Below are 116,130 nucleotides of genomic sequence, written 5' to 3'. Positions count from 1 at the left end.
GACAATTTTGTCCTCGATTTTTAAAATGAGCGATTTTGACCTCCAATGATTTGTATCATCAATCGTGAACCACAAGCCACTCACGTGCAATTCATGACCAATCAACAATATCGCCCCATATTTCTGCAAATAAAAACAATTATTACAAAAACATGAGATATGACTTCGTCACTGTCCCTAGGGAACAACAATAATATATCACGAAAATAATACTCCCTCCATCTCTAAATAATACTCCCTCCGGTCCTATTTATAAGAGAAATTTGGGTCAATAAAAGTGAATGTATTTGGTCCAATTTTTTAACCAGATACATTAACATTTGTTGACCAAAATTTCTCTTATAAATAGGACCGGAGGGAGGAGTACGGAGTAGTTTAAAGTTTATGCACGGTTATTAAGAAAATGATTAGTTGTGTTATTTTGATGGTAAAATTAGTATTATTTACTAAAACACCTTTATTAATTGTAGTTAGTTGAGTAGTTAAGTTGGATGAGATTCAATAAATAAGGGTATAATAATGGAAAAAATAATAAATGCTGCATTGATATTCTAAAGTGACAATTATTTTGAGAAAAAAAAATTATAAAGAGACAATTATTGTGAGACGGGGGAGTAGTAAGATGTCACCCATAAACTCAATAGTTGGAGGAGAGAAAATTTTGTTTGTAAAATAAGACGCAGCTTGTGATATTAAAAGAAAATCTATACTCTCTTGCTTACTATTGCCAAAGTATCACAAGTAGATGAGTGATATGTACATTTTCTTTAACATTTATTCTCTTATTAGATGAAATCCACATAAGTTTCACACTTTGTAAATGGATTGCACATAAAGTGGTAAGACCCGAGTTTAATCCAATAAAAAAGTAAAATGTAAAGATAATATTAGAAAGAAAGTATTCCGAATATTTCTCATATCACAGGTGTATATATACTTACAAGGATTAGTACGCGTGCAATGTATGGACCGCCTTTAAACTCTGTAATAATTTTTTTTTAGTAACACACGTTAATTTAAAGTATTAAGAATATATATACACATAGGCCCCATGTTTTTATTTAGACTTAACTAAATCAAATATTTATATCCCCGTGTTTTGGATTCTTTCCACTTAAAAAGGGAAATTTCATCACAATGTAATCGTGTAAGTTCAATGTAGCCTTGTCTATTATAAAGAAAATTTAAAAGAACACGTAGTAAGGAGAGAGCAACGGTTTGTTAAACATTGAAGAATCTAAAGTCATAAAATCTCATTAAACTCCAAACTTAAACCGTTCATCTCATAAATTGACCATTTGCATATTACATACATATATATCTTCTCTATACATTTGGCAATATATTATATAATACTTAATTTCACCTCGAAAGAAAAAGAGCATCAACTTCTTTTTTTTTTTGAGCAAAAGCAAACTTAATGCATTTCATTCATAAACAAAGAGCATCAACTTCTGTAATTTGGTTCAAAATAAACATATTATAATGATTTAAATAACTAGATCAAAATTTTACCATGAATCAAAGAAGAATAAATATTTTTGAAATAAACATATTTTCCCTTATTTCACATTTAAAATTATGAATCATAATATTTATAAAACTTTTGAAATATATTTAAAATTTACAACAATTGTTTATCCACCATTGAATGGGTCTTGTTGCCTCAGTTGTTGCTTTACCATCACATTCTTTTTGCCGCCTTTGAATTCACATTTGTAAAGAAAAAAAAATAACGAGACACCAATAAAACACCTGCGATGACTCAATTGAATCCTCATCTACACGCCAAACTTTAAACCCTTTTCCCTCGCAAAATGCAGGTGCTATTGTTAAAAGCCTAGCAAAAACAAATTTTCCTACGCTCCTTTACTCAAACATGTAATCTAATGGTTAAAGGGTTGGAACATTAAAAAGGAGTTACAGAGTTTTGTCCATAACTACTAACATTTTCCTTCTTTAATATATTAACAAACTAACATTTGTCAAAAAAAAATCTCACGATTTGATTCTTTATTACACACGAAAACACGTGAATGATGAATGAACCAATGCTTTAAAAATTGGATCGGTGATCAGTCTAGTGAGAATTGATGTTAGTCGAAACATTAAATAACTGATCGAATCGCATGACAAAATCGATTAATTAAATCTTTGTATTCAGCTAAACAATTTATTAAGTTCGTGTGTATACAAATTAATAGTTGAACAAAACTAGTTGAAGATACTTGGTCTATGTTCAACCATCTATTTTTTTAAGTTCAATTCAGTTTTGTTAGACGGTTCAACCAATGATCTAATTGTTCGATCAACATCCATCGACCCGGTGAAGATATTGGTTCAATCAGATTTTTATCATGCACTTCAAAAATTGATAGGTGAAGAAGACATATACTCCCTCCGTCCCGGAATATCTGACTCATTTACTAAAAAAAAAGTGTCCCAAAATAACTGAGTCATTTCAATTTTCAATACAACTTTCATCATTTCCAATACAATATAACTCTAATTAATACTATTTTCATCATTCTCAATTCAATATATTCCGTTTTCCCCTTTATTTATACTTTTTTCTTAATCTGTGTGAAAAACCAAACTGACTCAGATATTCTGAGACGGAGGGAGTATGATATATCTGTCTCTACACTGATTTCAGTCGGTCGACTGTGTGGAAAATTGAACTACCATCGTTCTTTTCCAACACACTGATTTCTATCATTGATACTACCAGTCAGTGAATCCATCATTAAACTGCTAGTGCTAGAGAAGTTTCTCCCAGAAAAACTTTCCATAGCAGCTACGAAAAACCTAAGCTAGGATAAAGGGACGAAGCTACTATATCTGTTCCATTGCATAAATAAATAAATAAATAAATAAAGAAAATGTCTAATGTCAAATGACACAACACCTACTGCAAGTGCAACTGCGTGCAACTGCACAGACAACGTAACATGGACAGATTCTAATAATAGGATTTTCAACAAAAAAAAACAATAATTTTAAAATGAATTTTGGTTTTATTGTTGCTTATGTTATGTATCAAAATTGTGGTGACAAATATATTTTAAATATAAGCAACAAATATATTTGATCAGTTTTTTTATCTCTTCGATCCAAAATTTTGACAAAATACAGCTATTTTTATTGATACATAAGCAAGCAACAATAAAATAAATTCCAATGATTGAAAATCTCCAAAATTGAGAGATTATGTTTTTGAATTTAGAATTTGGTACAAGTACATAAAAAACAATTGTTCAACTTTTATTTATATTTAAATACTAAATAGTGAAAAAATATTGAAAAAAAAAATTGGATGAATAAACGAGTAGTGACTTTTATCATTGATTGGCACCCCTTAAAAAAAAATGAAATATTAACAAGTGCCTCCGGGACACTCTTTAAGTAGTAAATATTTTAAAAAATGCATGTAATCATTGCCTTGGAAATTGAAATATTTAAATTTTTTAAAGAATAATTGCTCATTCTAGAATGCTTAAAGAGTGCCTGGAGACACTCGTTAACAAGACCAACGACGATAGAAACTCTTTATATACACCCATTGTCTTTAGAGAAATGATATCTAAACAATCATTTTTGACAACTTTTGTGACAACTTTTTCTCCCATACTCACATTGTCCTTCTACTTTCTCTCTCTATTACTTTGATTTTTGTGTCACTACCTAAATTTCTTTATATAATTTAGTTGTCAAAGAAGTTGTCACAAAAAAGAGTTGTTCAAATAACATTGTACTCGTCTTTATAGAAACTCTTTATATACACCCATTAGTAAATATGTTCTTAAAAAAATTGAATAGTTCGTAAGAAAAATTGGTTAATGATTTATTTAAGAGGTGTTATAAGGTCTCATAAGATAATAGATGATATAATAAATTTATAAATAGAGGTAATTTTGAATTCACAAGTTGATTTTTTAAAATTGTATTAGACCTAGTCACAAATTCTGAGAAAAAGATTAATTAGTAAACCTTTATTTTATTATTGTGTTTGAGTGTTGGGGTGCAGTAGCGGAAAAAAAGTACTCCATCCGATTTAAAATGAATGTCGTTTAAGGTTTTTACACACATATTAAGAAATACATTAAGTGCCCGTTTGGTTCAGCTTTGAATATAATTGATTCTGAGAGAATTGATTCTGATAGAATTGATTCTGACAGAATTGATTCTGAGAGAATTGATTTATGTTTGGATACAATTATGTAGAATTGATTAAACAAAATGATTTATGTTTGGATGCAATTATGTAGAATTGCTTTTGAATGTATAATTACTAAAATAGACATAGCTAAAGGAGAATTGATAAAGAATGAGAATTGATAAAGGGCAATAAAGTAAAATAACATGTTGTAATAATAAAATATACAAACTTATACACGTTGTTCAAGGAGAATTGATTCTAGAAAAGCTAGAAGCTATGATTTGTAGCTTCATGGAGAATTGCTTTTGGAGGATAAAAGCAATTCTGAAAAGCTGAACCAAACACGTTGTTTTTGGCTAGAATTGCTTTTGGCACTGTAGAGAATTGATTTTGAGCTAGAATTGCTTCTTAGAAGCCAAACCAAACAGGCCCTAATTAAAAGAAATAGAGATGTTCATTCAAAAAAAAAAGAAATAGAGATGTTATTTTACCATATTATCCTAATCAACTATTGGTTTATTTTTCATTAAAGAAAAAATAATATTTTTTTTTGACGTTAAAAATAATTTCATTAACGAAAGTCTGGCAATAAATCAAATGCCAAGACTGCAGAAATACAAGGCGGAGTTTATTCGACCCATATACAGTCTAAATTCTTAAGAGCATATTTAGCTAAATAATGAGCAGTTTGGTTGGCTTCGAGCCTAACTTGCAAAAAATTTAAACTACAAAAACTACCCTTAAAACTAATGCAATCTCGAATAATAGAGCCAACATAGTTGGAAGATTGTTGGTGAGTATTCAACACTGAAACCACATTAGAAGCATCTGATTCTGCTATAAGATTCAGAAAAGACATGTCTTTTGCAAGAAAAAATAATATTTTGAAAATAGTGCATACGGTATTAATTGAAGAGTACAATTAAAAAAAATTATAGTAGTAATTGTATTGAAAACTGAAAATGACATTTATTTTAAAACAAATTATTTTTTAAAATCGGATGGAGTAAATAACAACCTATTTACTTGTCAAAAATAAAAATTTACGGCATACATAGGTAATTCTTTTGGACTGGGTAATGAAACTTTGCAACCTAGTGGTTGTAGACGTAGTACTCAAATTACTGGCTTCAGTTGCAGTAGACTAGCAGTAGTGGGTCCTCTCCATTTAGAAAATAAATGGAAGTATGCAATTTGGAGAGAGATAGACACATAAAATAGGTAGTGGGTCCTACCATAAAGTGGGTCCCACCATGATTAATTACTTTTGACTTTTTTATGTGTCTTTATCTTTTCAAATGGTAGAAATGGAGAGGATAATAAATGGAGAGGATCTTCACGCAGCAGTAGTTGCTATGATGCATAATCTTATTCTTTTGTAGATAATCAATTAATTGTTGGGTGGCATAGCTACACCTTTCAATCTTCTGTATACATTTACATCCATCTATCGCTTGCTTATTGATGCCGATCAGTCGCATCTCATTATGTCTCCTCTTGTTTTTCAACTTTCCCTAGCTCCACTGCAAACTCAAATTAATTGCAACAGTGTCCCACAAAAAACATCCCACTGGCTTTTATCGTATCGATAAGAGAATGAAAAATGATATTTGAACAACCACCTTGTGACAACTTTTGTGACAATTTTCTTTCTCATACTCACATTACTTTTTACTTTATCACTCTATTGCTTTGGTTTTCGTGCAAATATCAACTTTTTCTTTGTAAATTGTGGTTGTACCAAAAGTTGTCAACCAAATGGTTGTTCAAATAACACTCCTCTAAGAGAATAGAATGATTAGAATCTGGTACTGTGTAAGCAAAATCTATGCAGAACTATGAAGCCGGGATACGTAGTACCGATACAGATACGATGCGATACGGGTATGCGGATACATGAAATTTTAAAATTCAGGATACGAATACGTTTAGATACGTTGACAAAATATATATACTAAAATTTATATGCATGTAAAATACTTTAAAAAAAATAAAAATTGATTACTCTTCAATACTATATATAATCATAAAAGTCATAATTTACAAAAAAAAAAAAAAATACATGCGAATACGATCAAAATAAAAAATATAAGTTTTTGTATAAATCATATTCTATTTTCATTCATAATGTTAGGATATCAACAAATGCATCCATAAAAGAACTCAAAACAACGTTTATTTAAAGTTGATTAATTGAATTTCTTCTCTCTTGTTCCTCTCACTTTTTTACCCTTCTTATTTTTTTCCTTCATGCATGATAGGTCTATGTGAAATATATTATAAGTATCTGCGTTTATCTGTTGAGTATTTTATAAGGTCATCCAAAATAGTGTGTGTTTCACTTATTTAACACCATATTAAATAGGCACCCTCATTGTGGAGTGTAGTATTTAGGTGTCTATGAAGAAAGGTGTCTATGGAAGCACTCTCTCTCTTCACTTTCTGTGGACCCTATTTAATAAATCATAATGAATTAAATAAATTTTTGTTGAAATGTAATGATATAAAATTATTTGTGGAACCTATTTAGTAATTTTTAGTAATTTCTTTTGTGGTGCTGGGTTGGAAAAAATTGGTGTTTATCAAATACTATTGTAAAATGAGTGATGTGGACAAAGGGGTCCCATTTAAGCACTTAAATCATGTGCTCTGTTGTGGATGGTCTAAGTATCTGATAAAATATGTATTTTAAATTAAAATAATTAATTCCGATACTCTGTGGGTACGTATCGGCGAGTACCCGCAAAATATCGATATCCGATACGTATTCGATGTGGGTACGTCTCCATTTTGGAGTATTCGGGCTTCATAGATGTAGAAAGACTCATGTGAAATACTACATACGATCACATTTATAAGCAAAAAACAATTTTTTAGATTCATTGAATAACTAATATATACGGTCTATATATAGGTCCGATACATAAGTTATTTAATGTATCTAAAAAATAGTTTTTTGCTTATATAATTTGTACATTCATTTCTTAAACAAAAATAATCGAAAGAGAATAAGAATCCAATCTAAGAATGGAAGAAAAAGTTATTCCAAAAATTATAACAAAATTATATACAACTATCATTTTTCAATACCCATTGTGTAAAATAAATTATTTTCGTTGAAATTCCTCTCAAATCTCCTTCGATCATTACTTCTCAATTCATATATTATATATATCAAGGATTATTACGTATAAATAGAAGGCAAGCGAACTACAACTAAGAGATAAAATTATAAAGAAATTAGATTATTTGGTTTGTTGTTGAAATTTCACAATTGAGAGAGTCATTGAAGGGAGGAAATATATTTGCATTATTGTGTGGTCCAAGTGGTATTAGTTTTTTGAGAAATGATATTTTTACAACCATTTTGCAACAATTTTTTGATAACTTTCTCTCTAATACTCATATTATCTTCTTATTCTCTCTCATCATTTTTCTCTCTCTATTATTTTCGACCAATAAGAAGAAATAAAAACAAAGTTGTACCAAATAGTTGTACAAATATCCTACTCTAGTTTTTTATCATGAAAAAAAGGAAAACACATAATCACACGTACTGACAGGTGTTTTTTTTACATGTGGGGTAATTTGTACCTAATCTTTCACCATTTAAACAAGGAGAATGTGTTCTGAGGGTATTGGTTAAGCAACTAAAACAAGCAACTTTTTATAAAAAATAGTGGAATTATTACTTAATCAAAAGTCAAAACTTATATTTTCAAAAAAAAAAAATTTATTTATAGTTTCCTTAATCATTACCCTGAAAGCACCGGTTAGTAATACCCTTCAAAAAAAAAGAAACATAAAAACTTTTATGAGATGAATTTCAATTATAAAAGATTATACATTACCATCTCGCGTGACAATCACACATTAGAGCGTCTATACCCTATAAAAGCCTAACTTTGTAGAATTATGTTTGAAATTTTTTGAGTAATCAATTTTGAAAACTAAAAACAGTTTTATTTTATTTTTCTTATCAAGGCAAGAGAAATTAAGACTAACCCTAGCTTAGTCAACAAAAAAACAGAGAAAGGAAGTGGTGTTTGCAAGATTATGCAGGCCAAGTGACCACTCTCATCTAAAACAAATCTATGAGAAAGGAAGTGGTGTTATGAATATGAGTACAACTCAAAAAACAAAAGTTCTTAGAAACTTAAAACAATAAAACCTTCTTGTGGGCTAACCAAACCATTCAGATGCAAAGGACGCTACCTACAACGTTAGCATTGTTGGTAGCATTGTGCTAAATCACCCCATAAAGTTTTCAAAATTTATACACTTTTTAAAGCATTGTTGGTAGCAGTTGACGATATTGCAGGGGAAAAGCTAACTGGCAGTTTTTCAGGACCAGTAGCCGAGTGGTTGTCATGGGCGCAAACCATAGACAAAGTGGGAGAAGAAGGCATGGGGAATGACTGCCTTCCATGGTCCTTATGGCACATCTGTAACAGAGACACTCATTTTTAAGTACTTAATAAGTCTTACGTATATACATTACTTATTTATAATTTTTTAATAAGAGTATTTAATAAGAAATGAAAAAAAAAATATACTCAATCCTTTCGAACTAGCCTCTTACACAAATTTCTTAAATGATGCTAATTAATCAACTATCAATAATTTTATATAATTACATTCATTTTTTTAATATTAAAAAAAATATGGGTCTCACTTAAGATTTGGGTTTTAAGTGAGACCTTGTCTTATACTCCCTCCGTTTCAAAATACATGTCCAATTTTTGCAATGTGCACTATTCACTTGACTTACTTTGACCATATTTTTTTACTAATGTATAAATACAAATATTAGCATGTAAGATGTTGTTTGATTTGTCTCGACAAATATTTTTAAAATATTAAATTTTTATAATTTTTTTACTTTAGATAATTAAAGATATTAACGGTCAAAATTATGCATTGGCATATGTGAAGTTGTTGACTTGGACATGTATTTTGAAACGGAGGGAGTATAAGACTCCAAAAACTTGTCTCCTCACATTTTTATCTGATATGTACTCCTTTTGTTCTATATTAAATGACACAGTTGACATTGTCACATGCATCAATGCATAATTTTGATCTTAAATAACTTTATTAATCTATTAGAAAAATTATAAAAATTTAATATTTTCAAAATACTCATCAAGACGAATCTAACGACATTTTATATAATATTATTTATTTTTGTATATTAATATAAAAATATGGTCAAAGTAAGTTAGATCAATATCATACATTTTTAAATGGGTCATCTATCGTAGAACGAGGAAGTATCAAGTTTTAAAAGTTTGAGACTCGCTCCTTAGAGGATGGTCCTAGACTTCTCATGCAAGTCAATTATTAACACTAAACTAGCATCCACTAGAGGGTGAACAAAGATAGTCTCTCTTATTGGTAGCTGCCTTATCAGGTCGAATTTTGACGTATTTGTTACGTCTTAAATGAAGTTACCTCCAACTCCAATAAATTACTCCCTCCGTCCTTCAATAGATGACTTAGTTGACTCCGACACACGTACCAATGCATATGTTTTATCTTTGATATCTTCAATTCTCTACTAAAAAAATTTATGAAAATTTAATATTTTAAAAATATTTATCGAGACGAATCCAACAACATCTTACATGATATTATTTATTTTTGTGAATTAGTAGAATAATATGGTCAAAGTATGTCAAGTCAATAATGTATATTGTCAACTAGATCATCTATTGAGGGACAGAGGGAGTAATTTATACAAAGAAATTCAAACTGTCAAAATTCGTTTGCCAATATGTTAGCCTAATTCGAGCTGTAATACTATTTGTAAAGTCAAAATAATTTTTAGATACCAAATATCTTGGTTAATTGTTACTACGTTTATAAAAGAAACTGAGCATCCTACTAGTCCTCCAAATTTTTCGTATCCAAATATCACGCTCTACCGCTTATTTACAACCACATTTTCGTGACCCAAGTACCAATACATATTATGACACGTAGCGATAAGAGAAATGATAATTGTACAACCATTTTCTAACAACTTTTTGACAACTTTCTCTCTCATACTCACATTATCTTCTTATTCACTCTATTCCTTTTTCTCTCTCTATTATTTTTGACCAATCAAAAGAGAGAAAACCAAAGTTGTCATGAAAGTTGTACTAAAAAGTTGTACAAATATCACTACTCTACCGATAATATACATGCACCCATTGATGCATGATTTCCCTACAAAATGTCTATCCATTTATTAGTGGGATACTACCCTCAACCCTACACAGTGAGTGAAAAGGTTTTGCAATCAAATGCCCCTTCGTTAAGAAAAGGAATTAACGTTTGCACATCAATAATTTTTCAATACTCATTTTGACATTATCTCATTTTTTATCTATGTAAGAAATGATGAAGTGATGAAGAGAGATAAAGAGAGTGAGAAATGTTCATTTTTGGTAAGGGTGTCAAAAAATCACCACTCATAAGATTGACTTTGTCTAATATTCTTTCACAAATAAATCAGTATTGATTTTGAACTATATACAAACTTATTTTTATCCTTAAATAATTTTTTTTGAGGGATTTTATCCTATAATAATTAAATCTTACTCTATAACACATCATTTAATTTGATATTGAAATTTATTGATACAATGGAATGGAAGAAACAACTTTGTCTATAATGTATATCGTGCAAAACATATGTCAATGTCACATATGCAAAATAGATTTAACCTTAAGATTATGATTAATTTAATAAGATAATGAAAACTGCAATTAATAGCTGATAAATTAAGAGAAAAAGGAAAGTATTTTTTTTTTTAAGAAACTAAAATGAATTATATTACCACAACAAATAGGTCTTCCTAGCACAAGGTGTGCAAAGGAAGAAACAAAGGAAAGTATTTTCTTTCCAAAACATTTTTTTTTCTTTTTCTTTTCTGAAAATATTTTCGTTTTTTATTGTAGTTACTTTTTTTGACAGATTTTTTTGAAAAAATTGTCCAAAAAAAAGTAAGAGGTTGTTTATGGTTGGTTACTTAAGGAATTAAATTATCTTTCAACATTTCATGAAAACGACATCATCGTATCTATTATTATTTATATGAAAGTCAATTATCTGTAATAAAAGTGCTCCGGTTGAGACGGGAGTAGTATACACTATTTTGTACCAAAAGAAGAACATTTATAGTACACGATTTATTGTCAATCTCTATTTCTCTATGTGACGGATAAAACCCGATTCTAAATAGTTTTGTCTAGTTAAGTTTATGGATAATCTAATCGGAAAGGAAAAAAATACCAAGTGGAATAAACACCAATTCTTAATAAGTTAAAATTTCAAGACATTAATATGCTTATCAAAATCCATTTTTTTACATAATATAAAATTTCAAACTTATATTCGACATACTAACAATTATTAAGCAGATGCAATCTTAATTTTGTTTTAATAAGTATATATATTTTATAATTAACTATCTCAATAATATATACTTCCTATTTAGCTAGTATAAGTAAATTTATCTTAAGAAATATGAAGGTGAAAATAATTTCACATGATTGGTAAAAAATTTCTTCTTATTTTGATATTTTCAGATTTTTAACAACTATAAAGAGAGTTATGTTACTATCAATCTTTTTGTAAGTGACTTAATTTAAATTAAAAGAGACATAGATTGTTTGTTTAATACAAAATCAATTATAGATAAATTTAAATTCTTGAAACGTCATCGAATTCAATTTTTTTTAAAATGGTTAGTGTCATTTTCTATTTTCTTGGTTTTTTTTTTTTTGAGGGATTTTCTATTTTCTTGGTGTTGATTTAATTTACATTTAATTGAAGGGATTTCAAGTGTGGCCAGTTGATCAGGGATTTCTTGCTCATGATCTCAGTGGCACGTACAACAACTACAACAGTGTGTTTCTCTGACACTTTGTTTTTCTACAGTCACAATATTAATGTCTTTTTATCTATTGTGCATGGTGGCGTGCCTGGCTACGTCATCATCTTCCTCGTTAATTTGTTCATCCCTCTCTCAAATAAAGCAAAACTCTTTTTATGGTTGTTGAAAAATTTAGAAATGTTAAAATAAAATGAAATAAATTTATCAATCATGTGAAAATCTTTTGACTTTCATATTTCTTCTAATTTTTAACAAAAAAAATTATTTAGACTAGCTAAGTTCGAAGTTTATATTACATAGGTAGGTAGTTATAAAATATACATATTTATTAAAACAAAATTGGAAAAATAAAACATAAATTAGGTTGGCAAAGCTACCTTACCGCATGTCCTTTAAGGCTCTACATGATATAGATCATTTTGCAGAGACTAAACTTACTGATTTTCTCTGATTTTAAAATTCTTAACTAAGACTTCATATTTGAATGACTAAATTAAGTATTACCATTACATAATTCTTTTCATAGTAATATGTGAACTTCAATGATTGTTATACCTACTTAATGACTTGAACATTTCATGTGCCATGCACCCAGTGTTATATTGTGATAGTCAAAATGTGCTTCACATAACTTTTAATCCAATATTTCTTGAGAGAACCAAACATTTGAAAATATGATGTCATATGGTAAATGAGAAGGTTCAAAAGGGTAATGTTGTCTATTTCTACCCATGAAAAATTAGCTTATTTTGATTGTTCAAAAAAAAACAATTAGCTTATTTTAAGGTTAGCAATAGTCAAAATGTGCTTCACATAACTTTTAATCCAATATTTCTTGAGAGAACCAAACATTTGAAAATATGATGTCATATGGTAAATGAGAAGGTTCAAAAGGGTAATGTTGTCTATTTCTACCCATGAAAAATTAGCTTATTTTGATTGTTCAAAAAAAAACAATTAGCTTATTTTAAGGTTAGGCGTGACCAAGGTTATACCCTCCAAAGTACAGTTTATTCATTTCGAAGGTAGACATGATCAATATATACCATGCTTCAGCTTGTGGAGACCGTTGAATGATAAGATTTCGATAGAAGATAACTCATAATCCAAGCTAGTTGATCAAATGGAAGTAGAACATAGTGCACCGCAGTTGCTTGCAACACATGCTATCAAGTCGATCTCAGTTCAAATTTTTGAAATAACTAACATCACATTTCTAGGAAAGTTAGTTATGATCATATACGAGATAGATTGCACAATAGTTAATTAGCTAGCCATGCGGTCCACAATTCTTCGTATAAATGCTTGTACATAGTGTAATCAATTCATTATGTGACATACAATTGCTTTTACATCAAGTTTTCTCTCTATTTCACTTTCTTAATACATAGGTTCCTTCAATGCGTTAATCAAATTCAAGGTGTGTCGTACACTAAAAATAGATACTTGTACCTCTTCTGCCTGGATTGGAAGCTTGGCTCGCAATCTTAGGATAATTTAGCCTCTTCTGTTTGACCAAATTCTCATTAATGGTAATATTTGTGATCTATCATGTGTTCTTAAAGGTGCAATAGAAATTGCTTCTTATTAACGAGGGATGGTATAAACTATCTAATGATGAAATAAAAACCGAAAGTGGATCAAGGCTTGAAGTTCCGCACCATTAATTAAAGATGCTTCTATAGTTTATACAGTTGAGTGACATCTATATAGTAAACGATAGTGTAGGGATCAAACAATTTTTATCCAAATTTATTAGCACCAGGATTTTTTTTTTAAATAACGCACCAGTTAAAGTTGGATTTGTTAGATAATAAGATTGAACTTATGTCATGAGTCCTTTAAGTTTTAAGTTAGCAGTGCCTAGTCTCTTGTAACATTTTGACACATTATGCCATTTGATATTATTGGAACCCTAACCATCTCTTTTGTTATTCTTCCTCAAACCCTAGATTGTTAACATGAATGACACTCAAAAAGATAAAATTGACCTATATTTGATACAATGGGTGCTATATCAAACGTGATTTATTGAAAATGATTCTTAACTCGATCCAAATCACCTCCATATATGCTTATGATTGGTTGTAAATGATCGCAACTTATAATTTTTATGAATGTCATTCTCAAAGTTATAGGGTAAAATGTTTTGAGAAAAGTTGATGATGCATGGGAAATTTGGTGGACGGTGGGTTGATGACATATAGATATGTGGAAGGCGTGACTCCCAATCATTTGTGGTTCAATTCTTTCACATTCGAAGGTTTCATCGCAATAAATCAATGGCCCATTTCATTAAATTCTCCAGATGGATACAGATCACCATCAATCCACTAGTTTCATCTCTAGATTGTGTCCAATTAACATGCCACACCTTCGACCAAAAAAAAAAAAATGCCACACCATTATTGGTCAGTTTATCTTCGAATCGATAGCGATATTGTAGCTCTGTTTTTTTTTAAATTAAATGAAATTTTATTTTGTAGAAATTTGGATTGATTTAAGATAATATTTTTTAAGTTTAATGATGTTGGATTAACGGTCCAAAATATCTGCACACACAATCAATCAAAACATTTTGAATTGGGACATCAATTAATATTTTAAATTTATTTGGCAATTCTGAATATTTTGAATGGTTATGCGTGCAAAGTTGTTTTGCACTGTCAACCACCGCCATTAAACTCATATTTTTTAAAAGAATTTAATTTACATGGGTCCTGCTAACTGGTGCCCCCGGGGCACTACCATAAAAGGGTATTATTACCATAAAAGGAAACTGTTTTTGACTTTATTATAAATTAATTAAACAATTTTAATGCATTAACTACTATATAATTTCCTTTTTCATATTCTTAACCAGTGCTCCGGGGCACCAGTTAGCATTTCCCAATTTACATATATCGACCGTGTATTTTTTTTACACATTCAATTAATTAAATTACATCATTTATATGTCTTAAGATATTATAGAAATTAATTAGAGGTAACTAAGATCTACTTGATGAATTGTTTTTTTTTTTTTTGGTCTAGACTTAATTAGGAGTATATTGTAACATTATACACATTAAGGAATAAGGGTGCTTTTTGCATTAATAAATATTATCCAAAGCACTATCAACCCAATTTTAATTAGAGGTAACTAAGATATTTTGTAATTCCTTGAAGAAAAAAATATATTTTGTAATATTATCAGCGTACATTGATAGTGTTTTGGATATCATCTATTAAAAGCTTGTTGCTTTCTGCTGATAATTACGTTTTTTAACTCTTACATGTTTTTCTAAAAGAGGGTGACATATATTTACTACAAAAAAGAATGTTGAAAAGAACACTTTAGTCAACCTCATGAGTAAGGTATAATTGAAATATTGCTCACATTAATTTGGAGGATAATACATGGAAATTAAAATTGCTCAAAGTAGCTAATATCCGTGACTCCAATTTAGGATAAATTATAAATGGAATAAAAGTGTAAGAAATGGGTATTGTCGTTTGAAACAGAACCAACTAAAAACATAAGTGAACGAGTACGTGTGAGTGGTTGTGGAGGTTTATTATTAGGTGTACTCTAAATCGAATTAAAATCAATATGGTGGTACCATTTATTTATTCCATAGAAAATGATACTCCCTCCCACTCATGTCCCTAACAACTTAATCTTCATTAATTTAATTTTCGGCAAGCAAATGCTGCAATTTGTAAATACTAAAGCTAAACAAAAAAAGAGGGGTAAACGATTAAATAAGATACAAAATGGTGCCTTTTACCTTAAGAAAAGGCATCACAGTAGATAAAACTTTTCCCAATTTAATTAAGGATATTTACTGCTGACGTTATTTTCTGAAAAAATTCAATGTGTAGAGTAAATGCATCTAAAAGTTACGGAGTGGCTTTGACAAACAAGTAAACTTTAAGTCTCTTATGTACAACACACACTCACATGAGTATTGTTGTTGACACGAGTGGTTTGCCTGAGAAACACGAGTAATTTACCTAAATATTCCTCGGCATTTAACTGCCGAATTTTGAACCAACCGGCTGCAGTTAATTGTCGAGGATCTTCTGCTACAAGTCTGGCAGAAGCTCTCTCTCCATTATTCATCTCATCTTCCACTTTTTTTTTTTCAAATCTCTCTCACAAATCTCTCTAAAAAACCCAACCAAATCCAACCATATTTATTCAACAAAATCACAAGTAAGTAATTATAATGCTATTAACTTAAATTTTAGTTGTTATAAATGTTTTTATTTTTTAGTTTTTGAGTAGATTTATTTTATTTTAGTTTTTGAGTAGATTTACATAGTATAATTCATTTTTAGAGTAAATGTTAGTTGATTAATTTAGTTAAAATGTTTGTATGATGTTTATGTTATGGTTTAAAGTTTATTGGTTATATCTTAATTTGGTGTTTTAAATTTATTTTTTTATTTTAGTTTTAAATTAGATTTACATGTTATAAATCATTTTTAGATTAGATGTTAGTTGATTAATTTTGAAAAAATGTTTGCATGATGATTATGTTATAGTTTAAAATTTTAGGGTTATTTTTTAATTTGGTGTTTTATATTTATTTTTTTATTTTAGTAAGAGTATATGATTTATTTTAAGAGTAAATATAAGTTGAATAATTTTGTTATATTTTACGTTATTTTTATATTTTTTTTTTAGACAATTACATTTTAGGGTTATTTTTATGATTTTTAGAGTATTTGTATAATTTGCACATCAAGTGTTTGATGAAATGTTTGAGTGAGTTTTTCATTGATTGTTTTTAATTTCTTATTGTGTAGATTTGAAACAATGGCCGGGTGGATCGACGTTCATGCAAAATTCAACGGCGGAGAACCTCAGAGGTTGAAGGTTCGGTGCCTTGATGTAACGTTAAGAGGTCTAAAGGATCAACTGAATGAATTCACCAAGGAGTCAATCCCAGAGACACAAGGAGGGTGCAAAACGTCCGGTATAAACGTCCAACGCTCGACGAGGGGAGGGTATCATTCACTTGGGCGGAATTAAAGAACGATGAAAACGTGACGAGTATATTTTGGGAGCACATCATGTTCCAGTGGATCGATATGCGGGTGACGTTGCTGAGATCAACTGAAGATATCATCAACAACTTGATTCCGCCAGAAGATCGTCATTAGTTAGGGTAAGGTGCATTCAAACTACAACATTTGTCTCACCTCTGAAATGGGGTAATTCAAACTTGCCAAACGGCGAGGACTCAAGCATTTCGCTCGGCATTCATGTTTTTCCTTTGAAAAGATTGAATTCTTGTTAGGCTGGTTTAGATGAAGGTATTAGGTGTCAAGGAATGGACCTCATTTCGTTGGCACTTGAATACCATCATCTAAATCAAGTCTAACAAAAATTTATTCTTTTCAAAGGAAAGCATGAATGTCGAGCGAAATGGTTGAGTCCTGTTGTTTGGCCAGTTTAAATTTACCCCATTTCAGAGGTAAGACAATTGTTGTAGTTGGAATGCACATTCCAACTACAACAATTGTCTTACACTGGATGGGGCAATTCAAACTTGTTAATCGGCATGACTCCAATATTCGATGAGCATCTTGAACGATGGTATTCAAGTGTCAAGGAATGGACCTCATTTCGTTGGCACTTGAATACCATCATTCGAAATGCTGATCGTATGTTGTAGTCCTGCTGCTTAGCAAGTTTGAATTTGCCCCATTCAGTGTAAGATAATTGTTGCAGTTGGAAGGTACATTATGGAATGTAATGTAATTGTTGACATACATGTCGTTTATGTAATGTAACGAAACCTCTATCGCAATTTTTATTTAAATTCACGCTATCGCAATATTTATTTGAATTCACGCTATCGCAATTTTAATTAATCGAATTCACATTAGATGTAATTAGTTTTTATTCGAATACGCAATTATTCAAAACGCGACTTTAATCAAAATTATTCAAAAAGCAATTTTTATTCAAAGCACCAGAAAAATGTAGTTTAATGTACCAAAATGAGCACGACATATAAAAAAACATAACAAAAAAAAAACCAACACAAGTAGGCATTACAAGCCACTACACATCCTCCTCGTCACACAGATCAATCGGGTTGCCCGCTACAGTCCCTGGGGCACCTTCTTTTGGTTGAGGACCAAAATAGCATGTCCTCCCGCTCCTCCTCAACCTCGAGTGATTGTACACCGGCACCTTCGAACCCTTCTTTTTTTCAGAACCATCACAAACAATTTCGTGCCATGTCATAGGCGATTTTTCTTTGTTCTTCTCATCACCCTGAACGTTACCCTGATTCTGATTCTGATTTTGTGACATATCTACGTTAAAAAAAATGGCGATCAAAACCTAAAGTAAACAACAATGCCATAAAATCGTAAAATAAAAAACTAAACCTAAACCTAAACTATCATCAAAAGCTACACCTAAACCTAAACAATTCTAACAATTCTACAACAATTCATCAAAACTTAAACCTAACAATTCTAACAATTCTAACCTACACTATCCTAAAATCATAAACCTAACAATTCTAACAATTTTAACAATTCTACAACAAATCGTCAAAATAATAGAACCTATATAATTGAAATTTAACAAACAAAAAAAAAACAATTCAACAACAAAACAACAATGCAATAGGATTCAAAAAACTTACTTGTTTTTGTGCTTGAAATTGACTTGGAATGGCTTAAGCTTGGTGAAAATCGCACCTCTATTTCTCAAAAACGTAACAATGGAGTTTTGGAAACTCCTGCCAGTTTTGTTCTTATAACAAAACCTCGGCAGTTAACTACTGAGTTTTTCCTCGGCAGTTAACTCCAGCAGGTTTCTTCAAAACTCGGCAGTTAACTGCCGAGGGGCATTTGGGTAAATTACTCGTGTTTCTCAGCCAAATCAAATGTGTCAACAGCAACTCTCCACCCACATTACTGTCTAGGTATTATGAGTCTTCAGTAAAATTTATTCGAGACATAATTAAACTTAAGTAATCATAACAAGTAAGCTTTAATTAGGGTTTGCTTTTGGAGAGATCTTCTAAGTACATTTTTCGTAACTTCTTTGTATTTTTTGTAAAAAAACTTATTGATAGTGTATTAGAAAGTTGATCTCACTCATAGAGTATCCAATCTTGATGTGTTTGCTCGTCTCTCTCATCTTTATTCTTTGGCTATGATTGTGGATTTGCTTTAAACATAAATTGTTTGAGTAATTGTTTAGTTACCGATTGTCATTGTTGTATGCTCCACATATTTGTTTTGTTGGTTTTGCACTAGGGTTTGAATTCACAACAAACCCAACAAATCTTTCTTTTAACGAAAATGGATGCAATTAGTAAAAAATCGACTTATATGCAAATGTGTTGATTTAACTCGCGTTGTTGGTGTGAAAACTTTGTTGGTTGTTGATCTATAAATACATATATTAGTGCTCTTTGCTGCTTTAAGCTTATTTTAATGAGCCTTGATATCAAACTCATGTAAACTTTCAACATACACTTAGGTAGAGACTAAAATATTCAAGGGTTAATGGTGCTTTACCCCCAATAATATAGGTCATTTCCAGGTTTACCCCTGTAAAATATTTTTTTGATTTACCCCTTATAAAAGTTTTTTTTTTCCAGAATCCCCCCTAATAGGCCATACAAAAACCAAAATTTTTGGAAAAAAAATAAAAAATCGTTTTTGTTTGGCCTATTAGGGGGGTATTCTGGAAAAAAAATTATAGGGGGTAAACCCGGAAATGACTTATACTCCCTCCGTCCCTATATGTAAGCACCTTTTCCCTCTAATAAAAAAGGTGCTTACATATAGGAACGGATGGAGTATTACAGGAGGGTAAAACACTATTATCCCAATATTCAATTACGTGCTTGTTTTTTTAGGGAATATGGTGTCCAATTTTTTCATATAAATTCCATTATACATAGTGTAGTATTTATTTTCCAATACACAACTTTTAGTATTGAATTTGTTTCCGAACTTCAAAAAATCTACATGATTTAAAAATCGAGGTTATTGTTAGCTTATACTCCCTCCGGTCACTATTATAAGCAAAAAACAACTTTTTAGGTTCATTCATTAAATGATGTATTTGGTCTATATTATTGACCAAATACATCATTTAATGAATGAACCTAAAAAGTTGATTTTTGCTTATAATAGTGACCGGAGGGAGTACTCTCTCCGTTTCAAAATGAGTGTCGCTTTAGCCAATTGCACACAGATTAAGGAATGGAATAAAGTAGTCAAATGTCATAGCAATTTTACCAAATTATCCTAATCAACTATTGGTTTGTTTTTCATTAAAGAAAAAATATTACTTTGGAAGTAGTGTAACATAGTATTAATTGAAGGGTACAATTGAAAAGAAAAAGTTATTATTGCATTGAAAACCGAAAGTGACATTCATTTTGAAACAAATTTTTTTGGCTAAAGCGACACTCATTTTGAAACGGAGGGAGTAAAACAATGCTCCTCAACCATCAAAACATACTTCAACTAAAGACAACACTATGACTCACACACGATATTTAAAGTGGAAAATACTTCAAAATACAGTGTCACAAACTTGAGGTCAGAACATTGTTGTCGTCAACCGAAAAGAGGGTCTAATTCGCATGCTTAAGGGGAGTGATATACTTTGGTTCATCCTTTTAGCCTTGAATTAGAGCTCTTGATTTTTTTTAAAAATAATAATAATCAAAATGATATATTAAAACGAAACAACAGATTATCTTCACAGCATAAGATGTATCATAGAAGACATTCGAAAAATATAGCAAGTGTTCAACAAAAAGTAAAATAAACTAGTCAATACCCACACATAAGAATGTATTCTGGCACCAATTATGAAAGCTATAATGAAAGTTTACAAATTTAACTATAAACCATCAGAATGAGAGAAGTTTAACATTCTCTAGAAGCTGAGTAAAAGAATTTTCGTTATTACGAAATAACTTGTCATTTATTTCCTTTTATAACACCCATAAATAAATAAACAAACGAAATCAAATGCATTAGAGAGCCAAAATGTCTAATATTACTTAAAAGTTTGAGATCAAAAGTAGTTTATACAATCGGTGACCATCTTCAATTTTATGGAAGCGCATTTAACAAACAAAGTTGTGAAAATTTATCCACATGACTTAAAAAGGACAATACTTGGAAAGACCACAACTTTTTATTTGTTTGTGTTTTAGATGTAAAAAAAACAAGGTAGTTTTTAATAGTAACTAGAACATCGACCCGTGCATCGCACGGGTCAAACCAACCAAAAAAAGTCATGAATAAGTTTTACCGGATAACTAAAATGTAATTGAATATATTTTTTTTTTTAGGGGAATTGAATAGTTCACATGATGATTATGATGTATTACACAATTCATATTAAATTGACATCGTTAGAGTTTGAGGCTTGAGCAAAGAGAGACATTAATATATTTTAGAAAATTGCTATTTAGAATGATGCAGCCACAAATTTTAAGCGCGATACCTAAAGAAACTTATATTGAATAGTTAACAAAACTTAATCATTTTCCGTCACTTCAGATAAGATATTCAAGAACATGGTAGGGTTTACAAAACTTGAAACTTAAAAGTAAATTTGCAAGTTGTTACTCGTTAATCATTCCAACACCTGTAACCAATAAGATCAACATGCCTCAATGACTTATAAGATTCCAACTGTAACCAATATCTTCATTCTTATGTGGAATGTGTTAGGATTTACTTTATTATTTACATGATATCAAATCCTCAATGACTTATAGTGACACGCAAAGCAATTTTAAAAATGAATAATAGTATCATAGTAAGCTTAGAGAAGGCATCATACTATGAATATAACTCGATCAACTTACTATTAACGAAGCCTCAACAAATTCACATCTAAACCCTACAAAATATTCCCTTGGATGACTTAAAAATACTAAACCAATTGCCTTCCACAACCTCATAATCTAGGGCTATATACAAAACAATCCAAAGCACTACAAATGGAAAACTTCTAAATACTGTAAAGATCCAATATGCAGACCAATTAAGAGAGACTGACAACATGACGATCCCCAAACTAATTAATTTATTCGATAAAGAATAGACTGACATGTTAAAAGATGCAGGAAAAAAAATGTGACACTTCATTCCAGCTCTCTCCACAAAAACATGTCTACTCTTAAAATAACAAAAACAGGACCTCAATATCTCTAAAAATAACAAACACATAATCACAATAGTGCCAATTACTGCTAGGAAACAATAACAGAGACTGATACAAAACTGGGCGTGGGATTTGGCTGCTCCATTCAAGACATACTCGTAGACTGCTACTGATGAATAATTTGCCCAAAACTCCTGAACATCTTTGGCAAACTGCTCTGAACGAAAACAATTTCTTCTCGAATGAATACGAATTCTCACCTCCTAATACTGATGCAATTGTTGTTTGTCGTCCATGTATCTGCTAAACCATCAAGAGTATGAATGAAAATAACGTACGACATGGAAATTAGAGCAACATATAAGTATTTTGAATCCCCGAATATTAGTTCACCACTTATGCTGAAAATATATACAATCTCACAAAAAAAAGTTGTTGAGCATGAATCCATTGTTTAAAATCACAAAAAGAAGCTATTCCAAAATAAGTCTCATCTCAATCCATCAAAAAATAATTATGTAAAATCCAACTAAAGTGCACTTAACCTATGGATAATGAAGCATGCGACAGGATGGTTACAACTTACAAAAAACAAAATGTTGATGCATCACTATTGAAAAACCTAAACACCACGAAAACATAAGTGTCTCTGATATGAACATCACATCATATTAAATATAGAACACAATATGAAATTTCATAGCATAATATTACCTTATGAGAAGGCAATCGATTTATTTGATATTTTTAATTATTTTCTTTGTTGGTATACACCAAATATGAGCTACTCTAACTTTCATCTTAAAATCTCTCTTTCCTCTAGTAACAGCTATAAGAGCGGAATGTAAGTGTTGGCCATACTTTCAAATCAAAAATCACCATGTATAACCTTTGTTTTTCGTTTCAAAGCTACTGCAAGTAAAGAGATGAGTACCTTAGATATATACAGGGAGCTGATACATACAAATAAAGGTGCAAGTGATAACAACTAATGTGCATTGAATACGCATTACAGCTGTGTCTTTGTATCCTTTGATAACTAAATAATAGGCTTAGAGTTGCGACATCAATGAGAATAACTAAAATTGAGCAAAATTAGAGTTCCCTTGATAACTAAATAGTAGGCGCAGAAAAATTGGCCAAAATATAGTGTAATTCAGATTGTAAACTATAGACCAACAAACTACAAATTTGTTTGAGTATATTAGTACATGAAATATAGTGTAATTCATGCTGGCTAGTATCTAATCTTCCTACACACAGGTTTGCAATACGAATTAAGCATGTAGTACAATGTCGATGCATAAGTTTCGCCCTCTAAATTAACCGGCCATAAACAAATAAGTGATATATTCAGATTAGTTATCCAGACAGAGAAGTAAATTTAACCTATAAAAAAAACACTACAGTTTTAACAATCAGACTTACCAGGCGCACCAAGTACACGTCTTTGTTTGTGCAAAATATCATCAATTAGATTAGGCGAAGTGTTATTCCAAACAACCTCTGGTCTGGACAGCTAATCAGAGACCATCAATGTTGCAAAAAGTCTTCGCAAATAATGTATGTTTCGACTTGAACTCTTTTGCATGAAATTAATGTCGGATACCACTGTCTCTTTAATAAAATCACCAACAACCGGATTTTTGGCTAAAACTCCATTGTCCACGGCTGAACCATGGCCTATACGTGATAAATTAATAATATATAAGAAAGAATGTCAAAAAATAGAAGTATAACTCTGCCAAAAATTAAAATTGCTTAAAGGTCCGTAACCGTAATTTGCTAACCCGAGTTGTTTGGTTTACTGCAACCTTCAATATTCTCAGTAGAGTCTGCATAAGGGCAAGATATGGTGAGGTTTCTCTGAAGCTTTGCATTTGATAAGACATGTTTTCCAGGTCCAAGAAGCTTAGAAGACTTTATGCTATAGCTGCTGCGTTTGAACACTGAAAAAATACATCCTTAGTGGCAGTTCCTTGAACCTTAAAAAGGAGAAGCATAATTACCATGATTAGTGAAAGCTATGCTTACCACTTGTTATATCACTCAATGGAAATCCTGAACCAGAACCTATGCGATTTTGGCACATTAATTCCTGACCATTGAAATACAAATCATTTGTAACCACCAACTCTAAGGTAAATACAAATAAGAAGGGCGATGGTGTGATCAATGCAAAATGGCTTAATGTAAAATCTTCCTTTGAAATATTTCTCCCTATGTTGCCATCTTAATTTGATGACATACAAAGCTTTGAATCTCTAACCCAAATCTCAAAACTATAATGTATGACCTTTGAAATATTACTCAATACTTCAACCTAAATACCAAATGAAAAAAATTAAACAGCAAAAAACCTATTAACAAATATGAGCTTTGCTATTTTTTACCGTAAGCATAAGTTATAGACGAATTATACTCGTTTCTCACTATAGTATCTCCATCTGTATACCAGCAATCTCTTTGCCACGAATTTCCCTCTGACTATCACACAAATAATATATCACACATCAATCAAATTAACATCAACAGCTATCGCACAACACAATAACAAAATTTACAATCACATACTTTAAAGAACAAAACTGAATAGTCATAGTTATATTCTCTTTGGTTTTTTAAGAATCCAAAGGCACATTTTCATGATAAAATTGTGGCTTACTTCGCATTGACGCCGACAGTGTTTAGATGACGAAGTTGTTGAAGAGGACGACCCATTCACACATTTCTTGCTCCAATCGATCCCAATCGTTTCTATTTAGCTACTTGTTACGATGCCATTTACAGTTCTCGCCGAACAAACAAAAATCAACAAAATAATTAGAAAAAATAATAATAATCAAAACAATTGAGTGAGATTTCATCGAATTCAACTATAATCGCAGGCGTGTTCGTGAAAGTTATTAGAGTGACAAAAATTGATGAGAAATGCATAAGGAATATTATTAGCTTAAGATAAGAAGAATTGAAAACTGACCTGAAAATGATGACGGAACAATTTCATGAATCCGAAGTTGGCAGAATCGGGAGAAGAGATTCGAAGAGGTGAACCTCAAGCAAATATAGTTTTAGTGATATTGGTAGATAGTTTAGTGAATGCAAGCAAATATAGTTCTACTTTTATGGATCGTGTGATGCGTTGCTTCACAACTAAAGAGATGGAAATATGGCAAAATTATAGCAAACTTCGTAACAAAATTCGTCTGACCAAAATTATAGCAAACTTGATAACAGAATTCGGCTGGCATTAATTAAGTAAGATGACCAATGGCTAAAATTGAATGGCGCCTAAATGTGTAAGATCCAATGGTTCAGAAAAGTGGAGGGAGAAATGGGGGGAAAATATTAGGGTTAGAAATAACTTTAGGGGTTAAACTTTATTATATATATAAGATATAAGATTGAGAGAAACAGGTTTAGGGCTTCGTATATATAACCAAAATATTTGCTTCATAAAAAAAAAGGCAAGAGGATAAGAATAAAATTTGTGCGATGCATTTTTTTAGATGGAATTTGTTATGTTAAATTGCAATCGTTAAAGTGTAGAAAATATTTGTTTCAAAAAAAAAAAGAGGAGGAAACAAATGAAATTTGTTAGGTTAATTTTTTTTTTTGAAAGGGAAATTTGTTAGGTTAATTAATAAATAAGGATTCGGATGGTCAAAACTATAGGAAAACAAATTTCGGATTTAAGTGAATTGATAACAAATTTCGGATATGACCAAAATTATAATTAGAGATAAATATGAAATAGTTGTTTCGGAAAATAGAAGAGATAAATACGAAATAGTTGTTTCGGAAAATAGAAGAGATAAATATAATATGATCAATGGCTAAAATTGAATGGCGCCTAAATGCGCAAGATCCAATGGCTTAGAAAAGTGGATGAAAAAATGGAGGGAAAAAAATTAGGTTTAGGGTTAGCTTTACGGGTTAAGCTTTAGTAAATAATAAGATAAGATATAAGATTGAGAGAAACAGGTTTAGGGCTTCGTATATATAACCAAAATATTTGCTTCATAAAAAAAAAGGCAAGAGGATAAGAATAAAATTTGTGCAATGCATTTTTTTAGATGGAATTTGTTATGTTAAATTGCAATCGTAAAAGTGTAAAAAATATTTGTTTCAAAAAAAAAAGAGGAGGATACGAATGAAATTTGTTAGGTTAATTTTTTTTTTTTGAAAGGGAAATTTGTTAGGTTAATTAATAAATAAGGATTCGGATGGTCAAAACTATAGGAAAACAAATTTTGGATTTAAGTGAATTGATAACAAATTTCGGATATGACCAAAATTATAATTAGAGATAAATATTGTAACACCCCGTTCTCCCAACAACGTAATATTAATAAATAAAATCAGAGTAACCACACAACGGAGTGTCACACTGCTAATCAAAATTTCATAATAGAAAATTGTCTATTTATTTAAATACCAACATTTAAATTATCTTACAAACTGCAGCGGAATAATTCTTTAAAATATAAATTCAACCAAATTCAACATCAATAAAAATCTTGGCACAAAGGCCACAACATAATTCAGCTTTATTCTAATAGCAAGTCTTTTCCAAAATATGTGATACATAAAAGAAATGAGAAGACACTCGCGACGATCCCCATCCTAATATGTATCAGAGCCCTAGACACTTGAGCCAATCAACCTACAAGCCATCATTACCTGCACATTACCCACGGTCGAGGCAACATATACGCAGAAGGGGTGAGAAACTTATCCAATAATGATAATATATAATTCATCAAATTAATGAAAATAACAATATATCACAACATGCATCATTAATAATGTATATAAAGAATACATATAACAACAACATAATCATTTCCAGCAACAAGGTGCAACAACAACAACATTATCCACAACGACACCGATAACTCGACAATTCGACAACGACAACAACTCGACAATTCGACAACGACAACAACTCGACAATGCTACAACGACAACAACAACCCAACAATGCTACGACAACAACAACTAATGCATCATGCAGGTGGTACCAATCTACGCGCGTTGAATGCTAAGCATTCCAGGGCATAAGCCCCCAACAAATTGGATGGTTAAAGCATCCCAGGGCATAAGCCCCCAACAAGTGAATGATAAACATTCCAGGGCATGAGCCCCCAACGGGTGAATGATGAACATTCTAGGGCATAAGCCCCCAACAGATGTGAGTATGCAAATGGACTCAACTTGTGTATATCAACATACAACTTCAACAACGACAACAACAACAACGACAACAACAACAACGACAACAACGTATGTGCCTAAAACAATTATGACACACTCCCCAACTTCGACATTAGACGATACAACAACTTCGACAATGGAACAACAACTTTTATTATACAAAAGTGCTTACACATACATTTCATATAGTACAACCTTCGATAATAATATATTCACTTCATAAACATGGCTTAATAAATCAAGGGAACCTATTAAAATAATTAGAATAGACCCCTAGTGCTCTAAACAAAATTCAGAAAATGGCCGTACAGGACCAGGGACGCTTTCGCGACAGAAGGACGCTTTCGCGTCCTCTACAAAAAGGGACAGGACGCTTTCGCGAGCGAAGCACGCTTTCGCGTCCAAAATGTCGTAACTCAGGATGAGGACGCTTTCTGCACGCTAATGGGACGCTTTCGCGTCCTCAACAATTTGGTAGGACGCTTTCGCGTCAAAAGGACGCTTTCGCGTCCTCCACAAAAATTTCTGGGCAGCTACAAGGTGTGGACGCTTTCTGGACGCTAATGCGACGCTTTCGCGTCCTGCGTCAGATTTCAGAAAAATGCTGCGATTTCAACATAGTTTCACCCCAAAAATCCTAGCTTTGATCCCTTAATCACCCAAATTGGTTTACAAACATGTTTACAGGTTTAGTATACATCATAGGGGTAAAACAACTTATATTCATACAATTAAACATGTTTTATCATAAATCATCATCTAACATAACCTCTCAAACCCTAAACTCAAGAACAACAATTTCATCAATTTTCAAATTATATATCAAGATTATTGAAAGGAATCCCACCCTTACCTTAATTCAGCAACACCAAACGACAAGCTACCGCAATCGATACCTTCCTAGCTCTCTCTTTGCCTCTTCTAGGTTTTCTCTCCAAAAGCAGTTTTCTTCTAATGTTTTCACGTGAAAATGTTTCTCTCCCTTTTTCTTTCTTTTTACTTCAAAAATATCTCTCTTTTCTTTTCTCACCCAACTCCCTTAATTTCTATTAATTTCCACTTAATTCCCATTAACCAAAAATAAATACTATTTCTATAATATTTCTATTTCTCATATTATTTCTATCAAATAATAACAACATTCATTTAAATAATACACAACCCCAATATTCATTTAATAAAATTGCATCATAACATATTTCATATAAAAATCATATAAAACATATATTTCACATAAAATCATTTATATAGCAATTAAAGTCATATATAAAATATTCACACATCTACTAAAATATTAGAATAAAAATGGGGCGTTACAACTCTCCCCAACTTATAGAATTTCGTCCTCGAAATATTACCTCAAGTAAACAACTCAGGATAAAACTCCTGCATCTTACTCTCCAACTCCCAAGTAAGACTTCCACCAGCTGCTCCCCCCCCCCAAACAACTCTCACTAGAGGTATCTCCTTGCCTCTCAACGTCTTCACCTTGCGATCATCAATCCTCAAAGGTAAAGTTTCTACCGTAAGGTTGTCTCTAACTTGCACATCATCTCTAGGAATGACATGTGAAGGATCCGCTACATACTTCCGAAGTTGCGACACATGAAACACATCATGCAAGTTCGAAAGATGTGGTGGCAAACCAACTCTATAAGCCACTGTGCCAATTCTCTCAGATATTTGATAAGGACCAATAAACTTCGGAGTTAACTTCTTGGACTTCAATGCACGACCCACACCGGTCATAGGAGTGACTCTCAAGAACACATGGTCACCCTCTTGAAACTCAAGGTCCTTCCTACGCTTGTCATGATAGCTCTTCTGTCGACTCTGCGACGCTTTCATATGCTCTCTTATCATCTTGACCTTTTCCGTAGTCTGCTGAACTATTTCAGGCCCTAACACAAGACTTTCACTCGACTCAAACCAACATAAAGGAGTCCTACACCTTCGACCATATAAAGCTTCGAAAGGTGTCATACCAATACTTGAATGGTAACTATTGTTGTACGTAAACTCTATCAATGGTAGGTGACTGTCCCAAGCTCCACCTTGCTCAAGTACACACACCCGCAACAAATCTTCCAACGATTGAATCGTTCTTTCCGACTGACCATCTGTTTGCGGATGATAAGCCGAACTTAACTTCAACTGAGAGCCCAAAGCTTCTTGCAAGCTCTTAAAAAATCTCGAAGTGAACCTCGGATCTCTATCCGACACAATACTCGATGGAACACCATGCAACTTCACAATATTATGAATATAGATCTCCGCCAACTGAGCTACTGAATAGGTGATATTAATCGGAATAAAGTGTGCCGACTTCGTCAGTCTATCGACAATAACCCAAATGGCATCATGCCCTCTTTGAGTGTTTGGTAAACTCGTCACAAAGTCCATGGAGATGCTATCCCATTTCCATTCCGGCACATCTAATGGTGTCAACAAACCAGCAGGCTTCTAATGTTCAACTTTCGATTTCTGACAAGTCAAACATGCATAAACAAATTGTGCGACATCACGCTTCAATCCAGACCACCAAAACAGTTTCTTCAAGTCATGGTACATCTTTGTAGCTCCCGGATGGATACTCAAGCTACTTCTGTGACTCTCTTCTAAAATCAACTTTTTCAATTCATCATTATCAGGGATACAAATCCTGCCTCGGAATCTCAACACTCCTTGATCATCAACCTGAAAATCACCATCTGTATTATGATTACTAGCAGTCATCAAATCTACAAATTTCACATCAACTTCCTGTGCTTCCTTGATACTCTTCAAGAAATCACTATTAATTTTTAACATACCCAACTGCACACTCTGAGGTGCCAATTCACAAACAAGACTCAAGTCTCTAAACTGTTCCAGTAATTCAAATTCTTTCACCATCATTGCCGACATGTGCAACGTTTTCCTACTCAAGGCATCTGCAACCACATTGGCTTTACCCGGATGATAATTCAAACCAAAATCATAATCCTTCAACAACTCTAGCCACCTTCTCTGCCTCATATTCAACTCTTTTTGATCAAATAAATATTTCAGACTCTTATGATCACTAAACACTTCAAATCTGGAACCGTACAAATAGTGTCTCCAAATTTTCAACACAAAAACCACAGCCGCCAACTCTAAATCATGTGTAGGATAATTCTTCTCATGTATTCTCAATTGTCTCGAATCATAAGCCACTACCTTGCCATCTTGCATAAGCACACTACCTAAGCCCAACTTGGACGCATCACAATATACAACAAAAGGTTTATCTGGCTCTGGTAAAATCAAAATTGGAGCCGTCGTCAATCTTCGTTTCAACTCATTGAAATTACTCTCACACTGAGCATCCCACACAAAAGCTTTACCTTTACAGGTCAACTGAGTCAATGGAAGTGCCAACTTTGAAAATCCTTCGATGAATCTTCTGTAATAACCAGCCAAACCAAGAAAACTTCTAATCTCCGTAACTGACTTAGGAGTCTCCCACTGTGATACCGCTTCAACCTTCGACGGGTCAACTGCAATACCACTACCAGAAATAATATGGCCAAGGAAACTTACTTCACTTAACCAGAACTCGCACTTTGACAACTTTGCATACAACTTCTTTTCTTTCAGCACCTGTAAAACAATCTTCAAATGTTCTGCATGCTCTTCTTCAGTCTTAGAATAAATCAAGATATCATCAATAAACACAACAACAAATTTATCCAGAAAAGCATGAAAAATTATGTTCATATACTCCATGAACACACCAGGCGCATTAGTAACACCGAAAGGCATCACTCTATATTCATAGTGTCCATACCGTGTCCTAAAGGCCGTCTTTTGCATATCTTCATCCTTCACCTTAATCTGATGGTAACCTGACCTCAAATCAATTTTACTAAACACACGTGCACCCACTAGCTGATCCATCAAATCGTCAATTCTCGGAAGTGGATACCTATTCTTTATCGTCACTTTATTCAACTGACGGTAATCTATGCACAATCTCATGCTACCATCCTTCTTCTTTACCAACAATACTGGCGCTCCCCAAGGTGAGACACTCGGTCTTATAAATTTCTTATCAAGCAATTCTTCTAACTGCTTCTTCAATTCTGCCAACTCGGAAGCTGACATACGGTAAGGAGCCATCGACACCGGCTTCGTACCCGGCACTAGTTCAATCGAAAATTCAACCTCCCTCTCCGGTGGCACATCCGGAATCTCATCAGGAAAAACTTCAGGAAATTCATTCACAACGGGCAATCTATCAATTATCGATTGATTCTCTACAGACAAATACACCATCAAAGAAAACATCAAGTTTCCCTCATGCTCTAACCGCTTCAGCTGCTTGGTAGATAACAATTCTGCTCCACCCTCTTCTTCAGCAGAATAAAAACACACCGACTTACTAAAACAATTAATATGAACATGGTTGTACTCCAACCAGTTCATACTAGGGATTGCACAACAACAACAATCGGGACAACAAGGACAATACGAAATTGTCACACAACACTACAAGGCTCGACACGACTCTACTAATTGGCCGGACGGACCGACTTGCTCTGATACCAATTGTAACACCCCGTTCTCCCAACAACGTAATATTAATAAATAAAATCAGAGTAACCACACAACGGAGTGTCACACTGCTAATCAAAATTTCATAATAGAAAATTGTCTATTTATTTAAATACCAACATTTAAATTATCTTACAAACTGCAGCGGAATAATTCTTTAAAATATAAATTCAACCAAATTCAACATCAATAAAAATCTTGGCACAAAGGCCACAACATAATTCAGCTTTATTCTAATAGCAAGTCTTTTCCAAAATATGTGATACATAAAAGAAATGAGAAGACACTCGCGACGATCCCCATCCTAATATGTATCAGAGCCCTAGACACTTGAGCCAATCAACCTACAAGCCATCATTACCTGCACATTACCCACGGTCGAGGCAACATATACGCAGAAGGGGTGAGAAACTTATCTAATAATGATAATATATAATTCATCAAATTAATGAAAATAACAATATATCACAACATGCATCATTAATAATGTATATAAAGAATACATATAACAACAACATAATCATTTCCAGCAACAAGGTGCAACAACAACAACAACAACATTATCCACAACGACACCGATAACTCGACAATTCGACAACGACAACAACTCGACAATTCGACAACGACAACAACTCGACAATGCTACAACGACAACAACAACCCAACAATGCTACGACAACAACAACTAATGCATCATGCAGGTGGTACCAATCTACGCGCGTTGAATGCTAAGCATTCCAGGGCATAAGCCCCCAACAAATTGGATGGTTAAAGCATCCCAGGGCATAAGCCCCCAACAAGTGAATGATAAACATTCCAGGGCATGAGCCCCCAACGGGTGAATGATGAACATTCCAGGGCATAAGCCCCCAACAGATGTGAGTATGCAAATGGACTCAACTTGTGTATATCAACATACAACTTCAACAACGACAACAACAACAACGACAACAACAACAACGACAACAACGTATGTGCCTAAAACAATTATGACACACTCCCCAACTTCGACATTAGACGATACAACAACTTCGACAATGGAACAACAACTTTTATTATACAAAAGTGCTTACACATACATTTCATATAGTACAACCTTCGATAATAATATATTCACTTCATAAACATGGCTTAATAAATCAAGGGAACCTATTAAAATAATTAGAATAGACCCCTAGTGCTCTAAACAAAATTCAGAAAATGGCCGTACAGGACCAGGGACGCTTTCGCGACAGAAGGACGCTTTCGCGTCCTCTACAAAAAGGGACAGGACGCTTTCGCGAGCGAAGCACGCTTTCGCGTCCAAAATGTCGTAACTCAGGATGAGGACGCTTTCTGCACGCTAATGGGACGCTTTCGCGTCCTCAACAATTTGGTAGGACGCTTTCGCGTCCTCCACAAAAATTTCTGGGCAGCTACAAGGTGTGGACGCTTTCTGGACGCTAATGCGACGCTTTCGCGTCCTGCGTCAGATTTCAGAAAAATGCTGCGATTTCAACATAGTTTCACCCCAAAAATCCTAGCTTTGATCCCTTAATCACCCAAATTGGTTTACAAACATGTTTACAGGTTTAGTATACATCATAGGGGTAAAACAACTTATATTCATACAATTAAACAACATGTTTTATCATAAATCATCATCTAACATAACCTCTCAAACCCTAAACTCAAGAACAACAATTTCATCAATTTTCAAATTATATATCAAGATTATTGAAAGGAATCCCACCCTTACCTTAATTCAGCAACACCAAACGACAAGCTACCGCAATCGATACCTTCCTAGCTCTCTCTTTGCCTCTTCTAGGTTTTCTCTCCAAAAGCAGTTTTCTTCTAATGTTTTCACGTGAAAATGTTTCTCTCCCTTTTTCTTTCTTTTTACTTCAAAAATATCTCTCTTTTCTTTTCTCACCCAACTCCCTTAATTTCTATTAATTTCCACTTAATTCCCATTAACCAAAAATAAATACTATTTCTATAATATTTCTATTTCTCATATTATTTCTATCAAATAATAACAACATTCATTTAAATAATACACAACGCCAATATTCATTTAATAAAATTGCATCATAACATATTTCATATAAAAATCATATAAAACATATATTTCACATAAAATCATTTATATAGCAATTAAAGTCATATAAAATATTCACACATCTACTAAAATATTAGAATAAAAATGGGGCGTTACAAATATGAAATAGAATAATAACAACATTCATTTAAATAATACACAACCCCAATATTCATTTAATAAAATTGCATCATAACATATTTCATATAAAAATCATATAAAACATATATTTCACATAAAATCATTTATATAGCAATTAAAGTCATATAAAATATTCACACATCTACTAAAATATTAGAATAAAAATGGGGCGTTACAAATATGAAATAGTTGTTTCGGAAAATAGAAGAGATAAATACGAAATAGTTGTTTCGGAAAATAGAAGAGATAAATATAATACGATCAATGGCTAAAATTGAATGGCGCCTAAATGCGCAAGATCCAATGGCTTAGAAAAGTGGATGAAAAAATGGAGGGAAAAAATTAGGTTTAGGGTTAGTTTTACGGGTTAAGCTTTAGTAAATAATAAGATAAGATATAAGATTGAGAGAAACAGGTTTAGGGCTTCGTATATATAACCAAAATATTTGCTTCATAAAAAAAAAGGCAAGAGGATAAGAATAAAATTTGTGCGATGCATTTTTTTAGATGGAATTTGTTATGTTAAATTGCAATCTTAAAAGTGTAGAAAATATTTGTTTCAAAAAAAAAAAAAGGAGAATACGAATGAAATTTGTTAGGTTAATTTTTTATTTTTATTTTTTGAAAGGGAAATTTGTTAGGTTAATTAATAAATAAGGATTCGGATGGCCAAAACTATAGGAAAACAAATTTCAGATTTAAGTGAATTGATAACAAATTTCGGATATGACCAAAATTATAATTAGAGATAAATATGAAATAGTTGTTTCGGAAAATAGAAGAGATAAATACGAAATAGTTGTTTCGGAAAATAGAAGAGATAAATATAATATGATCAATGGCTAAAATTGAATGACGCCTAAATGCGCAAGATCCAATGGCTTAGAAAAGTGGATGAAAAAATGGGGGGAAAAATTAGGTTTAGGGTTAGCTTTACGGGTTAAGCTTTAGTAAATAAGATAAGATATAAGATTGAGAGAAACAGGTTTAGGGCTTCGTATATATAACCAAAATATTTGCTTCATAAAAAAAAAGGCAAGAGGATAAGAATAAAATTTGTGCGATGCATTTTTTTAGATGGAATTTGTTATGTTAAATTGCAATCGTAAAAGTGTAGAAAATATTTGTTTCAAAAAAAAAAAAAGAGGAGGATACGAATGAAATTTGTTAGGTTAATTTTTTTTTTGAAAGGGAAATTTGTTAGGTTAATTAATAAATAAGGATTCGGATTGTCAAAACTATAGGAAAACAAATTTCGGATTTAAGTGAATTGATAACAAATTTCGGATATGACCAAAATTATAATTAGATATAAATATGAAATAGTTGTTTCGGAAAATAGAAGAGATAAACACGAAATAGTTGTTTCGGAAAATAGAAGAGATAAATATAATATGATCAATGGCTAAAATTGAATGGCGCCTAAATGCGCAAGATCCAATGGCTTAGAAAAGTGGATGAAAAAATGGGAGGAAAAAATTAGGTTTAGGGTTAGCTTTACGGGTTAAGCTTTAGTAAATATAAGAAGATAAGATAAGATATAAGATTGAGAGAAACAGGTTTAGGGTTTCGTAAATATAACCAAAATATTTGCTTCATAAAAAAAAAGGCAAGAGGATAAGAATAAAATTTGTGCGATGCATTTTTTTAGATGGAATTTGTTATGTTAAATTGCAATCGTAAAAGTGTAAAAAATATTTGTTTAAAAAAAAAAAAAGAGGAGGATACGAATGAACTTTGTTAGGTTAATTTTTTTTTTTTGAAAGGGAAATTTGTTAGGTTAATTAGTAAATAAGGATTCGGATGGTCAAAACTATAGGAAAACAAATTTCGGATTTAAGTGAATTGATAACAAATTTCGGATATGACTAAAATTATAATTAGAGATAAATATGAAATAGTTGTTTCGGAAAATAGAAGAGATAAATACGAAATAGTTGTTTCGGAAAATAGAAGAGATAAATATAATATGATCAATGGCTAAAATTGAATGGCGCCTAAATGCGCAAGATCCAATGGCTTAGAAAAGTGGATGAAAAAATGGGGGAAAAAAAATTAGGTTTAGGGTTAGTTTTACGGGTTAAGCTTTAGTAAATAATAAGATAAGATATAAGATTGAGAGAAACAGGTTTAGGGCTTCGTATATATAACCAAAATATTTGCTTCATAAAAAAAAGGCAAGAAGATAAGAATAAAATTTGTGCGATGCATTTTTTTAGATGGAATTTGTTATGTTAAATTGCAATCGTAAAAATGTAGAAAATATTTGTTTCAAAAAAAAAAAAAGAGGAGGATACGAATGAAATTTGTTAGGTTAATTTTTTTTTTTGAAAGGGAAATTTGTTAGGTTAATTAATAAATAAGGATTCGGATGGTCATAACTATAGGAAAACAAATTTCGGATTTAAGTGAATTGATAACAAATTTCGGATATGACCAAAATTATAATTAGAGATAAATATGAAATAGTTGTTTCGGAAAATAGAAGAGATAAATACGAAATAGTTGTTTCGGAAAATAGAAGAGATAAATATAATATGATCAATAGCTAAAATTGAATGGCGCCTAAATGCGCAAGATCCAATGACTTAGAAAAGTGGATGAAAAAATGGGAGGAAAAAATTAGGTTTAAGGTTAGCTTTACGGGTTAAGCTTTAGTAAATATAAGAAGATAAGATAAGATATAAGATTGAGAGAAACAGGTTTAGGGTTTCGTATATATAACCAAAATATTTGCTTCATAAAAAAAAGGCAAGAGGATAAGAATAAAATTTGTGCGATGCATTTTTTTAGATGGAATTTGTTATGTTAAATTGCAATCGTAAAAGTGTAGAAAATATTTGTTTCAAAAAAAAAAAAAGAGGAGGATACGAATGAACTTTGTTAGGTTAATTTTTTTTTTTAAAGGGAAATTTGTTAGGTTAATTAATAAATAAGGATTCGGATGGTCAAAACTATAGGAAAACAAATTTCGGATTTAAGTGAATTGATAACAAATTTCGGATATGACCAAAATTATAATTAGAGATAAATATGAAATAGTTGTTTCGGAAAATAGAAGAGATAAATACGAAATAGTTGTTTCGGAAAATAGAAGAGATAAATATAATATGATCAATGGCTAAAATTGAATGGCGCCTAAATGCGCAAGATCCAATGGCTTAGAAAAGTGGATGAAAAAATGGGGGGAAAAATTAGGTTTAGGGTTAGCTTTACGGGTTAAGCTTTAGTAAATAAGATAAGATAATTCATCTATTTATTTAAAAGTATTTTATATAGATTTTTCAATAAAATTGCATAGCTTTATAATTTGAAGATATTTGTTATTTTAAAGAAAATCATCGTTGCACTTATCTATAAATATTTAAAAAATATAGCGTTTGTTAATTTGTAATATTTTGAATATAGTTTTTTTTTATTTATAAAAATCAATAAATTAGGGTGATCCATTAGTATACTACATGGGAAAAGTTCGAAGAGTCTTTAGAAGATATTTTTGGTCAAAAGTGTCTTTAATACATTGAATGTTGTTTTAAAAAAAAATTGAAAATTACTACTATCCTTATTATTTTCACCAGTGTTTCTCAAAATTTAATTAATTTAATAAATCAAAGTTTTATTTAATACTATTATTAAAATTAATTATTAGTCAAACAAAGATAAACTTAATAAAAACAAAAATTCACCCAAAAAACTCAATGAAAACAATCACTACTACTTTTTAAATTAGTCTTAAGTTTTCTTTTATAAAAAAAACTAATCTAAAGTTTATATTGGTGAAATTAATTTAAGTGAATTATCATAATTAATGGAATAATAAAATAAAGAATAATGATAACCGATGCCCCTAAAATAAAAGTCAAAAAACATTTAGATGATTTCATGAACCCTAATTCAATTTAATCAAATGGTTTAAGTTCGAATTGAAATCCAAAAATGCAATAGTTTTGAATCATTTGAAGGATATTGCAGGTTGAAAAATGTTACCAACATTATCTTTTTAACTCACATACTTTATAAGGTTTTATTAATGTAGACTCTACCACTTTATATGAAATACATTTTAAAATATGAGATTCATGTTAAGAGTGAGAATTAAAAAGAGAGTAGTGTAATGTTAACCTTCTTTTATCCAATTTAAATGATTAATTTATGTAGTTTTGCACATTTGATATCAAATTAAAAAGAATAAGAAAATAATGACTTGTAGTACTTATCAAGTCATTTCATTCTGTTCATACTATTGTAGTAGGCTATGTAGTTATTTGATGCAAAAAATTTGACCTTTTTAATAAGACTGAAACCTGACCTGACTGACACACAATACAATCGGCTGCTTTGTCTCTCTTTCTTTCACTCTCTCCTCTCTGCTCTTCTATTCTCTTCTCTGCTATTTCTACTCCCTCAATCTTCTATTCTCTTCTCTCTCTCTCTCTCTCTATATAACCACCCACTCGCTCTCTCTCTCTCTCTCTCTCTCTCTCTCATGGATAAAGCTCAAACCCATTTCTGGAGACCCGACCCACTTCACTCTTCCATGTTCCGTCCACCAGAAACACCACAAGCACCAATGGAGTTTCTCTCACGTTCATGGAGTGTATCAGCTCTTGAAATCTCCAAAACTCTCTCCTCTTCTTCTTCTTCCAAACCTCCTATAAACACCACCATAGAAGAAAACATCACCGGAGAAACCGAAGAAGAAACCTCCTCATCTGTTTCCTTAAACCCATTTTCCTTTGCTTCCTCTGAAACCACTCAAATGATAATGGAACGCATCATGTCACAAACCGTAAGTCCATCTACAACACAACATGCATAAAAGAATCACCTTTTTTTTATTTTTTTTCTTCTTCGGATATTATAATGTAACAAAAAAACATCATGTGTAATTTTTGTTTTGTTTTGTAGGAGGATGTTTCTGTGTCTCCAAGAACTTCAGGGAGACTCTCACACAGTAGTGGTCCTTTAACAGATAGTTGTCCTGTTTCACCATCTGAAATCGACGATATCAAGGTTTGTTTCTTTCTTCACTGTTTTTAACTTTACTTTTTTTTATTTTAGTATTTGATACCTCCAATGTAAATTACTAATTAAAATAAATAAATAAACATGTGCTTACCCATTAAATTAATTATTAATTTAACTGTTTCTTCATGATTAACAGAAAAGCGTGTGTGTGATATTAAAGTTGTAATTTTGATTAGACCCACTATTTTTAGTAAACTTTGTTTTTGTTTATTAATGTTTTTTGTTTGTTTTATGTATTTGTTTTGTTTACCTGGTCCCTACAATCTAACAGAAAATCGTCAAATTGGTTAGAGTACCACCCAAAATTTGTCCTAAATTACAGCGTACAATTTTGTTTCTATCCCTCTCTCTGCATTAATGGTTGAAGATTGTGCAGATGAAGGCCTTATGCCACAATGATTTATTCTTTTCGTTTTTGTTTTGTTCAAATTAATTACAAAGGTGTTAATTATTTTTTTGTTCTTGTTATGAACAAGGAATAGAAACAAACCAAGGAAGGAATTTTTATTGAATAATGGTAACAGTGTATTGTTACGTTTTTTGTGTTGTATTGTAACCCCAAAAACATGGCTTCTATGCATTCTTCCCTGCAGTACGGCCGTGGAAACAACGGCGGTGTAAGCTTAAATAGTTATCTGGGTGGCAGACCACCTGGTGGTGGTGGTGGTAAGACGGTTGGAAGATGGCTTAAGGATAGAAAGGAGAAGAAAAAGGAAGAAGCAAGGGCCCACAATGCCCAGGTTCATGCTGCGGTATCTGTGGCTGCTGTTGCCGCCGCAGTAGCTGCAATTGCTGCAGCCACCGCCGCTTCGTCTGGGTCTGGAAAAGACGAGGAGAAAGCGAATAGTGACTCGGCTTTGGCTTCTGCAGCAACGTTGGTGGCGGCTCAGTGTGTTGAGACTGCAGAGGCGTTGGGGGCGGAACGGGAACACCTTGCTGCGGTGGTTAACTCCGCCGTGAATGTTAGATCTGCTGGTGATATTATGACTTTAACTGCTGCTGCTGCAACAGGTATATGTGATTGTGATTTATGATAAAAACAAAATTTCAAGGATCATTCATTTTCTGAAAATGTGAATTGGTTTTTGTTTTGTTTGAAAAAGTTTGTATGTTGATGTTTTTGGCGTCGGTGTCTTTTTGTTTTTGTTTTTTTGTGTTGTTGTAGCTTTGCGTGGGGCTGCAACATTGAAAGCGAGGGCATTGAAGGAAGTTTGGAATATTGCAGCAGTGATTCCTGTGGAGAGAAGTTTGGGGGCTTCTGGTGGTAATGGTAATGGAAGTTCCCATAGTAGCTTCAGCGGTGAGCTTGTACCTGTAGATAATTTCTCGGGTACTATCTATAGTAGAGAATTACTTGCCAGAGGTTGTGAACTTCTGAAGCGCACACGCAAAGGTATATTTCTTATTGTGTGTTTGGTTGTATGCTCATGAAATATTTTCATGTAAATGGTTTAGTAAAATTGATTTTAGTTAAAAGTGAATTTAATGTAAATTTTTAGAGGCAAAAACTACTAATCCTACCTTAAAGCTAAAATCAATTATGGAGGAAAAGTTGATTCTATTAGAGAGCCATCAAACACTAAAACCAATATCAAGTCTTAAGAATCACTTTTTGCTCTCTTAAAATTGAATCCAAACACGCACTTAGATTTTACCTGCCATTTATTACAACAAAAAAAAAAAAGAATTTTCTCCCTTTCCATTTTCTAGTCTTATGATGTTTATGTCTTTGAAAAGTGATTTGATTCCTGAGTTTTGTGCAGGTGATCTTCACTGGAAAGTTGTATCTGTATATATAAACAAAATGAATCAGGTGTGTTCTTTTTAATCTATTCCTTAACAATATTGTGCTTTTATGAGCCTTTAGTACTCAATAATCAGTCACTTAATTATTTGGGCATCAATTAGCGTTAATCACAAGTGTAAATTTGATCATGAAAAAGTTATATGAAGTGGGGGCACCTTTAGTATGATAAGGTGAATGTATCAACTTACTTTACTATCTTACAATATTTATATTTACCTTTGAAAATTCTTTATGTGAAGGTTACTCTAAAAATGAAGAGTAGGCACGTTGCTGGGACCATTAAGAAAAAGAAAAAGAGTGAGTTTTCAATAAATTTTGTCTTACTCTATAGTTTCTAATTATTTAACAACAGATTTGGAGGTGGGTCTTGTTCCATTTAAGGATTTGTGAGGGGCAAGATCAAAAGGGTTCTTCTTTAATTCCATTCCCTTTATGTTTTGAATTTACAGATGTGGTGATTGAATTGATCAAAGATATGCCCGCTTGGACGGGACGCCATTTGCTAGAAGGCGGTGAGAATCGTCGCTACTTTGGATTGAAAACATTATTGCGTGGTGTCGTTGAATTTGAGTGCATGAATCAAAGAGAGTATGATGTGTGGACTCAGGGCGTCTCTAGCCTGCTTTCCATTGCAGCCGAGAAGAACAACAGAAATAGATTTTGAGCTCCTGTTCTGAGGGGGGAGAAATTTAGGCAATGGGGGACATACAAGGATCTATGGTGCCCTTAGCACTATAGATCTTTTTGATATATGGTGGGGTTTTGATCAATGATAAAGGGGGGGTGTAAGCTAAAAACTAAAGGCAAAAGGTATGCCAGTTGGGGTTACTTTAATCTTGGGAAATATGCATTGGGGTATTTGGATGTATTTTTTGAACTGAAAGTGCACCCAATGTGAACCATAGTTGTATTGTTCTTTTCATCACTATTATGGAAAGAAAATGAAAAATGAGTATCTTGGACTAGGGAACAGTCAAAAAGAATGGGGAAAGAATCATATTAGGAGGGAAAGTATAATGTTAAGACAAAATACTCTTATCCTATCTGTGTTGTTTGCACATTTGGTCTTGAACCTTAAAAAAGTCTAGATTTTCATGTGATTAATACAATATAAAATTATGGGCTTTGGCTCCTGGGTTGGATCTTTGAATTTGAACTATTGTTGCACATTGTGTGCCATCATTGTCTACTTCGTGCACTTTATCTTTAATCAAGTGCTTCACATAGAATATTTTATATTTTTATCTAAACAGTAGCAAGAAAATTAAACTATTGTGTGTAAATGACCTTTGAATATCTTTATTTTTCAATTCTAAAATAATAATTTGTCACACAAGATACAATGGAATATTGGAAAACAAATTAAAAAAACATAATGGACCACAAACCTTAAATAGGATTAGTAGTACCTCACACAATGAGTAGGTCAGTATTTTGGTTCTTGGTGGTATTTCTTTAATTTAAGGGATTGATGTATTATTTTTATAAGTTTGAAGGATTAAATTTAAAGGGCTTAAAATACTTATTTACGCACCAAATAATAAACTTCCTTGTTGGAAAAGGGCATTTTTCTTTTGAGATTCAAATTATATAAACATTATCAAAGAATTTTTAAGACAGCTGAAATTTTTAGTTTTGGATCCAAGTAATAATAATTAGGATCACACGATACAACTCTGCCCACAAGATTCAGAAAAACTTCTAAATATCAGAAACCACGAAGAACTGAAACTGAACAATTCATTAGTTTCGAAAGATATATTTTTCGAAAACGTTGTGCTACCTGCATCGCCACCATGCCCATCCTGCTGCCTCTCGCTGCTTGTTCTGTTCTCTAGACTCATGTTTATGCATTCAATTCTCTGTGTCGTCGCTAGAAGTCCTTGCTGACAGAGCCTCCTGCCGTGTTGCCTATCAACTACGTTTATTGTCATCACAGTGTATGCATATGTGATCTTGGATATGTTCGTTGCATTGCTTCAAAGTCAACAATTGATCTTATGGCGAAGTTGCTGTGATGTCCAAGAATCGGGCATGGAGCTGTATGTTATTTTCTTATAATGGCATTAAGGATGATCCTTCAGTAATAGAGCAATGTTGTTCTTTTGCGCAAAAACTTAAATAATGCGATCGACGTCTCTATTAGCGCTCTCAAAACCTTGTATCAAGGTTAACTTAGCCTCAATTTAAATTTCTAAGGAATTATAACAATGAGGGTTGAAAAAAATGCAAGAACAAACTAATGGTAAACTTACACTACAAAATGGGGATACAAAACTAAAATTGAGTGACCTTTAATCCAAACTTAGCCAAATTGTGGAAACAATATACTCTTGGAAGATGAAATCACCAGGTAAGGGTTTCTACGTTTTTTTGTTTCACATACATCTTGGTATCTTGCGTTTGTTGTAATTGACTCCAAATTTTAGTCCAAGCAAACAAATGTACAATTGCCGGTGGTATTGGACCGCAGTTGTTTCATTTGTATGAGAAGCTAAGTACGTAAAATTGGTACGCTTTTTGGGTAAACGATATTTGTACAACAATTTTTGAACCACTTTCAGTCTTTTACTCATATTATGCTCTTGTCTGAAAATAGTTGTACAAATATCATTACTCTTTTGCATAAATGCTATCTAAGTCATCAGTTCGACCATTGAATTCACTGTGCTGATTGCATATCCTATCCAATAAGCTAACCAAATCGCACAACTCTCTTTCCTGGTCCGAGTTTTAAAACAATGGATGCTAGGCATAAATTAGTTTTTTTTGTCCAAAGTTTTTATTGTAGTAGGCCCCAAAACAATTATAGACGCTCATGGTGTCAATTTTAGTGGCTTCTTTCAATTCCAGCCTTAACAAATAAAAAAGGCATCTTTTTTTGCCATCCTATAAGACTTCTCGTGCGTTCTATATATATAAAAATCAAACGATATAAATACCTAACAAAATCCTCCAAAACACATTAAACATTTCGGATTATAGAATCTAAATATGGTGTTGAGAAACTCATAAATGAAATAAGTAAATGTCAATAAAACAAAAGGAAGATTCTTCTTAAACTATGATAATTTCTTCTGAACACTAAGGCATATGGGCCGGCTTGTTGGCCCCACATCTCGTAAAGAGATATAATGGGCTAGTAAATTATTTCGTGGATTTGTGATTCATACATTTTTTTTATATTTACGTAAGTAGTCAGAGGATTCCATAATTCTAGATCTAATGCAATAGAAAGATAGAGTTTTTTTATTTCTTTTTAGGAGACATCACAAGGATAAGATTGATTAAAATATAATGAAATGATACAATGAAGAGGTTTATTTATAGAATGAGTTAAAGTAACTAACATATATATCGTCCAACTAGCTCCAATACAATATCTATCCTATAATACAAATGTTAGTTGTTAGTAAATTGATGGAGAGAAAAATAAAATGCTGGCCTGCTTGGGAAATCTAACCCATAATCTCCATTTAACTCTCCTTTAACGTTCATAGTTCACCAACTGAGCTACAAACGTGGGATAATTTGTGATTCATACAAGATTTGTGTCTTTGTTCCCTTCTATTCCAAACATATAAGAATAATCATCAGTCCCTTCAAAACCTCTATGCCACTTAATTCTCATCAATTACCTCTTTACATTTGAATATCATATGTTCTCAGTTTATTGCAATTGATAAAGAATGTGGATTGTCACTTTCTTTGATGACTCTCGACCCTACCACTCGTGTAGTAAAAGTTTGATTAGCACTTAACAATAGATGACTCTATATATCATATGTCTAGGGACCCAAGTGATACTTGAGATGACATTCATTTGAACGTTTTGTTAGGATAAAATGTGATCATTAGTTGCTTTGAGAGAAAAAATGCATGATGATGAGAGAGAATAGATTTAACCGGTGTTATAATTCAATTTGTATTCGAGGGAAAAGTCGAGCATAAGAGAGAGCTTAATCATTTAAACTGGTGTCCCTTTCATTTGTCAATTTAAAAAAAAAAATAATAATCAATTTTTCTGTTTCCTCCACGGCTGTCATTGTTTAATTTGTCTTATAATTTTGTATTTAGATAAAGTTCGATGGTTTTGGACTTTTGGTATAAAAAAAAAAAAATTGAAATTTTTTTGTGTAATTTTTTGATTAAAGATTTTTGGTAATATTGTTTGCTTTTATAACTGGTATAAAAATTATAGATAAAAGCTAAAGAATGATCAAAATAATTTGTAAATAACAGAGTTTGAATAAAATGTGAAACAACATCTATTTATTTTTTACCAAAACTTTATATTTATACATATGTATAGATATATTACTCTAGCTCACCAACATGTTGTGTCTAATTGAAGGAGATAAATTCTCACAACATGACAAATTAAGGTTTCAAATTCTGATTAGAAGAAACAAGCACATTTTTAATGCCCAAAACACCTCCTATAATTTCTAGTGGAAGAAATTTATATAAAAAAAAAACTAAACATTTTTTTTTAAGAATAAACAAAATTATTACAGCTTAAGTTTAAAAGTCGCTGGGAAAATTAAGTCTGAATTTGAGAATACCATGACAAATCATAGAACTTTGATGAATGTTGTTCCCACATCAAAAGATGCTGAGAAACACCGTTAAAATACCAAAATAACATCATCGACAGTTAACTGCCGACGGGTTTTAATCGGCGGTAGTTAACGACCGAAGAAAATTGAGGTTAAATTAGTTATTTTATAGTGTTTCTTAGCCTTCACAAGAGTGTAAACAACAATTTTCTAAAAGTTTATGGATGTGAAGCCCAAAGGCCCATTTTTAAAACTTGGCTCTGGTAGAACAGACGAGGCTAGCCCATTTGTACCAAATATATTGGGAAAAAAAATTGAAAATTCTACAAGGGGTTTCTTATCTCATCTTATTAGCTTTTCGCACACCCTAAAATATTTTGGATTATATAATCTAAAAGGTATGAAACACATAAGAAAACATCATCCAACGTCCTACATAATGTTAGATTGTATAATATGGAACAGATGTGAAGAGTGGAAAAAGAATCATTGAGAATCTATTCGATACTCTCGCAAGTCGCATCTACTTACTCATTCTAATACTCGCACATTTTATGAGCAATGTTATTCATCCAAATATCATGAAAAACGTTTGACCAATTAAATTTCTTCATTACTGGAAAACAAGGGAATTCATGGATTCAATTTAGGAAATATATCAAGCAAATAAAAGTTCGTGAAATCTTTGTTGGGCTTTCAGTCGCGATAAATAGCAATTTCCTTTACTAAATTTCAATAATGAGGTACATGTTCTTAGATGATTTTAGTCTAGGTCTTAACTTCAAATACATTTCAATCGATTGTTTAGGAAAAAAAATACTTAAAAATACATTTTTTTGCTTCCGGTTATAACAATCTTTGAAAAAGTTATAGATTTGAAAAACTAAAAAATAGTTATAGTTAAAAACCATACAAAAACTGTCTAAAGAAATACACATAAATTTTGTCATTTCCTAAATCATAATTTCACCTCCACGTTGAAAAAAATCTCAAAAAATTGTCTATACAAGACCTTTTGTATATGTTACAAGACAAAGACAATCTCTGTCCATGCTTCATAATCAAACAAGAGAATTCACCATGTGTTGAATCTTGCAAACTAATATGCGAATAACAACAATGAGTGACAATCCAATAATCAAAGACAATTTTGCTAATGAAAAACTATTTTGCTAATTTGTTTATAATATGCATCTGCATGTGCCAGATCCTTAGTAAAACAAGAGAAATCTAAGGAATCATACCGTTGATTTAACTCCTCATGTTGTGGCTGAAGCACGTTGTCATTTAATTCCTCAATCCTCTTGGATATAGAATCTGTCCTTTTCCTTATAGAATAACAACTCTGATTCTTGAATGCAGATCCCTAACTTTTCACCTTTTGATTTGATTCCCGGTGCTTGCAATTAGCAGAAATAAACAAGGAAATTAACAAATATATAGCGAAGTTTTCATGTTAAGTCAGATAGTTTTAAAGAATTAAGAAGTTCCATTTTAAGGCAGCATATTGATGATTATGAAGCACGGACACTCCTCGGATAAGGCGTGTCCCCGTGTCAAACACGTGTCGTGTCCGACACCGACACATAGAATTACACTGAATTATGTGATTTTCTAAAAAAGTTAACTGTGCCGATGTATCGGTGTCCGTGTCGTATCCGTATTCGTGATTCATAGATGAAGAATAACAAAGCTATTTTTGTATCAATTAAGAGTTTATTTAGTCGCCACCTGTTATCCTAGAATCACATGGTTGATAATTTGTTCTTAAACTTGGTGACCTAGACAATCAGGCACACAAAAATTATAAGAGTTTGTTAATTAAGTAAGGTCCAAAAAAGTTTTTGATTAGGCAACTTAAGCCTTTATATATGTATTCCATTTTTCACATATATATAACACATACAAAAGCACCAACTTAAATTTGATTCAACAAAAAAGGAGATGTAAATCAAAACAATGAAAACAGATCATAGTTTCTTGGAAGTATTATGGGTGCGTTTGTTTCAGCTTTAAAAAAAATAGATTTTGAGTTAAAAGAATCTAGAGATTTTTTTTAGAGATTTTTAAAAAAATCTAAAGCTATTTCTGTTTGTCTACTATCATAAAAATCATTTTTTTGAGATTTGAAACACTTACACTTGAGTTCCTTGCATTAAGAAAAAAATAGATTTTGGAAAAGCTACTTGAAATAGATTTTCATTTTGAGGCTAAAAATGATTTTTTTAGCAAAATGGATTTTTTAAAAATCTCAAACAAACACAACAAAAACTAAAAAAGTGATTTTTTACTCAAAAAAATAGATTTTTTTCAAAAAAAATCCAAAACAAACAGGCCCTATATATCGCGAGAGCAAGAAATAGCGAACATCACGAGCACAACGTGTCACTGTTTCAGAGTTGTGCTTAAAATACATACATGAGGAAATGTTTAGTAGGCATTAAGCGGAAAACAAGATCCATGGACAATGGGATGATTTCAGGACAATTTCGCGACCATAACTTGCGCCACTGCTACATAAGTTGAGATCATCTACATTTTTTAAAATAAATGACAATATATTAAATACATGATATAAATACACATATTTTTATAATATGTCACATTAATTATACATTTATACATCATGTTCATTTCCTTTAAGAAATGGAGAGTATCTCTAATCCCGCTACACATAGCATTATATCCAAGTTTCTTTCAATGTCCAAAATCCAAGATTTGCAGACCTAGTAATTGAAAATATACATGTAAATAAATGAAGTATTCAATCAAATAAAGCCATAAATGCATAAATAAGTTTTGAAATCAATGGTAAAGCAAAAAATTAACATGAACAAAATCAAGTAATCGTAAATGAACCAAACGCGTAAACTAAACTAAGAAAGAAAAAAAAGGAGATAAAAATTCTTTTAAAAGTTTTCTAAGAGTTTAAACGAATTCATCAAGTGCAATATGAGTTCAAAGGAACACTTGGTTGGCCACAAACACAAATAATTTTATTTGAGCACACACAAATGAAAAAAAAGGTAAAAGAAAAAACATTTAAATAATTCTTCATATGTCCCTTTTTATAGGAATAGTTTACAAAAATCACGAGTATTAAGAAAAGTTGTTGAAGTACATAGGTGCCCTGATAAAGTACTAAAATTTGAGTTATAGCCAAGCTAGTCAACTTGAAATTTATACTTAGACTCCTAAAATCGTAACTCACGATTTTAATAAGCTTGGTCCTAGTCGTTTCCATGTACTCGTTGATGATTGATGAGAAAACACACTAGAATCTGATTTGGTTGTTGCGGTGTCCCTAGTTACTAAAGGTTGTCCCTCGACTCATCCTTGTTTTCCAATTGTCTCCCTCATAAATCGTCTTATGATGAAGGATTGACAAGTTAAAATTACTCATATTTATAGACAGGCAAACTAGTTAGCTGACTAACTTGCGGGCAATGCCCTTTCTATACCTACGGTACCTTGTTCTTAGATCATCCCCCGTCAAGTTGTTTTAACCTTTTATGGCAGGATGTAGCTGGTTTTTATTTTAATCGTCGTGTTATCTTGTAGTCTGGCCTAACGGGCTCCCTTGTATCGAAAAAAAAATAAAGAAAAAAGAAAACCCAAATAAAATGAGGATGAAATTAACCCTTCTATCGAACAATAGTTGTGGCGAAATAACATCTTACATCTCTACGACCTTATGGATGAGATTTTATTTTTAGTGGGTAGTGACACACTTGTTTATAATTTTTTTTAGGAACGTGACACACTTGCATATGTATTGCGTAGTGCGCACAATTTGGAGATTGATTTGGGGAAATCCGATTCATGAAGTTTCATGGAAGGAATCATAATTTTGCAATAGTTATCAATTGGTCACATGTTAGTGTCAACCGACAAGTATTATTGTGACAAGTCTTACTAGAAACAAAAGAGAGTGGTAGCAAATGTTTAATGAAAATTGTTGTTCACACATATCATAAGGCGAGACATATAAAAGACGGAAATACCCCTCGACAGTTAACTGCCGAGGAAAACCTCGGGTAGTTAACTGTCGAAAAAAACAATTATGCAGACAGTGGGTTCTGCATAATTCTAAAGCATTTCCAAGCCATTTTTCGGTCAGTTTTTATCTGTAATTAAACCAGAGCATTTTCAAAGGCAATATAACTCATACAACATTGAAACTCGGTCATAAACAAGAAAAATACAATATCTTTTACAATTGTCCATAATTAAATCAAACGGACATTTGGTTCAAAATACACAAAAGTTTGAAATTCATCAAAACATTACGTAGTGTCCATGATTAAACAACACATTACAACTCGTTACATATCATTAAATTAAATCCTTACTTACATTCAACGCAATTGCATATGGAACGAACATACATATATAATATATTATTGAAAATTGCTGTTGACACATTAGAGAAGGCTGGGACACACATGTAAAATACGCTTTTGCCCCCTCGGCAGTTAACTGCCGAGGAATTTAAAATCCGGCTGCAGTTAACTGCCGAGGATTTCCTCGGTAGTTAACTGCCGAGGATCTTCTGCTACAAGTTGTTTTATCTTGGTTTTCGGGTGTCAAACATTGATTACGTTTGAACCTTTCTAAACCGGTGATATCTTATTTTTTCTTGGGAAGGGGAAAAGTAAGCAAAACCCTTGAGAATCGAGGTCCGGGAGTTGTTTTCGCTACGGGAAGGTGTTAGGCACCCATAACGACTATAGTATCCTATAGGAACCGTCTTTAATTTCTACGCGCGCGCTCTATTTTTAAATGCTATTTGAAAGTATTTATTAAGCCTAAGAGTTTTCTAAGTGAAGAATTGGAGGGAGAAGAATGTCTTTGGATTTTTGTTTTAGTTGAATTGAAGGAATTTTGTTCCTTGCCTGCGTACCCGATTAAGGGATCAAATCCACCGTAGTTCTTTCTCAAAAAATGTTTTTGTTTTTGTTGGTTGATTTTAAGTTTGAAAATTGGAATTTTGAAGAATGGAGATTGAGAGGCCTCAAGGGCATGAGATTAGGAAATTGTGAGGTTGAATTAGTCATTCGCAAAATATGGTCTAGACATGATTATTTTTATTGAAATTTGATTAAGAAAATAAAAGGAAAATTCAATGGGGTTTTGGGCCCCAAGGTTTATTATGAAAAATGTTTGAGTGATGTTGTTCACATTTGTTTGGAAAGTGGATTTTCCTAAGTATGAATCCTAGGCATTCATCTAAACATACAATCCTAAACATACATCTAAACATGCATATTCTAGCTATTTATCTAAAGTGGTGTGTGTGCATGTGTCGGTGCTTGTGTCGGTGTACATTATTAGAGTCCATTGTCCTTTACATCATACCCTAGATACATTCTATGGCCTCTTTGCCAAGAAATTAAAAGCATAGGAATATTACAAAATTCTTAAGTGTCACATTCTAACTTTGGTACAAATTAAATTGCAAAAAAAAGGAAAAAAATAGAGATGAATATGGAATGAAATGGAGATGCTTATGATGAATATGAAACATGAAATGAAAAGGTTAGTGGCATATGACAATATCAAAGGAAATAAAGCAAGAGGATCACTAGAATATAAAGGATAGAAAATGAGTGCAAATATGGCTAAAATTTGCCCATAAAGTGCAAGACTCATGTGACTTATAATCCCCACATTCCAACACATTTTTAAAGGTTTAGAATCAGACTTTGGAATGGGAATTAAGGCAACATGATTAACTTGACACTTTAGAAGCAAGATTAGGCACATTTACATTATTTATTTACACAAGTAGCTTGCAAACTAAGCAACTAACTAAATTTCACACACAAGTATCAAAATCATGTTCAAACAGTGGCTAAGAGGTTATAGGAACACATATCATGCATCACAAATGCACATCATGGATTAGAAACAAAAACTAAGCCAATTTTCACCAATTTTAACATAATATTCAAGAAATAATACTAGAAACTATTTCAATATTTTTGACAAGCTTTTCAGTATGCAATCAACACAAAATGTCACAAAAATACTAGAAAAAGCTCTATAAATTTTCCTAGGATTTTCTAAAATATTTCAAGCATGCCAGGGGTACAAAGATCACAAAAAGCGTGGAAAATAGCAAAAGAACAAAGAAAAACGGAAATCTGCAAAGGCCAAGAGGTCCAAGCCCAAAGGACGATGGATCCTGGATCATCCAAACGCATCAGGGACGTTGGATGGATCCAGGAAGCCAAAACCCTAGATCCAAGGCACCAGAACACAGAGGAGCATGATAAAGCATGGGCGCACACACACGTGATTATAGGGGAGGGGATCACAGCCGTTGGATTGATCCAACTGAATCAAACCCTACATCCAACGGTTAGGATGAAGAGGGAATGAACCAGGGATGAACCAAACCGGTCCAGGCCTCTATATAAGCATACAGAGGCCGGTCCAGCTCATTCCCTTCTCTTCCTTCTCTCTCTAAACTACGAGCTCTCTCTCTTCTCTCTAGACTCATCTTCTCCGGCGGGTTTCACCGCCGCCGATGAAGATTCCGATGCCGGAAACCTAACTAACACTCAAACAACACCAAAACTCTCCGATCTAAAACTTTTCACCGTTTATTTTTCATCCTAAACACGAATCAAGCATCAGAAATCACAAACAAGACTTAGATCTATGCAGATCGAAGCTCAAACCTTACGTTTTTTTAAGTTTTTCAAAACTCTTCGCACTTTTGAAACGAGGCTTTAATTCATGTTATTTCTTCTGCTGATGATGGATTCGAACTTGATTTTGTAAAAGGAACGGTGAATTTTTGCAGATCTGTGTCTTAGGGTTTGGTTTCGAATCTTTTGAAAATTTTTTTTGAATATGATGAAACGAAACCCTAAACTGAATTGTTTTACTTACTTATGATGATTTCAAGCCTCGTTTCAAGAAATAAACGGTGGATCTTTGAAGCTTCACATCTTTTAGGGTTTCGTTTCAAAGTCTTTCGAATTTTTCGAAGCTCTTCTTCAATTCACCGTTTATTTGTGTTCGTTGAGCTTCGTTGAGCTTCCTGCAATGAAAAAACGAAGAGATTTTGATGAATACCTGAATTAATCTGGAGGTTCGAACAAAGATCCTTAAGAGTTCTTCTGGTAAGTTGAAAACCGAAAATAAATCGGTATCCTCTTCTTCTTCTTCACTGATTCGAAGCCTGCTTCAATTCCTCTTCTTCTCGCCTCAAAAACCCTTCGTGATCGCACAATGTGCTTGAATTGCGAAGGTACGAACTCGGTGATGAAGATTCTTGATGAATCTCTGAGAGTTCGTGACAATTTCGATTGATTTGCACAATGATTTGTTGAATTAAGCTTCGTGTTGATATGAATTTGATGAATTTCGAAGATCTTGGAAACGGTTAGGGTTTCTGTTATGAATGTTCTTGAAAATTTCTCTGAGAATTTTGGTGTTTGATCTTTGATGATCAGAGAGAGAATCTGAATTGTGTTTGTTGAGTTGTAAAAATCTCCGTGGCATGGCAATGATTGGAGGCCTTTTATAGGCTGCCAAGTGTATTGCTGGACCAATTGGAACTGGACACCTGGATTTGGACTTGAAATGGCTCGGCCTTGGCTTATTTTGGACCTGGGGACCTTCCTGCAAATTTGAGAACTAAAGGGACCAGCTTGCAAAATAAAAAAACTTAAAAAATGACCTGGACAAAAAAAAAGGACTATCTTGTAATATTTGGAAATTTGGGGACCAAAGTGTAATTGACCAAAAAAAGGACTTGGACGAAATTGACCTAAAAAAAACCTTAAAATAAAATGACATAAAGGGCCAAAATGCAATATTAGAGACTTTAGGACTTAGAAAAAAACTAAAAATAAAATTGGAATAAAAAATGGTAATTTGACTAAACGTAAAGTGAAACGTCTAAAATTTGACAAAACGGACTAAAACGAACCAATGGCCTAAATGAGGTACTTTAAAGTAACCTCTCTCTGCCGAAATTTCGTGTGAAATGACCAAAATGCCCCCAGGGCTAAAACGACTGTAAATGACTCAGATACGAATCTTAAAATGGATTTTTTAACAAAGAATTGAAGCAAAGACTCATACAAGCAAAATAAAAGACTCAGAGACAATTTTTATGATTTGAACAGAGCTTTGACACTTGAAATGACTAAAATGCCCCTAGGGGCAAAACTGGCATAAAAATGACTTCTCATACAAATTTGAAATGGATTTTGACATAGAATGAAACAGGGACTTATTCAAACTATCTGAAAGGGCTCAAACAAATTTTTTTAAAAGATTGAAAGAAATTTTGACATAGGAAATGACTAAAATGCCCTTACATGTGAATTTTGCAAATAACATTGAAATAAAATGCAGAGAAAGATGCAATTGATCAGAGACATATCAAATGGCTTGTTATGCAAGAAAAGAGGAACCAAGTATTTTTAGGTCCAAAATTAGGGTATAACAGCTGCCCCTATTTAAGTTTCTTTGTCCGGCGAGTCAAGAGACGAAGTCTTAGAGTTGACGGGACGAAGATACTTAAATATTAGCATTTGCACTGTTTTTGGACATAAAAATACGCTTTCAGAGTTTCAAAGGTATGAATGCCATGCAATACTTTGATTATGAATGCAAGACAAACAACTGGAGTCTATGGAACCTGTCATGTCACTGGGGATCCAGATAGACACTGTCAGGGTAGACAAACCAGGGATAGGAAACAAGGAACAAGCTGTTCTTTGGGTCGAACTAGCCACTTGACCAAGAAACACAGAACAAGAGATGGGTGCAAGCTGTTCTTGGGATTGAACTTGGCACTTGACCGGAAACATAGACACATAGGCAGACACGAACTGTTCTTTGGATCGAACTTGACACTTGGTTGAAGACACAAACAGATAGGCAGACACAAACTGTTCTTTGGATTGAACTGGCCGTTTGGCTGGAGACATAGACACAAGGGTTGATACAAGCTGTTTCTTTGGATCGAACTTGCTTGTTGGATTATCACCACGTCATGTGGGAAGGTGCAAACTGTTCTTTTAGATCGAACTTGCCGTTTGACCGATAACAAAGCATAGGCTGGGTACAAACTGTTCTATCGAACTTGCCGTTTGACCGATAACAAAACATAAGCTGGGTACAAACTGTTCTTTTAGATCGAACTTGTCGTTTGTCCGGAAGCATAGGCATATAAGCAGGTACAAGTGGTTCTTTTTGAATTGAACCTGGCACTTGACCAGTAACGAGATTCAAATTGAAAGTCTGGTTTAACAAGATACCAATTGAGGGTAAATTGTCATTGACTTGACTTGAGAAAAGACATGACCATTTTGTTTAATTCATTTTTAGAGTAGATTTACATAGTTTTTGAGTTTTTGAGTAGATTTACATAGTATAATTCATTTTTAGAGTAAAATGTTTGTATGATGTTTGTATGATGTTTATGTTATAGTTTAAAGTTTATTGGTTATATTTTAATTTGGTGTTTTAAATTAATTTTTTATTTTAGTTTTTAATTAGATTTACATGTTATAAATCATTTTTAGATTAGATGTTAGTTGATTAATTTTGTTAAAATGTTTGCATGATGATTATGTTATAATTTAAAAATTTTAGGGTTATTTTTTAATTTGGTGTTTTATATTTTTTATTTTATTTTAGTAAGACTATATGATTTATTTTAAGAGTAAATATGATTTGAATAATTTTGCTATATTTTACGTTAATTTTTTTTTTTAGACAATTACATTTTAGGGTTATTTTTATGATTTTTAAAGTCTATGTATAATTTGCAATGTTTGAATGAGTTTTTCATTGATTTTTTTAAATTTCTATGTGTGTAGATTTGAAACAATGGCCGGATGGATCGACGTTCATGCAACATTCAACGGCGGAGAAACTCATAGGTTGAAGGTTCGGTGCCTTGATGTAGCGTTAAGAGGTCTCAAGGATCAACTGAATGAATTCTACCAAGGAGTCAACCCCAGAGACACAAGGAGGGTGCAAAATATTCTGTATAAACGTCCAAAGCTCGACGAGGGGAGCGTATCATTCACTTGGGTGGAGTTAAAGAACGACGAAAACGTGACTAGCATGTTTTGGGAGCACACCAAGTTCCAGTGGATCGATATGCGGGTGACGTTGCTGAGATCAACTGAAGATATCATCAACAACTTGATTCCGCCAGAAGATCGTCTTTAGTTAGGGTAAGGTGCATTCTTACTACAACAATTGTCTTACCTTTGAAATGGGGTAATTCAAACTTGCCAAACAGCGAGGACTCAAGCATTTCGCTCCGCATTTATGTTTTTCCTTTGAAAAGATTAAATTTTTGTTAGACTTGCTTAGATGATGGTATTAAGTGTCAAGGAATGGACCTCATTTCGTTGGCACTTGAATACCATCATCTAAATCAAGCCTGACAAAAATTTATTCTTTTCAAAGGAAAGCATGAATGCGGAGCGAAATGCTTGAGTCTTGTTGTTTGGCAAGTTTGAATTTACCCCATTTCAGAGGTAAGACAATTGTTGTAGTTGGAATGCACATTTCAACTGCAACAATTGTCTTACACTGGATGGGGCAATTCAAACTTGTTAATCGGCAGGACTCCAACATTCGATGAGCATCTTGAACAATGGTATTCAAGTGTCAAGGAATGGACCTCATTTCGTTGGCAATTGAATACCATCGTTCAAGATGTTCATCGAACGTTGGAGTCCTGCTGCTTAGCAAGTTTAAATTTGCCCCATTCAGTGGTAAGATAATTGTTGCAGTTGGAAGGTACATTCCGGAATGTGATGTAATTGTTTTTTTTAAAATACGTCGTTTATGTAATGTAACGAAACATGTATCGCAATATTTATTCGAACGAATTCATGCTATTGTAATATTTATTCGAATTCACGCTATCGCAATATTTATTCGAATTCACTCTATCGCAATATTTTAAATAACATAAAATAATTTTTAAAGAATTCCTAATAATTTTCTAACACAATTCTATTCTAAACAAAATAAAACAAAAAAAAAAAATTAAAAGACTCGGCAGTTAAGTGCCGAGGAATACCTCGGCAGTTAAGTACCGAGGAAAACCTCGGCAGTTTACTACCGCCGGTTTCATCATTTCCTCGGCAGTTAACTGCCGAGTCGTCCTGAAGCCAGAATTTGCAGAACCTGTTGAAGGCAGAACCTGTTACATGTGTTTTTACACATTGTAAACACATTGTTTCGATGCCAAACCATAAAGCTAGTCAAATAAAATTACAAACATAATTGAAATTGAAAATATAATACGAAAACGAGCAATTGTCATAAAAAAATGTCATCGAAACAACGTAATTACAAATGTACTGGAAGTACTAACAAAACGGCCAAATGTCATGAAAATACACCAAGTCCTAAAAATAAATCCTAAAAATAAATCCTGAAAATACATGCTGTCCTATTGCTGGTCCTGGTCATGCTGGTGCTGTTGGTGCCTCCTCCTCAGTCTCTGGGCTCTCCTCCTAGTAATGATCGGCGCGATCTGCTGCCTAACATCCTGCAAGGCCGCATACAACTCCTGAGGGGTCATGCTCGTCACCTCCTGACCCAAAAACTGATCAACATGGGCAACAGCGCCGCTAACCATGTCATAGGTGTCAGGGGAGCTTCTCGCCTCGTACCGCTCCCACTGCTCTGCAACGATCTGCTCCTCGTTTGGAGGCCTCGGAACATCTCCAGGGAGAAGTGGCAAAATCTGAGGGTGAGACACAACCGTGTACCATCGTACATAGCCCTCTGCCATACGCCATGGTTGCTCTCCTGCCTGCTCACCCCAATCAGCCGCCTTAAGCGTGCGAGGGCGGAAGTCGATGAAAGCCTGCACAATCTCAGCCGGTGCCAGCTCTGTAATATCCGTCGGAGGTATAGGGACCGACTGGACGTATCCGTACTGCCTCAATACCCTCTCCGGGAGGTGACGGTACACCCTAATATCGCCGCACATGATCCAGCCAGAATACCAGAATACCTCCTCGAACGGCTGGAACTCCCTGTGCCCTTCGTACGGCCTCCAGCATACGTCATCAAACGTAATGCGATCAAACAATGACCGATACGTGGCCCCCTCTCCATGACCCTTCTGAAGAGTCCACCTCGCCGCAACCGGTAAATTTTCAATGTAGTCTGGGTTTGGATCAACAGTGTAAAACTTAGGGAAGTGCGACAAAAACCGTGCCTGCATAAACCATACAAATCACATATAAATAAATTAAAGTTAACTAAAAAAATAAAATTTACAATTAACAAAAAAATATAACAAAATATAACAAAATAATAATAGTTAACAAAAAAAAATTAAAGTTAACAAAAAAATATAACAAAATATAACAAAATAATAATAGTTAAAAAAAAAATTAAAGTTAACAAAAAAATATAACAAAATATAACAAAATAATAATAGTTAACAAAAAAATTAAATTTAAATTTAATTTTTACTTACAGTGAGCAGTGTCACGCTTCCCCCAAGCTGCCTGTCTCCGGGCAAACAGGCATGGGCTAACTCATCGTACAGGTATGCAACTGCCATCCCTCCCCAAGAATAAGCACGCATCCCCGCGTAGCCGTCCGCCATAGTCGTCAAATAGATCAATTGGATGCGCTTGTTGCTTCTATCCCCAAACAACAGGCATCCAACCAAGTATAGAAGGTAGCACTTCACACAATAAGTCCTAACCCTCTCCAGCTCCTCCAGCTCCTCTGGATCCTCTGTATCCGCCAACAAGTTAGCTCTACCAAGGTGCGTCGTATAGAAATCCCTCAGCTTTGGATAACTAATGTATCCACCATACTCTGTATTGCAGATTTTCTCTGCCTCCTTCCTCGACGCACCCAAGTGAGTCATCAGTAGTGCCTCTCCCTCATGTCTCAGCATCTTCTTCCGGTGGCCCAACATCCGCCCTTCAATCGGGACATGCATAAGACATGCGACATCGTCCAAAGTCACAGTCATCTCCCCCATGAGCATGTGAAAAGTGCTGGTCTCGGGATGCCACCTCTCGCATAGAGTCATCAGCAAAGCGTGAGGCACAGTGGCGTAGCCCAAGTAGACCAAGTCATGTAAGCCACTCGCCCTAAGCGGATCCCAAAACCATCTCTGATTGGGGTTTGGACGTCCGAGACTCAAAATCTTAGGGCCGTGATTAATTAGCTTTACAACACGCTTCTTGCGGCACTGAAAAAATAGAAAATTAAACATAGTTTAATCAATGTAAACATTTAACTAATAAATATAAAACTTGATAAATGCTAAAATAAAAATAAAGAAAACATATAAAGAAAATCACATATTAATAAAAGTTGATATAATAATTAAAAAAAACATATTAAGAAAACATATAAAAAAAACATATTAATAAAACATATTAATAAAAATTAAACAAACACACACATAATTAAACATATTAAACATATAAAATGGAGAAAACATATTAAGAAAACATATTAAATCAAGAAAGAAAAAATAAAGAAAATAATTAAACAAACACACATATAATTAAACATAAAGAAAGAACATTTTAAAAAAAAAATACTTACGTCATCCTTATTATACCAAAGTGGCAATGCCACATGATTGGCATAAGAGTGAAGCAGATCAATGATCTGTGGTCCTCCAGGAAAGGGAGCGTCCGTAGGCAACACCTCCGGGGCAGCCGCCATAGCAATGTCATCATCGTCTGGCTCCCCTGGCATATGCGGCTGCTCTGGCTCGTCGTACCCACCATCAGTCACATCATGGTGATCCTGATAGTTCAGGTACTCCACCGCCTGGGTCGGGTCAACCACCTGCGACTCTTCAGGCTGTGCCTGAGAAGCCTCAGAAGGCTGAGAAGTCCCTGAACCATCCCCCCCCCCCTCCGACCTCTTCCCCTCTTTGGGATATGTGCGTTTCTCCTCTCCTTCTCCTTCCGGTAGCTTTGTGTCTGAGCACGGCTACCACCAATCATCTTAGATGGATCAATGGGCTCCTGATCGGCCATATCTACACAAAATTTTAATAAATTAACATCATTTTCCATAACATAATCAAACACATTAAACACACTAGTCATAACTTAATCATTAACATTAACAACAATCAACATCATTTCCATAACCTAAAATCATTCATACAATCATCATTACAATAAAATCAATAACCTAAACTAATCATTTCTATACACTTACAATAAAATCATTCATACAATCATCATTATGTCCATCATTTCCATCATAACTTAATCATTTCTATACACTTAATCATTCACATCATAACCTAAATACACTCAAAAATCAATATACACTTAATCAAACTATAATTAACATCACTTCTATCATTTCCATAACCTAAACTAACTAAATAATCAAAATAATTTTCAACATAATCATCTCTATGATCTTTCAACTCTTGAATAAGATGTGTACGAATCATGATATGATTTTCTTCAGTCAATCCCATGAACTCGACTATAGCCCGAAATCCACAATGTCCATCGCCTATAACATCCACCACTTTTTCAATAAATGGAAGCATGAAGCGTCGCATATAATCAATACGCCTCTTAACCAGAATAACCTTAGGCTTTGGATACCGAGAAGGTGGTGGAAGTGGGGAAAGTGATGTTTTACCAAGACGAGCACCTTTTTTCTTTTATGTGATGAAGTTGTTGGTGATGGTGACGGTTGACTATCCGGATTTTGGGAATCAACAACCTCCCACGAAGAAGGGATTCGACTAGTCGATGTAATTCTTCCTTTAGACCATGCAATGTCCACTTTTTTCTTGGCTCCCTTGGTTGGTACTTTTCGTGGTAGTGGAGACATCATGGTGGTTTCAGGAAATGCCAACTGCCACAAAACCTCTTTGATTTCAAGCTTCATTTCGTAAGGGAGTCTCTTGAGACGTTGTTGAATATCGTTCCACTCTTCATCGATAGAAAAACCATGGTCATTACTTTCTTCCCCCATACGTAACCTATGCCAATGATGGTGTATCTCATCCAATAAAATTGGCTTGTCTTCAAGGAGTTTAATAGCAATTTCGCATGCACATGGTAGCCCGTAAGATGTCCTTTGAACACAACCACAAATTTCCTTGTCCATGCACAATGTTTTCCAACAACGTGACTCTTCCAAAGCAATGTTGTCCAAAGCATATCTAGACACATGACCACCTAACCCGGAGTACAAAGTGACATCTTTGAATCTATGTTCCAACACGGTAACGCTCTGACCAAAGGTTGTTTGTATCGCAGTGAACTGAAGCATCAACATGTCATGTATTTTCTCCCAACAAGTACCCAAATCACCCACACTATTGTCCAAATATTTCTTTACTAAAGCATGAGCCGATTCTACCCTGTTGGTGGTTCTGCAACCAAGATGCAACACATGGTCTGTCCATGCCCTCACTATTTTCTCCTTCACTTCGTTCATTCAAGGTGGTCATGGCATACTTTAGGAAAAGTGGGAAATCACTACAAGCATCTTGGAACTCCACTAATGCATTTGCATATAACTCTTGAGTGGGCGATTCAACCATAGCTTTCCATGCCCTCATTATCTTCTTGAAAGCATCTTGCTCTTGGTCAAAATATTTCTTGGAAGCATCTTGCTCTTGGTCAAGTCACGTACAAGCTTCTTGTCGTCCTCCTTTAATCTACCGGCAAGAATGTGTCCTTCTAAAGCCGGCTCCATCGCATGGTTGTGAACTCCATTAAGAATGTTCAATCCCCATTCCTTTGTTTGCCTACTTTGATATCCACTAATCATGAACAAGTACCCACATTTTCTTGAGCCCGTTGACGCATGCTTCAGTTTTTTTTCGGCACTTTGTGAGCTTCACTCCTTTCACACACTAGGCACAACATTGGATTGATCAAGCTTGATCTTTGTTTAACAATTGTAAATCCCGCCTTATTTGCTTGACGACGTGCCCACTCAAGCAATTCTTCTCTATCTTTCCACTTAACGTCGTCCAAAAAAAAACCTAGCCGTGTCAACTTCGTGGGCATGAAGTGGGAGGACACCAGAGTCAATATATTTAGAAGCTTCAACACGGACGGAAGCTCCATCAATGTTTGGTTTGACTTCAACCTTAGGCGGTTTGACATCTCTGGAAATTTCGACAAAATTTGGTTTTGTCTCTCCCGGAACATCTTCCGCGTTCTCTACCATTACTATAATTAAACAAGACAAAAATATTAATTAACAACTAACTAAAGCATAAACATCAATGCCATAATGAATTAAAACAAAAAAAAACAAAGAAATTTTGTTTTTTGAAAAAATGGCAGTAGCTGCCATTTTTTCATTTTCCAAGTTTTCCTCGGCACCTAACTACCGAGGTATACTTCGGTAGTTTACTACCGAGGACCCCCATAATTCGGCAGTTTACTGCCGAGGATTCCCATGACAGTTCTCTACGTAAACTGACAGAAAAAAGAACAAAAACAGCTAAAAATCAACCGATTAAAATGGTTAATACCTGTTATTTTACGTCAAAAGTGTGTTGATTCCTCCTATGCTTGATGCTTCAATGATTTTGGAGCAATATTTGGTGAAAAAAATTGGATTTGGGGATATTGGATGGAAGTGGTATGGAAGTTGATGATGAAATAGTGTGTAGGGGGAGCAGGTGACTGTTTCATCTGATGAAACATTTTCCTCGGCAGTTAACTACTGAGGTTTTCCTCGACAGTTAACTGCATCCGGTTTTTGAATTCCTCGACAGCCGAGGGGCATTTCCGTCTTTTATATGTGTTTCTCAGCCTTATGATATGTGTGAACAACAATTTTCATGTTTAATTTATGTCAGAGAAATTTCCCTGAGATAAAAAATCAACAGCATTGTTGGGTGTAACTTCACATATCAAGCTTGCTTTTACCATTATATTAACAGCTATCCTTAAAATGAGATTATACCAATTATTTGTAGTATAGCACATTTATCTTTTGTATATTTCTCGACGCGACCATGATATAATTAAATGGGAAATATGATGCCTTTTTATTACACTTTGTGAACGAAGTTGATTCTATAAGGTTCCATTTATAAGGTTGGTGGTTGAATAAGTGAAATTGATTCATGTATGGGTCCAAGTACTAGTAAACCATCATTTTAGGCACACACATGCTTTATTTTTCACTTCAATAATTCAGACCGTTATATTAATTGGTCCTCGGAGTAATATGCTTCTTTGCAATGCATTTATTACCGGTACTTATGTTTCCATACATTGATTTAATGCTCAAACTTTTTTCCACTGGTGTCAGTCAGTCCAACTATAAAGAACGTTATGACTTTCACGCCAGTTAGCTAATGATTAGTGCTTAAGTTAATGATCTTAGTCGTCAATAATATAAATCTAACAATTATTCATCTAAAATTGCTATTTAAACCATGTCATCTTAATTAACCTCTTGTATATCGAATGAGAAAAAGAAAAGGTGAAAAACAAATAGAGACAGTGGCACTATCTAGTGAATTTAAACCAAAAATAGTTGAATGACATAAAAATTTGAAAGAACGAAAATGAACTGATGAAGTATAAAATATGTACAATCCCACCACACCATATCGCATCTTATGACAGTCATGGTCAAAAAATCAAAAGCCTATATGAATGAATGAATGAACGATTAAAATGGAATAACATGAAGAAAGAACACTGAAAAGGAAAAAAGTGTTTGATGGATGGGAATAAAGATGTGAGTCAATTAAGAACCAAATTGATGAAGACTCATTTATCACTTTCTTTGTTTCCCAGTTTCAGTCGCAACACTAAAAACACTATCAAATCAAAGGTCACTTCTTAACATTGTCTCTTTTTCAGAAACCAAACCAAACTTTGTTGAATAATAAGGTGGGATGGAGAGATGATTTGGTGCAATGTAATGGACAGAGGGCACCATGATTGGTTTCAACCTTTGGATTCTTAATTGGAGCTAGGTATCAGTTGAGTTCTCTCACCCATGTCAATATGTCTTATCAAACTCTGAAAAAAATACTATTGTATTCGTGTTTTTCTGTGGGACAATGACATATTATAAGTGAAAGATTACAAATAAAAAACAACAACACTGCCAGGCCTCGTGAAAAAGCACAGACTTCTTTTCCTCTACATTATTGTGTGTATTATCGACTATCTTATGTCATGAAAAACATTAGAACCAATAATATATATATATATATATATATATATATATATATATATATATATATATATATATATATATATATATGGGCTGTTAACTTGCACCCACCTAAAAACACTAAGGTGCAAGTTAACAAGCTGCACCTACTAGTTATTTACCAAAACATCCATGTTTTTCTATTATAAACAAATATTATTTATGTTATTTACAAAAATGTGATTTTAATTAAAATAAAGTTTAATAGAGACAAAATGGTGTTTTAGAAAAGTACAAGTAGGTGTAGCTTGTTAACTTCCACCTTAGTGTTTTTAGGTGGGTGCAAAATATGAGTGGAAGGAAAGGAAAGGCTTTTAGGTGTAGCTTGTTAACACTAAGGGGCTGTTTGGTTCTATGGAAAGAGTGGGGATGGAAAGGAGCAAGGAAAGAAAGATTATAGAAAACCCTTCCTTCCATTGTTTGGATGCACTCTCAATGAGGAAAGAAAGCATCTTTTTGGCTGGGCCCACGTTAAAAAACTTTCTGCCCAACCATGCAAAGAAAGTGGGAGAAGAGCATCCCATATGATTAAATGACAATAACACCCTCACTTTTTTAAGTATTTTTCTTCTTTACCACACATTCATATTTATGATTAATTTGATAAAAAAAAAAAAAATTTCATCTCACGTCATATTTTAATGAACGTTCTAAAGTTATTTGCTATTATACCATCACACTTTTGAATTTTTTTTCTTTCTTTTTTATGTATCTCATTAATCTATGTTATTCCATTTTAATGCAGGACATTTTTGTCATTACACAACTATATATCTTTCTTTCCTTTCAGTTTCTTTCCACTTTCATTCATACCAAACAACTAAAACAATCATCTCACTTTCCATTCACTTTCCTCATACTTTCTTTCCTCTTACAATCTTTCCTCTTACAATCTTTCCTCTCACTTTCTTTGGTGATCCAAACACACCCTAAGGGGCTGTTTGGAATGGGTGAAAGTGGAAGGAAAGATACCACTAGGGATGGAAAGATTTTGGGGAATTGAGCTTCTGTTGTTTGGAACCACAGATTAACAGGATGGAAAGATTGTTTTTTGTGGGCCCTACTGCAGATTTGTTTCCGTGCTGAAACATGAAGAAAGTTGTAGGAACATGTATCTCTGTATGAAATGTCAATCCTGCCCTTGCTTTGATTCTCGTGCATGGACTAATATACATTTCTTTTATTTCCAACCTGTATGCTTTTAGACTAAGTTAAATAGTTAAATCATGTGTTCTTAAAGAAATACTTAATACAATGTTATGTAATGAATTAGTTAATATAGTTCTTAAATTTTGTTAGTTAATATAGTTCTTAAATTTTGTGTATTAAATATGTTAATTATTGTTATAAATATATTTTCAATGAAAATTATTTAAAAACACAATAAGGGTTATTTATGTCATTTACGAAACTCATCTCTTTCTTTCCTCTTTCACTTTCACTCTTACCAAACAACCAACAAATCATCTCACTTTCTACTCACTTTCTTCTTACTTTCTTTCCTTTAACCTTCTTTCCTATAACTTTCTTTCCTACCACTATCCAAACAAAGCCTAAGGCTTTGTTTGAGAGTTTGGAGGGGAAGGAATGAAAAAGCTTTGAGGGGTGTAAAATATGAGGAAAAATAGAGAAATTTTTCAAATTTTTTAAAAGAGTAGTTTTTTAGAGAATGATAAATTAATGCATATGATTACTTTACTTTTAATTTTAAAAATATTATAACTACATAGATGAAATTTGAAGAATTCTTATTAACCCTCCAAAACCCCTCAAAACCCTCCTCCAATACAATTATTTAGTTCCTCCAAATGAGGAGGGTTTTCTATTATGAAGAAAAGTTAACCCCCCCAAAGCCCTCCTTCCAATTTTCCTCTATCTCTTCTACTTGTTCATTCCTTTTTTTCCAAGCCTTCTTCTCCCTTCCCCTCCAAACTCGCAAACAAAGCCTAAGGTGCAAGTTAACAAGCTGTACCTGTTAGTTATTTACCAAAACACCCATGTTTTTCTATTATAAACAAATATTATTTATGCTATTTACAAAAATGTCCTTTTAATTAAAATAAAGTTTAATAGAGACAAAAGAGTGTTTTAGTAAAGTACAAGTAGGTGCAGCTTGTTAACTTGCACCTTAGTGTTTTTAGATGGGTGCAAGTTAACAACCCCATATATATATATATATAATTTTTTCTTGTAAATTTATTAATGTGGCAAAGCGGGCAACCCCATTCCAAACAGAAATCATTTAGATTGATTTGTTGGTATTGACTTGAGATATTAGAATGTACTCCTCAAAATCTCATATTAGATTTTTCAAATGACAAATTTGGTGGTTTAAGTAGACATCTTAAAAAAAAATAGTTTGAAACGGGGTTCGACGAGCTAACTAGATAATTTTATGGCAGGTCGACCTATACGTGTTTCTTTAAAACGTTGTTAATTAATGATTTAACAAAAACATTGTAAAAGGGTAAAAAAAAAAAAAAACTAGGAAAATTTAAGGAAATCAAAATGTATAATGAAAGAGTTTAATATGAAAATTAAACTATCATTCAAACATCCATGTTTCATCATTTAAAAGTCTATAATAAGATAACAAGGCAACCAAATTAAAAAGTTTATGAGTTCATTAGTTGACAAACTATTATAAATATAAGACTAAAATGATGAGATCAAATTGATTAGTTAAATGACTTTCTTATTTCTACTACATGGAGTAGAAAATTAGAAAATGAATTGTGAGCTATAGATTAAAATAAGTGTGAAAAAAGTTTTTGTTTATATTTTAACCCTATGAGCCAACCCACTCCATCTCCACCATATTATTTTAGCGGGATAGTTGGGACGGAGCATCTAGTAATGGTCGGCTCAAAAGCTCAATCAACCCCACATAAAGTCAGACTTAATGGGTCGATCTTACGGATCCAATTTTTTTTCATCTCAAAAATCTATTGATGAAAACCTCCAAGAAGCTCAAAGATAACAAGAAAGATTACTAGAAGCAAAGTTAAGAGACCTCAAATGGAAATGGAAGAAAATGTTGCTACCTTACTGGATTTAATAGCTCAATGAAAATAAGTGATGCTTGTTTCTAATTAAGAGTCTTCTTGAAATTGTAATAAAATTGTTGAAATCGTGACATTTTAGTTCTCTAAAATTCTATAGTGTAATCTGGACATATAGGTTAGTTTTAGTAATCTATGACATGTGTTTTGAACTTAACTTGCACACCTATAAATAAGAGTTCACGCACATTTTTAACTATTTTTTTATGTTAATAGGGTTTGACAAGTATTCCTATATGTGTGGGGTAGAGAATTATTCTCAAAGGTTCTTGGTTAAACCAATTCTGGATCTTATCAAGAGGCTTAACATCTTGTGGCATACACATTTTGAAGTTGTATATGTTTCATGAAAACAATCATCCATCTCTATATTCATCTTCTAGACTAATCCATTTGTTTGAAATTTGAATTCAATCGTAGAAAAATCTTTTCATCTTAAACATTCATCACAGGTTCACATCAATTGTTACAGGGAATATTAATTCCTTAAATTTCATAGAACTACTAAGTTGATAAAACTTATTTCTAGAGTTATAACGTGGTTGAATTTTGCAAATTTTGCTTGAAACTTGAGACCACTTGTCAATATATCCTAAAAGTATCATATTATACGAGATAAGATTTGAAAAACAGTTTATGAGTAGGTGAAACCTAAATTCGAAGATGAAATCAAAATTTATTCAAGATTCAGTTGACCACATATTATCATATCGCTGTTATCAATTTTTGGGATAACACCCCAAATGCGCTTGCATGAGTGTGAAGGGGTTTGTTTAGAGTTAGACATGTTTATTAGGTTGGACCATATTGACCACGAGTTAATTATGGTTTATGTCCTTGTTGAGTACTTATAAGTTACAATATAAAGTTACCAACAATGGTGGAGTTTTAGCTTTTTTAAAGACCAAATTTTGTAATTCTAGTTTTTCAGTTATTTTGAATTTATTATAGCGAGAGCATCTACCTCTTTTACCAAATACCAACGTATCAGATTTTCTTATCATACGCTAACCTATTTAACATGTTGGCCAATTAAGTGCAATGGATTAAATGGGATAGACCGGACCCTTAAACGTTAGGTGTGTCTAACATTAAATGAGATGTTATAACTTGAAAATTTGTTTATAATTTACTAATAACTCTCACCTTACAAAACTATGGGTTTAGTTAGACATAATAACATTTTTAATTCTCATATTTTTTGCTTATTCACGATAATCATAAATTAGCAAAAATAGAGAGATCAAAGATGTTTTTAAGTGGATGGTTAAATGGCTTTGATTTTTTTTTTTTTATGTAGACAAACGTTAATACTAATTAGTTTTTCTCTTAATTTTTTTTTCCCAAACTCCATGATTTAAATCCATATCATTTAACTCTTTCTATTCTTATAATATTTAGCCACCACATGAACAATCCAACCCTAGATGACTTTGAATTTACGGATATAATATAAAAACAGAAAAAATAAAAAATTATGAGGAAATGTACATGTGTACCTTATGAATAATTATAATGTGAGTGAGTGGCACCTTACCTTACTGTTTTAGGAGTGGTAATAAGTAGTGAAAGGGATTTGAAAGAAGAACCAAGTTTGTAGTATGTTGAGGGGGACCTGTGTATGGTGCCAATGCCATCAGTGGTGACTTGTAGCGGATGTTAGTGAATGGGGGCTTTCTTTTGCCAGTTTTTCACTTTTACCATATTTGATACAAACAACACTGACAACAGTATAGCTAGCCAAAGCAATTCTGTAACTCTGTTTCACCCCCTCGTGTGTGTGTGTGCTGCAATTTTCTCTTCTCTCCTTTTTCACTTTGGAATTGGAGCACATCACTCACATGTCATCCACTACAATTATATTATACCCGTTTTAGAATTTTGGTTGATTGGTCCATTATTTTCTTCTTTCTAGGAAAATGAAAACCATACACTACCTATAATTAAGGTTCAATCAATTTCATTTAAAGGAGACACAAACTTTAATTTAGTTCTTAAAATGGAAAGAAAAAAAAAAGAGAGAAATAAAAAAAAAACATGGCAAATTACTCTTGTCTTCCCTTAACTTAATTTCAGATAACGATTTCGTCATTTATCTTTTTTTTTCATGTCATTTTGATCAATTTGAATATGAATTTTCAAGACTCAAATCTATAATTTTATATCGATACGAGTTCTTGTGGTTGAAATATAAGATCCTTAACTCATTTTTCATATAAATCTTAGGGTTAAAACTAATATATGAACAGAGCAAACAGACAAAAATAACGTAACAAAAGATAAATAACAAAATTGTTATCTGAAATTGATTCTTATAACCCACGTTTGATGTGGATGATTAGTCTATGTATATGTCAGATAAAGTTTCAATTTATGTCAACTAATATGGAAGAAGATGTATGGACTTTTCATATATGCACAATTTTGAATCATGGGGCCAAAGTTTCACCATCTAGTGTTTCTTGTTTCTGCATATGTGAGGTGATGTATATGGAACCTCATGAGAAAGAAATCGGCCTTTAAAGAGAAATGGTCTCATTAGTTAATAAAATTACATATATTTTTATATAAATAAACATTTTCCAAATCAAAACTTTAATATAAGATTAATCACTACAATTGCACAAAAAATAAAAAGATAAATTTTCAGTATGTTTAGCGTATATATCTATTAATTTGTAGAGGGTGAGTTCAACTAGTGTGTATTTGATTTCACATCAAAGAGAGTCAAAATAATTTCAAACACCTAAAATTAATTTTGACATGTTTATTTGATAATGATTAAAATAAAATTTACCTCTAGAATTGATGTGAACCAAAAACAACTTAGTTATTTCAGAAATTTAATCTAACTTAGGTTGTAAGGGATGTAAACACATTTCTACGGTCTTATCTATTCTATTTTTGTAGAGTACAACTTAGCTCATTTTCTTATCTTCACACTCTTGGATAAGTATTTTTCGTTTTCAACGTAATATTTAGAAAACACATAAGTCAAAGTACATTAAAAGAAGCAAGAATAAAAGCATAAAGTTGGTATGTAACATCAGTCATTAGTTATACGCTCATTGTTAGACCATTTACAATGGTCACCAACATTAAACACCCTTCAACACCCACTTTTTCAATTCCCAACACTCCACATCATCTTCTCTCTCTTAATTCAACACTCATTCAACTTTAACCTCTCCAATGGTTTTTTTTCATTCAACACTCTACCCCACCACCTTTTATTTCTTATTCTTATTTAATTTTATATTTTTGTTTTTATAATTACATAAAATTACAATTATCGATTATAATTAAATTAAAATAAAGAAAAACTAAAAAAAATTGAATTTTTTTTATTTAAATAATTTATTTTTATTTTTCTTAACTTCAAATGCAATACAATATTCATAGAGGAAGAAGATAGTATGGTATAATAAGAAGAAGATAGTGAAAAACTTGATTTTTTTTCTGTGTCCAAATCAAATGAACCAAGTCTCTATTTATAGAGAAAAAAAAATCATGAATTTTGGTATTTTTTTTCTTTTTTTAAAATTAATTTACAATGAAATAATTGAGTTTCAATTATTAAAATTTTAAGATTCCGGGCAGCGAATCAAAAATCCACACGTGTCCCTATCTATTCATAATTCATTCTCTCTCACCTGCCTCTGCCATGCTCACGCTCCTTGTCCCCTCGTGTATCACAAGCGCAGATTTCAGCAAATAATAAAGCGACGCGTGGCACACGGTACAACTTTCAATTGTGTTGAATCCTTTCATCATCTCTCTCATCCAAGTCACCTTTCAACACACTTTCATCACACCATTGCAGCTTTTATTATTGTTGAAAGTCACATTAAACACACCATTGCATATGGTCTTAACACAACTTCAAGCGTCGTATGCGGTTGGTTGGAATAATGCATGTGAGGCGGTAGTGAGTGATGGAATGACGGAATTGCGTTAGTGTGTGACACAATCGTGGAGGGTTTTAGAATAGTTTTATATAAACAAACAATCACTTTTATAGTATATGTATTTAGTCTATAACATTGATCAAATGCATCATTTACTTTGTAAATCTAAAAAGTGATATTTTGTTATAACAGTGACGAGATAGTGTATATGTATGTTTAGATTTAAGTTGATTTTAACAAAATTTTGGTGTGGCAATGTGTTTTTGACAAAAGTATATTTTAAACCTTCAGCAAAGTTAAGATTTTATTGAAGTTTTGTAAAACTGAGTTTATTACATGCTTACGCTTATAGTTTATGAGGATGGAATTAAGGTTTTGTGTCTTTTTTTAATAAAAAATGTTTGGTATGTTAATTATATTGCTAGGTTATTTTTCTCTTTGTTAGGACTTAAACTCTGGATTTTTCACTTCTTTAATATCATAACTCAAATCAGTTGAGTTATCAAACCTTTCTAAAATGTGTGTCTATTGAGCCGTACAAAGCTCCAACGTTAGGACACTGTAAACACTATTTAGCGTATAAATAAATACAATGAAATTTACTTTTGCTTTTGTTAATTTTTTTTATTAAAAAAAACATGGACAGTACTAAAGAGGTATTTTTATAATACAAATACAAGGTCACTTCTTTAAAAAAAAAATTACAAATACTTTTGCTTTTGTGTCGTTAACCACGGCAAAAGTTATGGTGCATAAGCCATAACTTATGCATCATGCATAAGTACTTGTCAACCATCAGATCATGCTTAATCTAACGGTTCACAACTCACATCTCACACCCACACTTTGATTGCAGAAAATCATTCTTGCTCGCACGCGTTTTCGCAATCAACTGCTCCGACGTTACCTTGCTTGCCCTGACCCTTGCTCCGACGTCGTTTTCCGGCTAGGTTTCAGAGAAGCTTCAACCGATTCAGCGAAAATGGAAGCATTCGGCGGTTATTTGGTTGATGAGAAAGCCGTTAGGGTTGAAAACGCTTTCTTAGATTTTCTCAAAAGGTTCGATATTCTTCTTCTTCATTTCCTTCATCTTCTCGTTCTTCATTTTCGTGATAATTAACTTAATTAGTTTAATAATTGTATCTGTTTTGTTTTGGATCACCAGTTTCAGATCTGGACAAAGGAATGAACTCTATTACGAAGCGGAGATTGAAGTCATGAGAGCTAACGAATCCAACACCATGTTCATTGATTTTGAACATGTGATTAGATTCAGTGATGTTCTTCAGAAAGCTATCTCTGATGAATATTTGAGGTATTTTTTTCCAATTGGATTTTTATTGAAATTACTGAAACCCTAAAATTTGGTATTATTTTGGGATACTGATAATTGTTTTTGTGTTGTTGTTGATGATAGGTTTGAACCTTACTTGCAGAATGCCTGCAAGAGGTTTGTTATGGAGCTTAAGCCGACATTCATTTCTGATGATAACCCTAACAAGGATATCAATGTTGCCTTCTATAACATTCCAATTGTCAAGAGGTGTATGCATTTTCATTCCAATTTTTGTTTCCGTTTCATTGATTTTTGTTTAATGTGTTTTTAATTGAAATTTGAGGCTTTGTAGTTGTGATTTAGTTTTTGGGTGTAAGGGTTTTAAAATTAAGTTTGTATATGTGTTCGATGTCTTGTAGGTTAAGGGAATTGGCTACATCAGAGATTGGTAGGCTTGTATATGTAACAGGAGTGGTAACAAGGACAAGTGAGGTTCGACCTGAGCTTCTCCAAGGAACTTTCAAGTGTCTAGAATGTGGTGGGGTTATAAAGAATGTTGAACAGCAATTCAAGTATACTGAGGTAGTTAATAGAAAATTGTAATTTTTTGTTGCTCGAGTATTAAATTATCAATAACACTGTGTTTTATATCATTGCTTATTTTGATTTTTATATGACTGTTCTGTTTGTGCTAATGCAGCCAACAATTTGTCCAAATGCTACATGTAACAATAGCGCAAAGTCTCCTTCGCCAAGAGAGCAAATTTACTGATTGGCAAAGGGTCAGAATGCAGGAGACGTCTAATGAGATACATGTTGGCTCTCTGCCTAGGTCATTGGATGTTATTTGGTTGCAGATAATGAAGCAAGCTTTTCCAAATACTGAAGGTTTCTGCATGAGTGTGGAATGGAGCAAGCTTTCTGTTAGAGGTTATGCCTAGGCTGGGTTATTCTCAAGGAGAAAAAGAAATCAGAGATGCAAACTGTTCCAATACTAAATGATCAATCATAGATGATGATAAAGTTAAAATGATAGGAAGTTCAACCAATCTGTTGTGATAGATGTCTCCGAGTCCCAACATGGATTAATTTCCATAGTATGACCGAACTAATCATACTTGTTGTGGAACATTTGTTATTGGAAATTATAACATTCACATTCTTTGTTGTTACTTATTCATGATTATAGGTTGTTACAAAACCATTAGACAGTTAGTTTGGTTTCGCATAGAACACTAGCAAAACCATTGAACCATACTTATGGTTTCAGTAATTGTTTTTATTTAAAACCATTTATCAATAATAATTTTCACTATTCTCTTATTTTATTTACCATTTGACAATTATTTAATATGTTATGAGTGTGTACTATTAAGTGGTTACTTAATAATGACTTTAATGTTTATCACATTTTTTTTATTACAAAACCATTAGACAATTATTTTGGTTTCACATTGAAAACTATCAAAATATGTTCTATTAAGTGGTTACATTGAAAACTAATTTTAATAAAATTGAACATTCTTGGGCCAAAAATTAAATAAAATGAACGGTATACTATGATAGATACTATAAAAAGACACAACCAACTGATTATGTCACTTTTCGTAGAAACTCGAGAGGTTTAACACGAAAAACAAACATAAAATAAAGCAAAAGTATGTTTTCTTTTTCTAGAAGATAAATTGTTTAAAACAAATTAATAATTTCATTTAAAACCATTAGGCAGTTATTTTGGTTTCACATAGAACACTATCAAAACCATTTAACCGTACTTATGGTTTCAGTATTCCATGCCCCTAATTTTAGTAAAATTAAATTAAATTGAACATTATTGGGCCAAAAATTAAATAAGATGAATAGTATAATATGATAGATACTATAAAAAGACACACCTAACTATCAAAACCATTAAACCATACTTATGGTTTCAGTATTCCATACCCCTAAGTTTGTTTCACCATAAACTTTATACAAATCCAGAAATTCATAAACTTGATACAAACATTAACAAGAAACTTAACACTTATCTAGAAATCCAGAAATTCAATTAAAAAAAACATTAACGTGCTAGCTTTTGAATCAATTCTTCATCAGCTGAACTTCCTTCATCAGAATCTTGTGCAACATGTTGTTGTTTCTTTATTTGATGCTTCTTTTCTTTACCCTTGGACTTTCTTGTTTTCTGCTCCTTCTTTTTACCACCATCAGATGATGAAGTTGTGTCATTCCTTTCCTCCTCGTCCATTTGTGTTAGCCCAAAACTGAATGATGACAATGACTCTAGCTTTTTAGTTTTTTTCACCTGCATGATCAAAGAAAACCATTAAATACATCTAATGGTTTTGGAGTACAACTCACCAAAACCATTTACATAGCACAATGGTTTTAGCATAGTTTTTAGAGTTTAACAAAGTTCTAACAAAGTGCATTGTGGTGTATGGCTTCTAAATCTCTATGTCCATATTACATCTTATTTTCACTTATATTTCTGGCTCTTGTGTATTTTTTCCTAACAAAAATAACAATAATGAATTTTTTGTTATATTCAAATAATTCATACGCACATACAATAAAACCAAACATATTAGTGTCAGACTTCATAAGGATGGAGCAAGTAATTGAAATGTGGCAAAAGCATTGAAAGAAAACCAGTGCATCGGCCATTTGATCTCAGTTTATATGATCTCAGTTTATATGATCCCAGTGCATCGGCAAAAGCATTGAAAGAAAAACATTTGATCTCAGTTTATATGATATCCAACTGTTGAGTTGGATCATGTGCCATTGGATTTTCAATAAATCTAAGACAGTAAATTCATGTGCTGACCAAAACAAAATAACAAGCACATGATCAGAAACTTGCGGCTAGATCCTTTCAAATATTGTATTGACAGAAGTAAAAAGAGCGATAAATTTAACCGGTCAATGGTTAGAATGCATTTAAAGTGGTATATAGTAAGCGTCATATCATAAACAATAAAATTCTACCAATCTTAGACTTGATAACAAGAGTTTAAACACAAAATTGAAAGCTAAGTATGGCAGAGTTTCAAGCACAGAGCAGCAAAGAAGTTGAGACATGTATCTATCTGCAACAGAACATATAAATATGCTACAATTTTTACCAAAGATTTATCATGCTACCATTTTGGTGTATATAAATGCATTGTGTATCAGATTCCTTAATTTTGTTATGTATTCTCAACTATAACAATTATCATTTGCATATAAAACAGATCTACAAATGTTTTGGAAAAGAACCAAAGTAAAACCATTTACACAGCAAAATTGTTTCAGAGTAAAACTTGCAAAAACCATTTGCACAGCATATTGGTTTTGGCATAAATTTTAAACAAAACATACTATAATAAGCACATTTAAACACTCAGAAATCATTTATTTGACTTGATTTTCCCCAATTCGAAATTAAAATGTCAATTTAGGGTTACACAGATTCAATTACTTTTCAAATTAAACAAAAACCATTTCTAAATAACATAAACACTTTCAAAACTCATTGTAATTACTTGATTTTCCCCAATTCGAAATTTGCCAAGTTCAAATTGATCACCTCAATAAGTCGATTTTGAATAAACAGATTATTTTGCAGCTTATGGCATAAGCGCTTATGAATAAGTCATTTCTATAACACTAATTAAAATTGAAAATGATGAAATTGATACAGAAACCTATGATTATGAATTGGAAATAGCTGAAAGCAGATGGATTAATGTCCCGAAAAGCAACAACCTTGTCATCAACTTTAAATATAGTATTATAGTTATACACTAAAACCAACAAAAACCATAAAAAAATAATAACTATGCATAAGACTGCATAATCAGAGGATTTTGGGTAGTGAATAGTATTTGAATCCTGTTCTGCAGACTACATGCCTTACTGATGTAACATAGTTCAGGTTCAAAAAATCCTTACCTAAATCCATCAAGAACAGAAGGACCAGCAAGAATGTCTCCACTAGTAGATATCATTACAGGATCAACCACAAGAGCTGCCTTCAGCAAAAACAAATCCAGCATATAAGTCACTGCGATTGCATATTTGCAAATGAATAAGCATATTATAAATTTTTGTACAAGTGAATACTTTTGACTGAAAATTTCCTAAGACTCTGACAAAGGACCTTCAGCACACTTAGAGAGGGTAGCATGCCAGTTTTGACCTAAAGAAAAGATATAACATAATCAGTTCATAGAATTGAATACTAATAACCACAGTGAACCAAGATACCAATGGTACATGAATCAAGAACAACAAAAATTCAGCAACCCTCACAACAAGTTCATGCTTTGAGAACTAAGTCCCGTTTGGATAAACAATTGAATTAAACACTTATTGCTTACATGCTTATCATATAAGTTACATATATAATATAAGGTATTTCTATAACAAAAGATATAAGTAGTTTTCATAAATCATGGTAGTTGAACGGAACAAGTTGAAAACAGGTTATCACCACACCATGTCATAATTTGTTTCGATAGAGTCTCACAAGTGCTTAACCAAGCAGATAATTTCAGATAAGTCAATAATCGAAACAAAAGTGATAGCAATTTGACTTACGACATCAACGTTCATATCAGAGAGCACAGAGTTTAACTGATGTTGAACAAAATCATGAGGAACAATGTTGATACCCTGAACTCCAAGAGTGTTCTGAGCAGTGACAGCAGTAATAACAGTAGAACAGTAAACACGGCGAGCAGAACAAGTTTTGAGATCAGCTTGGATACCGGCACCGGAATCAGAACCGGCAACAGTGAGAACATGTGGAATTTTGTTGATACGGATTATCAACTATAACCTGCAATTTGGGATTTGGAAAGTTAGAGAGAAAAGAGGAAACAGAAACAACAAAAATTGAAGATAAACACGCGACTAACAGAGTGGAGAATGGTAGTATTGGAGTTGGACGACGGTGGTTAATGCGGTGGTGAACGACGGTGTTGTTGAGTTGAACGACGGTCACGAAGACGGTTTCCGGTGGTGAAAGTTTGTTACCGGTGGTGGTTGAAGTTGGAAATGGAGAGAAAACGGGTTTCGACGGTGGTGGTGAACGACGGTGGTGGAGATTGAGTTTCGACGGTGGTGGAGATTGAAGTTAACGCGTTTGTGTTTCTGCTTTTTGGCCAGTTTTCTTTTGTTTTCGGGTTTGGGGGGTGTAGGAAGCAATTCTGTTGGGCTACAGGTTAATGGGCTGGACTTATGCATGGTGCATAAGGATTTTCCTTATGCACCATAACCACACCCGTTAACCACATCTTAGACTACTTTATTAAATATTATTTTTTTTTTTAGCAAAGACTACTTTATTAACTATTAAAATGTATGTTATTAACCGTTTGTATTTGTGTGTATATAATGACATATTTTAGTTGTTAGTATTATGTCAAGCTGAAGATCCAACTATTGACATTTTTTTTGGTCCGGTAATCTAGGGGCTAAAAATCCGTCTCTTAAAGTAAATAAGTAGAGTATCTAAGATTCCAACTCTTCCATGCATATATTATACAATGTTTATATAAACTAAACAAACTCAAGCGGACAACTATTGACATTTTTCCTTTCAAAAAAACTATTGACATTTTTATTCCAGTAACAAAAACATTGTGTACATAAAATAAAGGCTAAAATATGGTATTGGTCCCTGCAAAATAGGCCAATTTTGGTTTTAGTCCCTGCAATTTTTTTTTATAGTTTTTGGTCCCTGCAAAAATAGGTCTGTTTTGGTTTTAGTCCCTACAATTTTTTTTATAGTTTTTGGTCCCTGCAAAAATTTTTGTTTTTGGAAATAGCCCATGACCCCAGTTATGGGATGATTTGTCACTTTTATAAATTAAAAAATAATTATTGTATCTGTTTTATTATTATTTTTTAATTAAAAAATAATTATTGCTATATAAATTATAAAAAATAATATTCTTTTTATTAAGTAAGCACATATGCCACATATGCCCAAAAGTGACAAATCATCACATAATTGGGGTCATGGACTATTTCCAAAAACAAAAATTTTGCAGGGACCAAAAACTATAAAAAAAAAAATTGCAGGGACTAAAACCAAAACTGGCCTATTTTTGCAGGGACCAAAAACTATAAAAAAAATTGCAGGGACTAAAACCAAAACTGACCTATTTTTGCAGGGACCAAAAACTATAAAAAAAATTTGCAGGGACTAAAACCAAAACTGACCTATTTTGCAGGGACTAATACCATATTTTAGCCTAAAATAAATTATGTCCAAGGGACTGCAAGACAACGACACTAATTAATTATGCCTGATTATAAATAAATGAAAAAATGAAAGTATTTTCTATTAAAAGAAAAAGAAATGAAAGTAAGAATGGGTAAATAAAAGGAAAGAAAACACGACAACGTATGTTAGTCTAGTCGATAAGAATTTAACTTAAATTTTACAATGATACGAGTTTAAATCAAGGTAAGAATTTTGTTAGTGGATAAGATGTAAGTAAATACATATCTTAACACTCTTGAGCTCTGAGGTTTTTTTTTAGCACTTATGAGATCGCAAGACCCAACTCACCTTAATTTTTATCAAGGAAAAAAATACCAACTCATTATAACTTTATGGTATATTTAAGGGAATTCAAATTTATTCAACACCTTGAAAGAGTTAGAAATAGAGAATGGTATATGTAATAAATCTGATAGGAAATAAGGTATTAAATACTTGAATAAATGGTGAGGTATCAGGAATGTCCAAATATCATTAACCTCCATATATAAATACTACTAGAAGATTTAAAAATAGTCCCATGAGCATAGATAGCTCAGTTGGTAGGATAATGCATTATTATATGCATGGGCCGGAGTTCGAACTCCGGACACCCCACTTATTCACCTTATAAGTTGAATTCTAGGCACTAGACTACCTGACAAAAAAAAATTAAGAATAGGGACACATAAAAAAATATTCAATTTATCAGGTTTGGAACGTCAAGTTGACCCATTTTTACTGAAGAAAGAGAAAACGAGAAATGAGTTCAGTTCAATAATTATAAAGCATGACGATCACAAGGGCAATAAAAAACAAAGTGATATCTGTGTTTTTTTCTTTGTTGGCACATTAAATCACACTAGTGAGCTGCGTCAAACATTGCTATCTGCAGAGGATGAAAACGCCTCTAATTGGAATGACATGTGCACATTTAATGGAAAATAGTGAATGAGATAGTGATCAACAAAGAGACAGATCTATATACTATGCATTTAAAAATACACTATCCAATCCGGTCCAATAGGTAACAGTACAAAAATCCAAACAAAGGAAAATTAAGAAGAGTGATGATATTTTGACATCCATTTGATGACAACTTTGTTGACAACCTTGTTTTTCTCACTTTTTATTGGCCAAAAACAATGGAGAGAGAAAAAGGAAGAAAGAGGATAACAACATCATGTGAATATGAGAGAGAAAGTTGTCCAAAAATTGTCAAAAAGTGGTTGTCAAAATATCATTTCTCAATTAAGAATGTAACTCATCAATACATCTATGTTCAAACAGTGATGAAGTAGCATAAACTTCAAACCATACAAGTACAACAAACACAATAATAAATATAAACCATACCATTAATAGATGCTCCTTCCATCTGAGAGACCTATATATGAAACTTAATTTCAAACACATTATAGAAGAAGAATAACAAGATGGTTCTCTGTTGTGTAGAGAGGGTAACCAAATAATTCATATAATTACAAATTACAAGTTACAACCTTAACATAGTATTTTGTCATTGTTTTACAATAAAAACATTAAAAGGAGGAAAATTCAAACATAAACCTAAAACAAAAAAGGAAATAGAAATGATCTACTACTATGTACAATAGAGAGGGTGTGTGTGTTCTCGATAATCACACCAAACCCAACCCAAGTCCCAAACATCTTACATTCCCAATGAAGAAGCCTTAAAAAGGTTAAACCAAAAATCAATATTAGTACTCACAAGTAGCAAAGCACCACCAAGTCCAACAATTCAAACCTCAGAGCAACATCATTAATACATGCATCATATATATGCAAGCAATAATACAAAAAAGCCCAAAAGGGGAAAAATTTAAGATGGCTGCTCTGCAACATTTTCCCTGTTCGGTTCTGGCAACGTTTGTGTTTTTTCTTTTGTACTAGGATATTTTATTTATTTATTTATATATAAATATAAATAATACTTATCAATTCATCATCAAGGCAAAAAATACTTATTCCCACACTTGCAACGCCATGCTTCTGGATAATACTCAAGACGTATGATTAAACCGGGGTGAACCGGAACGTGAACCGGTTGACATGGGTTACACCAATCACACTTGGATCTACACGACGGAGGTGTTGACCCTGGCCCAGCAACCTTCTTCTGCTCCGCCACCTCTCTCTTCTTCCACGGTGATGTCGGAGACCCGTTTTCCACTTCTTGATGCTTCACTGTTCCACTACTACCTGAAAATGAAAAGAGTTGTTGAAATTGAAAAAAGTATGAAGAAAATGGTTTTAGTTTGAAATGAACTTGAACTTACTAGGTTGTGGTGCGAGAAGAGTTATGGCTGAAGAAGAAGAAAACAAGAGAAAAATGAAGGTGGGTAATAACCAGAAGCAATGGTGGTGGTGTTTAGGGTGGCGCAGTACGCACATATTGATGAGGTGGAATGCGCACGTTAGTGTGTTACTACTACAGAGTACAGAGAAGATGAAGAGGTTAATGAATGAGAGTGAGAAAGAGAGAATGGAAGGTGTGTGGTATTATTAAATGTTACTGCAGGAAATGTTGCAGATTGTTTGCGTGTGTATGTTTTCCTGTGTGTTGTGAAAATGTGAGTGAGTGAGAGAGAAAGTCCAAGTCAAAAGAGAAGAAATGAACCTAAAGAGGGAAGGAGAGAGAGAGATATCTTGTTTGAGTATCTGAGAAAATGGACCCAAAGGTTTAGGGACATGGACCCTACTAAACTTCAGAATTATTTGTCATAGGCTCTGTGTTGTGTCTTGCAACTTGTGTTCTTACTTCTTAGTAAATCCATTCATTCCTCAATTTTATCCTTCAAATTTTGCAGTAATAGTAAACCTCATTTAAATTTTACATTTTCTAGTGTTAACTTTAAATTTATCTCTCTTAAAATTCAAGTGTGAGTGATAGTCTCATACTACTATTCATTATGAATTAATTAATTGGGTCTGTTTAACATGGACAATCTTGCATATGTTAAAACAACTAAAAATAGTACTCCCTCTGTCCCGGATTGATTGGGTCATTTACTCATTTCACACATATTAATAAAATTGTATAAATGAAAGAGAGAGAGAGAGAGAGAGAGAAAAAAAAGGTTTTAAGTGCTCTTGTTATGTATTGATGCATTCTCTACTATCATAAATACAAAGGGAGATATATTGAATTTGGAGTGATGAAAGTAATATTAATTAAAGTTATAATTAGAAGAAAAAAAGTAGTTAATATTGTACTCCCTCTGGTCACATTTATAAGCAAAAAAAACACTTTTTAGATTCATTCAATACTTAATATATTTGGTCAATAATATATACCAAATACATTATGTATTCAATGAACCTAAAAAGTGCTTTTTTAGATTCATTGAATACATAATGTATTGAAAAGTGAAATGGCTCAGTTATTTTAGGACAATATTTTTTTACAAATGGCTCAATTATTATGAGACGGAGGGAGTTACATTTTATTGAAAAACAATAACTATTTATTAAAAATCTACATATTTAATATAAAATGAACAAGTTCTAAGACAAGGTTATTATTTTAAACTTCTTAACATGTGCAAATTTGAATATGATAAAAAAAAAACCCTAATTGATTAATTAAACGAAAGCTATATAATATGGGTAATTCATATGCAAAATATTTTAAAGCTTTTAATGATTAAGGGATGTTCATAACATGAATTGAGTCGATTGGTTATGGTCAAACTCGTAATCTTAACTACTCATATTTTATCCATTTGAGTTAAGTTGAAAGCTCAAATCTATTATTATACCAAAGGATAATGATGTTTATCCCGAAAAAGCTTTCCCGACCGTTATCCCGACCTTTATCCTTTTGTTGTGTGTATGCCATGCCTCTCATGTTTTCCGGCAATAACTAAATTCTATTGGCTAAGCACTTTTTGGGATGGCCTCGGGATGTTTTTTTTGGGAGGAATAGCACTGCTGTATACCAAATACGGACAAATTTAATTTGTGATAAGCGAGTTGGGTCAGGTTATCGGGTTTGTGAAAATATTTTTTTAAATCCTCAAGAAATTGTAATTTAATGATATTATTCAAGTAATGGTTTGGATTTTCCTTGATGTCAATTTCGGTGGATTAAGTTTCCTTCTTAAAATGATATTATTTTTCGCTAAAAATTCAATATCTAGACTAAATTATACAATTTAAAATTTTAAGACTTCAATTAAATTCAAAAACTTTTAAATCAACATATAATAGTATTAAACGAAAATTAAAAAAGTCACATTTTATTAAAAGATTAGGTTTTCAGATCGATATGTGAATTTGGAATTTTCAACTTGTTACCCGAACAAAACCACTCAGGTTTGAACAGGCCGGAAAAAGTTAGACCTGACCTTAAACGAATTCAGATAAAATACAAAGTCGGTTGGTTGGGGTAACTGAGTTGATCGGATCATCTGAACCCGTGAACACCCCCAGTGAATGATATGTATGTCATTGTCACGTAGGGTTATCATCTTAACTCAGTGACGGAGCCAGGATTATTATAAAGTCTGGGGAAAAAAATTGCAACACAATTAAAGAAGTTTACATAAGAAATTGCAAGCAAATAATAAAAAATTTAAAGAAATTGCCCAATTTATAGGGGTTTTTATATAAGAAATTCAGAGGAATTTACATAAGAAATTGCAAAAATTATGGGCCGGAGCCCGGGCGCGTGCCCAAGGTCACCGGGCTGTGAAACCGCCTATGTCTTAACTTCCATTTCCTATAGCCAATCATATTCGAAACATACCATGCACTAAATATAAACTTATCAATTGAGATTTTGAATTTGGACCTTATTTGTCATTCTGAGACTTTAACTCGTGCAATTAGATCCAACCTTCATTAGTACAATTATACAAATCTATATATTAAAAAAAAAATTATAATTTAGGGGACTATTTTTAATTAAAAAAAATCCAAACTAACGTACCGAAATTAAGACCAATGAAAATTGAATTTGAGACTTTAAATGGAGCATACTTCAAAATTCGAAGCTAATAGCGCGGACCAACTCAAGTGAATTACGTAGATTTCTTTCATTACAATTTGAATGAAGAAAAAAAAAACTATAATCTTACTTACTAAAGCTTGTCTGGTCAAGCTAACTCTAACCCTAAATTTAACCTAGCAATTTCCCTCTCATTCTAACGCATTTAATTCCATGTTTGACCTCATCACCGTTTTAACACGCAATAAATTCATTTCATTTCAAATTGTTTGGCAATTTCTCAGGTTTGACCGTGTTGTTGTTTGGCAATCCATTTCATTTCATTTCGTTCATTAAATAATTTAAGGCAATTCATTTCAAATTTGAGAGCATTTCCTAATCGGCCGATTTGAATTTATTCTATTGCATTTAATTCACGGCAATTCATTTCAAATTTTAGAGCATTTCCTAATCAGACGATCTGAATTTATTCCTAGCTTTTTCCCTCCCATTCCAACGCAATTAATTCACGTCTTTGACTTCCTCATCCCTTTAACACGCAATAAATTCATTTCATTTCAAATTGTTTGTCATTAAATAAAAATCTGTTTCAAGTCAAATTGAGATGGCATCATATTTTAGGTACTCCATACATTTTGCACGTTACATATCTGTATGATATAATTGTAGAATATTTTTCAATCAATTATATATTAACTGAGATTAATAACACACAGTTGCAAATTTCATTCAAAGAAAAAACACACGGTTGCAAATTAAAATAATATGTTTCAAGTCAAATTGGGATGACATCATATTTAAGGTTCTCCATATATTTTTCACGTTGAATATCTTTCTGGTATGATTGTAGAATATTTTTCAATCATTACAGAATATTTTTCAATCATTATATATTAACTGGCATTAATAACACACGGTTGCAAATTTCCTTAAAAAAAAAACCACACTGTTGCAAATTAAAATCAATCTATATTATCATTACCGTAATTGTTTAATTGATTCAGCCTCATTTCTTCTTCCATTATTCTATCATTGATTCAGGAAATGGAGGGTCGTGGTATTGAAACTTTGCTGTCCTATCACTGCTTGACAGATGATACGGTCATTTTTTCTCACAATTACGACATCTGTTTTCAATATTGTTTCCTATTTTTTAAAGCTTTATGATGTTGCAAGTCATTTGCTCAAAAATCCTGCTTCATCCTTTGAAAGTGTTGTCAACAAGTATTGTGTGACGTTTAGGACATACATAGTCGAGTATGATGTTGAAGAGGTGAAGATGATTTTGTCTGACATGTTTCATTTTTTTTGTTTAATGTTGTTATTTGTAATGGTCATAATCGTTTTTGTTGTTGAATCAGGGAGTTGTTATGCTGCCTAACATGTTCATGAACGACTTTGGGGACCTAGTTCAACAATTTGCGACTTTGATTGATGCAAAGAGCAATCAGTTCGTGGTGTTGGTGGAAAGAATTGATGGGTCTGTGTTTTTCTCTAAGGGATGGAAATCCTTGCGTGATTTTTATGGTATCAGCTTGGGTGTTTGGGTTTCTCTCATATTTGTGGATCAAATGAAATTCGTGATTAAGTTGAAGAATATGTTTGGCAAAGTGATTAAGCCTCTAGTATTTGATCCTCCTATGCATTTTATGATTGAAAAAACAAATGTCGAGACAACTTTTGATCCTAATCTCCTCCCTTTCACTCCTTTGATTTCTTATCATCACGATGTCAACAACTTTCAGATAGAGTTTGTGAAGAAGTTAACAGAATTTGATGTAGCCAAGGGTTTTTTGGTATGGAAAATGTTTGTTGTGAGCATATTTATATTTACCAGTGCTTGTCTTTTTTTGTTAGGTTGTTGACATGTTAATTTATTTTACGTGTTAGGTGCTGATTTATGAAGGAAAAGCTACGGAGATGATGGATATCAGAACTACTTCTATCAAGTTGGTGGATGATTACGGAGATGATTGGGATTGCGTGTTGATTTTTGGATCTATCCCATACCAACACGCCATGATTGGTGGGCAGTGGAAGCGTTTTGTGGATGCTCGCAGGCTTCGTGAAAGGGTTCAGATCAGACTTGGTGTGCCAATGGCTGGAGAGAATGATACAATCTATTTAACTGTCATTGCTGGTTAGGATTGAAGGTTGCGGATGGTTTATTGTTGATGGAATTTGCCAATTTATTTTAATGTTTTCCCTTTCTGTTTTTTTCCTTTGCGTTTTCTTTCTGTTTTGTACTCTAAATAATTAGTTTTTATTCAGTTTTTTAAGCTGCAATTTGACCACATTTTTTTTTTAATCGAACTTTAATTATTGTGATACAATTTGTGCTTATTTACCATTTTCATTTTCTATATGGCTATAAATTGGGTTTACTCTAAATTATCAAATGCAAGCAAATCATTTAATAAATTATGTTTTCAGATACGTTACAAATTTGGTACGATTCATACGTCGTTGAAGAACATATTAAGACACTTTTTTTTTTTGAAGAAGCTAAATAGCCCACCCAAATTGGCACCGGAGAGAATCGAACCCGAGACCTTGCGGAGGAGCACACTCTCAAGACCCAAGCCAATACCAACAGACCAACCCAAGTGGGTTATATTAAGGCACATTTTATCGCTATATTTTATATGTAATAAGGATTTGTCTAACACGTGCAACATTGCACGTGTTAAAACAACTAAAAGTAAATTAAAAAAATGAAAAATATATTTTTAATTAAAAAATTATATATTTAATATAATATGTACGTTTCAATACAAACTTATTATATTGTTTAAAAAAAATACAAATTTATTATTTTAAACTTTTATTTTTTGTGGTGGTCGGGGTTTGAACCCCGGACCTTGCATATTTTATGCATTAACTGAGCTAAGCTCACGGAGACATTATTTTAAACTTCTTAATATGTGTAAATTTGCACATGATGGAAACAATCATCTAATAATCACATTTATGTTTTTCGATAGACACATACATGACACATGTCAAATACTATAACGTATTGATCATTATAACAGTCGATAGGATCCGTGTTTCGCACGGGTCGAAAGTCTAGTTCCGTCTAAATAAATGATGTAGGGTACGGTTTCAATGAAACGTACATAACACAAGTCTCTAATTTGTCGAATGTTTCACTCATTTATTAAAAAAAAAAAAAATTGGTTTCACTCATCTAAGTAAATTATGGGGTATATATCATGCGTCTTTTTCTTTCTAGTTATAGAAACTAATTAAAAATTATTCACCCTTTTATCTATACTATATATAAAGGAAACTACCCCTTTCAGCACACTTTTGGGTTGGAATTTTCTTTCCAAAAATACCCTTAATTTAAATACAAGTAACACATGTAACAAATAGATAAAAATAAATTTAAATATTAAAACAAATGTAACAAACATGATATGAATATATGTATATCTGTTCTTTTTTTCTTTATCATTTAAAAAATATAACAAACTAGATGAGTATATTTATACTTACTTTTTCATTATCCCAATTATACCCTTAAATAGTTTTTTCTATAATAAAGATTGTTGTTCGTGTCATTAAAAAAAGCAACAAAGATTTATATTTTTACTTTTAATCTAAACTAAAATTTCATTAAAAAAAATACTGTTCATAATTTTCAAATGTTAGCGCAATAAAAAGAGCGGTAAGACGGGCACGAAGTGCCCGTCTTTTCGCTAGTTATTCATAATTTCTATGAACATGGCAGAGATTCAGGTGTGGATTATTTCAATTTCTTTTCGGAACAACCAAATAATAAAAGGAAACGACATTGATTTTTTTAAGGAAGCATTGCCTCATGATACTAGTTAAACGGTTAAAAATAAAAATAGAAGACTATATGAACATTAAATAATAATTTTCAAGTTTCAAAATATAAAATATACTACCTTTGTCCCTAATTATAGGGCCATTTTAAAAAATATAACGAGAATTAAGAAAATTCATAATTGTATTTGTTTGTAATTACTAATGTTTTTACAAATTTACCTTTTAAGAAAAAGAGTTTGTTTATGTTTTCAACATAGTAATATTTAATGTTGACTCTAACACACATACCGATGCATATTTTTTATCTTTAATATCTTTAATTATCTATTTGAAAAAATTATGAAAATTTAATATTTTGATAATATTAATCTAGACGAATCCGCCAACATCTTATATGATATTATTAATCTTTGTATATTAGTAGAAAAATATGGCCAAAGTATGTGAGGTCAAAAGTGCATATTGTCAAATAGGTCATCTAATATGGGATGGAGGGAGTAAAAAATATACTACTTCCGTCCCTAAATATAAGACCCTTTTGAGAATTTTTTTTGTCTCTTTTTTATAAAAACTCATTTGATATTTCCAAGTACATTAATTAATTCTTTACCAACATACCCCTATTTAATTTATATTTTTTTTAGGGATGGCAAAGCGGACCGACCCGCCCCATTTAGGCCCGCCCCGTCTAAGCCCGCTAAAAACGAGACGAGACGAGTCAAATTTTGTGACCGAGTCCAAAATCTCACCCCGCCCCGTTTAGTGGCGGGCTTGCGAGTTGGTGGACCAGCCCGCCAAACAAAAACTTTTTTTTTAAATTTTTTTACAACTTAATTGTTACAAAAAAAAAACTATGTTGCTTTTATCGTAAAAAATATAAAAGAATAGGTAGCAAGTAAATTTGTGAAAAACAAGATAATTATCATTGTTTTCTTCAAAAAAAAAAAAGATAATTATCATTGTCGAATTCAACATCATAACTAATAGCTTTCTTTCTTCAAAAAAAAAAACTAATAGCAAAATAAGGCAAATGCGCAACATAAAACAAAGGGGAACTAGTCACTTTAGTCTTTGAATGGGAAATGAGTAGTTACTTTAGTCCCTGAATGCAGAGAAATTGCAAAACAGTCTCTGAATGTAGACTATGTTGGTCAATTTCAAGGACTAAAGTGACTAATGGATTCTACATTCAGGGACAAAATTGATTAACGGAGTCTGCATTCAGGGACTAAATTGACTAACATAGTCTACATTTAGAGACTATTTTGCAATTTATCTGCATTCAGGGACTAAAGTGACGACTCATTTCCTATTCAGGGACTAAAGTGACTAATCTCCCTAAAACAAATCATAAAATAAATCCAACAACTAAATTATAAAATAAGTCTCAAAATAAATAAACTCAACAACCAAGATAAACCCAAAAGCATAAAATAAGTCTCAAAATATATCTAACAATCAAAATAAATCCAAAAACATCCTTTCAAAAAAAAATCCAAAAACATAAAATAAGACTCAAAATAACAAATTGAAACACGAGTTAAGCGGGCCGCCCCGCTGTAACGCCCTCCTTTTATTTAATTATTTTTATTAAGTTAGAATTTATTTATGTGATTTATTTTAAATATGCGAGATGCTAGTATTTTATTAAGTGACATTATTCTATTATTTATTAGAATATGATAATTATTAGTGTAAGTAGAATTGGAGGTTAGAATAGAAAGAAGAATAAGTTATTGGGCCTAAATAGATTTAGGAAGAGTGAGTAGTTTTATAAATAAGGAAGCTTAGGTTAAAAAGAGTTTTTACGTTAAACCGCTTTTTGGAGAAAGAGGAGAAAGAGGAGAACTCAGAGAGAGAGAACCCTAGGAACGAAGAACGCTGCTTTTGATTTCAGAAAAACTATCTAAGGTAAGGGTGACTATCTTTCACTAATATTAAGTCTGTAGATCATTAGATTGCATCTAACATGTTTTAGGATGAGTTTATGAGATTATGAGGAATTAGGGTTTGAGTGAGAATTGATGATTAGATAATTGAAAACTGTTGAATTGATGTATGGGGGGAGTCTCTATTTACCATAAGGGTTGTATAAACATGTGAGTAGTGAAAGGTTGTTTATTTTCGTTTGTTTTCTTATTTCTTGTGATGATTCTTTGTTAATTTCTTGTTCTTCTATATTAATTAATTTTGAATAAGAATAATAATTTATGTAGCGTAAGTGACTTTGATGAAAACCTAACCCTATTAAACTGTGATTTTATGAAATTCATTTGTTATGTCGAAATTCCCTTATTCAGATGATGAGCTATGAATTAATCATGCATACGGTCTTTGTTTGAATTGTTTTGAGATGCCGAGGGAGTTACTGTTCCTATTAACCTATATGCATATGTTCTTCGACTTACTGCCTTGCTTTTCTTAATTATCGTTTGAATAAATTCTTTGATTTATTATATTATTTATAGTTAAGACTAAAATGATTAATGGTTATTATGATTTTGGAAAGATACTAATTCACATATATATTTCACGAGATACATACTCTGAGCACCTAATTATCTAGTGTTTTTTTTAGTTGTGGCTCCTTGACCATGACCACCAATTAATCATGACTCATGCCATTCTGTATTGACGTCTATGTATTATGTAGGTACATACATGTGCATTAAAGAATTACTGCTATTTTGGTTCAAATAATATATTTTACTTTTAAATTGATTTTATTGAAATGATTGTTATAATAAAAATTATCCCTACCTTTTTTTTTAAATGTGTTTGAAATAAAAAGTTTTAGATTATGAATTGAATTAATAAATTATTAATTGATGATCAAAGATTATTTATCTATAAATGTCTTATTTGAAGATGTGTGATTTAAAGATGTATTATATAAGGATGTGTTAATTGAAGTTGTGTGATTTGAAGATGTTTTATATAAAAATGTGATATTTGACGATGTGTTATATAAAGATTTGTTATATAAAGATGTGTTATTTAAGGATGTGTGATTTAAAGATGTGATCTTGTTATTTATGCACTATATGTGTTAATTATGATGCTTATGACGATGCGATGTTTAAGACGTAGTTGATTATCATTTGATGCTATTGTACTATGATGTTGATATGAGATGAATTATTTATATGCTGCATATACTGCTGAGTCTTATATAAGATGAAAGTGTCGGTCTAAGTCAAGAAGTTATAAGATGTTCATGAAGTTCTAAAACGTAAGATGTTGAGTCCATGCATACTCATTTAAAGATAAGGGCTTATGCCCTGGAGCTTTTGCTCAACCAGAGACCAGGGCTCATGCCCTAGGAGCTTTTGCTCAATAGCGACGAGGGCTTATGCCCTAGGAGTATATTTATGCTCATAAGCGACAAGGGCTTATGCCCTAGATTGGTACCACATGCATTTGCATTTCCATGATGATTCAAGATGATTTAAGACGTTAAGAGTTGCATAGTCGAGTCTAAATGCATTGTCGAGTCAAGTTGGTAAGTTGTGATGTTTTAACGAATTACTTTGTGATGCCTTTTAGTATGATGATATGCGACGATGATTGTGACTGCTATATGATGATATATTGCTAAGATGAAATGATGATGTCTATGTATTTGATTATAATTGTTAAATTATAAGATGTTTATATTGTTAAATGTAATTTATGATTTATGAGCTTAATATTATTGTTTGAGAAATCTCACCCCTTCTGCTTGAAAATGTTGCCCTTCGTATGGGTAACTTGCAGGTAATCAAGATTAGGCGTGGTCGTGAGTGGACTCCTCACAGCGTGTCTTTAGGTGCTCTGATACGTAACGGGATGGGAGTTTTGACATTGTTTCTATTCCTTACGTATTGCTTTAAGAGATTTATAATGAAGTTGTTGGATTTGAACTAATTATTATGTTTTAGACTATTTATGAGACTTTTATGATGAGGCCTTCGTGCCAAAGACTATTTATGATGTTGAAATATTTCCGCTGCGAGATTTAAAAGATTATGTTGTTATATTTTTGAAGGATAAATTATTATTTATTCCATTTACGATTTTTAAGAAATGTGACATTCCGTTTTATGATGAAAAACTCTGATTTTATTTAAGAAATTTTTACGTTGGGAAAACGGGGTGTTACACCCGCCACACCCCGTGCCCGTCCCGTTTCTAACGCGTTAAGCGGGCCGACCTGCCCCGCCCCGTGCCCGCCTCGTATTTTAACGAGACGAGACGAGCCGAACCAACTATAGAAAGCGAGTTCAAAACTTCGACTCAGCCCGCCAAAAATAGCGAGTCAAACGGGCCGGCCCGGCAGGTCAGACCCGTTTTGTCACCCCTGATTTTTTTTCCTCAATCAATATTAAATACTGTATTGAAAAAATAAGCTAACTCTCTCTCTCTCTTCAAGGATAAAATTGTAAAAACAGTAGTAATTCAAAACAAATTTATTACCAATATCAATTTTCTTAATTCCCGTTATTTTTTCAAAAGGACCCTATAATTAGGGACGGAGGTAGTAATAAATTACTCCCAATAAAATAAGAGTTATGCAAGACCCTTTAGAAAAAGTTCATTTTTAAAGTTTCAAAGTGCTGAATACACTATTCCCAAGATAAACATTCTCTTTTAAGTTTCTTAACAAGTGTTCTAAGGGCACTTATTATCATTTTCCATAAAATAAATAAGGGTATGTTGGTGAAAAATTAAGTCTTATAAAAAGAGACAAAAAAATCTCAAAAGGATATTATATTTAGGGACGGAGGTAATACAATTTTTAAGAAAATCTCTTTTTATAATTGTTTAATTAATGTCTCTGGAACATTAGTTAACATTTCTCTGATTTCACTTTTTTTTTCTGCAGCCTCCGTGTTTCGTTTCAGTTAAACTTATAAAGATTGATGGATTATAATTAGATTAGTTCAGCTTTCCTAAGAAAATATATTAATTAGTTCACCTACAGTCAATTAATAATTTAAGGGTCTTGTTAACAAGTGTCCTTAGGGCACTTGTTAAAGATTCAAAAAATAGAAACAATTGATAACTTTTAGGTAGAAAAAGTTATTTTTTGATGTTTTATGTCAAAAAAAATTATGTCAAACACTTACTACCTCCGTCCTTAATTATAAGACCCTTTTGAGAATTTTTTTTGTCCCTTTTTATAAGACCCCTTTGCTATTTCCAACTACATTAATTAATTTGTCAACAAAAAAAAAACTACATTAATTATTTTTTTTACATACATGTCCCTATTTATTATACATCTTTTTCTTCAATCAGCAATAAATAGCATATGGAAAACATAAACTAACTCTCTCTTTTATAGATAAAATTGTAAAAACAATAATGATTACAAACAACTTTAATACAAATATCCATTTTCTTAATTCCCGTGATTTTAGCATAAGAGTCATATAATTAGAGACGGACGTAGTATCTGATTGGTCAAACAATTAATGGGGTATATATTAATATCAGGTGTAATATGGACACGAGCACACAGGGCAGAGTTTCAACTTTGAGGTGCATCATTTAATTTTCTTTCAGGAACAGCCAATAATAAAAGGAAACAGCATGGACAATAGGCGATTTTCTATATTAAAAAAAAAAAAAAAACATTGACAATGGGAAAATAATTTGGACCCCAGGGTTGTTGCCCGCTCACTTTTAGTTGAATTAATTGTGTTTTTTTGAAATTAAATGTTTTCTTTTTTTAGGTTAAAATAAAATATATTAACCAAATTGGAGAGTCTTTTTTACAAAAAGTTGTGTGAGAAAAGACTTAATACGAGATTACAATGTCACTAAACAGAACAAAAAAAAACTAGCAAAACAAAAAATAAAGAGCCAGGAAACTGCGAAAAGGATTAAGTCATCGCTGATGGTAATCGAAAACGAAAATTGCGTGTCTTACTTTCAACGACAAATATACGTTTTTTTCCTTCAAAATAATCCACACATAAGAAAGCCACCTAAGCAATAAAAATGCTCAAGATGATCCAAAATGTCACCTTGGTTCACTACAACAAAGGCCAACTTAATTGAAACCAAGGACTAAATAAAAAAAAAATCACATCTAACAAATAAAGGATTCTCATTTTCAATCATGCTACAACCTGCCATGTATCTTTTATCGTTATTATGAAGAACCCCCCTCTGAAACAAATTATCCTTAGTATGAATACGGTTGATAAGCATGCGCAAGTGAAGAGACTAACTTTAAGAGGAATTGCTTTAAGCTAGAGAATGTGAGAATTAATTGATGGAATGTTATTATTCACAAATGTTAAGAATTGATAAGTCCTGCTTACTTAGTAACATTTGGACGCATGTAACTCAAACCCACGTATCCTTCATATCATCTTGCAAAACAATAGAAGTTAATAAATTCACTACATTCACCCACATGCTCTTCCTCCCATGCCAACAACCTCTTTCTCCAATTCCACACCTCACACTCCAAACCTTACGAGAATATCTTCGCGATAGTCACCAATTTATTCTCAGATAACTCATACAACCTTTTGAACTCATCATTAAGCAAACCTCCTTCCAACCAAGGATCACTCGAGAACATGGTAGTGGATCCATCACCCACCACACGCCCGATGTTATCAACCAACCAGCTCCCCACCCCGGATCCTACTCCCCCTCGAATCAAATTGAAATTCTTCCAGCAAACTGAGCATACTCCCCCTCTGTAACATAACCCCCCCCCCCCCCCCCCCCCCCGAACACACAAACCACTAGGGGTGGGAAAAAAACGAACTGAATTGCTGAAGTCAACCAAAAAAAAAAAATGAACCATTACTAACAATTATGAACTTGAACTAAATAGTTTGGTTCAATTCATGATTTATCTATTTGGTTCGAAATAGTTCGGTTTTAAAATCTTCAAAAATTCGATTTTGCTTGATTTTTTATATTTTTTAACGGTATCAATAATAACAATTCAGTCTGATTTGAAACAATTTGGTTTGAAACCGTTCGGTTCAGTTCGAAATGCAAACATATCGGTTCGATTATTTTAAATTTAACAAACTGTTTGGTTCGGTTCAATTTTCATCCCGAACCGAATCATGCCTACCCTATTTACCATAACGTGCAACCAACACCCTGTACCATAAACTTGCTCGCTCCTCCAAAACCATTTACCAAGCGAGTCAAGTTAAACCTTTTTATCCTCGTAGCTCCCAACCCACCATTCTGTTTTTCTTTCAAACATATTGTTTGAATGCTTAAAATTTAAAAGTTGTTCTAACAAAAAAAAATTGAGAGGATTGTCTCAATAAATTTTGTTTACATATACTATAAAGGTTTAAATGTGTAATTGGTCCCTGCACTTTCAACAGATTTTGGCATTGGTCCCTGCACTTTTTTTTGTTTGGCATTGGTCCCTGCACTTTGTAAAAATATTGGCATTGGTCCCTGTACTTTTTTTTGTTTGGCATTGGTCCCTGCACTTTGTAAAAATATTGGTATTGGTCCCTGCACTTTGGAAAAATATTGGTATTGGTCCCAATCATTTCATGCCACGTGGCACCAATACCAATATTTTTTCAAAGTGCAGGGACCAATACCAATATTTTTACAAAGTGCAGGGACCAATGCCAAACAAAAAAAAGTGCAGGGACCAATGCCAATATTTTTACAAAGTGCAGGGACCAATGTCAAACAAAAAAAAGTGCAGGGACCAATGTCAAAATCTGTTAAAAGTGCAGGGACCAATTACACATTTAAACCTACTATAAATATACATAATAGTAGTAACACAATTATGCAATAAGTATTATTTTACATAAAAAAAATAAAGAAATAACTATATCTTTTTTCACAGTATAAAATAAAGATTTCACGTATATAAGCCAATAAATACCATGCCGGATCGTCCCATGAGCATAGCTCAGTTGGTAGGACAATGCATTATTATATGCAGGGGCTGGGGTTCGAGCCCCAGACTCCCACTTATTCACCTTATAAGGTGAATTTTAGCCACTAGGCTACCTGACCAAAAAAATAATAAATACCATGAACCCACTACGGTTAGGGGTGAACACGGGTACGAGTAAACCCACGAACCCAGTCACCCAAACCGAACCAAACCAAAATTTACCCGAACCCAAAAAGTTACGGGTCCAACCCAACCCAACCCGTGAAACCCATGAGATTTGGTTCGGACATCGGTTTAAGTTTATGTACCCATATACCAAACCCATGTACCCGAAGATTGTTTGATACCATATCTATTATTAAGTGCTATATAGCTTATGAATGAATGAATTTGGTACTTTAATTTTTTTTTTTTAAAGGTATTTGGTACTTTGATATTAAGTGTTATTTAGTTGATAGCATATGAATGATTGAATTAAGGGATGTGAATCTTGTACTATTCTGGTATTGTGAATTTTAGTAAATTTGGTACTATTTTGAATGAAATATTGTATGTATGATGCAAAGAAATTAAATTTGGTAATATATATATATATATATATATATATATATATAATTGGTGGCTATATGCTTTAAAAAAAATTTAACTGTTTTTTTTTCATAATTCAAAATGGATTGGTTTGGTATGGTTCTGTCTATGTAAACGCGGGTTCCAAGTTGAACTCAACCCATAGTATGCTCAACGGGTTGGGTAAGAAAATTACTTTTCTGACATTCATAACTTCACAATGACACAAGAAAATTACCTAAAAACCCCCAGCGGTAGTTAACTATCGTTGGGATAACCGGCAGCAGTTAACTACCGCTGGATCCAGCGGTAGTTAACTGCCGCTGAAAAATTGCTTTTTTCTGTGCTTTGGTCTTGTTGTGGCTGATAAATCCTGGCTTTTCATTACTAATATAGTCAAGCCATGCTATTTCCTTTGCTGCTCTACTTTCCACACCTACTAGTGGACACTGATCGCATGCGTATTGCTTGAACCCTTCTTGGATTATTGCATTAAACTTATTATGTGGCAAATTTTATTTTAAAAATAAAAAAAGTTGGTGAAATGATTATGAAGGTTGCTACGTTTTTGGCATGATGTGTACATGTCTTAAAGATGTATTCCATAGATTTTATCTAGTTCAAAATAAAAATCTCTCTATTGAACGATTCTGTGTAGAAGATTCTTGGTGTTGGTATTTTGTGTTGGAGAAGCCATTGTCGCTGTTCTCAAAATGAGTTTGATGCTCCACGGTAGTTAACTACCGTTGGAGTTTTTTTTTTTTTTTTGTGTGCTGAATACTTGGAACGGTAGTTTGTTGGAACAAAATGTGTTTAACAATGAACCTTAAAGAGTTTTGATGATAACAAGGTATTAAAAATTGTAAATTGGACTAGCTAATATTTGTTCAAGTGTACAGGACCATAATTAAAAAGTTACATCATCATTGGTTCTGAATGAGCAAATAAAGAGCAAAGGAAACAACAAAAATTTGAAGCTTGGACGCTCCTGAAGGCAACTTGTTACTGAAGAGAAAAAGCGCTCCTGAAGTTAAGCCGCTTCTGAAAGAAAGATTAGTGCTCCTGAAGAATAGTGCTCCTGAAGACAAGAAGTCCATAAGTCATATCATCAGAAGCTGCATCATCAGAAGCTGCAGAAGTCATATCATCAGAAGCTGAATCATCAGAAGCTGCCTCGTCAGAAGCTGTATCTCAACTGGATTTGCAAAAGATTCAAGAATTGAAGAATTATCAATGCAAAAGCTGTCTATTGGATTCGAAAACACAAACAAAGGATTAGTGGATTTTGCAACGGTCATTTCAAAGGTGTTTGAAGGCTTGTGCTTGCAATTTGGACGAAAGCGTTGACATTGTACTTTGTACGAAGTGTACAACCACGTTCTCCACTACTCTGTTTTGTGTCCACGCTACAGGACAAGAAAACAGCTCCAGAATACGGTTTTGCCTGCATAGATGTTCCTTTGGATAAGGAATGGAATTCAAATTTGTTCTTCATAGGACAACAACCAAATCAGGCAATATATCATTGGTGAAAGATCAAGCTTCAACAACGACTCTTTGGTGTGCTGGCAATTTCACAACGTCTCTTTCACACCACTATATAAAGGAGTGAAGACTTAGAGTTTTGGTAATGCAAGAACGCTGAACGAAAGACTCACAAGATTTTCACAAGTACCAAACCTCTGCTGAAATTGTTCTGCATTCACTTAGAATTTCTGTGTCTTATAGTCATATCTTAGAAATTCTTAAGTCCATTGAGTATGTATCTGATTTGTATTGTGAGCACCTCTGATTGTATATCAAGTGTTCAAACTTAAACAATTTTCTGTGTAATTTTGTTTAGTTAGGAAGTCTCTTGCAATTGTGCTTGAGCAGGAAGTCTCTTGATTGTGTTCTTGAGCAAAGGAAGTCTCTTGCTTGTGTGCTTGAGCATTGGAAGTCTCTTGCTTGTGTGCTTGAGCATTTGTAATCAGATATTACTCATAGTGAAATCTCCTTGGAAGTGCAAGGGGGACTGGACTACTTCCGGATTGTGGAAGGAACCAGTATAATTGCTTTGTGTTGTTCTTCTTCTCTCTCTTTGTTTTATCCGCTGCATTTAGATTCTGATCATCACTTCAGAAGCTGTCTCACTTAGCTTCTGATCAGTGTATTCAGTTGTTTAGGAGAAACGAAGAATTTTTTTAAAAACACAATTCAACCCCCCTTCTTGTGTTTTTCTCACCTTCAATTGGTATCTAGAGCCTTGGTCTGTTGTGTAACACTTAACCGTGCAACAGTCAAAGATCTGAGAAAAACATGACTACTCCTCCTCCTGATGGTGATACTAGCTATAAAAATGTCTCACATGATTATAGTGATAGTAAGAAAACCAGTGTTGGAAAAGTTCCAAAGTTCAATGGAGATGCTGAAGAGTTCTCTTGGTGGAAGACCAATTTTTACAGTTACATCATGAGCCTAGATGAAGAATTGTGGGATATTCTGGAAGATGGTGTTGGTGGTTTAGTCCTTGATGAAGAAGGAGCTGCTGTGGATAGAAAGAAACATACTCCAGAACTGAGGAAACTCTACAAGAAGCATCATATTATCAGAGGAGCTCTTGTCACTGCCATACCCAAAGCAGAATACATGAAGATGAGTGACAAATCCACTGCTAAAGCTATGTTTGCTTCTCTCTGTTCAAATTATGAAGGGAGCAAGAAGGTCAAAGAAGCAAAGGCTCTCCTGCTTGTACATCAGTATGAGTTATTCAAGATGAAGGATGATGAAACTATTGAGGAGATGTACTCAAGGTTTCAAACCTTAGTTTCTGGGCTACAGATTCTAAAGAAGAGCTATGTTGCTTCTGATCATGTAAGCAAGATTCTCAGAAGCTTACCTGCCAGATGGAGACCAAAGGTGACTGCCATTGAGGAAGCTAAAGATTTAAACACTTTAAGTGTCGAAGATCTTGTTAGTTCTCTCAAAGTTCATGAGTTAAGTCTTAATGAACATGAGTCTACTAAGAAGAGTAAATCAATAGCTCTTCCATCCAAAGGCAAGTCATCAAAAGCTCTCAAAGTGGTTGAATCTGAAGAGGAAGAACAATCAAGTTCAGATTCTGAACCAGATGCTGCTGAAATGGCCATGCTCTCTAACAGACTTCAATATCTGGCCAAGAAGAACAGAAAGTTTCTCGCCAAAAGGGGTAACTCCAGAAGCTCAAGGAAAGAAGATCAGAAGGGATGCTTCAACTGTAAGAAGCCGGGACACTTCATTGCTGAATGCCCTGATCTTCAAAGAGAAAAGTCAAAGGACAAGTCAAAGAGGTCTACATTCAAACCAAGCAAATTCAAGAAGCAGATTAAGCAGAGTTTAATGGCAACATGGGATGATTTGGGTAGTGAATCTGGATCTGATAAAGATGAAGCTGATGAAGATGCAAAGGTAGCTGTTGGGTTGGTAGCAACAGCAACTTCAGAAGCTGGATCAGATTCAGACTCAGAAGATGAAAACGAGGTATATTCCAAAATTCCCAGAGATGAACTTGTTGAGTCACTTAAAGAACTTCTTACACATTTTGAAGTAAGAACCAATGAGTTGAAGGATTTAAAAGAAAAATATGCTGATTTCGTACAACAGCAAAAATCAACTCTATTGGATCTGAAAGCTTCTGAACAAGGACTTAGGGGCTTTGATTTCATGTGTAAAACATATGAAGATCAGCTCAGGTTCTTATGTCAGAAGCTACAAGAAAAGTGTAATAAAAAACCTTTAAGTAATCATGAAATTGCTCTTGAAGATTTCATTATATCTGGCATTGACAGAAGCAGAGTAGCTTCTATGATTTATAGCATTTACAAGAACAATGGCAGAGGAATTGGTTTTCCAGAAGTGAAACTTGAGAAAACCAATCTAAAGTCTTGTTGTGAATGCATCAAGGAAGGTCTGAAAACATTCTTTGTACCAGAAGGGGCTGAGTTGGAAACTGTTGTTCAATCAGAACCTTAAGCTTCCAGTTCCAAGGCTAAGATTACTTCAAAGCCAAAGAACTCTAAGTCAAAGGCTATGATCAAATCTGATTCCAAGACTTCAAAGGTTAGGATCCTGAAAAGATCAGAACCTATTCCTCAGAGTCTGGTGAAACCAAAATCTGGGGTTCTGAAGTCTAAGTTTCAGAAGAAGACAGTTACTGCTTCTGAAGTACCAAAACCTAAGGTGATGGTTAATCAGAAGCAACCCAACTCACAGCACAAGGTACAAGAAGTGAAGAGTAAAGCTTTAAGTAATAACCTTCCAGGACCCATAGAACAATGGGTACCTAAATCTAAAAATGTCAATGATGCAGGTATGTCTAAGAGCAGTGCCAAAGCAAAGATCATGGTACCTAGACAGCGGTTGCTCAAGACACATGACAGGAGACAAGTCCATGTTCCTCAGCCTAACAATGAAAGAGGGAGGAAATGTGAAATTTGGAGGCAACCAGTCAGGCAAGATCATAGGTACAGGAACAATTGGTAATTCCTCTACCTCAATTAATAATGTATGGTTGGTAGATGGTCTTGAACATAACCTTTTGAGCATTAGTCAATTTTGTGATAATGGTTATGATGTGCTTTTTGAAAAACCCAATTGTACAGTAATCAACAAGGAAGACAAATCCATTGTGTTCAAGGGAAAGAGAGTTGACAATGTCTATAAAATCAATTTTTCTGAACTGGCTGATCAGAAGGTGATTTGCCTACTATCAGTGAATGATAAGAAATGGATGTGGCACAGAAGGTTGGGACATGCTAACTGGAGGCCAATCTCTAAGCTTAGTAAGTTACAACTTGTGAAAGGGCTACCAGACATTGACTATCATTCAGATGCACTCTGTGGTGCATGTCAGAGAGGGAAAATTGTGAAATCATCTTTTAAAACCAAAGACATTGTTTCAACCTCAAGACCTTTAGAATTACTCCATATTGATTTATTTGGACCAGTGAGTACTGCATCCTTATATGGAAGTAGATATGGATTAGTCATTGTTGATGATTACAGCAGATGGACTTGGGTGAAATTCATAAAGAGTAAAGATGTTGCGTGTGATGTATTCAGTAGCTTCTGCACTCAAATTCAATCTGAAAAAGAATCAAAAATTTTGAAAATCAGAAGTTGTAACACCCCGTTTTCCCAACATAAAAATTTCATTTAAAATCAGAGTATTTTGATCACAACGGAATGTCACATACTTCATTTAAATCATAAAATGGATAATAATAATTATCCTTCAAATTCAACATCATGAACAATCTTAAACTATTGCAGCGGAAAATAGTTCAACATTTAAAAGTCTTGGCACACAGGCCTTATTGAAAAATCTCATAAATTAGTTCATGAAAGAGACACGTAAGGAATAGAAGTAAAAGCAAGCCCCCATCCCGTTACGTATCAGAGCACCTAGACACCAACTGAGAGTCCACTCATGAACGCCTCTAATCTTTATTACCTGCACATTACCCACGGTCGAGGCAACATATACGCAGAAGGGGTGAGATTTCATAATCAATACATTAAGCATATAATCCAATAAAATGCATTTAACAACTTAAATGTCAACAATTAACAATCAATATATTTTTCATTTCATAACAAATACAATCATCAAATATCATTACTAATTTTCATCACAAATCATAATCAACTTAACACTCAACTTGACGACACAACTCATCTTTGACCATGCAACTCTATCAACTCAACAACAACTTGACAACACAACTCATCTAGACCATGCAACTCTATCAACTCAACACAACTTGACAACTTAAACATCATGAAACTTCTTGATATGCAAATGCATGTGGTACCAATCAACAACAAATGAGCATAATAGGCTCTTCAACGTGTGAGCACAAAGGCTGCCGGGCCTAAAGCCCCCAACTTTAATGAGCACAAAGGCTGCCGGGCCTAAAGCCCCCAACTTTAATGAGCACAAAGGCTGCCGGGCCTAAAGCCCCCAACTTTAATGAGCACGAAGGCTGCCGGGCCTAAAGCCCCCAACTTTAATGAGCATGCAATGAACTCAAACTTCCAACGACTTAGACGACGACGTGAACAACTCATACGACTCATAATCATGGACAACTTCTTAAAATTCCAACAACATAGACCGACTCATTCAACTTCAAGACACTAACAGTCAACAGCAGCAACCAGCAACATTTACATCGTAAAACAGTGTTTAAATAACATAACAACATTAAAGGGAACGAATCATAACCACTTATCATCATAAAGCATCTTAAATAATTCTTATACAACATCACTACTAATCTCAGTCACCTAAACAGACTTCTGGGACCTCTGAAAGCATCCTAAACAACCCTCTTTCTTACTTCTAAGATCATCTCAAGACTACACGTGCGAAAGGATCGCATCGGAACAATTTTGGGCAACTAACAGCCTAACTCGCAGTGGCGAGTAACTTCACTCGCAATGGCGAGCAAAGTGTGCATTCTGGGTTCCTACGTATTTACTCGCAGTGGCGAGTTATTCTACTCGCAGTTGCGAGCTCACAGGTCACTCGCAGTTGCGAGTTGTGTTGCTCGCATTTGCGAGTTCTGGGTTCTAGCTCGCAGATGCGAGTGTTCTTGCTCGCAGATGCGAGCGATGAATGTCAGTACGGCCAGAGACCTAAAAATTCCAACTTTTCACTTAATCTCCTAATTCTAACCTCAATTTAACATCTAATTATCATCTTATGGTATAACTAAGTTCTGTACACTAATTTAGCATCAACCTAACATCTTTTCATGATTCAATCATCAAATTCGGTCTTAAACCTAGTTCCCAATTCTCACCAAAACTTAACCTAATCATGCTAAATTCATCCTATAGAATCATACCCTTAATAGTAATGAAAATTAGTCTCACCCTTACCTGGTTATGATGAAATCGCAGCTCTCCCTCTAGTTCTCCTCTTTTCTGACTTTTCTCCCTTTTTCTCCAAAAACGTACGTATCCCGTTTTCTAACTTTTGTCTGTCTATTTATCTCTCCTTTTTACTATTCTCACTACTAATTGCTCATCTCACCACGCAGCCCAATCTTTAATATTTTTATTTTATTTCTCATATCTTATTTTATTTAATCATAAAATAAGTCATAACAACATAACAATTTCACAACATCATATACTCCACATAATTTATTCATAAATCATATAACTCACACATATCAATCATATAAACCACTTAAATCATAAATCATATGAGCATATATTTATAAATATATTCTAAACTTCATCGAATTAATTAAATAGTTAAGACGGGCGTTACAACTCTCCCCAACTTATAGAATTTTCGTCCTCGAAAATTTACCTCAAGAAAACAACTCTGGATAAGACTCCATCATCTTACTCTCTAGCTCCCATGTCAGGCTTTCACCAGTCGTTCCACTCCAAACAACTCTCACTAGAGGAATCTCCTTGCCTCTCAACGTCTTCATCTTGCGATCATCAATCCTCAAGGGTAAGGTCTCTACCGTAAGGTTGTCTCTAACTTGCACATCATCACTCTGAATCACATGGGACGGGTCTGGAACATACTTCCTCAATTGCGACACATGGAACACATCATGCAAATTTGATAAATGCGGTGGTAAGCCAACTCTATAAGCCACCGTACCAATTCTCTCAGATATCTGATAAGGACCAATAAACTTTGGAGTCAACTTCTTTGACTTCAATGCACGACCAACACCGGTCGTTGGAGTAACTCTCAAGAACACATGGTCTCCCTCTTGAAACTCAAGGTCTTTCTTACGCTTATCATGGTAACTCTTCTGTCGACTCTGCGACGCTTTCATCTTCTCCTGAATCATTTTCACCTTCTCAGTAGTCTGTTGAACAATTTCTGGTCCTAGAACCACACTTTCACCGGTCTCAAACCAACACAACGGAGTCCTACACCTCCGACCATACAAAGCCTCAAAAGGTGCCATCCCAATACTTGAATGATAGCTGTTATTATAAGTGAACTCTATCAACGGAAGATGACTATCCCAAGTTCCACCTTGCTCAAGTACACAAACTCTCAACAAGTCTTCGAGTGACTGAATCGTTCTTTCCGACTGACCATCTGTTTGAGGATGATAAGCCGAACTCAATCTCAACTTAGAGCCTAAAGCCTCTTGCAAACTCTTCCAAAATCTAGAAGTAAATCTTGGATCTCTATCTGACACGATGCTTGAAGGAACACCATGCAATTTCACTATGTCTCGAATATAAATCTCTGCCAACTGAGCCACAGGAAAACTAATATTAATCGGAAGGAAATGTGCCGACTTCGTCAATCTATCAACAATCACCCAAATAGCGTCATTTCCCTTAGGAGTATTCGGCAAACTTGTCACAAAATCCATGGATATACTATCCCATTTCCATTCTGGTACATCTAACGGTGTCATCAATCCTGCAGGTTTCTGATGCTCTACCTTCGACTTCTGACAAATCAAACAAGAGTACACAAACTGTGCTACATCACGTTTCAGTCCAGACCACCAAAACAACTTCTTTAAGTCATGATACATCTTTGTAGCTCCGGGATGAATACTTAAGCTACTTCTATGACTCTCTTCAAGAATCATCTTCCTTATCTCGTCATTGTCTGGAATACAAATCCTACCTCGAAACCTCAACACACCCTGATCATCGACCTTAAAGTCACTACCTTCAGTTTGATTACTAGCAACCAACAAGTCCACAAACTTAACATCAGCTTTCTGCGCATCCCTAATATCTTTTAAGAAATCATTATCAATTTTCAACATTCCTAACTTAACGCTCCGAGATGACATTTCACAAACTAAGCTCATATCTCTAAATTGTTCAAGTAATTCAAATTCCTTCACCATCATAGCAGACATATGTAAACTCTTCCTACTTAAGGCATCCGCAACAACATTAGCTTTACCCGGATGGTAATTCAAACTAAAGTCATAATCCTTCAACAATTCGAACCACCGTCGCTGTCGCATATTCAATTCTTTCTGATCAAACAAATACTTCAAGCTCTTGTGATCACTAAACACCTCGAATCTTGAACCATACAAGTAGTGTCTCCAAATCTTAAGGACAAATACGACTGCAGCTAATTCAAGGTCATGAGTAGGATAATTTCGTTCATGAGTTCTCAACTGTCTTGATGCATAAGCAACAACTTTACCATCTTGCATAAGCACACCGCCTAAGCCCAATTTGGACGCATCACAATACACTGCAAAAGGTTCATCAGGTTTTGGCAAAATCAAAACTGGGGCCGTCGTCAAACGCTTCTTCAATTCATTAAAACTGTTCTCACAATGAACATCCCACACAAAGGTTTTACCTTTACACGTCAACTGTGTTAACGGAAGTGCCAACTTAGAAAACCCCTCTATAAATCTTCGATAGTATCCTGCCAAACCCAAAAAGCTTCTAATCTCTGTAACTGACCTAGGAGTCTCCCATTGTGATACTGCTTCAACTTTAGATGGATCGACTGCAATGCCACTACCAGAAATAACATGGCCCAGAAAACTTACCTCGTTCAACCAGAATTCACACTTAGACAATTTAGCATACAACTTCTTCTCTTTCAGCACTTGCAAAACGATTTTCAAATGTTCCGCATGTTCTTCTTCTGTCTTAGAGTAAATCAAAATATCATCGATGAACACAACCACAAAGCGATCCAAAAATGCATGGAAAATGCGATTCATATACTCCATAAACACGCCAGGCGCATTACTCACACCAAAAGGCATCACCTTATATTCATAATGACCATATCTCGTCCTAAAGGCCGTCTTCTGCATGTCTTCATCTTTTACTTTAATCTGATGATAACCCGACCTCAAATCAATCTTGCTGAACACACGTGCACCCACCAGCTGGTCCATCAAATCATCAATTCTAGGAAGTGGATATCTATTCTTTATAGTTACTTTATTCAGTTGTCGATAATCAATGCACAACCTCATACTTCCATCTTTCTTCTTAACCAACAATACCGGCGCCCCCCAAGGTGAAACACTCGGTCTAATGAACTTCTTATCTAGCAATTCCTCCAACTGTTTCTTCAACTCAGCCAACTCAGAAGCTGACATACGATAAGGTGTCATAGACACAGGCTTCGTTCCCGGAACAAGGTCAATAGAAAATTCAACTTCTCTCTACGGTGGTACATCAGGGATTTCATCAGGGAAAACTTCAGGAAAATCACACACCACCTGCAACTTATCAATCACTGCTTGATTCTCCAAAGATAAGGATGCCATCAAGGAAAACATCAAGATCCCATCACGTTCTAATTGCTTCAGCTGCTTAGTAGACAAAAATTCTGCTCCACTTTCCTCTTCAGCAGAAGAGAAACGCACCGACTTACTAAAACAATTAATGAGAACATGGTTGTACTCTAACCAGTTCATACCAAGAATTACATCCATTCCACTCAGAGGCAGACAAACTAAATCAATCTCAAAGTCACGATCAAACATAGACAAAGGACATCGTAAACAAACAAGAGAAGTAGTCACCGAACCCTTAGCTGGAGTTTCGACGACCATTTCTCCACTCATATCAGACACAGCAAGACCCAACTTAGAAGCACAATCAAAAGCAACAAAACAATGTGTAGCACCAGTATCAATAATAGCAACTAAAGGAGTATTGTTAATATAACAAGTACCTCTGATCAAACGATCCTCATTTTCAGTCTGAGTACCAGTCAACGCAAACACTTTCCCTCTAGTCTGAGTCTTCTTCGGATTCGTACACTGAGACCCAATATGACCCTCTTCCTTGCAGTTAAAACACACAATGTCCGCATGCTTACACTCTGCAAGTGTATGTCCTTTACTGCCACAACGAAAGCACCGTTTAATATCCTTAGTACAAGCATTACTCTTATGGCCTTTCTCGCCACAAGTGTAACAAACAACCTCAGCACCAGCATCCTTCTTATTTGACCTCCTCTCATCATTAGCTCTTCCTCTTCCTTTGTCAGCAGGAGCACTGTAAGGCTTTGGGCGACTTTGTTGGCCCTTACCCCTCTTCTCACTCATAATCTTATAATGAGCTTTGCTGTCATCTTCATAGATTCTGCATCTGCTCACCAAAGCAGAAAAGTCACGGATCTGTTGGTAACCAATGGCTCGCTTAATATCAGCACGCAAACCATTCTCAAACTTGATACACTTGGAGAACTCAGCATTGTCCCCCGTGTAGTGTGGATAGAACTGAGCCAGCTCCACAAACTTTGCTGCATATTCTGTCACCGACATGGTTCCTTGCTTTAGCTCAAGGAACTCAATCTCTTTTCTCCCACGAACATCCTCAGGAAAATATCTGTTTAGGAATTCTCTCTTAAACACAGCCCAAGTAACAACTGCATCATCCTGCTCTTGGGTAGGTTGGAGGCTCACCCACCAGTCATCAGCTTCCTCAGCCAGCATATGCGTTCCAAAACGCACCTTCTGATCATCAGTACATTGCATAACTCTGAAAATTCTCTCAACCTCCTTGAGCCACGTCTGTGCTCCATCAGGGTCGTACCTTCCTTTGAAGGTAGGAGGATGATTTCTCAGAAAGGTCTCCAACATTCTCACATCAGCATTCGCACCAGCACCAGCATTTGGATGTTGTCCCACAGCTTGGCTACAGCTTCCAAAGCAGCAGCAATCGCAGCATCATTTCTTCCAGCCATTCTAGTCCTCTTATAGCAAATAAGATTCGCAGCCTCCAGGTCTCTTCTCTGCACAACACACAACATTTAGAATATCATAATAGTGGTATTCCAACTCCTAAAGACACAACTCGACTCACTACTTGGCCGGACGGACCGACCTGCTCTGATACCAATTGTAACACCCCGTTTTCCCAACATAAAAATTTCATTTAAAATCAGAGTATTTTGATCACAACGGAATGTCACATACTTCATTTAAATCATAAAATGGATAATAATAATTATCCTTCAAATTCAACATCATGAACAATCTTAAACTATTGCAGCGGAAAATAGTTCAACATTTAAAAGTCTTGGCACGCAGGCCTTATTGAAAAATCTCATAAATTAGTTCATGAAAGAGACACGTAAGGAATAGAAGTAAAAGCAAGCCCCCATCCCGTTACGTATCAGAGCACCTAGACACCAACTGAGAGTCCACTCATGAACGCCTCTAATCTTTATTACCTGCACATTACCCACGGTCGAGGCAACATATACGCAGAAGGGGTGAGATTTCATAATCAATACATTAAGCATATAATCCAATAAAATGCATTTAACAACTTAAATGTCAACAATTAACAATCAATATATTTTTCATTTCATAACAAATACAATCATCAAATATCATTACTAATTTTCATCACAAATCATAATCAACTTAACACTCAACTTGACGACACAACTCATCTTTGACCATGCAACTCTATCAACTCAACAACAACTTGACAACACAACTCATCTAGACCATGCAACTCTATCAACTCAACACAACTTGACAACTTAAACATCATGAAACTTCTTGATATGCAAATGCATGTGGTACCAATCAACAACAAATGAGCATAATAGGCTCTTCAACGTGTGAGCACAAAGGCTGCCGGGCCTAAAGCCCCCAACTTTAATGAGCACAAAGGCTGCCGGGCCTAAAGCCCCCAACTTTAATGAGCACAAAGGCTGCCGGGCCTAAAGCCCCCAACTTTAATGAGCACGAAGGCTGCCGGGCCTAAAGCCCCCAACTTTAATGAGCATGCAATGAACTCAAACTTCCAACGACTTAGACGACGACGTGAACAACTCATACGACTCATAATCATGGACAACTTCTTAAAATTCCAACAACATAGACCGACTCATTCAACTTCAAGACACTAACAGTCAACAGCAGCAACCAGCAACATTTACATCGTAAAACAGTGTTTAAATAACATAACAACATTAAAGGGAACGAATCATAACCACTTATCATCATAAAGCATCTTAAATAATTCTTATACAACATCACTACTAATCTCAGTCACCTAAACAGACTTCTGGGACCTCTGAAAGCATCCTAAACAACCCTCTTTCTTACTTCTAAGATCATCTCAAGACTACACGTGCGAAAGGATCGCATCGGAACAATTTTGGGCAACTAACAGCCTAACTCGCAGTGGCGAGTAACTTCACTCGCAATGGCGAGCAAAGTGTGCATTCTGGGTTCCTACGTATTTACTCGCAGTGGCGAGTTATTCTACTCGCAGTTGCGAGCTCACAGGTCACTCGCAGTTGCGAGTTGTGTTGCTCGCATTTGCGAGTTCTGGGTTCTAGCTCGCAGATGCGAGTGTTCTTGCTCGCAGATGCGAGCGATGAATGTCAGTACGGCCAGAGACCTAAAAATTCCAACTTTTCACTTAATCTCCTAATTCTAACCTCAATTTAACATCTAATTATCATCTTATGGTATAACTAAGTTATGTACACTAATTTAGCATCAACCTAACATCTTTTCATGATTCAATCATCAAATTCGGTCTTAAACCTAGTTCCCAATTCTCACCAAAACTTAACCTAATCATGCTAAATTCATCCTATAGAATCATACCCTTAATAGTAATGAAAATTAGTCTCACCCTTACCTGGTTATGATGAAATCGCAGCTCTCCCTCTAGTTCTCCTCTTTTCTGACTTTTCTCCCTTTTTCTCCAAAAACGTACGTATCCCGTTTTCTAACTTTTGTCTGTCTATTTATCTCTCCTTTTTACTATTCTCACTACTAATTGCTCATCTCACCACGCAGCCCAATCTTTAATATTTTTATTTTATTTCTCATATCTTATTTTATTTAATCATAAAATAAGTCATAACAACATAACAATTTCACAACATCATATACTCCACATAATTTATTCATAAATCATATAACTCACACATATCAATCATATAAACCACTTAAATCATAAATCATATGAGCATATATTTATAAATATATTCTAAACTTCATCGAATTAATTAAATAGTTAAGACGGGCGTTACAGAAGTGATCATGGTGGAGAATTTGAAAATGAGCCATTTGAAGCTTTTTGTGAAAAACATGGAATTTTCCATGAATTCTCTTCTCCTAGAACACCACAACAAAATGGGGTTGTAGAGAGAAAGAATAGAACTTTACAAGAAATGGCCAGAACCATGATTCATGAAAACAATTTACCAAAACATTTTTGGGCAGAAGCAGTGAATACATCATGTTATGTTCAAAACAGGATCTATATTAGACCTATTTTGGAGAAAACAGCATATGAACTCTTTAAAGGAAGAAAACCCAATATCTCTTACTTTCATCAATTTGGATGTACATGTTACATTCTGAACAACAAGCTCTACCTAAAGAAATTTGATGCCAAGGCCCAAAGAGGAATCTTTTTAGGTTACTCTGAAAGGTCAAAGGCATACAGAGTGTATAATTCAGAAACACTCTGTGTTGAAGAATTTATGCACGTTAAATTTGATGACAAGGAGCTTGAAGATAAAACTTCAAAGCAAGATGAAAGTTTTGCAGAGATACAGGTTCCTGAAGCTACTCCAGAACCTGATCAGATAGCTGAGTCTGAAGGTAGTCCAGAAGCTGAACCCACATCAGAAGCGCAAGATGAAACTGCTTCTGATGAAGCACAAGATGGCTCACATCAAGCAGATCCTCCCAGAAACACATTCAAACACAAGTCTTCACATCCTGAGGAGCTAATCATTGGAAACAAAGATAGTCCAAGAAGAACAAGATCACATTTCAGACAAGAAGAGTCAATGATTGGACTAATCTCAATGATTGAACCTACAACAGTTGATGAAGCACTTTCAGATGATGGATGGATCCTAGCTATGCAAGAAGAGTTGAATCAATTTCAAAGAAATGATGTGTGGGATCTGGTACCCAAACCTCAGCACAAGAACATTATTGGAACAAAATGGGTATTCAGAAACAAGCTGAATGAGCAAGGTGAAGTAACAAGAAACAAAGCCAGGCTTGTTGCACAAGGGTATAGTCAACAAGAAGGCATTGATTACACTGAAACGTTTGCTCCAGTTGCAAGATTGGAAGCAATCAGGTTACTTCTTTCCTATGCAGTTAATCATGGCATAATATTATATCAAATGGATGTCAAGAGTGCTTTTCTAAATGGTGTCATAGAAGAAGAAGTGTATGTCAAGCAACCTCCTGGATTTGAGGATATTAAATATCCTGACCATGTTTTTAAACTGAAAAAATCACTATATGGCTTGAAACAAGCTCCCAGAGCTTGGTATGATAGACTAAGTAATTTCTTAATCAAAAATGATTTTAAAAGAGGACAGGTTGATACTACACTCTTCAGAAGGACCCTTGGGAAAGATATTCTTGTTGTGCAAATTATTCTTGTTGTGCAAATATATGTTGATGATATAATATTTGGTTCTACTAATGCATCTCTTTGCAAGGAATTTTCTGAGTTAATGCAGGATGAATTTGAAATGAGCATGATGGGAGAGCTGAAGTTCTTCCTTGGCATTCAAATCAATCAATGCAAAGATGGAGTTTATGTTCATCAATCAAAGTACACAAAGGAGCTTCTGAAGAAGTTCAAACTTGACGATTGTAAAGTGATGAACACTCCAATGCACCCTACGTGCAACTTAAGCAAAGAAGATGAAGGAGCTAAAGTAGATCAGAAGCTGTATAGAGGTATGATTGGTTCTTTGTTATACCTCACTGCATCTAGGCCAGATATTTTATTCAGTGTATGCTTGTGTGCAAGATTCCAATCAGATCCTAGAGAATCTCATATGACTGTTGTCAAGAGAATCTTCAGGTATTTGAAGGGAACAACTAATCTTGGACTCCTTTATAGGAAATCCTTAGATTATAAGCTAATTGGATTCTGTGATGCTGATTATGCTGGTGATAGGACTGAAAGAAAGTCAACCAGTGGCAACTGTCAATTTCTGGGTGATAATCTTATATCCTGGGCTAGCAAAAGACAAACAACTATTGCTATGTCTACAGCAGAAGCAGAATACATTTCAGCTGCAAGTTGTTGTACACAACTACTTTGGATGAAACATCAGTTGGAAGATTATCAGATAACTGCTAACAGTATTCCCATTTATTGTGATAATACTGCTTATTTGTTTGTCTAAAAATCCAATTTTGCATTCAAGAGCTAAGCACATTGAAATCAAACACCATTTTATCAGAGATTATGTTCAAAAAGGAATTTTAGATATACAATTCATTGATACTGAAAATCAATGGGCTGAGATATTTACTAAGCCTTTAACTGTTGAAAGATTTGATTTTATAAAGAAAAATTTGAACATGCACTTTGTATCTGATTAAATGCTTGCTTGCTCCTGAATAGGGTTTTAGGTTCTGAAGTTAGTTCAGAAGCGGTAGTCCATCAGAAGCTCTTTATTGAGGTTCTGAGGAAAACTCGCTTCTGATGATGACGTCAGCATCTGAAGTCCAGAAGCTGGATTTGTTGCTTCTGAATAGTTGAATTAGTGGAAACGTTGGAAGTTACCTTTTAAAAAGTAACTTCTGGCCCACTAACTTGGTAGTTACTCTGTGAACTTCTTATGTGGCCTGTATGTGTTGGTGTATAACTAAAAGGGCAATGATGATTTAATAGCTTTGAAAGTACTTTTCACGCGCCCCCAATTTTGTCATTAATGTTATGTTTGTTTGTCTCTTTTGAATTGCAATCGTTTTACTTTTAACACTTTGACAATTCACACACTACTCACTCACAACAAACACATTTGCTCTCAAACCTCTTGCGAAGTAAGCGCATTCTCTCAACCTTAGAACCCTAAAATCTTCATCTTCTTCAAATCTTCGTCAATCATCAAATGGCATCATCAAGTTCGCAACGAGAAGATTCAATATCTACTTCACGAATGGTCCCTGAATATGACTACAGAGGAAGAAGCATGAAATTGGAAGAATGGGATTTACAAGTTCAGATAGAGAATCCAGTGGATTTCGATTCTCTGGCGTTTCATAAGTGTTTGATCAGAAGCTACTATGAAGAGCAAGGACTCATGCATTATTTCAAAATGTTGAATGGACCAACATATGAAGCTCTGGTTAGACACTTCTGGGTAAGAGCAAAATTTTACAACAAAGCGGCATCCTTAGCTGAGGAAAGTCAGATGGTGTTAATGTATCCTGAATTAGAAGGGAAAACAAGAGAAGAAATGGGTCTTGCGCCATTTGTTGAAGATGAAATCAGGTCTAGCATCTGTGGTATTCCAGTAAGAATTGCACAATGGCACATAGAGTATGTTCTTAAGGTTGCAGCTTCTGGATACTACTCTGGAATTGATCTTTCAGATGCTGCTGAAAAACGCATTTGGAAAAAGCAAGTCAACTTGGTGATATACAACTTTGAGAAGGAGAAGAAATATGCTGAATTGAGCATGGAAACTAAGATGCTTCTGAAGATTCAGAATGAGAACCTGTTTCCATGTGGTGACTATGTGAAACCAAATCTAGCTCAGAAGGTCCTTCTCCAGCATTTCATCAAGAAGGAAAAGGTGAATGTGCCCAAATACATGTTCAAGTACTTGGTAGAGTGTCTGAAACAGAGTCAGCTACTGGATAAACCCTGGGTTCCTTATGGAAGACTCCTATCAGAGATATTCTATCAAGGAGGTGTCTTGGACAGTCTCAGTCAATCTCAAGGCTTCACAGATCAGCTACTTGACACAAAAACTGGGAAATTCCTTAATGCTCATACTCTCTTGAATATGAAGCTAATCAGTGAAGTCACCAAACTTCAAACTGATTTAAGTGAATCTCTTGTTGTATCTGATCTTATGAGAGAATTTCCACCCATCTGCAAAAAGGATCCTATTGAAGTGCAGATGAGGTACATCAAAGATCACTATGAGGCAACCAACAAAGTCATCAGGTTGGATGAAGTACCTGAGGAAATGTTTGGAGGTACTGTGCCTCTGGCAAAAGGCAGAAGAGCTAAGAGGAAATTGTCTGCAGAAGAATACCTGGACGTTGAAAAGTCTGTTAAGAAGGCAAGAGTTGCTTCTGACAAACTCAAGATTGGTGGTTCTTCAGTACCATCAGTTGAAGAAGCTATTGGAGACATGGATTCCAGGTTGATCATGGATGTTGGCATTTCTCTTGATCAACCTGCTATACCAAAGAGGAAGAGGAAGCCAGCCTTGAGGAGGACCAAGGATTTTCCTCATATCACCTTGACAGCTCAAGCTGCTTCTGATTTGAAGTTAAAAGAGTTACAAGAGAAGAAGGCAGCAGCTGAAAAGGTCTTGGAAATTGCTGCTGAGCTACAAGAGTCAGTAGTTTCAGAAGCCAAGCAACTGTTGCAGATGACCAGTGAGTCTGCTAAAGAGGATTCTGATCCTGAACCAGAGAAGGTAATTGATATATCATCAGATTCCGCATCCACATCATTATCAGATCCTGATGATTCTGATGATGATATACCCTTAGCTCAACTTTTTCAAAAACCATTAAAAAGCCAGTCAACATCAACCAAAACCAACAAAAAGCCCTCTCAGTCAACTACTTATGAACCAGTTGGTCACATAATTAATGAGAAGTTGGCTGAACTGGCTGAGCAGAGAGAAAGAGTCATTGATACTATCTTTCGCCTTAACCCTCAACCTCTTAACATTCAACCTCTCAACATGATTCCTCCAGAAAATGTTGAGTCTACTTCAGAAAAGGCCTCTGAAACAACTCCAGAAGCAGCTGCTTCTGAAAATGTTGTTTCAGAAAACCCCCATCAACAAACACCTGAACCACATAAACCCACAACACCCCCACAATCACCAATAGCTACCATTGACCCCCAACTCAACACTCAAACATCAACTTCCCCACAACAACCACCAACTGAAACTGACTTTCAACCTTTACCTGAACACTCCCCATAACCAACTCCCATGGATGTTGACATCTCTCAAGTCAATGTCCAAGCCTCAACCTCTACCGCACACATTGATTCTGACCAGCCCTCATCTTCAAACACACAAACACTCTTTACCATTCCAGTTCCTAACCCTGTTCAAGACCTGGAAATCAGTGATTCTGATCTTGAAACCCTTGAACATCCACCCACAAACATCCTGGAATCTGGATATATCAATGCTGAGCTACTCACTATCTTGAGTCAAATGCATAATCTTGTGGATCAAAGAAGGACAATTGATCTCACAAGTGCATATGAAGACTCCTGGGCATCTCTTCAGAACCGGGCAGCTGAGCTTATTGAAGAGATCAAGGCTAAATGCATCAGAGTCAAGCAAGCATCAGTCAGAAGGCTAATGGAAAATCTGAATCAGAGTCTCAGAGTAAGAAGTTCTACACTGCTCCTGGCAAACCAGCCTTTCTTCTCAGAAACGACCTACTTGACCAGAGAAGCAAGGTTGTGTAAGCTTCTGAAGAAACAGATGGCACAGCAGCAGCAAGAAGCTAAGGAAAGGGAACAGGCTCTTCTCCAGAGGCAACAACAGCTTGAAGAACTGTTGCAGAAGAAAATTGAAGAAATGGAGAAGATGAAGAAACAACATCAAACCAACCCTTAGTTGCACACATTTTGTGTTATTTTTGTTTGTTGTTTGTTTTAAATTCTTAGTCCTTGCTTCTGAAACCATCTTGTTTTATTTCTCTATGCTTCTGAATGCTTACTGATTCTGACTGATTAGCTGCTTCTGATAATTGTATATACATGTTCATATACTTTGGTCTGATTTATTTAGTAAATTGCTTCGTATACTCTCTCATGTTTGAGTTTTTCTCATATCTTTTTGTCTTTTATGCTTACATTTATTTTAATTTTTTTTTTTATAATGACAAAAGGGGGAGTATATGTGGACAAGTATTTAAAGGCTCTGAGCCCCATTAATGGCATTTGAAATTTTTTGAAAAACTTCTATCATTTTTTACCTTATTGGTATAAGCTATGAACGAACGAAGGAGTATCAAAATTCAAGAAAAATTAATTGAACCATTCTTCTTATCTATAAGTTAATTCTTTCAATGATTCAATTTTTTAAAGCTCTGATATTTTTATTGTGCGAAAAATGAATTTAATTAACCTGGATAGAACTTAGGGGGAGCTTACAAACCTCACCTTAAAGACTATCAGACTCAGGGGGAGTTTGAGCTTACAAACCTCAGATTCTGAGCTTACAAACCTCAGAACCCCAAAGTCAACTTGTTAATTAGATTAACAACAATTGATCAATTTTAAATACTTTTGTTTGTCATCATCAAAAAGGGGGAGATTGTTGGAACAAAATGTGTTTAACAATGAACCTTAAAGAGTTTTGATGATAACAAGGTATTAAAAATTGTAAATTGGACTAGCTAATATTTGTTCAAGTGTACAGGACCATAATTAAAAAGTTACATCATCATTGGTTCTGAATGAGCAAATAAAGAGCAAAGGAAACAACAAAAATTTGAAGCTTGGACGCTCCTGAAGGCAACTTGTTACTGAAGAGAAAAAGCGCTCCTGAAGTTAAGCCGCTTCTGAAAGAAAGATTAGTGCTCCTG

The 116,130-nt window shown here is 33.7% G+C and overlaps 5 protein-coding genes and 3 long non-coding RNA genes across 8 annotated transcripts; 3 read left to right on the top strand and 5 right to left on the bottom strand.

Moving 5' to 3' along the window:
• Window positions 1-22,100: 22,100 nt before the first annotated feature.
• LOC146958582 (uncharacterized) lies at window positions 22,101-23,739 on the bottom strand. The gene is made up of 2 exons (XR_015020901.1): window positions 23,630-23,739; window positions 22,101-22,501 (listed from the first exon to the last, which is right to left on the bottom strand). It is a non-coding gene; the product is annotated as an uncharacterized LOC146958582 (long non-coding RNA).
• Window positions 23,740-23,997: 258 nt separating this feature from the next.
• On the bottom strand, window positions 23,998-25,158 carry LOC146958581 (uncharacterized). The gene is made up of 4 exons (XR_015024683.1): window positions 24,867-25,158; window positions 24,595-24,688; window positions 24,236-24,299; window positions 23,998-24,150 (listed from the first exon to the last, which is right to left on the bottom strand). It is a non-coding gene; the product is annotated as an uncharacterized LOC146958581 (long non-coding RNA).
• Window positions 25,159-38,538: 13,380 nt separating this feature from the next.
• Window positions 38,539-42,205, top strand: LOC146958580 (VAN3-binding protein-like). Its single transcript, XM_085740104.1, has 7 exons — window positions 38,539-39,009; window positions 39,129-39,233; window positions 39,842-40,259; window positions 40,414-40,641; window positions 41,012-41,061; window positions 41,295-41,352; window positions 41,505-42,205. Exons 1-7 carry the CDS (start codon window positions 38,707-38,709, stop codon window positions 41,717-41,719), a joined length of 1,377 nt encoding a protein of 458 aa, XP_085596230.1. The 5' UTR covers window positions 38,539-38,706; the 3' UTR covers window positions 41,720-42,205.
• A 29,367-nt stretch (window positions 42,206-71,572) lies between these two features.
• LOC146958579 (DNA replication licensing factor MCM6-like) lies at window positions 71,573-73,404 on the top strand. Its single transcript, XM_085740103.1, has 5 exons — window positions 71,573-71,859; window positions 71,966-72,115; window positions 72,218-72,343; window positions 72,496-72,658; window positions 72,777-73,404. Exons 1-5 carry the CDS (start codon window positions 71,783-71,785, stop codon window positions 72,846-72,848), a joined length of 588 nt encoding a protein of 195 aa, XP_085596229.1. The 5' UTR covers window positions 71,573-71,782; the 3' UTR covers window positions 72,849-73,404.
• A 518-nt stretch (window positions 73,405-73,922) lies between these two features.
• Window positions 73,923-77,350, bottom strand: LOC146958578 (uncharacterized). Its single transcript, XR_015024681.1, has 4 exons — window positions 76,664-77,350; window positions 76,187-76,262; window positions 76,016-76,091; window positions 73,923-74,381 (listed from the first exon to the last, which is right to left on the bottom strand). It is a non-coding gene; the product is annotated as an uncharacterized LOC146958578 (long non-coding RNA).
• Window positions 77,351-79,782: 2,432 nt separating this feature from the next.
• Window positions 79,783-81,018, bottom strand: LOC146958577 (EPIDERMAL PATTERNING FACTOR-like protein 5). Its single transcript, XM_085740102.1, has 2 exons — window positions 80,636-81,018; window positions 79,783-80,558 (listed from the first exon to the last, which is right to left on the bottom strand). The coding sequence occupies exons 1-2, from the start codon at window positions 80,748-80,750 to the stop codon at window positions 80,305-80,307; spliced, it is 369 nt and encodes a 122-aa protein (XP_085596228.1). The 5' UTR covers window positions 80,751-81,018; the 3' UTR covers window positions 79,783-80,304.
• A 3,333-nt stretch (window positions 81,019-84,351) lies between these two features.
• LOC146958576 (uncharacterized) lies at window positions 84,352-85,452 on the top strand. The gene is made up of 4 exons (XM_085752302.1): window positions 84,352-84,408; window positions 84,467-84,580; window positions 84,669-85,103; window positions 85,198-85,452. The coding sequence occupies exons 1-4, from the start codon at window positions 84,352-84,354 to the stop codon at window positions 85,450-85,452; spliced, it is 861 nt and encodes a 286-aa protein (XP_085608428.1).
• An 8,119-nt stretch (window positions 85,453-93,571) lies between these two features.
• On the bottom strand, window positions 93,572-113,695 carry LOC146958575 (uncharacterized). Its single transcript, XM_085752290.1, has 3 exons — window positions 113,595-113,695; window positions 106,254-107,227; window positions 93,572-93,756 (listed from the first exon to the last, which is right to left on the bottom strand). The coding sequence occupies exons 1-3, from the start codon at window positions 113,693-113,695 to the stop codon at window positions 93,572-93,574; spliced, it is 1,260 nt and encodes a 419-aa protein (XP_085608416.1).
• Window positions 113,696-116,130: the final 2,435 nt, after the last annotated feature.

Source organism: Medicago sativa, chromosome 1, assembly GCF_051527215.1.
Source record: "Medicago sativa cultivar Bolivia chromosome 1, Bolivia_mono, whole genome shotgun sequence".
NCBI lineage: Eukaryota > Viridiplantae > Streptophyta > Magnoliopsida > Fabales > Fabaceae > Medicago > Medicago sativa.
The sequence above is the reverse complement of the archived record's forward strand: the minus strand, read 5'-3'. Positions and strand labels throughout refer to the sequence as shown.

Excerpts from the sequence above, each read along its gene's own strand:
- LOC146958576 (XM_085752302.1), top strand. The coding sequence starts at position 84,352 with ATGGAGGGTCGTGGTATTGAAACTTTGCTGTCCTATCACTGCTTGACA. Across the intron at positions 84,409-84,466 it reads ACTGCTTGACAGATGATACG|CTTTATGATGTTGCAAGTCA; the intron begins GTCATTTTTTCT and ends TATTTTTTAAAG. Across the intron at positions 84,581-84,668 it reads TCGAGTATGATGTTGAAGAG|GGAGTTGTTATGCTGCCTAA; the intron begins GTGAAGATGATT and ends TTGTTGAATCAG.
- LOC146958577 (XM_085740102.1), bottom strand. The coding sequence starts at position 80,750 with ATGTGCGTACTGCGCCACCCTAAACACCACCACCATTGCTTCTGGTTA. Across the intron at positions 80,559-80,635 it reads TCTTCTCGCACCACAACCTA|GTAGTAGTGGAACAGTGAAG; the intron begins GTAAGTTCAAGT and ends TTTCATTTTCAG.
- LOC146958579 (XM_085740103.1), top strand. The coding sequence starts at position 71,783 with ATGGAAGCATTCGGCGGTTATTTGGTTGATGAGAAAGCCGTTAGGGTT. Across the intron at positions 71,860-71,965 it reads TTCTTAGATTTTCTCAAAAG|TTTCAGATCTGGACAAAGGA; the intron begins GTTCGATATTCT and ends TTGGATCACCAG. Across the intron at positions 72,116-72,217 it reads ATCTCTGATGAATATTTGAG|GTTTGAACCTTACTTGCAGA; the intron begins GTATTTTTTTCC and ends TGTTGATGATAG.
- LOC146958580 (XM_085740104.1), top strand. The coding sequence starts at position 38,707 with ATGGATAAAGCTCAAACCCATTTCTGGAGACCCGACCCACTTCACTCT. Across the intron at positions 39,010-39,128 it reads AACGCATCATGTCACAAACC|GAGGATGTTTCTGTGTCTCC; the intron begins GTAAGTCCATCT and ends TTTGTTTTGTAG. Across the intron at positions 40,642-41,011 it reads TCTGAAGCGCACACGCAAAG|GTGATCTTCACTGGAAAGTT; the intron begins GTATATTTCTTA and ends AGTTTTGTGCAG.
- LOC146958575 (XM_085752290.1), bottom strand. The coding sequence starts at position 113,695 with ATGTCTCCAATAGCTTCTTCAACTGATGGTACTGAAGAACCACCAATC. Across the intron at positions 107,228-113,594 it reads ACAGACTTTTCAACGTCCAG|CTGTAGCCAAGCTGTGGGAC; the intron begins GTATTCTTCTGC and ends CTGCTTTGGAAG. Across the intron at positions 93,757-106,253 it reads TGAGGATCGTTTGATCAGAG|GGGGAGTAGGATCCGGGGTG; the intron begins GTACTTGTTATA and ends ATTTGATTCGAG.